The sequence below is a fragment of the Haliotis rufescens genome, unplaced genomic scaffold (genome assembly GCF_023055435.1).
Source record: "Haliotis rufescens isolate VD_foot unplaced genomic scaffold, xgHalRufe1.0.p SCAF_17, whole genome shotgun sequence".
Lineage (NCBI taxonomy): Eukaryota > Metazoa > Mollusca > Gastropoda > Lepetellida > Haliotidae > Haliotis > Haliotis rufescens.
The window spans coordinates 28,522,813-28,648,646 of NW_025963857.1; the positions used below are offsets into that span (position 1 = coordinate 28,522,813).

The following is a 125,834-nucleotide window of genomic DNA, read 5'->3' on the forward strand; positions in this document are numbered from 1 at the left end:
TGTGTATATAGGATGTTTGTATGGGGGATAATATTATGAATGTTATTTTCATAATTACTATTAAATATGGTGTGTACATATATAAAATATTTTTGTTTAAGAGTCTTTTAGTGTCTCGTAGGCCATTTCGGCAAGTCGCTGAGTTTTTACATTCTTGCCTTGTCATTTTATATGTACAGCGGTCGACACTATATTAAAATATTATTATTCTTCTCTATCAGTGTTCGTGAATGAAAATCGAACAACTTCACGATAGATAACGATACAACCACCTTGTAACAAAAATGAAATATTCATATTGTTATGTTACATTGTTTGCGGAATATGTTTTCTAATCATGCATACTCTAAGGCTTTAGGCGGAACTACGGTTACGGGCTGTATAACTGATTCAAAATACTTTAAAAAGCAAAGTCTGGAATGGAAATCGTCAGTTTGAAACTAGTGCCGCAAGGCTCAAGAAACCTGCTTTCGGAGTGCGGAGTGTCGGAAGAGGTATTCATGTATTCAAAAACAGAAGCCATCGCCAGTGATAGATTCTCTAAGTCGTCTATGACATCTTATTTAATTCCTTGAGCAGAGTACAAGAAGGTTTAATTTTACGTCTATTGTTTTCTTTATTTGTAAATCAACTGCATAAAGAAATGGACAGTGCTGGCACAGAGGTATTATATTTGCTCGGAGTTTTTTAAAAATGTTTTTATTGTTATATGCGGAAGACCTTTGTTTATTTCCTGACAGTTTAATTGTTCCACAAAGAAAAGTTACCTGTAACAACATCTTTGTCACAAATGGGGATTAAGTATTAAGTTTGAGAAGAAAGAAGTTTTAATAATTAGAAATGGTGGAAAACCTATTATAACTATTTGGGACAGTTTCTCTTCAAGTAAGCTGTCCTGGTCAAAATCAGTTCAAAATCTTGCACTGTCCTCTGTAAAAAAACTTGTTAACAGGGTTGAAAAAAATATCACCTGAAGTTCAATCAATGCCCAGATAAAACCAATTATTTTGTTTGCGTCTGAGATATGGGGATTCCAATAGTGGTCTGAAATTGAATAATTCTTAAATATTTCTTAGGTGTCAGTTATAATGTTGCTATCCTAGCTGAATGTGGATTGCATTATATTTGTGTTGATTCTTTGTTGAAAATGGGGGCGGTCGGGTAGCCTAGTGGTTAAAGCGTTCGCTCGTCACGCCGAAGACCCGGGTTCGATTCCCGACATGGGTACAAAGTGTGAACCCCATTTCTGGTGTCCCCCGCCGTGATATTGCTGGAATATTGCTAAAAGCGGCGTAAAACCATACTCAGTGAGTCAGTCAGTTGTTGAAAATGGTTAAATACTGGCTTAGACCAGAAAGCAGATACTAGTATTCAAAACAGATATTCAACCTAATAAGGTAGCTACATAGGACGCAAAACGTCTTATCATATTAGAACGATATTGTTTAGATATGGATATGGTTTTGTTTTGGAAGCTCGGGGGTTTGTTACAAAGAGACCTTTTTCTTTAAATAAGGATACAAAATTGCAAAGTGCTGCCTGTATTCTCGGATATTTCCAACTGTTCATGATTGGATATATATTCTAAAATTAAACATACCTGTTAAACATAACGTCAGGAGACGCATGGCGTAGAATTACTTTATTAGGGGGTTGCAAACTACCCATGGCCATTTACAAAACTATTGGTAGACGTGATGTTATTCCACGTCAGGGTCGTTTGTGTAAAATATGTAATAATTCAAACAACGTAGAAGATGACTTTCACTTTCTGTATATGTCCAGTATATCATGATCTTAAAATATCTACCTTCGCACATCAACAATAACTTCCTATTTCATTTCTTACAATGCAGTAATTAGTCTTGCTTATTGTCTTACTCGGATTATATTTGGGATGCTTTAATTTTACGCAGTTCCTTGCTTTCTGCCTCCTGGCATTCATTCACCTGATGTGTAAGTGAGTGAGTTAAAATTTAACGTCGCATTGCATTATTTCAGCCATATAGCGACGAGACCAAGCATTCACCAGATGAAGGAGTAATTAAGTATATACTCCGAAACGTTGTTTTCTTCATAATAAAGAAGTTGACATCCATAAATCACCTTCCTTAGAAGTTAGATGATTAGATGATAACCTAAACGTTGAGTGCAAAACCCGGAAACCAGCCATAAAATGAAAGCACGGCGTCCTGGGATAAAACAAACACACAACGATTTTCAAGTTTCACCACAATAATTTTAAACAGAGAACTGTGAATTCTTTACATTAACTCAGAAACACGTGTAACGTTTTGAGTATTGTCTATTACACGTAATGATACGTCCTTGTAACTGTCAGCATTAAGTGTTGCTAATTTGAAAACAAATGCAGCAAGCAGGAGAATGGTACTGTGCCAACGCCGGAAATTGCATGGGTTAAATACTGAATCATGTTTTAGGAACTTAAAACTATCGGTAGATCTACTGCTCGCAACATTGATAGATTAGTTTTACCATTATTGCCACACTGTAGTGAAATATGGAGTTATGAGAAATGTGACGTGATAGAACGTGCACACCTTAATGTTATGATTTGGAAATTCAATTGACATGACTTGTTACTTAATAATATGTAACACATACCTGTTCACTTGCATTAAACGCACAAAGTTTCTGTCATATTTAAAAAAAAATCCTCGTCAAATGGTCCACTGTAAAAATGGTCAACCTGGCTTAAAATTACCTACACAAAACAATACCTATGAAACCTACGATTTCACTGGAAATATATTGAACCAAAACAGTTAGGGATCCTGAATGTTTTGGGGACCCTTGAAGATCCGGGGTAGAATAGGTCTTCAGTAACCCATGCTTGCCGAAAAAGGCGAGTATGCTTCTCGTAAGAGGCGACTAACGGGATCGGGTGGTCAGGCTCGATGACTTGGTTAATGCATGTCATATCATCGATCCCAATTGCATGGATCGATGGTCATGATGTCAATCACTGGATTGTGTGGTCTAGACTCGATCATTTGCAGACCGCCGTCACATAGCTGGAATATTGCTGAGTGCGGCGTTAAACAACAAACAGAACAGAGAACAGGAAAGTAGTTGTGAAAATTGACCACACAAACTCATTTTCACATATTTCAAATTCATTCACATATACCCCAAAATATCCCTGATCCATACCCTTCTCGGTTCTGTATATATTGGCCCAAATTGTCATGAATCGTGAATAACTGTGTCCTTGTATGAATAGAAAAACATAGTTCTGTATTTTCTTAATAATATTAATTAATAGTAATAATTTATATTGGTTTCTGGTGTCATTTTGGCATTGATATATTACATCTGCATATATTTATTGCCGCTTACATATTATGTGTGCCACGTGTTGGAATGCTAATGAGGAAGATATTGTTACTATGTGCGCATATGGTCTGTCAAGGCATTATGGAGCCATATATATTTATATATACACCCGTGTAGCAAATGGACTCTGGAGTTTGATACCAAATGCTATCATGTGTTATTTGGTGTGTTTAGTGATGTGAGTGGCAATTTGAATTATAGAATTCACAAGGTTTGTTGTGAACGACACATTGTTGTTTTGAAAAAATGACCGTCGGTTAAAGGTGATGCACTTTAAATTCGTACAATTTTGGATTTTTTAAATGATTAAAAACCACACTGGAAATATATGCGATGATGAATTAAATATTAGTGATGCGTAACTAAGAGAGGAAATCCCTTATAATTTTGTTATAGATAAAACAAAGAATCGCGCTTTTTACAAGATAACACGTGTGTGTGTGTATATATATATATATATATACAGAGCTCCAGATAAGCTTTTGGTGTTGTGGGTATTTTACCCATGCAATTTAAAATCATTGGGTATCAGTAATTATATCTGGGTATTCAAATTTCTGTTACACACTAGTTTTTACACATGTGGGTATTTAAGTTAATTATTTAAAAACACTATTCTTCTAGTTCCTGCAAACTGGTGTCGTGTGGGTTCGAGAACTTTATAGGACTAAAAAATACCACGATACTTCCACAAGAAAGTGTGATGGCAAATGATCATGATGTAACTGTCATCGTGGAGTTTGGCAAGGTTGACGGAATGCCTGTTTATAATTTCAAAATAAGTTGCTGATTTGCTTATCGAATACGCAGGGTTACTTCACAATATTTTGATGATATGCACAAGGTTTTTATTGTAGCGTATCTGTAATGTTCGTTGCGTATTTGATACGCTTGGATTTTATTTTACTGCGTATTTCTGCATTTCTGATGCGTATTTCACGCAGATACGCAGCTTATCTGGAGCTCTGTATATATATATGCATGTGTGTCATTTCTCGACTTCTCATGTTAAGTGCTGTGCTATCGAGTATATGGCGATACTTTTTTTTAAAACAACAACTACAAATGTAAATAGCAAAACAAACTCAAACTTCAACTCCTAATATTAAGTGTGAATTAGCATCAACGAACCATCAGGACACCCAGTGCGATACACACCCGTTTCTGAATCCCAATTCGTTTGCTTTCCGCTCCAACGCTCTGTCTATTGATAGATGACCTCTTCATTATGCATACGCCCTAGGTCAGAGGTCACAGTCAGTACAAGCACATGGCACAGGGCCAGGACAAGTTCATCGTGGTATATATGTTTCTGTCAACCAGACTGTTGTAATTTTCTGATGACAAATGTGTGTCATACACTGATAATGAGACCGACATGGATGAGGCGACCAACAAACATTCACGGACGACTACGAACGCCGAAATAATCAGGTCGAATGGATTCTCTCCTGTCAGTGTGTCACACCGACCGTTACCACAAAAACCGCGTTCGCTTGTGCTCATAATGGTCTGCGATCCCTACTATTTTTAAATCAAAGATAAAATATCGCAGGTATATACATAAAAACGGTGGGAAGGACCGAGCTCAACCTGTGCAGCGTTTTGATTGGACTTTGACCTGCCGTATATTTACAGGCGAGGACACGAACACAGCATGTTTAAATAACATATCACCAGCCGACAGTCAATACTGACGCTGCACAACCTGACGCTACGAGTATTAGCAACTCAATTCACCCGTGAGTATATAATTGTCATAGTTTATTGTCCCGTTGATGGCGATTGCTTGTCTCAATGTTGAATATTTTCCGGATATGGAGCTCTTCAGTATTGAGGCGAGAAACTGAGTATTGATTTAACCGGACCTGACCTTCCTTAGCAGACGACTCGCTATGATTTCAAATGCCTCTCCCACCGCTCCACAACGTTCTCGCTATTGCTCCATGTATACAAAACCTCTCAGTATGATTACATATCATTTGAATCGTTATTACATGTACTGAGCGACTTAGGATTACTTAAAATGTAGGCCGACGCTGCGGTGTTGTAAGCGACAATACAGTATTTTCTTTTGAAAGGGAAAGGGTGCAACTTTGTTTCGGCAGTTCGTTTCACTGACCGTGTAACTTTGTCGCAAATATGTCCCCAAATGAGTAAGACCTTGTGGTATACGTTGAATTTAGTACACCCTAGCCTATTCTCTACTGGAATATTTCCGAATCTAGATCTAGATGCAGGTAGCAGAGGTACTGTGTGTCTCCATGGTTCCTAGTTTGGTGGCTTAACATTGGTTGCTGGTGATCTTTAAGGCATTTTTTTTAAGATATAATGTCATGAATAATCATAATTTATGGTTACATGCGAGTTTACAGTATGATGTATGATATTTATGTAATTTACTGTGCATTGTGTCCCGTATTGTTAATGTATAACTTGTTTTAGTAATTATAGAGCTGAAACATTGCCTCTGGGACTTTGAATTGATATTACTCACTCTTACATGCCTAATGGAGAAGTGTTTTGCCTTGCTTAAAATACAGTGAAGGGAGGAGAGGTGTTAACACACACACACACACACACACACACACACACACACACACACACACACACACACACACACACACACACACACACACAGAGGAATATTCCAGACAGACCAATACAAGTAGATTGAACATGACGAGGATGGTCGGATGTGTTGTATGGCAACAGCCTAATACATATATTTTACTCAACATGTTGACATTAGTTATAGTTAATCGAAAGAACATTTGTACTGAGGGATTCAAGTTCAACATTCTGTTAGTGAATGTCTGTTGAAGTGTGAATCTTTTTGATCACCATCATGACATAGTTAAATTGTAAAATTATTCGCCTGTAAATAATCGAGTATGCACCAGGGGACACCTGTATAATATAGTCGGAATCGTACAATGGACTTTCATTTGCCAACATGACCAACCATATAAGAATCCAGATACGATGCTTCACTTTCAGCAATTTCACTAGTGTAACCACTGGACCCTCTATTTTGTCGACTCTGACAACACACATGGGTGTTATGTGGATATGTTACGTTCCGGATAGATTTACGATTTACTACGTATGCAGTATGACTAAATGCCAGCCACATGTTTATGCAACCGGCAACACGTTTTACATTAATTCGCCTATTTCACATTGATAACTGAAGAAAAATGAATTATCCTATGGACCATATATTTCACATTGATCGATATTTCATCTGTGTTCACAACAAACCACCTGTCAAAACAGATGCATGTAGCTTATGATGTTGTTTTTGTGAACATACAATGTAATTGGTTCACAGAAAGTCACACCTTTCCTTGTCTTTTCCTTTTAAACTGTTGTACAGCTAAATAAAGTTTTGTGTCTGTCTGCAGGTGTTTGTATACTTGTATGGCTGTGTGTCTGCGTTTGTGTCTGAATGTGGCGTGTATGTGTATCTGTATCTATATATGTGTGTGTGTGTGCGTGTGCGCGCGTGCGTGCGTGCGTGCGTGCGTGTGTGTGTGTGTGTGTGAACACCTCTCCTCCCTTGGGACAGTAAGTTTAAGTTTGCACAGTATTTCAGTAATCTTCACGGCCAGTTACATTGCTGGGGACGTATATTCGTTCACGGAAGCCCCACGTGTTATGGTATGATACCCGGTATCCGTATCGTTAGCCTCGAATGAAGTTATGATCGGTATTTGGGTAAGCGTTATGTTAGTATAAGGGCACACGGGTGGCACAGTCGTCTAAGATGCCACAATTTCGCTTGCATATGCAGTTGCGTCCCGTAGTCGTGCAGGAATCCTATGATTCTATCGTCGACTTGACTGTGTTCCAGTTATTTAACCTTCTAATGGCAGAGAGTCAGCAACAATATCCCTGGTGTCCTATTTCCTGGTGTATGTTTTACATGGCATACATGTAGTTCCATAACCAAAGCCGTGTCTGCGTGTATTACCATGAAAGCTTGTATGCAAAGAGAATGTGGTTTGTGGAATTATTAACACATAAAGATAGTGATCATAAATATTCTTGGAAATATGTTGTTGCAGTCAAGCCCGAACACATAATTTTATAAAAATATCCCAAAACTATTCATGATCCCTAATATTTTTGTTCAGCATATAATACGTTTTTGGACGCGTTTTTTTCTCATTGTGGATCCAGTTAAGACGTTTGACTTTCACGTACCCTCGTTTTTCAAGTGTTCCTTAATTTTCAGCCTCACTGAAACCCCTGGGTTTATTAAGCTAGAATGTTTGGGATTCAAGCAATGTTATATCAAAAATATGCTCACATCATTGTCCGACTCAAACCATGACTGTCATTTTGAACTTGTAATTTACGGCAATAGCTCACCCATCTCTTCATGTATCATCTTCATCAATAAATGTGACCTACATGACTTATGTTGTGCGACATGACAGTGCCACGTTATATAGTCAGCGTTGTATTGTGTATTGGAATATTGCTAAGAGCGGGGTAAACCCAACTCCCTCAATCCAGTCTATATCTAAACGTTGTCTTTATTACCCTGTGTAAAGCTGAGCCATTGACTCTGTGTAATTCGGATAATGGCTTACAGTTAGATCACAAACTTAAGTCAGGAGCCAAATAGAATGGTATTTGAATTTCTTGGATCATAATTGCTGGGACGTCAAATTTTGCCCGAGTATTATTCTCCTTAATGTACATGAATAGCGCCACATGGTCGTTATGGTTAGCACCTTCTGTTTGCCATCCACACTGCCTGTCGACCAGGCACCATGGCATTTGATAATCATGCTGTGAGGATGAGAACAGAAAATGTTGCATAAAATCCTGACGGTCTCGTTCATTCATGTCGAAATACTGAAAAACTTTGCTAACATAAAAACCGGTGGATGTGATGCATTCAAAATAGGTGTATAAAGGTAGTGTACTTGAGCAACGTTATGTGATAACAACGTTAAAGGCGCCCCATAGGATAATTAACATACGAATCTTGAAATGGATACAAGACGTTTGTTTGTATTTCTCTGTAAGAACATACCACCATTATGTTGTAAAAAAACAATTAAAAAAAACCTATAATACAGGGTAAAAAAACTTTACTCTCGTGGTTTACAAACGAATTATTCGCTTGATGCTTAATGTGTTGAAGAATGTTTTGTGTAAAATGTACCTTGTTCGGTTCCTCCTTTTTGCAGTAATCGAAACTATATTCGGTCTTTTGGACAACATGTTATAAGTACAGTTTATCACAAAATGTTCCGCCCGCCGTAAACATCTCCTCAGAAACCACCGGACATATGAAGCTGGAATGTTTCAACTGAGAATGACACGTCGATGTCTTCAAGAGGTTCGAATCCGATTCTCTAAATGGACACTTTGTATTTATGGCTATTTATGGCCATTACTCGTCCCTTTTCGTTCAACATGTAGTGGTATATATGCGTTTAGTAAGTAGTGTAACTCAAGATTGTTCCGTTTTTCGCTATATTTCAAATTGTGACCTTGATGTGACATTTGCATTTTGACCATGTTCCAAACTTCTCTCCAGATCCATATCATTGTACTGTAAACGTCCTCGCCCCAGAAAGCACAGGACAAATGAAGATAAAACTGCACATGGTTGTTCCAACAAATAATAACACATCAATTTGTTTAAAAACCTCAAATCCATTTTTGTTTCAAAATGGCCGTCATTGCAACACTGTATATAAACCTATTTATGGCAATTACTCAGCAGAATGTAGTGGAATGTGGTAAATCTACGACTAGTCGCGGAACTCAACACGTGTCTTCCGTTATTTCCAATGTTTGTAGGGGTGGTTGGGTAGCCTAGTGGTTAAAGCGTTCGCTCGTCACGCCGAAGACCCGGGTTCGATTCCCGACATGGGTACAGGAATGGATTTGATCAATGAATATGTCATTATGAAACATTGTTTAGACGTATGAAATTTTAACTCACTCACCCAACTACGATGTTATTTCAATAATATAACATTTACACAACATTATACGTAGCACGATTATTTTTTGCCGCTAGTATATTTGCATATATCTCGGTATATGATAGACAACTTACCAGTTGTATTCTCAATCAATGTTATTATATACCAGTATGTTACTTTAGCAATTGTTTTTCTTCTGAGTATAGAGACGAGAAACACATTAATGTATGTTATGAGCTTTATTACAATCATACATAACTTCTCTGTAGAATTAATTGATGCCATGGAGTGACTGAAATATATCGATAGGAGGAATAGTAGTAGAACTGTGTTTTATTATTTCAAGTAGATTTAAATCCTGGTCTTTATTCCTTAAACAATTTTATTTTTTTACCTCTCGCAACTAGATACTAGTACCTCTGAATAAGCACGACTGATGCCCGAATAAATGGGTCGCAGGCCAAAAAGCTCATTACTTATTCACTGCCAAGACAACGTGGTCCTGTACTTTATAATGACATAGTTTCTGTGTAGACATTAAGGAATACTGAGTGGTCTTTATGGCCAGATGTACTTACACATGTAGAGTATGATCCATCATGGTACCTCGCGGTTCATGATGATACATGATGGCGTTGTCGAGTTCACAGAGAGTTTACCGTGAACGTCACCTTTTGCAACACACAAGAGATATATGTATCCTGCAAGTTAATGTGACCAAATTGGACTGACGATCATTCAAGTTGTCTTCTATTGAACGAAAGAACGACCCAATGAAGAACCGTGCTCTGTCAGCACCCTTCCAATGTTCGAGGCAATCACCAATTTGTGACGAAACTTTTACGGACTACGTCAGTTATGACTTTCCAACACCATTCAGATACCGGCGGGGTTCATATAATGGAAATACTGTTCAAAAAGGCGTTAAACAAAATTAAATCATTCTCTTCCACAAACACTCACTTTCTTATGCAGTTAGAGCGGGACAAACTTAAACGCTTCGCGAGCACTTGATGTCAACATTGTCTTTTAGCGATCCATTCATGTAATGTTCACTATTTTGCCTTTTTAGGCCAATGGAATCTGTTTCGGCAGATAATCGAGACTAACTTGATTATAATATGATTATTCTCTCCTGTCGACCGTGAGTGTTATTAAAAGCGGGGACGCATTCAGTCCTGCTCCATAACTGTGGAATTTGTATATATAATGTTGTGACGGGTGCCGCCGGGGAGGAAGGATAGGCCCACCTTTCGCGCACTGTTTGACAGTGGTTCAGTAACACAGTCTCATGACATAGTCGGAATCGAACAATCGACTCTGCTTTTAAAGATATTTCTTATTAACATGGAAATGCTTTTGTCGCTTTTATATATCACTTTTGTCCGTTTCCCTGAAATTTGTGCAGGTATAATTTTCACATTGGATATGAAACTTGTATGTGGTATGCGGGTGAATATGGGATACGTTGTTTCGTTTGCTCTGATATATTTTGCAAAATAATGCTTTTGACATTCACATGACTGTTGTTATCAACAGTGGCTGCATATTGACATATCCCCTGAAACATGGCTGTTCATGAAGCCGAAATGTTGTATACTTGATTACAGCAATTGTGTCTCTAAAGATTTGTACATTTAATTCACATCAAATTGTAAATTTGACCACCTTTGCTGCAATATTACAAATACAGTATTCCCCATAAAATATTTGCTAATGCATTTCGACAACCGTATTGTCATGACCACAACTGTCAGTAATGATATTGGAATTTGTGATCTTAATGTTATCAACAGCTGTGCAGTAAAATGTGTGTGAATGTATATTTGTTCTTTGTTAAATATGTATTATGATGAAACGTAACCCTCCGTCCAAGCCGTTTTCATATATTGTTGTTCTATAAAATGCAGAAAAACGACAATTATGGTGGCGAACATCTGCATAGTACATGAGGAAATGTCCAGATATGAATTTGTTCGTGCTGCGAATAGACCTTGGGCACTTAACATCTACTAGCTAACACATTGAGTCGAGGCCCCTTGCCGCGGCAGTAAGAGAAAGACTGATGTCAGAGTATAAAACAAAGTGGTGGGACAAGCTACAGTCAATACAAGGGGCGAGGGGAAGAAATAAAATGAGAACCTACAGGCGTTTCAAACACCATTACGGTACGGAAGATTACGTTAAGAAACCACTGAGTCGTTGCCACAGAAGTGCGCTCGCTAAATTTAGATCCGGGGTAGCCCCATTAAAGTTAGAAACTGGCCGCTATTCTAATATTCCAGCAGAAGAGCGACTTTGTTTTAACTGTAGAGACTGTGTGGAGGACGAGATACACATCTTACTTTTATGCCCACTATATAATGATGTGAGAACAGATCTTCTTAAACGATGTACTTTTACTGATCCGTATTACAAAGGCTTTTCCTACTGTGAGCAATTTACACTACTTCTATCCAGCTCCGATCTCACCTTATACGTGGCCAAAACCTGCTATGATATTTAATTGAAGCGCCGATCTATTTTATATTTATGATGTATATATTGTATGTATATTCATTTTAGTATATAAGTTGGTTTTATGATCATATCGTCTCTCATAAGTCGTTTAACGACTGGCCGTAAGTTTTAAGCATGTTTTGATTTATATTTATATGTTACAATGTACCTTATGGGTGAGACGCAAATAAATTATTGTTTGTTTTTTGTTTTTTGCTGGGCTATATGTCTACGTGGAACTTGTCAGTGTGGGGTTATGTCTGAGTGGAACTTGTCAATGTAGGGTAATGTGAGTGGGGACGTGTTCGTGTGGGGTTATGTCTTAAAGGAACTTGTCAGTGTGGGGTTATGTCTGAGTGGAACTTGTCAATGTAGGGTAATGTGAGTGGGGACTTGTTCGTGTGGGGTTATGTCTTAAAGGAACTTGTCAGTGCGGGGTTATGTCTTATTGGGGACTTGTATCTCCTTTAAGTAATAAATAACACTGAAGAAGAAATGATAGGCACCATTAGTCTAAGAAATGTATCTCCTTTAAGTAATAAATAAGACAAAAGAGGAAATGATAGGCACCACATTAGTCTACGAAATGTATCTCCTTTAAGTAATAAATAACACTGAAGAAGAAATTAAAGGCAATACTAATCTAAGAAGTGGATCCGTAAACGAATGTAATTTATGGCAGCATTTGTTTTAGTTATCTGAAAACAATTGGATGTCATGCACTCTTAATACATCATCACTTTTGTCACCATAACGTTTCGCTTTAACACTTTCTGACATTTATTAAGAAAAAAAAGTTGAGTGGGAGTTGTTTATCGTACAATAAAACAATGCAGGGAGAATAAACCACGAGGGGCACAGTCCCGAGTGGGTTATTCTCCCTGCAGTGTTTTATTGTAAATATAGTACGATAAACAACGACCACGAGTCGTCCATTTTTTGCACAGGAGGGTATTTCCCCGCATATTCTCACAATCATAACGTCGATTACCTGGACTATTTCTCTCAATACCAATTGTCAAATCTCTCCCGGTTATGGATGCAATAGTTCGGCCATCGCGTTTATCTGCGTTGCCCTGCTACATCTATGGGGAACCACTCACTGGACACCCCCCTCTCAAAAATAACGTCGTCAAACATAGGACGTCATCAAGGTGCGAGTGCATGTTCGAATCTCTAGAAATGACGTCATGATAGAACAATGTTTTATCGTGAAATAAACCACGCTTGGTTCTTCATTGTTCTTTGCGATTTATCGCGTAGCTCTCTTATGTTGTGCCATGTACACTACTGCCTAGAAGTTCATTCCCCTTACACGCATGGGTAACGCGTTACGCAACCCGTGTGCACCCCGTTGGTCACTCGTGTGGAACCCGTCCGCCACGCGTGTGACACCCGTGTGCAACGCGTTGAACACGGGTGTGCACCCCGTTCGTCACTCGTGTGCAACGCGTGACACACTCATTACAGGGGGAACAAACTTTTGACCAAAGGAGGGCCCGTGTTTCGCTGAACTTGGAGGTGGTTACAAGGAGATATTTTTTTTATTTCCTGACGAAAAATGTTAATACACATTTTATTATATGTACTTGCTGATGTCTCATTTGTTAGATGTGATATGAGTACTGTTGTGGCTTCTACATGATGTTTTGCGATTGTGTTAAGAGAATACATGACCCTGTTAAATGTTATTGCTATTCAAATGCTTTTTGTGATTTGACATTAGTACGACTTTCAGTGATCATGTTTATGAGGTTTGGCGGAGCAATGTTTTTATTGGACCCTAATTACTTTATGATGGTTTGGTCTCTTTGTCTCAGCTCCATAGCCGTGACGCTGGGAAAGGGCAGCTTGTAATTAATGAAAGTAGGTTATATCATGGAGGATACACTTTGGGGAGAGGGTTCTACTAATTACCATACCACAGGAACAGACCTGTAGACGTGAGCGCGGGGTTGTGTATAAGATGGCCGTTGCATAATGGCCGCCAGGAGAGGTAAACATTGAGTGTTGTTTTCACGGGCTTGTTGAATAAAATCCCGGCGCTACTGTCAATATATCTTCTACTTGATCCTAGATACATCATTTTGGCATTTACAATATATATTTTTTTCAACGTACATTAATGGTTTACTAGTCATATCTTTTAGAGTATTTGTCAATTGTGTTGAGCTTACAAGCAATAATTGTAATTTGTGGTGACATGTCAAATTAAAACACGAAGTCTCATTTAAAACATGAAGTAAGTACGATAGTAAATAATTATATTCAGATCGCATTAAAATACAATGATACGTATGTAACCCTAAAGCCTGTGTTCCACATTCAGAGCCAGGAGTGAGTGAGTGAGTGAGTATGGTTTTACGCCGCTTTTAGCAATATTCCAGCAATATCACGGCGGGGGACACCAGAAATGGGCTTCACACATTGTACCCATGTCGGGAATCGAACCCGGGTCTTCGGCGTGACGAGTGAACGCTTTAACCACTAGGCTACCCGACCGCCCCTCAGAGCCAGGAGGAAAAATGATTAAACAAGGGGAAGAAACTTGCCCTTACTTATATGTAGAGACATCATCAGAATGTGACTATATATGTAAATGTTACGATACTGTACTTATCTTCACGAATTATTAAAAAATGGGCATAATGTTCACGGAGACGAAGGCTATAGATACAATACCATATTAGATTTTTTAGATGAAAAAAAATATTTGATAATAAATTCAGTTATTGATATCTAAAAAACGATTTGCTATATTAATAAACATTTCATGATAAAAATCAAATCAAAATTGTGATATAAATTTATTCTTTGGTATCCATAAATGAATTATTGATATCGCATAATGAATAAATAGTAATTATTTGATGATAAATTCAGTTCTTGATATCTAATAAACGATTTGCTAAATTTGTGATGTAAATTCATTCTTTGGTATCCATAAATGAAGATCATACATACATGTTTAAGTTACATATACAGGCTAGATTATTTGCGGCAATACAGTTCAAATACTGTGTTCAATGAAAGAAAACGTTGATATATTTTTAACACACTTATTTTTGTACTATTAAATAAACTGTGGACTTCAAAGACATTTTCGCTTATTGTAATAACATCAAGGTAAAACATCATATCTATCTCTGAATTCCACGAGCATAGTTGCTGTCAAACATAAGAACATAATAAGGGCGGCCAGTTTTGACTTGTCGTGTGCCTTAAAGTGAGTTTAAACATGTCAAAAGCGATTGACCTTACAATTTTTGGTCATTTATTACTCCAACGTTCTAACTGTCAATCGTCTTAACAGGACCATAACTTTTGCTATATATCGACTCCCTGTCTTAAGTTGTTGAGCGGTAACTGCGGTCCATATTTATCAACTTATTCATCTATTGTTGCAAACTTGACTGATTTGTTTACACAATAAAAATTCTAATTGATCATGAACTACTGAGGCAGTCAAGCACTTGAATAAGAAATGTAAAAGCAGCCATGTAACATGTAGTCCAAAAAGCTGGCAATTATTTCGCCGCAATAAAACTGAAAAAAAATGCTGATGTGACTTGACATTTAAACTTACCCACAGACAATACATTTTTCGCGAGAGTGTAGCACAATTTTATTAAAGTTTTATTTACAATTTGATATGAATATTAAAATTTATTCATGCCCAGTTAACAAGTAATCAGTGAGATAGTATATAAATACTGGGAACGCTGAACAACTTCATTGTAAATAGACAAATGCACCTGTGAACGGCGTGGTGGCCGTAGCCTTGTATATCCAGGTTTTTAATACCGAGTGAAACAAAGACGAGGTGCCAGTCTACACTGGAAATGCCGAATGCTGCATGTCCAGCCTGCATCAACACCTCTAGTGATCTTTCCGCGATCCCAAGCCTTGCGCATAAACATTGTCATGACCTGGTTGAGTGACCTCCTTCCATCAACGTGAAAGGATTACCCACAGAGAAAGAAAGGATTAAAATCCTAAAGATATCCTATCCACATGGAATAAACACTCACAACCAATTTCCTCCAATAGTAAACTATCACCTTTGGTATCCTCAACAATACTCACCATGGTCATTGGGCAAATGTAAAAATCCTAAACCCTATCGAGATTCTGTCTACATGGTCACACCTGGTGATTGTGAAGATCTCAAATTCTATCAACAGCGAGACAACATGTTCATATTCATTTCCAATATGCTCTTAGAGTACGTGATAAATGTTAGAGTCACACACACAACTTTCTCTTACTAATTCTTAGAAAATACCAAACAGAAAGTGGGTTGTGGGAAAATGGGACATATTCCTACGTGACAAAATAAGACATAAGTAGTTGTGACTGTTCTACCATAATTGTACTATCTAAAGCATAAATTTGGCGAACGAAAAACGTTACCAAACGTCACCTGGAATGCCTCACCTGGGCAAAACTTAAAACGAATATGTCCGCAATCCACAAACAATCACTTCATTAATGGCGAACATTTACCAACCCGCGACAATCGTGTCAACTCGAGGTTCCCCTAGCAATAAACTAGCTTCTAAATTCGCTACTGTTCTACTGTCGTGTAGCCACAATGGCAAGACTGGACCCTCGTGGAATGGTTCCTGCCATAAAAGTCCAGCAACCGAACACTAATTAAGACGGGCCGACCTTGTGTTTATGGTCTAGTGTCCGCTCATTAACTCAAGATTCACATCTCACTGTTTTGATTTATCTCACTATTCATTTGATATATTTTCCAACTTCAACTGAAACCCGGTCCCGTGTTACACGCATGGCACACGCGTGTGCAACGAGTGACCCACGCGTGCTCAACGGGATGCACACACGCTGCACCCCCGTTGCACACGCGTGTTCAACGGGTGTTCAACCCGTGTGCAACCCGTTGAGCACCCGTGTCACATGCGTGTGACACGCGTTCTCAATGCGTGTTACACGCGTTCTCAACGCGTGTTGGGGGAATTAACTTTAAGGCAGTAGTGTATGATACAAATGGGATCTACAAATGATGAAAGGAGATGTTATTTTTTATCGAATGATAATTGATGCCATTTATTTTTCTGCACCACGTGTAATGAAGTAAAAAGATAAATAACAATAACACATATTAATCAGGTTTCTGTACACATGGGTGAGTATGGTTTTACGCCGCTTTTAGCAATATTCCAGCAATATCACGGCGGGGGACACCTGAAATGGGCTTCACACATTGTACCCATGTCGGGGATCGAACCCGGGTCTTCGGCGTGACGAGCGAACGCTTTAACCACCAGGCTACCCACCCGCCCCTCTGTACACATGAAGGAAGTGATCTCTGTTGTTGAAGATCGAAATACAAAGACGCAAATCTACCATCAAAATTAATTCCCAAAATTATAATCAAGAAGACGTTCAGCAATTATGATCAATTTACGTTTTTGTTACGGTTCGTGGCATGTCTTTATGTTTTGGCGTCCGACGCCATGTGCTTTAATACACCCCGCCTTATGATTAATTGTATAAAACCTAACGAGGGACGGGGATTAGACTAAATATGAAAATTGATAGACAACTGTCTGACAGACCCGAGATCGACTTGCACCATGTCTCGTGACTTTCATTGATTCAACAACATGCATTGTTTTGCAAGAGATTTATTGTCACTCTCAGAACTCCATGTGCAGCCTGGTCTTCGTGGCAGAAATTCATTGCCCTCCCTGGGGCATACGCACTATGTTATCAAGTTCATATAATTAAATTTTCGTTGTGTTCATTTAAATTCCTACATTTTGATTAGCTGAATTGGTCACGTGTCATGCATTCATTTCCCAATGAATGTAAAACATTAAGCCACGCCCACCGAGGCGCACTGCTTTTATTACTGAAGAATGTCGGGGAATCCCAATATTACAGTCGAGGGAAATCCCTTTCTGCTCACGTGTATCGTCATGCACAGGACATTTAGCGATTGTCATGCATATTCATTGTCCAAACTACCCTTTGAAACCGAAGGCCGAGAATGAATGAAACAGCAAACGTGCAGGCTCGCTCGCCTGTTTTTTTCCCGCTCGCCTAGGTTCAACTTTGATGTCAGGGAAGTAATATTTTAATCGGGCGGTAACTGTAAGTGACCATGTCATTTTAAACAGCCGCCTTCTCCCGGACATATTTCTGCCGGTTCGTTACATTCTGACTGTTGCAGTTCTTTTCGCCTCTTGCATTAATTGATAGGTCCCCAATTTTAGATCAGTCAAAGTACAATGTATGGGAATAGTGAGTTTTTTTAGGAGTATTTCAGTTATCTCACATTGTGTCAACTTACCAGGATGACTTAGGGGTTCAGGTTCGAGACTTGCATTACTTTTGGGAACCCACGAGCACGGGTCTGAGTGACACACCCCGAATCATAATCAGGTTTAATATCGTATTCGAACCACTTTCACCGGACTCTGCACTTCCAATTACAGCATTTTATACCTCCTTATTACCCATGGTTACATTATAAGTTGTCAACCTATCTCGAGGGGTATATGGTGTGATGAACTCTGTATGAGCTTATGTATCCTAGCCGCACAGGATTCATCACACCATATGCTCCGAGGGATCGGTTGAAAACGAACTTATTTTACCGACATTCATTTATATAGACCCGGCATATATGTCCAAAGAATTTGTAAAACTCGTTACACTCGTCATGAGTAAAACACAACACTACCGATACTGAGGTAGGCCGCCATTTTGACAACTTTCAGACGAAGCAAACCGTCGCCTGAAGCATTCGCATAAACATCGGTTCATTTCAGCACAATGATACTGTCACGACATTGATTCTGGTGTTGATGGGGAGGGGATGTTTCACCTACGTAAGATTGTCCACAGTTGCAGTCAATGTTGTAAACTACACCTTTAGGCGCTTGGAGTTTGGTTGTGTTCCTGCCGTTGGCTCTTAGCAGGGAATTGAGGGAGGTGGAGCTGGTGAAGTGGGTGTCAATATTGGCTTGCTGTTTGAGGAGGCGGCTGATGATGTGGGAAACATCCCGCCCCATCAACACCAGAATCAAAGAGCACAAAACCACAACCATCAAATCAGACAGTAAACCAGCCATCTCGGACCATATCAACAATTGTCCTAATTACAACATCACCAATGGGTCCAAATCCACTCCAACAACCTCCATGATTTCACTAAAAGAAAACTAACAGAAGCAGTCCACATTCGCCGCCACAAGCCATCAATCAACAGAGATTGGGGCTATTTCATTCCATCCGCCTACTATGAACTCATTAAGCAATAAACACTTAATATCCTTTTTAATTGGCTTCATGTCTCATTGGCTTTCACCTATGTGTTCTCTGTCCATCATATTGTGACAGTATTATCCTTCTGTTGCTATTACTTACTCATGGTTATCCCTCTCATGTTATCCCACTCATGTATGCAATTATTGTTACTGTTAATCCTCGACCTACTATATATATTCTGTTCTATGTCCCTCATTCAGTCATGCTTGAAAACGGTATAAGGATCTATACCGAAACGTCGCTGTTCATAGCATTAGAGAAGATGTTATCCATATATTGTGTCTACTTTGTGTAAGTTACTAGCTATGGAATGTTACTGATAGTCTCCGTCGATAATAATTGAACCAAATCAGGGAAGAACACCTGTTGGAATAATTATGCAGGTGATGTATTTCTTGTATTTTATTGCATCGTATCAATACCATGTAACATGCTCATGACGCTACGTGATTACCCATCCGGGTTATGATAGGTCTTCAGCAACCCATGCTTGCCGTAAAAGACGACTATGGGCGAGTAACGAGAGAGGTGGTCAGGCTCGCTGACTTGGTTGAAAGCATGTCATCGATCCAAATTGCGTGGATCGATGGTCATGATGTCAATCACTAGATTGTCTGGTCCAGACTCGATTATCTACAGACCCCCGTCATATAGCTGGGATATTGCTGAGTGTGGCGTTAAACTACCAACCAACCAACCAATCCTGTGCATCACTGACTTCCATGGAAAATAATAACTGAACGAAAACAAAGAACGATATTGTAACAGAACCAAATATTGATGTCCATGAAACATGAATTCATCATAACATTGTCAACACGTGTCTTCTCTGTAAACGCCAGTCCACAAGTCGGTTACACAAGCTTGACAACGGCGACCCATTACCGAAACAAGATTGTTGAGAAAGGCATATGGGATGTCATTCCGGATCTGGACAAAGGTCTATCGCAGCTCGACCAACGTCACCGGTTGGTCACTGGTTGTTTGATGGGTGACAGATCTGGTGAAACAGCGAGCCAAGGGCGTGTGGGGATGATCTGTTGTGTCCGAGGAAGTCTGTGACCGCACGTACAACGTGCGGGCGTGCATTACTACTGTAACTCAGTCCCCAAGGGGAATAGTTTGTCTCTTACAAAGTGTACATGTATACGTTTTATTGTAGCTGATCATATTCAATATCAGCTTCCTATTTCAATAAACCCGTTATCTCTGCAGATGCAGTCCGACGAAAAGGATGCGACAGCTACCTTTATTGCCGGGGACCTGGATCACCTGGAACCGGAAAAGAAGGGTCGCGAAGAGGGGCGTGAACAATGGAGCCGAAAGATGGACTTTGTGTTGTCGCTGATCGGTTATGCTGTGGGCGTCGGGAACCTGTGGAGATTTCCTTACTTGTGTCTCAGGAATGGCGGGGGTAGGACGTGTTGTCATACATTGAACAGGGCTTAAATGTGGTTCAAAAGTTGTGCATTCGAGAAATCCTCTGGATCTGTTGATTCCAGAAGTGGAATCAACGAGGCCAGAGTGAGTGAGTGAGTGAGTTGGGTTTAACGCCGCTTTTAACAGTATTCTGTTATATCGCGGCGTGTCAGCTTAATGTGGGAGGAAAGCCTGAAGTGATGCAGGTCGCAGACGTTTACCACTTCGGTGAAACCCACGAGCACGGGTATGGTGCTGACAAACCTAGAAACATAATCGGGGCGAACCGGGATTCGAACCCACAATCATAGGTTTCTGGCGTGCCCAAGGGCGCCTTAGACGACTGGGCCACCCGTGCCCCCCAACGAGGCCAGAGTTCGAGTAATTGCGTCAGTTTTACTTGTATATAGTTCACGTTCAGAATGACAAGTTAGCTCCAATGTCAGAATCAACTGCAAGAGCTATAGCGGACGTCATCACAATGGGTTAAATATATGTGAGTGAGTGAGTATGGTTTTACGCCGCTTTTAGCAATATTCCAGCAACATCACGGCGGGGGACACCAGAAATAGGCTTCACACATTGTACCCATGTCGGGAATCGAACCCGGGTCTTCGGCGTGACGAGCGAACGCTTTAACCACTAGGCTACCCGACCGCCCTAAATATATATGAAGTACATTGTATAGCTATATAAGTGCTACAATCTTGAACGCGACATTAAACCCAATTTCACCTCACCTTACATACATATGCCCTTTGTGGCCGTCTCTTATCATATTATGTAACAACAAACAAACTGTTCACATAAATGGGCGGTACATTCCGGGAAGAAAACACTTCCTTTCCTAGCTTTGCAACGTCGTGTAATTAATTATCCTTGGGAACAGTGCATGTAGGGAGTCTCCACCTCTTCCAATTTCCATCTCGTCTAAGTTTCCGCAGTTCGATATGACGTCCCGTATGATTGCCAGACACCTGATCATGGGTTCGAATCCCGCTTGTCCCTGATTATGTTTCGGGATTTCGAGCATCATACCCGTCGTACTCGTGTGTTTAACCAAATTGGTGTACGTCTGAGAACTGCAATCTTTTCCGACTTGGCGATGTGACTACAATACTGTTGGCGTTAAACCAAACTCATTGTTTTTCTCTCTTTGCAGGTGCATTTCTCATTCCATTCTTCACATTCCTTCTTCTGGCCGGAATTCCATTATTCTACCTGGAGGTATGTCTGGGACAGTTCTCGGGAACAAGCTCGCTCTTCGTTTGGAAATTATGCCCTCTGTTTAAAGGTAGCAGTTTAACCAACGATCTTCCTTTAATTATAGTACAAAGTATGTATTTCATTACTCGCCCGTTGCAGATACCACTGTATAATAACAAATAAGTTGGTATTACACAGTGTTTAATACCAAAGCGCGTGATCATGTACTGCGGGAGCTAGTTTCATCGATACGTATTGAAAACTCCCAACATCCTTGGGCTTATTCAATGACAATGCGTTTAGATATGATAGAGGAGAGAGGAACTTATGCAAACCCGATGACCCCAGCAATCCTGTTGCTAGGCTGACGTCACATGGCATTGTTTCGACAGTGTATCTTGCAACCCAATTTCTAAAAGGACGTCATAGGCCGTTGTATTGTATTGAATTACTACGTGTGAAGTATTATTCTGTTAAATTCAATCATTATGCCGTTGATCGCGTAGATGTCTGGCTATTTGCACACTACAGTGAAACTTAAAAACAAAATATTATGAAGGGTAATTAATAAATAAAAACAAAAAAACTCGCTCATGTGTAATACCAATTCCGCTCGTCGAATACCAGAACTATTCACTTATTTCATAAAATGGTGTTACACGGGAGCTCGTCTAATATTCTATATTTCTCTTCGTATGATGTCCATATATACATGTTCCTGCGGCCCCAAGCCGTATCAGGATCTGCTGATCGAGGATTTTAATCCCAGATTAGCACTGGTTATCATGGATCATACCACTGCCTAAGGTTTTCACTGACGCTGACGTAATGTCAACGCGACGTTAATCTCCATCTCCATCTGGATTCTTTTGAATGACTACATCAATTACGAATCATGATCTGTCGAGGCAGTGGAGCAGCCTGGTGGTTAAATTGCCCTCATTGGTAAAACGTGTGAAGCCGATTTCTGGCATCTTCCCGAGGCAAGAGAGTTCACTGACTTAAAAAGTCCAGTTTCCACCCTTGCCGAACTAGGATGGAATTCCTGGGCTCGATCATAGCGCCACCAGTGGCTATTACGACTTATGTCCCTCCTATGCCTACTCTATGGGCCAATCAGATTCCACCTCTCGTGTCACTTTAATTTGCTTCAAACAAGATGACACTGCCCTGTCAAGACGATCTGATCGGTAATCAAGATCTATATTGTGATTAAACGGGTCTAACATCGCGAATTGCATTAAATCACGTGAGTACCTTGATCCAAAACATCAAAAGATTTGTCCATTGACAACGAGTTGGCGGTGCTCATGCTTTGCAAATCCTGCAATTGACCGAAATTGGCATGGCGGTTTACGAACCGAATTTCGATTTCATTGCGCGATTTTGATTGGACTATGCATAAGCTCGTTATATTAGTCCAGCCACAATCAAACTCCATAATACCTGCCTAGCTCGGCAAGGGTGGAAACTGGACTTTTATAGTCAGTTAACTCTTTTGCCTCGGGGAGATGATTGCTGGTGATATTGCTGGAATATTGTTAAAAGCGCTGACTTTGTCTATGCATGTCATCGTATCCCAATTGCGTAGACCGACGCTCATGATGTCAATCACTGTATTGTTTGGTCCAGACTCGAATATTTACAGACCGCAGTTATATAGCTGAAATATTGCGCGGCGTTACACAACAAACAAACAAAACAAACAAACAAACAAGCAATGGAATGCCCCTCATCCTTGGTGTGTGTGTTGTATTGTAGGTGTGGGATACGGCATGGTAATAGTCTCAGGGATGGCGTGCATCTACTATAATGCTGTCATCACGTGGGTCATATACTATCTGGTCAACTCCTTCCGGTCGGAGCTACCCTGGAGCCGATGCGGTCATTGGTGGAACACGCCGACCTGTATAGATACCCGAATGATGTCACACAACACCACAGATGGACTGACGTTTAATACGTCATTAGTAACGCAGAACTGTTCAACCAACCCTATGTTGAACATGACAGAGGCACAACGGCTTTATGGGTCGAATTACAGTCTCCTCAACAGTTCCATTTTCAACATGACATCGGAGAGGGGTAAAACGGCGGCGGAAGAATTTTGGCAGTAAGTATTATGCGATAGTGTCGGCACTGTTGATTCCAGAAGAGTTATTTCTCAGAACCGTTGAACAATGGTTGATATATAATTTCTCCATATGTTTGAATAGTGACCTATTTTTGCGTCCGTTTAACTTCATAAAATACACGTTCAAAATGGCCATTGACTTCCTGGCTCAGAATGCATTGCAACAACGTCATTATTCATGTTAAAAATTATATTATTATATTATTCACAGCACAGTGGCCAAGTTGTCTGAGGCAACGAACCCACTGAGATTCCGGGTGGGAATATCGGCCCCAAGCAAACTATGCTTGTCGTAAGTGGCGACGAAATGGACCACGCCATCGTTTCCCAAATGCGTGGTTCGATGTCAAGATGAATTAAGGACCGCCGTCATGTTGCTCGAATATATCTGAGTACGATGTTAAACAACAAACAAACAGTCACTGGCAATTATTTAAAGTCTTCCTTGGTGGACTGAGATGTTGTTAAGAGTCATTTCACTGCACACGGACATTCAGGGACAATCAGCATACCATGGGTCCATTTTTATACATTTAAAGGCAAAAATATTTGTCTTCAGTATTTTCTGGAGTTCGTCGCCAAATGCCGCCATTCACTGTGCAGTTGCCAACATTAGCCGATCGTGGGTTCGAATCCCAGACGCCGATGATTACGATCCAAGTGTTGTCACAATCACACCCTTCTTGCGGGTTTAATCCAAGTGGTATACGTCCAGCAGCATCAATTTTCCCATCTTCCCGAGGCAAGCGTGTCCAGGAGCCTATATCAAAGCCTGGTTTCTACCCTTTCCACATCAAGGCCACGTTTCTTGGCTCCACCCTGGCGCCACCTTGCGTAGATCACGAGTTATGTCCCTTGTAATAAAAACGCGATATCCAATCAGATCGCTGTTCTTTTTTCGTATAGCTTCACAAAGATGATGACTACCATAGGCGACGACCTGGTCGATCAAATAACGAAATCATTCGCGATTTCATCCCTGACACAAAACATAGGCAATCGTCTTTCGATGAAAAAGACGTGTCAACAAAGACAGGAAACGGTAAATCATTTTCATAAGATGTACCAGTCGTGGATGTTGATTTTGTGAAACGTTCTTTCAAATGTGCGATAGTCCAATGATATTTTGCATAGAAAAGTGGCAAGGGTGGAAACAAGATTTTGATAAATAGGCAAGTGAACGCTCTTGCCTGGGGAAGATGCCATCTGGCTGTTCGATACTGATAGTTAGGCACCAACAACTTCGACCTTTGTTTGGCCAATGGTTCCTCGCAACTTGTAAACGTCTGCCTTACCAATTCGTCGATACTTTAGATGGCTCGAGTATTGAAGAGTGTTAACAACGTTAGCGTCTTGATTTTACTGTACAGATACAACGTGTTGAGAAAGTCTTCCGGCTTGGAGGACTTAGGGAGTCTCCAGTTGCACTCCGCCCTGTGTCTACTGGCAGCCTGGTCCCTCGTGGTCCTCTGTCTCTTCAGAGGGGTTAAGTCCCTAGGCAAGGTGAGAGGAAAGGCTGTGAGTGTTTGGGTGAATGAGTGAGTGAGTGAGGGTTGCCGAGATGAGTGAATGTTTGGGCGACTGGATGAGTGCGTGGGTTGATGGATTTGGACGGGTGAGTTAGACAGTGCGGGTGGTTAGGAGAGTGGATAGGTGAGTGAGTTGGCGGGTGGATGGATGAGTGAGTGGGTGGGTGGGTTGATGGGTTTGGGCGGTTGGGTGAGTGAATGAGTGCGGTTGAATGGGAGGTTTGATGAGTGAGTGGGTTGTTGGAAGGACTTGGACGGGTGATTGAGTGAGTGAGTGTAACCGGAGTGGTTTAGGTGAATAAATCACTAAACGCAGGTTGATTTGTGGATGCCAGTTGTTAAATACATAAATAAACAGAGGCCCTGTGAAAATAGATACACAGAGTTAAAATATGCACAATACCTACACATATAAATAAATCATTTCATTATAACTTATTAACAAATATTAGAATCTTATATATGATCATATACATTGTTATGATCCATCGTAATTAGCATGATTAGTTTTATCTTACTGTACTCTAAATATTACAGGAGATTTATCATATAATAAATTGACAAACATAGTTTATCAATAATTGGAGAATAATGATAAATGCATTAATACATAACACACAATTTCAGTACATATCACTATAAATACATATAAAATATAAATGTCCTCAAAATCAGACATTTGCTTTACCGGGACACACCTGAACATAAATATATATAACATAATTACAGTGTAACATATTACATCAATATGTTTACATCCTTAGCTATATACAATAACCCTAAAGTAAGACCGCCTCCGTGGTCTTGTGGTAGAGCGTCCGCCCGGAGAGCGGAAGGTCCAGGGTTCGATCCCGGGCCGCGTCATACAAAAAGACGTTAAAAGATTGTACTTGTTGTTACCCTGTCTGGCGCTCGGCATTAAGGGGCTAAAACAAGGACTGGTCGGCTCGGAGTCAGTATACTGGGTCTGAGTGGGGTATTCATGTTAAACTGCGGCATGGTATCTCAGTGAGCTAGCAGCCACACACACACATACACGTGCATGCACGTCGCTATATAAGTGCAATAATCTTGGACGCGACGTTAAACCCAATTTCACCTCACCTCACCTAAAGTATATTTTTCTAGTCACCCACCTCATCATAGAGACATACATTCATACATGTGCACTTAGATGCAGAACTTAAATTTACAGGTAAATAGCTCCAGTCTATCAATAAAAGTACTCATTATGCTTAGTTACACAATAAGTTAAGTAATATCAACATGGCAATGCTAGATTAAATTATCTATTACAAACATACTTACATACTTAAAGTATTTAAGCAAATTTAGCCTAACTACATTTACCTGAATACGATGACTGATCTGATATATATTTATCACGCCTAACAATGTAAGTATTATTAAAAGAAGTTAAGAAACCATACATATGCACCTTAACAAACCCTTCAAAGCACTAAACAAGAACACATAAATATACAATTCAAACAAACTAACCTGTGACAATTGACTCAATTATTTCAGCGATGAACCGACAACTTGTCTCCATACATAGTCAAATACAAGTGTGAATTTAAACTGACCAGTCCCATAATGCACCCTGTCACTGAAAGTAAGGGGCTGCGGCTAGACAATAGAGACCAGAGAAACAATAGAGAAGGCAAGCGCAAGGGTGACTGTTCTAGGTTAGATTGAAGGATAGACTAAAACTTAGGTATAAAAATAAGAGGTGACCTTAAAATACACTTGATGATATGTAAATAATGACATACTACTACATGAGTATGGGTGGTTTGGAGGTGGGTGCGTGGGTGAGTGAGTGGGCGGTTGAATGGATGATCGGGTGGGTTGATGGATTTGTGGCGGTCTGGTGAGTGAGTGGCGAGTGGACGGTGGAAGTGTGTCTCAGATAGTGAATAAGTGAGTGGGGGGATGAGTGGATGGATGGATGGATGGATAAGTAAGTTAGGGACTTTAACGTCAGCTCGGCATTGTTGCAGTCATTTCGAGACGAACACAACTTTTTTGGATTACAACATCATAATGACCCGCTATACACTCATCAACAACAAACTCTACAATACTTTTATTGCGAAAGTTTCCACTATTCTCCATCAAGCTGACACCAAGTGATATGACTGAACTATTGTTCAAAGGGCTTTAAACCAAACTCTCAAAATTCGTTCAGAGATGCGACTTTTAACCCGTTCTTGTATACACTGATTGTGGTTTAAATCCCAGATTCCACTAATTAAGATGCCATTCTCTATGCCGGACCTGCATCTATTCAGACCGACGCGCCATGATGTAACTGATAATATGCAGGTCCAAACATATTCGTATTTCAGGTTGTGTACGTGACTGCCCTCCTGCCGTATGTGTTGCTGACAATCTTCCTTGTCCGGGGCGCTATGTTGCCGGGCGCCATTGACGGCATCAAGTTCTATGTCACGCCCGACTTTTCCAAGTTGAAACATTTTAGTGTAAGTTGCCATTCAGCTTCTCCAGCAAAGAAACTCTGATTCTGAGAACCAGGCTGAAGCCTCCAGAGTGGACTGGCGCTTAGGTTGTTGTTTTTAATGGTGACGTCAGCCGATTGAAACGTTTATCGAATTCCGTGTTGCAAGTATGAACATTGTACAATTGTGCGATGGCTATGAGATCTGGATCACGCCGTGATGTAACTGGAATACTGTTAAAATCGTCGTTAAACCCAACTCACTCACCCATTCTAAGCCTCGCATAGAAGTAGTTAAGTAAGAGTGAAATGTTTTGTTGTGGACATCACAAAATGTCCTTGAGGTTGATCCATAAATACTGGAGTCATTTGATCAAATTGTTTCGTTGAACAAGTTAGCATAACAAGCAGGGGTCTGTGAAAATGGAAAAAACTTGAGGAACGTGCACTGTGAAATACAGTGCCCTTGTACTATTTTGACAGCAAATACTGTGTTTCAGGTGTGGATAGAAGCTTGTATTCAGGTGTTTTATTCGCTGGGTCCTGCTTGGGGAGGTCTCATCACCATGTCCAGTTTCAACAAGTTCGATAACAACTGTTTCAGGTGAACACTGTTGTATGGTTAGAAATTAACGTACATGCAGACATATTACATTGGATATTGGCCATACTTGAAGAAGATTTATATATACAACTTTGGCCAATAGTAAACCTTTTTTATATAAATGTTGAAATGATATGCACTTTAAGTGAATGATTAGAGTTTTACGCCGCCCCTAGCAATGTTTCATTCACATCACGACCAGAAGACACCGGAAATGGGCTTCACACATTGTACCTATGTGGGGAATCGAACTCTTAAAACTGTTAGTACTGATGTAAAAGTAACAATATATGAAGTAAAATCTATGCGCCTCTAGTGAGTGCTATTATATATGTTCTTCTGTCCTCAGCAAGTGCTGATGTATACATACATACATACATATATATATATATGTATATAATTTTATATATATATATATATATATATATATATATATATATATATATATATATATATACGGGTGGCCCAGTCGTCTAAGGCGCCGCAATTCGCTGGGCACGCCACGCCAGAAACCTATACGAATCCCGGTTCTCCCCGATTATGTTTCTAGGTTTGTCAGCACCATACCCGTGTTCGTGGGTTTCACCGAAGTGGTAAACGTCTAAGGCCTGTATCACTTCGGGCTTTCCTCCCACATTAAGCTGACACGCCGTAATGTGACTTGAATACTGTTAAAAGCGGCGTTAAACACAACTCACTCACTCACTAGTAAGTATTGATATATAATATAACCTTCTGTACACAGGGATGCCGTAATTGCGACCCTGGCGGACGGTATGACTAGTTTTTATGGCGGATTTGTCATCTTCGCAGTCGTCGGATATATGGCAAAAGAATCAAATCTACCTATCACAGAGGTTGCAACCCAAGGTCAGTGTCTTGCAGCGATTTTGTGGAGACTCATGCAGTTCACTCTCGGGATGATTGACACTTACTTATGTACAGAATCAGGTCCTTTTGCATTTTACTACCATACAATCCTGAAGTCACGTAATCTGTATCGTCTATGTCTGTATATACAGGGAAAGCGTACGAGGGGTGTTCATTAAAGATTTCCCCTGACCCACTTCCGATGGACCTAGTGGAATGAAACTTGGCATAGGTATTAGTCTTTCTCCACATATGAACCACCAAGAGTTACACACTTCTCCCATCGTTTTATGCAACTATGGAGACCTCGCTTGTAAAAACCCTGATTTTGCGTCTCAAACCAGGACTTGACTTCAGAAATCAGTGTTTCATCATCTGTGAAACGTTTTCCCTTAAAAAATGACTTCATTGTTGGAAAGAGGTGGAAGTCAGATGGTGCAAGGTCAGGAGAGTAAGGAGGATGTGGAAGGATTTCATAGCCACAGGACCGCGCTTCTGCCTGGGCAACATGAGAGTTGTGAACTGGAGCATTGTCTTGCAGGAGACGGACACCCTTGGTCAGCATGCCACGCCTCTTAAGCTTGATAGCGTCCCGCAATTTCCGCAGCAGTGAAGCATAATAAGCTCTTGTAATTGTGGTACCCTTTGCCAAGAAATCCATCATCACTACTCCGTGCTGGTCCGAAAACACCGTGAGCATGACCTTGCCTGCAGAGGGATGGACACGTGCCTTCTTTGGGGGGGGGGGGGGGGGACTCCACATGCTTCCATTGCATTGACTGAACTTTAGTCTCAGGATCATAGTGATGAACCCATGTTTCATCCTGTGTGATAAGTCTGTCAAAAAAGTTTGCCTGGTTTTTTTGGCACATGTCCAAAAGATCCTTTGAGCAATTGACTCTTTCCTGCTTTTGGAAAGGTGTGAGCAACCTGGGAATCCATCGTGCAGACACCTTATGCATGTTCAAATTGTCATGGATGATTTTTTCCACAGACCCTACACTGATCTTGACATCTTGTGCTAACTGGTGAACAGTTATACGTCGGTCTGCCAAATGGCAGTCTCCGCTTGAAGGATAGTGTCCTCATCAATGGCTGAATGGGGGCGACCAGGAATGGCAGCTGTTTCCACAGATGTCCGACCACACTTGAACTGGCGATGCCAGTGTTTAACAACGTCATATGATGGGGCATCTTCCCCATAAGTTGCTTTCATTTCATCGAAAGTTTCTTTTGGTGTGCGACCTTTCAAATATAAATACCTAATCACTGCTTGGTATTCTACTGGCTCCATTGTCACACCCTACTCGATCATAACACCTGTAAAAGTGGTAAGATTAATAGTTCGGTGCTGCAAATTCAGACATAACCCATAGATACATGTATCATTACACATGAGAAATCTCAACCAAATATGATAACCCTAAGTGGTTTAGGGGAAATCTTTAATGAACACCCCTCGTAGATCTGCAAAATGATATGCAATAAAACCTTGTTCTTCCGGTGTTTCTTAAAATGTACTGCAATGGTCAACACAAAATAAATGTCCTTTTATTCCAGGTCCAGGACTTGCCTTGGTAGCCTACCCAGAAGCCATAACACGACTTCCGTTTCCGCAAATATGGGCAGTGTTGTTTTTCTTTATGCTGCTCCTCCTCGGGCTAGACAGTCAGGTCAGACACATACGTACTCATATATACCCGTGTCATTTCTATTACCCGTAGTGACCCGCGAAGATCCGGGGTAGAATAGGTCTTCAGCAACCCATATTTCCCGTAAAAGCCGACTATGCTTGTCGTAAGATTTGGTTGGCTGGTTGGTTTGCTGTTTAACGCCGCACTCAGCAATATTCCAGCTATATGACGGCGGTCATTGGGTCACGCAATTGGGATCGATGACATGCATCAACCAAGTCAGCGAGCCTGACCACCCGATCCCGTTAGTCGCCTTTTACGAATGTCGTAAGAGGCGACTAACGGGGTCGGATGATCCGGCTATCTGACGTGGTTGATGCGTGTCATCGTATCCAAATTGCGTGGATCGATACTCATGATGTCAATCACTGGATTGTCTAGTCCAGACTCGATTATTTACAGACCGCCACCATGAAGCTTGAATATTGCTGAGTGCCGCGTTAAACAACAAACAAACAATAGCTATTTCACATATATACAGCTTAATAATGATCAGTGTAAAATTTAATCATGTTTTGTGATATAAAACGGTTCTTTTTCAGTTTGGGATGTTCGAGACACTTGTTAGTGGCATACTGGACGCTTTTCCCAACAAACTGAGGAAGAGGAGGCTACTAGTGACTTCATCCCTGGCAGCAGTAAGCTACCTAGTAGCCCTTCCGATTGCTACTAATGTAAGTGCATTTTATTATTTATGCATGATAGTTCAAGGTTACAGAAACGACAGACGTTTTTTGCTTCGGTCGAGTAGCCTTGTGGTTAAAGCGTTCGCTCGTCACGCCGAAGACCCGGGTTCGATTCCCGACATGGGTACAATGTGTGAAGCCCATTTCTGGTGTCCCCCGCCGTTATATTGCAGGAATATTGCTAAAAGCGGCGTAAAACAATACTCACTCACTCACTCTTTGATGTCACCGATTGCCATCTCTGAAGCTCTGGATAATGATATGGATACCATGTGACAGCAAGGCCGTGTTTTGTTTCAGGGTGGGATATATGTCTTCCAACTGTTAGACTGGTTCGTTGCAGCTTTCTGTGTGCTTCTGACATCATTCCTGGAGTGTCTCATCATTGGGTGGATATATGGTATGTACTAGTGTTCCGTGGAGGCGTTAAATAGTGGCCCCTTTAAGATCCGGGTTAGAATAGGTCTTCAGCAACCCATGCTTGCCGTAAAAGGCGTTTATGATTGTCGTAAGAGGCGACTAACGAGATCGGGTGGTCAGGCTCGCTGACCTGGTTGATGCATGCCATCGTATCCCAATTGCGTGGATCGATGCTCATGATGTTAATCACTGGATTGACTGGTCCAGACTCTAGTTTTTACCGACCGCCGTCATATAGCTGGAATATTACTGAGCGCGGCGTTAAATACGTTTCAAATGCTTTTAGATTAAATCTTAATTCGAAACTTTAAATTACATTTCTACCTTGCAAGGTTTGGACAACATATTTCTTAAACGTTTCTTCATACTAAAAGCAGCAGAATATCTGCAATTGTACACAGCAGACATGATTCAAAATTAATGAATCGTTTTTTAGTTTCAACAAAATTAGTAATATGGCTATCTGGATTCCTGGTCATGAGTTTTTGCTAAACCGCACTGACGCAACTAAGCAAATATGTATTTGCTGTGGGCAAATACCCAGCTTTTATACAGTTTTGTAGATATGAAAAATTCTAAGCTAATATGAAACATTCTAAGCTAGTTAATTGTGGATACACTAGGCGCAAATAGATAAAATAAAATGAATAAATATACTACCCGTTTAAAGCATTATGAAGCTGAGAACTGAGGCACAAAGTATTACTCGTATTCACACACGGAGGCAAAGTACAGTAGATATATAAATGAATGAAACTATCAACTTTTCAAACATTTCCTGTGTAGTTTCTGTGGAGACTTTTCGCATTGTAGTTGAAGTAACAAAAGAAGCAGTGCCAACATGAGATATTATTTATACTCAATGTTTTATTTAATTTCAACATATCCATATAAAAAATGAGATAAATGATAAGTCCATGGATAATGCTTTGTTGCACGTTCATTGTTTTATTTTCATTTTTATATTTTACTGTAACAGGGTAATAAAAGGTTTTGGAAATGGGATTCCTCTAGACTAGTACTAAAATAACAAAATGTTGTTTATTATAATTAAAGGAAGAGTGTTTTTTTATGGAAAACGTTGACTACTAATTTCTTCTCCTATTTTCCAATTTAATTCATTTCCAGTTTTTTAGCTCTTCAATACTGTTTAAAAAAACGTAAACATGATCACAAGGTAATGAGTCTGTTGAATGTTATACCCTGTGAGATCTGTCACATCTGCTACTAATTTAGTGCTTTCTCCATGTTCAGTCAATACAATAAATTAATGTTCAATTATTAAGCTATTGATGGGTGTGGGTTAGTCCTGCACCATGACTGTGGAATATATTTATTTTATGAAAAAATAATAATCTAGAAATGCATACAAAAGCAAGTCTAGCCAGCTCAAGCTAGCTCTATTCCACACTCTGAAATCAGCATAGGGGATTTTTTTTATTTTTAGAGTCAAGAAGGATATTGTGTAATATAAGATTTCAGAGACTAAATGTTAGTCTAGGTGTGGGTCATTGTCCCTCATTTGGTAGGGAACCATCTGTGTGGGGACTCTATGATACATTATGCATGACAAAGGACTTCAATTAAAACATCTTTGGTTCATTTCATGGAGTAACAGACAGGCAACAACAACACTGACGTCTCTGCGTGGGATCGTATCGGCATTAACGTCATGTAAGAAGGGGGTTTCAGCCACATGTGTTTGGGTAAAATTGGTCGTCGGTTTATAGCACTGAAAAAGAGGTCTTAAATATTAATAGAAATCCGCATAAAAAAATCCAAATATCATTCTGTCCCATCGATTATTCGAAATATCTAAATTAACAACCAAATCGTTGATTAAATAATTACACCCAAAAAGAGACCTCCAAATGAAAACCACTGATTGCTATATACCAGACGCCATCCTCCGAGCGCATACATTACAGGCAGGGACAGAGGGGGTATACCATTAATTACACCTTAAAGCAAAACACTGATGACCAGGGGGATGACGACAACCACAAGTGATTGGGTTATGCTATGGGATTATGAGGACATAAAGCTATGACATATGTACTTTTTGCATTATGTTTAATTAGGATCACTGAAAAAGAAGGGTAATTTATGTTTTTAGCACATGAAAACATATTTGCTTTGTTCGTCACATTTGCTTTGAAACTTGTGTTTTTTATTTTGTGTCAACAGAACTTGACACGATGCCCTTACCACAGGATGTCATTGTTACGGCTTCGTCATGACACGTTAAACGTCATGAGTTTGTTTAAACAACTATATCACAACTGAAGTCTGAATACATAATGTGCAACAAATATTTGTATAATATGACATAACATAATATAATATATTTTCCCTAAATGTAAACAGTTTTGGCAGTTATTATAGATTGAGTATTCTCTGGCGTTGACGTTTATAATTTTTTACAAGACACGGCATGTTATCTAAATCAGTCCATCCTCTTGACAAACAATCTCTTTCAGGGTTTTATTATCACACAGTTTTTCAAATTTATCAACTGAAACTTTAAAATCAAGGACTGAAGTCTGTGATTCATTGTAAATTTAGATTTCTCTGGACAGTTACTTTGACGACCAATTATTCCGTCCCTTTGGCACGCCAGAAACCTATGATTGTGGGTTCGAATCCCGGTTCGCCCCGATTATGTTTCTAGTTTTGTTAGCACCATACCCGTTCTCGTGGGTTTCACCGAAGTGGTAAACGTCTGAGATCTGCATCACTTCGGGCTTTCCTCCCACATTAAGCTGACACGCCGCGTTATAACTGGAAATCTGTTAAAAGCGGCGTTTAACCCAACTCACACTCAATTATTCCGACACGTTGCATTGTATAGTGAATATGATCAAGTTTTACATCGCATGAGCAATCTATCAGTTTATAGCGACGACATTATATAGTATGTGTTAGTATTGTTACAAATGAGCTTTAATATGGTTAAATAGTGTATGTTATATTGTACGACATAGGTTTCTACAGGTTATTATCACATCTATGTAATATCTTCTTATGTGAGGTGAAATGGGGTTTAACGTCGCGACAAAGATTATTCGCTTATATACATGTAGCGACGTGCATGCACGTGTGTGTGTGTGTGTGTGTGTGTGTGTGTGTGTGTGTGTGTTCGTGTGTTCGTGTGTGTGTGTGTGTGTGTGTGTGTGTGTGTGTGTGTGTGCTTGTACTAGTCTGGACTGATGCCGATTTATAGTGCCAGCCCACTGAGATACCTTGCCGCAGTTTAACATGAATACCCCACTTAGACACAGTACACTGACTCCGAGCCGACCAGTCCTTGTTATAGCCCCTTAATGCCGAACGCCAGGCAGGGAATCAACAAGTACCATATTTTTAAAGTCTTTTGGAATGACGCGGCCGGGGATCGAACACCCCCCCCCCCCCCGCCCGGGCGGACGCTCTACCACTAGACCACGGAGGCGGTCTGTTTTTAGAGAGTAATATGTTGGATTAAATGTTTGGTATAACAACACATATTTTCATCTCTATGGTTGGACCAAATAATTTTTAGTCAAATATTTTAAGTATTTTAATGGGCAGAATTTGGTAGAGTGTTCAGGGTAATATTTGTCATGGTGAACTCTTTACGTCATTTTATCATAGACATTTTGTCAACGTTCATGCGCATACTGAACCTATGCTGCCAAGTAGATCTATTTTTATGAAAGAAGATGTATGGCTGATGAACAAGCTAGAGGAAGGCCAACATGTGAATTTATCATATTATGGAATATTTATTGTGAAATGACAACTCTGTCCCCAAAAGGGTTTACACGTGTGATCAGTTTCACATATTCCCTTTTGAAATGTGTATGTCGTTGGTTGCAGGGGTTGAGAGATTTGGCAGAGACATCGAGATGATGCTAGGGAGACCTCCATCATTACCCATGAAGCTGTGTTGGTGTTTTGTTACACCCGCACTGATGTTGGTAAGTGACATTTTCATAAGGGACCGTGGCTGGGATTACATATTGCTATTTATCTTTTTATTTCGACCAACGTCAATATGGTTAGGGACAAAAGTATGTGAACAAATCCTCACATGCAGCAATAATTGAAGTACTCAGCATGCTTGTCTACCATTGGTGTAACGGAATCCTCCCTAACACAAAAGCAGATGTACGTTGGGGTAATGGGTAACCTGGTTGTTAAAGCCTTTGCTCTCCGCGCAGAAGACCTGGGTTCGATTCCCCACATGGGTACAATGTGTGAAGGCCGTTTCTGGTGTCTCCTACAGTAATGATAATGAATATTACAAAAAGGCGTTAAACAATACTCATTCACTCACCAATATATGTACATGTATGTGGTATATTCTTCTTTGACAGGTTGCGCTCGTCTTCACAATATACACCTACAAGATGCCTACCTACGATGGCTACATCTACCCAGTATACGCCAGGGGGATTGGATTCGTCATCTCAGTACTTCCGGTCATTCCCATCCCGGTATTCATGGTCTGGGAGCTGGCCAAGGCTGAGGGGTCACTTTTAGAGGTACAATAATAAACATAAGTATGATTTTATTCTTCGAAATAGGTGGACAAAATGTCATTACAAGTCCAGGACAGTTATAAAGTGACACTTTGTCTTAGTTGGGTGAGGGGAATTCAACTGCCGGAACCCATAAGCCACAATAGTGTTGGTTTTTTTCATATTTTCATATTTCGTATATTTCTATGTACCCAGTATCCTTTGTGGATATGGGACATAAAACGATACAACTACAAAAACATTAACTCTCTATGGAATGTATGTAGTCTGTGACGACAACAAACCGTTTAAAGGATTTTTAAAAAAGGACAAAGTTTCCCTGACATGTAAGTTATAGATGAACATTAAACTCATTATACACTTGCACTTCAAGCAAGTATGTTCCCTATTGACAATATTATGACAAATGACAAAATATTTTGAGCTTGGCATCCTTTTGATTTGATGTTGATCAACCTGAGCTTAATGGCAGAAGACATCCGTAAACGATTACACTAATTTATTTGCAAAAGTGTGGCTTATCGTGAATTTCCCCTTTTTTCGAGCAATATACCATCAGCTTGAGCTTATTCCATCTCCATCTCTCAACTACTTAGGCACACTGAAGCATTTTATTATATTGTCACGGAAAGACACATGTTACTTAAAAAATGCCTTAACAAGTATGCCTACTTCAACTTATGTTGTCCGTGCTTAACGTTGTGGTGGGATAGCAAAGTGGATAAAGCATTATCACGCCAATGACCTGAGTTCAGTTCCCCACATTAGCAAACTGTGTGAAGCATACTCCCGACGTCCACCAGACCTCATTTGGTTGAAATTGCTAAATTACTTTATGCTGTTTTTATTTATTTGTTTTCGGGATGATAAAGTGTCATCTGATCTTAAAACGGTGTAAAACCCATCCTTGGTCAAGTTTATCGAATCTCCATTCTGAAAGAAAAAATACCCTTGACGTATTCCGCACCGTAGCCTTCCTCAGGTAGTGGCATTACCATCTCATGTTTTCTTACCAGTAACCTCCCACATCATGTCTCTTGCTCAAGGGTGTAATTTCAGAGAAGGGCTGTTTTGTAGCATCGAGTATTTCGAATACTCCAAACGAAGCCATGTTTGAGAATATGTTCAAGGCATCTATCTTTACAGAATGGGGGGCACGGGTGGCCCAGTCGTCTTAGGCGCCGCGATTCGCTGTGCAGAGTTGCATCCCTTGGGCACGCCAGAAACCTATGATTGTGGGTTCGAATCCCGGTTCGCCCCGATTATGTTTCTAGGTTTGTCAGCACCATACCCGTGCTCGTGGGTTTCACCGAAGTGGTAAACGTCTGAGACCTGCATCACTTCGGGCTTTCCTCCCACATTAAGCTGACACGCCGTGATATAACTGGAATACTGTTAAAAGCGGCGTTAAACCCAACTCACTCACCCACTCTTTACAGAATGGAGATAAAATACCCTGGACAGTCTAGGATGCGTAAACCATTCTTATTCACTCTCTGTGTCCTTTCAGCGGCTGAAGCATACCCTCCGTCCAGCTGCTGACTGGGGCCCAGCGAGGAAGGAGCATAGTGACGAATATCGCAGAACAGCAGGGGAATATAACGCAATGCCCCTCGCCACCTGGGTAGCCAATAAGTTCTCGAGGAGTGTTTGATGTTGTGACAGGTAGCGTGCAAGGTTGTGTGCTTCAGCCGTATGTCATATGCTTAGAACCATGACAATCCAATTAAAATCAGACCTTTTAATCCGATACGATTACCCTCTGCATGAAGATCTGAGGTTACATTCATTGGAGGTCTAATCATTCAACCACTTAGCGTCGTGCCTTCTAAATTATCATTAGTATTGACACGAGCATATCTGATTTTGTACCTCCATAACGAATAAAATAGAGGACAACCGAATAAAATAATCCCGCGCTTCTATATTGCTGTGGTAATATATACATCCTGTTGTCTGTTAGCGCACTATCATCTACACCCGAAATGGTTGCTCGGAGGATATATTTATAAGATGCAAATATTAAAGCCGAATTGGTTTTGAAAGCCGACATCTGATTCGCTCGAGACCTGACGCGTCCTTTATTTTGATTGGTCGGTGAAAGTTCGCTTAGGGTTCACTGGACGCGACCTTCCATCAAGGTATCGTATCGGAGTAAAATATCTTATTGTAGTAAGACTGATAGTCGTGCCATTGTGTACATTAAAGTTATTTGTTTTTCATTCGTTGAGTTCTGTTGCACATGTTGTCGGGGTTTTTCATTTATTGTAAACGGTTTGCAATTCACCGAATATACATGATGTGTAGTTCCTTGCTGAGCACTTGGAGATCTTCATGGAGAATGGATATTTTGTTTTAGATCCACGCAGTATTTACGACATTACGTTCTATTTACATGTATTATCAAGGATCGTTACGATCACAATGTTAGATATGTGGCATCGTGATTTCGTTGTTCTGTGTTAGGTGAATTGATGCTACTGTTTGATGATCGGCGTATGAGTGTGCCCGTGCCTGGGTGCCTGTGGTGGGAATTTGGGGTGTGTGTGTGTGTGTGTGGGGGGGGGGGGGGGGGGGGGGGGGGGATTTGTTTTAAACAAATGATGCTTTGTTTCACAAACCTCTGGCGAATATGTTTTTATTCAGTTCACCTGACTTTACGTCATTAGTCTTTGTTGTATGAAAGAAACAAAATAAAATGAATACCAAACCTCCGAAGATAATATACATACGTTGCGGAGATTATTATCAAAATGGTATTGTTCTATTCGTAAATGTTTATCTTATTCAATTCGAACAGTGAGTTGGGCCTCTTGAGTTGTTGGGGCATGGGTTAGCCTAGTGGTTAAAGCGTTCGCTCGTCACGCCGAAGGCCCGGGTTCCATTCCCCTCATGGGTGCAATGTGTGAAGCTGGAATATAAAAGCGGCGTAAACCCATACTCACTCACTCACTCTCTCCAATGTTATTCTCCACCAGGCTGTATGCATGATACGTCCATGTTGACTTCGGGTGGCACATCCCGTTACTCCGTGTAATCCCGTTACTCAGGAATCTGTGGATCCGGAAAGTTCTCCTGCTGATTGTGTTCTTGAGAGTCTTGATAATGAACAAGTATATGAACATGTCAAGAATGTACCCATGATTCCAAAGGCAGTTTACATATCACGCATAACGGAACCGTGTGGATTTCACTGTACACAAATGGGAATATTTATGAATATGTGTACCGTACCCTCCTCACAAGAATTACCCTGAACACTTCAATATATTTAGCTATTTCTAAAGCCCATTGTGTTGGTAAAGGGTGCATGCGTTCTATAGTCGGTCTTTTTTTAAGCTGCTGTAGGTCTCCTACAAATAATATTGTTGCTAAGAATAATACTTGAAGACATAATATGTCTGAGAAATCGGATTGGCAAAATCAAAATGTGGGAATTTTGCCAGGAGTGCTGATACCGTTCAACAATGGTCAAATAGTAAATTCCCTTCCAGTGACTTTCCCACCTGAACTAGAAGTGAGAGAAACCAGTGAAACTGCCTCTCCTGTCTCATATGCATATGTTTCCATAAATTAGATTTACAAGAAACTATCCACAAGACTGTGTGACCGGGACAGAATTTGATGACGTCAACTTTCCAATGGTCAATTTTCGTAAACCAAACTATGTTTGTCGTAAGAGGCGACTAACTGGATCGGGTGGTCAGTCTCGCTGACTTGGTTGATACATGTCATCGATCCCAATTCCGTGGATCGATGCTCATGATGTTAATCACTGGATTGTCTGGTCCAGACTCGATTATTCACAGACCGCCGTCATTTAGCTGGAATATTGCTGAGTGCGTCGTTAAACAACAAACAAAACAACGTAAACCAAGGGACTAACGTCTTATCTCTGAGTAACCTTTCAGTAATTGTGCTGAGTTGTTATAGCGTGTCAGAAAGTGTTATTCGTCATGATCAGATCGTTGTGTGAACTTAATTCGTACATCTTTAAAATAAATCTAATAACGTACAGTAATTGTTGGGTATAATTTGGAAATATATCTGGAATTGTATAACTGTGATTATTAATATATATTTCTGTAAACGCGAATGGTGTGGTGTTCTGGAAATTCATAGTATTCTTTCATGAAGTCGTTTGTATATCATCTGATGTTGATGTAATAAAGCAAATGTTGTTATGCCAAATCTAAGTCTGATGTGAACAGTGACAATATATACTCCGCAAAAAAAGTAAAAGATCACCGGATTTGTTCATATTACTATAGTTAATTTGTAATGCAGATTAACTATAGTAATACGAAAGAATCGGGTGTCTTTTTAACTTCTTTTGAGTAGTTTATATCATCCGGAAGTATGGATGACCAGGTGGTCCAAGGCGTTGTAATTCACTAATCTACAAAATTACGCCCCTCCGTTAAATCGTGGTATCGTTTAAGACGACGAAGCTTCATGATCCATGCAATCCATTCTGTATCCCTTGTGATGAAATGAAAACCACGGTCAAGCATGTCCTGTTTGACTGTATTGCTTTTTCCATCACAAGGGAATAATACTTCAGGGTGTCATCTATAAAAGATATTTTTAATAGAAGTTCACATTTAATTCTTGGATTTTTAAAAGAAATAGAATTGATTAATAACTATAATACATTTTAATGTTCAAAGTGGTTTCTCAACACTTATATATATATAATTATTGACTCAGATTGTTAGCGGCCGTGCCCTCGATGGGGGTTGAAGTAGCGTCAAATTATTGTCTCCCAAAGAGTGTATCAGAAGTCTATGTCATTCAAAGCATATCTGTATCTACCATTATCTTATACGTAGAATATGTGTCGAGTTAATGTTTGGCTAAAATTGCATACAATCGCCAGCGACTGAAGGGATGGGGTTAATCCTACTTGAGAACCGCGCAAGCTGTAGAAGTATCGTAAGCCCCTACGGTCCACAGTATGGTGGTCAAACTTTGGCTGCTGGCGATCTGTGGCCCGTTCTTATAATGCATTGCTATGTACAGTGATGTAATTTTATGGTTCAATGCTAGTTTTAGATATCAATCTGTGATAAGTCTAGTTAGTTTACTATCCGTTGTTGACAGGCTTTGAAGTTTAAAATTAATGTATTTATTTACAGCCTTTGAAAGTCACGATAGGACTGAAATACTGCCAATGTGACTTTAGAATTTAACTCACTCACTCATGATCCATGTTGAATGAATCGTTATTTTGTATACTATAAACACCCTTATTATCTGAAACGGTTAATTTGAAAACATACTTACAGCGTTCATTCACAGTAAAACAAAGTTCTTAGTTGGGTAATATGTACACCAGACCAAAGCTTCCTGTGATCATATTCTTATTTCGTGTATTATTTTTAGGACATAACCTCTGTCTTTTTCTTGAAGGGTACTGGTGCTTATTATACATGGGCTAAATGAAGTTCTTATGCTTTTTAATTGGCCTTTTAAAAGTGTTTTTTTTTCTGATTAATTTCAAATTAAATACCGAGAAAGTTTTGTGTCCACATTATATGAACAAATTTCGTGTTATTTGAATCGCCGATGAAAAGTTGACTTCAATATCCACAAATAGGAATCACATTGGTCTTTTGGATATGTGTCCATAATTAACTGAAATATGAATAACCGTATTCATGTTAAGTACTCAGTAAACTCATAGTGTGTGAGTGAGTGAGTATGGTTTTACGCCGCTTTTAGCAATATTCGAGCAATATCACGGCGGGGGACACCAGAAATGGGCACATTGTACCCATGTCGGGATTCGAACCCGGGTAGTAGGCGTGACGAGCGAACGCTTTAACCACTAGGCTACCCGACCGCCCCAGTAAACTCATAAACCAAAAACAAAATAGAATTCGAAAATAACACGTTGCTCCAAATACGAGGGCTGGTCAAAAAGTTCTAAGCCTAACAAACAAAACAAACAATTGTGAAAGTGTTTTTAAAACTATTTTTCAACCTTATCTCCCTGCTCTTCGATACACTTCTCATATGGATAGGGAAGTTTTTCAATTGACCCGTGAAGATCCGGGGTAGAATAGGTCTTCAGCAATACATGCTTCCCGTAAAATGCGACTATGCTTGTCGTAAGAGGCGACCAACGGGATCGGGTGGTCAGGTTCGCTGATTGGTTGATGCATGTCATCGATCCAAATGGCGTGGATCGATACTCATGATATCAATCGCTGGATTGTCTAGTCAAGACTCGATTATTTACAGATCGCCGTCATATAGCTGGAATATTGCTGAGTGCGGCGTTAAACAATAAACCAACCAACCAACTAACCAACCAATTCCACTCAGGAAGAGGTTTTCTGAAGCCACCCTGAAATAAGCATCTGAAATTCACGGCAGCTTTGAGGGCACCGTTGTCGTCATAGCGCTTTCCACTAAGGTGTTCTTTCAGTTTAGGAAACAGGTGGAAATCACTTGTTGCCAGGTCTAGCGAGTATGGTGGGTGAGAAAGCTCTCCCAACCCTTTGCAAGTCGAGAGATGTGGGAAGAGGCATTGTCATGAAATGGTAGAACTCCAGCAGGCAGCATTCCTCGCCGCTTTTCTTTGATAGAATCTCTCAGGCGACACTTTATACTGACTCCGAGCCGACCAGTGCTTGTTTTGACCTCCCGTCATGCCGAGCACCAGGGAGGGTAACAATAAGTACCATATGTAACGTCTTGAAGCGTATGACGCGGAGGATCGACCTTCCGCTCCTTGTCATCACGTTTTTGTTTGTTTGTTGTTTAATGCCGCACTCAGCAATATTCCAGCTATATGACGGAGGTCTGTAAATAATCAAGTCTGGACCAGACAATCCAGTGATTGACATCATGAGCATCGATCTACGCAATTGGGATATGATGGCATGCAACAACCAATTCCATGACATGCATCACCCAAGTCCGCGAGCCTGACCACCCGATCCCGTTTATCGCCTCTCACGACAAGCATAGTCACCTGTTACGGCAAACACGGGTTTTACTGAAGACCCATTTTAACACGGATCTACACGAGCCCCGTCATCAAGTAAAGTCACCGATATGCATATATCGCATAACGAAGCAAACCCCAATCATGCACTGTATGTAGGAACATAGAACGCTTTTGAATAATGAAGACATTTAGTACACACCCAAGAAGGGACACTGTCGCGTTGTCGCATTGTCGCCCTTAAATCAACAAACAAAAAGTGTCAAAGTTAACCAAAATGCGAAAACGCGACGTTTCTTTGCTTGTTTTTGTAAGGGTGACGACGCGACATTGTCCCTTCTAGGATTCCATACATTACAGTGTTGTATTTACATTTCAGCATTTGATTTTAACGTGGGAGGAAGCCCATAGCGGCGCATTTGCTGCTTTGGTGAAACCCTCGATCAGTAATAAGTTGCGTAGGAACAGTGTATAGACCAGAGCGAGAGAGGAAGCAACTACAAACGGTAATCTGCTGCCGAATTTACCGCGTCCTAGGTGCAGTGGATATATACCTATGCCCAGAGAGCGGAAGGCAACCAATTCCACTCAGGAAGAGGTTTTCTGAAGCCACCCTGAAATAAGCATCTGAAATTCACGGCAGCTTTGAGGGCACCGTTGTCGTCATAGCGCTTTCCACTAAGGTGTTCTTTCAGTTTAGGAAACAGGTGGAAATCACTTGTTGCCAGGTCTAGCGAGTATGGTGGGTGAGAAAGCTCTCCCAACCCTTTGCAAGTCGAGAGATGTGGGAAGAGGCATTGTCATGAAATGGTAGAACTCCAGCAGGCAGCATTCCTCGCCGCTTTTCTTTGATAGAATCTCTCAGGCGACACTTTATACTGACTCCGAGCCGACCAGTGCTTGTTTTGACCTCCCGTCATGCCGAGCACCAGGGAGGGTAACAATAAGTACCATATGTAACGTCTTGAAGCGTATGACGCGGAGGATCGACCTTCCGCTCCTTGTCATCACGTTTTTGTTTGTTTGTTGTTTAATGCCGCACTCAGCAATATTCCAGCTATATGACGGAGGTCTGTAAATAATCAAGTCTGGACCAGACAATCCAGTGATTGACATCATGAGCATCGATCTACGCAATTGGGATATGATGGCATGCAACAACCAATTCCATGACATGCATCACCCAAGTCCGCGAGCCTGACCACCCGATCCCGTTTATCGCCTCTCACGACAAGCATAGTCACCTGTTACGGCAAACACGGGTTTTACTGAAGACCCATTTTAACACGGATCTACACGAGCCCCGTCATCAAGTAAAGTCACCGATATGCATATATCGCATAACGAAGCAAACCCCAATCATGCACTGTATGTAGGAACATAGAACGCTTTTGAATAATGAAGACATTTAGTACACACCCAAGAAGGGACACTGTCGCGTTGTCGCATTGTCGCCCTTAAATCAACAAACAAAAAGTGTCAAAGTTAACCAAAATGCGAAAACGCGACGTTTCTTTGCTTGTTTTTGTAAGGGTGACGACGCGACATTGTCCCTTCTAGGATTCCATACATTACAGTGTTGTATTTACATTTCAGCATTTGATTTTAACGTGGGAGGAAGCCCATAGCGGCGCATTTGCTGCTTTGGTGAAACCCTCGATCAGTAATAAGTTGCGTAGGAACAGTGTATAGACCAGAGCGAGAGAGGAAGCAACTACACACGGTAATCTGCTGCCGAATTTACCGCGTCCTAGGTGCAGTGGATATATACCTATGCCCAGAGAGCGGAAGGCAACCAATTCCACTCAGGAAGAGGTTTTCTGAAGCCACCCTGAAATAAGCATCTGAAATTCACGGCAGCTTTGAGGGCACCGTTGTCGTCATAGCGCTTTCCACTAAGGTGTTCTTTCAGTTTAGGAAACAGGTGGAAATCACTTGTTGCCAGGTCTAGCGAGTATGGTGGGTGAGAAAGCTCTCCCAACCCTTTGCAAGTCGAGAGATGTGGGAAGAGGCATTGTCATGAAATGGTAGAACTCCAGCAGGCAGCATTCCTCGCCGCTTTTCTTTGATAGAATCTCTCAGGCGACACTTTATACTGACTCCGAGCCGACCAGTGCTTGTTTTGACCTCCCGTCATGCCGAGCACCAGGGAGGGTAACAATAAGTACCATATGTAACGTCTTGAAGCGTATGACGCGGAGGATCGACCTTCCGCTCCTTGTCATCACGTTTTTGTTTGTTTGTTGTTTAATGCCGCACTCAGCAATATTCCAGCTATATGACGGAGGTCTGTAAATAATCAAGTCTGGACCAGACAATCCAGTGATTGACATCATGAGCATCGATCTACGCAATTGGGATATGATGGCATGCAACAACCAATTCCATGACATGCATCACCCAAGTCCGCGAGCCTGACCACCCGATCTCGTTTATCGCCTCTCACGACAAGCATAGTCACCTGTTACGGCAAACACGGGTTTTACTGAAGACCCATTTTAACACGGATCTACACGAGCCCCGTCATCAAGTAAAGTCACCGATATGCATATATCGCATAACGAAGCAAACCCCAATCATGCACTGTATGTAGGAACATAGAACGCTTTTGAATAATGAAGACATTTAGTACACACCCAAGAAGGGACACTGTCGCGTTGTCGCATTGTCGCCCTTAAATCAACAAACAAAAAGTGTCAAAGTTAACCAAAATGCGAAAACGCGACGTTTCTTTGCTTGTTTTTGTAAGGGTGACGACGCGACATTGTCCCTTCTAGGATTCCATACATTACAGTGTTGTATTTACATTTCAGCATTTGATTTTAATGTGGGAGGAAGCCCATAGCGGCGCATTTGCTGCTTTGGTGAAACCCTCGATCAGTAATAAGTTGCGTAGGAACAGTGTATAGACCAGAGCGAGAGAGGAAGCAACTACACACGGTAATCTGCTGCCGAATTTACCGCGTCCTAGGTGCAGTGGATATATACCTATGCCCAGAGAGCGGAAGATCGGTCTGCTGCGTTATACCAGGAGACGTTATAAGATTGTACTTGTAGTTGCCATGCCTGCCGCTCGGTGTTAAGGGGATAAAACAAGGACTTTTCGGCTGTGTATTATAGCCATGTTAAACTGCCAAATGGTATCTCAGGGGCCTTGGATTAAAAAAAAAAATGGCGGGGCACGGGTGCCATAGTGTGCTAAGGCGCCGCAATTCGCTGTGTAGAGTTGCGTGTCTTGGGCACGCCAGAAACCTATGATTGTTGGTTCAAATTCCTGTTCTCCCCTATTATGTTCATAGTTCGTCAGCACCACGCCCGTGCTCGTGAGTTTTACCAAAGTGGTAAACCTCTTAGACCTGCATCACTGCGGTCTTTCCTCCCACATTAAGCTGACAAGCCGGGATATGACCGGAATACTGTTAAAAGCGGCGTTTAACCCAACTCATCACTCACCAAGTATAAAAGCGTAAGTCCGGACCGGTACAAGCAGACACACACATTCGCTGCATGCTTTGTATGTTTGTTTGTTGTTTTACACCGCACTCCGCAGTATTCCAGCTATGTGACGACGGTCTGTAAATAATCGAGTCTTGTCCAGACAATCCAGTGATTGACATTGTGAGAATCGATCTACGCAATTGGGATACGATGACATGCATCAACCAAGTCAGGGGGCGGTTGGGCAGTCTAGTGGTTAAAGCGTTCGCTCGTCACGCTGAAGGCCCGAGTTCGAATCCCCACATGTGTTCAATTTGCGAAGCCCATTTTCGGTGTACCCTGCCGTGATATTGCTGGAATATTGCTGAAAACGGCGTTAAATCCAACTCACTCACTCACTCACTCACTCACTCGATTCCCTTTAGTTGCCCTTAGTTATGACAAGATGGTTTGCTGAATACTTATTCTAACTCGTATCTTCATGATCAGTACTTCAGTACTTCATGTAGTACTTACAAAAGACAAATCAGTACTCTCAGTATCAAAGTTGAGTGGTTTAGGTTTTACGCCACTTTTGGTGATGTTTTCGCAATATCACGTCGATGGACACCAGAAATGGGCTTCACACATTTTGTTTATGTGGGGAATGGAACACAGGCCATCGGCGTGACCTGCGAACGCTTTAGCCATTAGACCACCACACCGTGTCTCAGTCCAGCGTGCACCCGACGGCGTTTTGTGGGTTTATCTGATATAAAAAGCGACCTTCAGAAATGCAATTGCGTTGTTGTAACTTTCCAGCACGTGTACCGAAACACGTCTTATCCGAGATAAGATGACACGGCAGTAATATAGTCTCTATAGAGTTAGCTTGGGTTCGAAGTCCACAGCTACGTTTTTCACCCCCACATGCCCGCGTTGTCTGTTGGGTCACTTCGACTTTGCCTGGTATGACTTGAGTTCCCCGGCTCTGGTTGATGACATCACGTTCCTGGCTGTGGCACACAATAAGAAACAATTGATATTGTTTTCTCGGAACATTTGCAGACTATCAGTTACATTGTTCTATTCCTGGCAATCACCTTCATGTCATGTGCACCAGACACCCTATTTTACTGACAAGCTCCGTCACGTCACACTGGACAATAACGTCTACTTTTGCCCCAACCTCGAGGTGAATGTACCTGGCAGTGTTGCTGAATGTTGCTTGCTGTTGCTGGCTGTGATACTCAGTGTTGTTGAATGTTGCTTTGTGTTGCTTGTTGTTACTGACAGTGTTACACAGTGCTGTTGAATGTTGCTGAATGTTACTTGCTGTTGCTGGCAGTGATACTTAGTGTTGTTGAATGCTGCTTCATGTTGCTTGTTGTAACTGACAGTGTTACACAGTGCTGTTGAATGTTGCTGAATGTTACTTGCTGTTGCTGGCAGTGATACTCAGTGTTGTTGAATGTTGCTGAATGTTGCTTGTTGTTACTGACAGTGTTACACAGTGCTGTTGAATGTTGCTGAATGTTACTTGCTGTTGCTGGCAGTGATACTCAGTGTTGTTGAATGTCGCTTGGTGTTGCTTGTTGTTACTGACAGTGTTACACAGTGCTGTTGAATGTTGCTGGATGTTACATGCTATTGCTGGCAGTGATACTCAGTGTTGTTGAATGTTGCTTCATGTTGCTTTTTGTTACTGACAGTGTAACACAGTGCTGTTGAATGTAGCTGAATGTTACTTGCTGTTGCTGGCAGTGATACTCAGTGTTGTTGAATGTTGCTTCATAATGCTTGTTGTTACTAACAGTGTAACACAGTGCTGTTGAATGTAGCTGAATGTTACTTGCTGTTGCTGGCAGTGATACTCAGTGTTGTTGAATGTTGCTTCATAATGCTTGTTGTTACTAACAGTGTTACACAGTGCTGTTGAATGTTGCTGGATGTTACTTGTTGTTGTTGGCAGTGATTCTCAGTGTTGTTGAATGTTGCTGGATGTTACTTACTGTTGCTGGCAGTGATACTCAGTGTTGTTGAATGTTGCTGGATGTTACTTGCTGTTTCTGGCAGTGATACTCAGTGTTGTTGAATGTTGCTGGATGTTATTTGCTGTTTCTGGCAGTGATATTCAGTGTTGTTGAATGTTGCTGGATATTACTTGCTGTTGCTGGCAGTGATACTCAGTGTTGTTGAATGTTGCTGGATGTTATTTGCTGTTGCTGGCAGTGATACTCAGTGTTGTTGAATATTGCTGGATGTTACTTGCTGTTGCTGGCTTAGACACTTAATGTTGTTGAATGTTGCTTGATGTTACTTACTGTTGCTGGCAGTGATACTCAGTGTTGTTGAATGTTGCTGGATGGTACTTGCTGTTGCTGGCAGTGATACTCAGTGTTGTTGAATGTTGCTGGATGTTACATGCTGTAGCTGGCAGTGATACTCAATGCTGTTGAATGTTGCTTGATGCTGCATGTTGTCAGTGACAGTGTTACCCAATGTTGTTGAATGTTGCTGAGTGATGCTTGTTGTTATTGACAATGTTACTAAGTGTTGTTGAATGTTGCTGAGTGATGCTTGTTATTACTGACAGTGTTACTAAGTGTTGTTGAATGTTTCTTGGTGTTGCTTGTTGTTACTGACAGTGTTACTAAGTGTTGTTGAATGTTGCTTGCTGTTGCTTGTTGTTACTGACAATGTTACTAAGTGTTGTTGAATGTTGCTGGGTGTTGTTTGTTGTTACTGACAGTGTTACTAAGTGTTGTTGAGTGTTGCGACAATGTTGCAATATTGCTTAGGGACCGCCCATCTGATATTCTGGGTGAAGAGAGGGTTTGCTGCCATATTATCTAAAAATATATATTGTCTCATAGAAAAAATAATTAAGCATCATACTGATAAAATAAAATTGCATGCCAAAAATACATTGTTGTAGGACGAACTAATCTCTTTTTTTAAATTGAGTTTTAATTGAAGGATTACCGGTTTTGCAGCTGCAGCTGGAACAATATCCAGACTCCATGTAAAATACTAGATTCACTTTCTTGAAACTTACCAAAAAGGATATGATAATTGACATATCACCTGATTAGGCACATGAATTGGGGATAAATACATTTAATAAAAGGTTAAAATATCTTCTTTGACAAATTCGTCATCTGACAATCTGTATGAAACCCACACTTCAATAGGCGAAGACCGTGTATGTATTTTACTACGCTTCGTTTGCTGTCGTTAAACCTGAGACAGAGTTACTTCCCTTTCCAAACCCGCTCGACGGTCACCGTATTTCTATTACGCGAGGTGTGCACGATTTGTCAACAAGGAGTACAAAGACGGTAAGCAAGCTGAATATGAACATTCGAACGTACAGTGGTGGGTCTAGTGTTAGATCAGGTCACCCGTTTACTCTGACTGTCATATATGGATCAGTTATAGTTAAATACGGGTCGGGGACACAAAGGTGGGAGATATCGGGTCAAAGTACACGACACGAAGTTGTAGCTGTGACCACGAGTTTGGTGGTGGTTGGGTATTAACATCAATCCGTAGATTCGGAATTAATTTATTTGGTGATATGTTTACAAAATACACTACACCCACGAATGCTAAATCACAGTAGAATATGCATCGATCCTTTCCTATAAAGTTTTACCCACGCATGATTAATCCAGTGCCACTACCTCGTTAATAGGTGACGTGTCATGGAAAGATAACTCTTGCTTGACTATCGTTCAAACAGGATTAGACAGGAAAGGACCTTTCAACAGACATACATTTTATTCAGCAAAAGGTCACACTAGACCACACAGTGTGCCTAGTTCTCATAATGGAAATACGACGTCGTGTCATACAGAGAAATTAATTATTATCTGTTGTGTTTGTTGTTTAAGGCATCAGTCAGACGACCCGTAAATAATCGAGACTTGACCAGAAAAAACAGTGATGAACAATGTCCGACGCCGACGGGGTTCAAGGTCGCTCAATCAACCAGGTCACCGAGCCTGACCTCCTGTCCGATTCAGCTGCCTCTTGGAAAAGCATTGGTTACTGAGGACCTCATCCTCGATTACCCATCTTCCCAAGGCAAGAGAGTTAACTGACTATGAAAGTCCAGTTTCCACCCTTGCCGAACTAGGCTGGTATTATTGAGTTACATTTTGGAATCTGATTGGTCCATAGGAGAGGGAGATCAGGGTTTTATGCGACGCAAAAATGGTTCATTCTCCCACCAGTGTTTTATTGTACGATAAACACCCCCCTCGTCGTTTATTTCTTATTTACGCTCTTCACCTGAACAGTATAGCACTTGAATTGACGCTTGCAAACAGATGAATTGATACGGGATAACAATTGCACAGAAGTTACAGGTCTTTGTGTTTACAAATAATGTATGAAAAGAAGATCAAAACGCCAAAATCGATCAAATGTGTTCATTCATCACGTAATATAGGTCAGCGTCTCAGGTTACAAACCCACTATCTTGTGTGAGGAAATATAAAGCATCATAATAGAGTGGGCGATTGAGTTTGGTTTAACGCAGCTTTGAACAGTATTCCAGGTAAATCACGGTGTGTCAGCTTAATGTGGGAGGAAAGCCTGAAGTGATGCATGTCTTGGACGTTTACCACTTTGGTGGAACCCACGAATATCGTGCTGAAAGACATGAAACATGATTGTGGCAAACCAGGATTCGAACCCACGATGAAAGGTTACTAGCGTGTCCAATGGACGCCACTCTGCACGGCGAATAGCGGCGCATTAGACGACTGGTTTACCCATGCTCCCCATTATATTTTAGATTACCTTTATAACATTGCTTGATATAGATATAGTAATAATTGCTTGGAAATGGTTTCAGTTTCAGTTGACGAGAAGATTGAATTTGGGTCTTGTTGGGAATAGGGGCGGTCGGGTAACCTTGTGGTTAAAGCGTTCGCTAGTCACGCCGAAGACCCGGGTTTGATTCCCGACATGGGTACAATGTGTGAAGCCCATTTCTGGTGTCCCCCGCCGTGATATTGCTGGAATATTGCTAAAAGCGGCGCAAAACCATACTCACTAACTCACTTGTTGGGAATACATAAGAAATGGCTGAAATATACAAACATGTGAAAGAATGTTCATGTTCAACACTATGCTTTCTTATATAGCGTACACAGTCTATCATTCCTGTTTTCCCCACTATATCTGGCGGTCTCTAGTGAGTTTATATGCAGTGGGTCATGTGCAACTCATTGTGGTGTACGCATCGATTTATAGCGTGAGTCAGTACAAATTCTACATTCAGTCAGACTTACCAGTATGATCAAATGATTTCTTTAAATTTTCAACAGTTCAATATTTCTCGTGAAAATTTATAGAGGTCAAGAATTGTGTCTATTGTTGTTGTTTTTCGCTTCCCTGGCAACATTAAAATGAGGAAAGACCGTAATCAGATGTTCGTTAATATTTGTAAACATGTTTCAGTGAACTATGGCTACAAGTGGAATAGCAGATGAAGATCTGCATTGCCCAATCTGTACAGAGGTCTATGGAGACCCCAAAATGCTACCCTGTACTCATCGAATATGCAAATCATGTCTCAACCAATACATCGGATCTCGGCCGAAGGCAAGAACAGTCCCTTGTCCTTTATGCAACCAACCATTCAAAATCCCCCAAAGCCAAAACAGAGACTATGCATCGCGCTTCCGTACCGATGAGACTCTTCAGGGCATTGTTCACGAGAAGCAATATATGAAATTGATGATGACAAATCGCCCAGTCAGTTCCTGTTCTTTACACGATGAAATCAAAACTATGTTTTGCATCAACTGCAGCAAACTTGAATGTGTTCATTGCATTGCAAGGACACATAAACGTTGTCAAAATCCACTCCCATGGAAAGATGCGATTCCGCACATAGAACGGATAGCTAAAGGTTATTTGGGAAAAGTGCAGCCTCTCTTGAAAGATGTTTCCAGTTCCTTGATACGGATACGCGAGCAGAAAAAGAAGGCGTTGGACAACCATTCAGCAGTTGCATTTGCTCTAGAGACCCAGAAAGCTAAATGGATTAGTTTAGTTGAGGAACATTACGCACCCCTTGAGCAGGTGGTCACCGGAGCGCATAAAGCTAACATGGCCCAAATGAACAATGTCGTGTCTGAGTTGCAACAGTCCCAGCAAGCTCTGGAAAGGTTCCAGTCATCCCTGAACAAGATCACTTCCTATGTCTCTGTTGATGCACTGTTTCAGGAGGTAGGAAATGAAGACAGGAAGCCACCCGATCTAGCAACGATGAGCAGGTCGTTGGGGAGGAAGCTGACTATAGAATCACTGAAATTTATACCATTTCAAGTGCCTTCTTTTCCAAAAGGGAAAATGAAAACACGGTTGGGAGAAGTCAAAAGTGACTCAGAAGTGGTACGTGTTAATAACGATACAATGAGCATGGAAACATTTTTACTTCTGTCAACGGTATGTTTGATTGGCTTCCAGTTTGTAAGATGGTGTCTCAAAACAACATAGAAGTACCGTTTATTCTAGGGGACGGATATTTTGTGGAAGATATGATTCAGTATGGGGCGGGTTGCCCAGTATTCTAAGACGCCGCAGAGTTGCGTCTCTTAGGCGTTGCATATGACTAATATCACGGGTTCGAGTCCCTGGTTGTCCTGCAGATGATTATGGTTCCAGCTTTGTCACCTCCATATACGTGCTCGTGGGTTGCAGCACGGCCTCTCCCTTACGTCACGGGGGGCGGTCGGGTAGCCTGGTGGTTAAAGCGTTAGCGCGTCACACCGAAGATTATTTTCTGGCGTTGATCTTTTACATTTTGTTCCATCAACTGAATTGGATTTGATAACAGGGCAAATAAGACATAATACTAGGAAGAACCCATGGGATAAGAGTATATTTAAATGACAATTGGGTGGTGACGTGACATGACCTGAGTGAAGGTGTGTCATCGCATCCATATGTCTTGCATCGTTTTTTATGCTATCAGTCGTAGGTTTGCTTGCCTGTATAGTAACAGTTTTGTTTTGTTCAAAATGAAATTTCTCCACTGATGAATTGTGCGTTGTACTGATATTGTATGTTGAACTGCTTACCAGACTCTAGAAAGTGTCTACAGTGTAATGTTATCGTTTCTTGAAGTTCAACAATAGAATGGTGCATTTAGGCACTGATGAGGCAGCAAAAGCTGTTGGTGTAGTGGAAGTTGGAAAGATACACAGTCAGGTTAGAAAATTGTTCAATGTAACACTGTGATTAGGTGGTTCTGCAATATCAGTAGCTGTGCGGAACAAGCATAATCCCCCGATCTCTACGTGCAACTGTGCAAGGAGACATCAATTTATTTTAATGCAAGGATCAATCACCTAGGAAAATATAAATGCAGAGACATCGGATTGTAAACCTTCATAAATGCAGAGGTATGTCATCATGTACGTCACTATATACATGGGGGCGGTCGGGTAGCCTAGTGGTTAAAACGTTCACTCGTCACGCCGAAAACCCGGGTTCGATTTCCGACACCACTTTGCATATAATACACGTATCTATATTGTACTTGAGCCTATGGGCTTTATACTGAAATAAACTTTAAAAAAAAGAAAATCGGATGTTACATTTGACATGGGAAATCATATGTTTAATGTACGTTTGGAGTCAAGTTGACAGCCTGTTTGGTCGTATGGACAAGGTAACCGAGCTCGGTTCAGATGATCCATGGTTTGAATCCAAGATCGAGACACGTTTTATGACCGCGACATTGGCGACAAACGACGGTCTGAATTGATTCGTATCAAATATGAGCAAAATTAGCCACTCTATGTGTTTCGGGGCGTGCTTTCCGTTGATGAGGGGGCATTGTACTATTAACATAAATGGCAACCTAATTCACTCATGACCAAGCACGGGGCGGGAAATGTTATGGTCTATACATACTTATAAGCATTACCATTAAAAGAATCATTAGTAACTGTTCCAAACAGTGTCGCATAATTGCAACACTCATTAGACATGATCTGGGCCCCGTTCCCGAGATCGTTGTTCGCGCTAGAAATATTCGAAAGCCCCTCACTTTTTTTACATAGATTCAAACAGTCGTAGCTATTTGATCGCTCAACAGAACGGGACCAAGACACTAAAATGATCTGATTGATAATAAAATGAAAAGTATATGTGGGTGTTTGTTATATTTCAAACTGAAAGATAAATGCCAAATTGCAGAAAGTCAACACATGCTTCTGTGATACATTTGAGATAGACACAACAGCTTGTTCTTTAATTAGACCGATAAGATATGTATGTCACGTGTTACACATTACAGACACTATTCACGTAGGTGTTCTCATTGTATGTTTTGATTGTCAAGAATGGCCATCAGTGTTTTCTTCACAACACTGCTAGCCGGGCTTTGTTATGCGTCTCTCCAGCCAGCTATCAAACAAGACGCAGAGAAGAACGAAGTAATCCTGTCCTTTCCGAGTAAGTGTAAAACATACGATTATTGGACATTATCACAATTTCGCCAACGTGTCAAGAGTGGCCCAGTGATCTAAAGCGCAGCGAATCTCTGTGCAATGTTCTGAGCCCTTACAGGGGCGGTCGGGTAGCCTAGTGGTTAAAGCGTTCGCTCGTCACGCCGAAGACCCGAGTTCGATTCCCGACATGGGTACAATGTGTGAAGCCCATTTCTGGTGTCCCCCGCCGTGATATTGCTGGAATATTGCGAAAAGCGGCGTAAAACCAAACTCACTCACTCACTCTGAGCCCTTACGCCTGCCTCGATCCCATGCATTGTCGGGCATGGCTGGTGGAAAGAGCTGATTTACACCAGTCAAATGTCGTCAGACATTTCAGCGAAATATTCGACTCGGAAAGTATAAATTCCAGTGATGATAAGACAGCTATTGATGACCCTTCTTTTCTCTTCGAAAATGACTCTATCATCATTGAATCGCGCATTACAGATGTGGACATACGTATTTCCTTAACACATACAAAAATGGCAATTCTGCAGTTATAGATGCGTCGAAATGGTAAAAGGTACAACCCAATTTAACATGCCTTTTCTTGTCACTCAAATGTAGTTTGATTAGGGTTACACCATTCAAGTCCTTATTAAAGCTTTCACAAACGTTTATGTTAGTCATTTCCAAATTTGATGCAATTGTGACAAAAGAGAGATCAGGTGCAATTTCCCATTTCGAGTGAGTGAGTAAACTTTTAAGTCACATCGGCAGTATTTCAGCCGTATTGTAACTAGCAACTTGAGCAAGGGCCATAACTCTGTCTCGTTAAATATTAATTTGAGACATCAATTTCCTCATTTGAGATCGTGAACTGGTACATCAGTTTCTGATCAAACGCAAATAGTTTTTTGAGAAAATGGGTCCTCATATTATGCAGTATGCACTGAGTTGAAAAGCATGGAGCAAGGGCAATAACTCTTCAAAACAAATATTTTAAGACCGCAACATTCGAGTTCATTTGAGATCGTGACCAGTAACATCAGTGTGTAAAATTTCATTTCTCTAGTTAACTGAAATAGTTTTTGAGAAAATCTGTCTCCATTGAGAAGCGGACGGTGAGTACGGACGGACGGACGGATCTCCTTCCAACATGGAATTTGAAACAACTTTAAACACGTAATTACTTTGATGTGTGTCAAAGTCAAAGATATTTATTGCATGTAAGGCCTCCGGCCCATATACAAAAGAATTCAAAATAAGTAGTTTTACATATTTGGATATATACTCATGTTTAACACTTTGTTTGCATTTTTAGCATATACAGCCAATTTGTATATGACAGCATCATCTTTTGAAGAAAAATAAAAATAAAAGCAGGTACAGGATAAATTGACAGATAGCGCTCTGATAAACTTGTTTCTTAGATCACAATAATAAGGACATACAAAAGTAAAATGAATTTCATGTTCCATAGCTGAATGACATAATGGGCACAACCTCTTCGACTTTTCACTTGACATTTTTCTTCCTTCATTTGTCATGATATCTAACAATCCGAGCCTAAATTGAATGAATGGACGTCGAAGGGTTCTTGATTTTAATGAAGTTAAGTATTTTTCTGGTTGAATAAGACTCTTAAAAGTTCCATACAAGTCCTATACAAGTTCTATACAAGTCATACCTTGAACTGTAGAGTAGAATGCCATTCCTGGTAAAACATATTTATAGATTGTTCACGAAATTGTTTCAAAAAGATAAAATCTTTTTGAAACAATTTCGTGAACAATCTATAAATATCACCAACTGTTTGGGTTAACCATACAAAACTGTAGCCATGAGAAAACAAAAGATTTATAATATGGGATGCCCATGTTACTTTGCAATGTACAAGCATATTAGAAGCAAGTATGGGGATTCGGCGTTCATGCATTCAAAGAATATTAAACCAGTATTTAAGCATCTAATTTGGGAGTTGATATAAAACGGGTATCTGCAACACTCGCCATAAACCATACAATTGGGTGTTGACAGACCAACGGATAAGAATCTTTTATAGGCTAAAAGATGTAGCTTTTCGAGACTATCGTATCGTAATATAGGATTGGTTGGATTTGGGCTTCAAATAATTTTAAAAATATATTCGGTGTAAAATCTCCTACTTTCTGCGAGACAGACATTACATTGATTAAGGCCTTCTTTGCACTTGATGTTAAGTCCGAGACACTTTTCTTGAAGTTCATTGTGTTGGTAAACATCACACCAACATATGTATAATGGCACAGAACATTAACACATTTACCAACGAAAAAACATCCTTCATTCAGTGCCACCTGAAAATGACAATATTTTTTTTTTCTCAGTTAACTGATAGTTTCCACTCTTTGATGTAACATTCTAAAATGTAAAGTTGTTTTTGTAGTCAAACAACAGAATCTGATACTAAAAGGACATCATCGGCAAAAAGAAGCATCAACATTTTTATTACATTTGGGAACATTTGAATATTATGTTTACCCTTAACCATAATTTCATAATATAATTCACTAATAAAAAATGAGAACAATATCGGGCTCAAGATACATCCTTATCGTAAGCCAACAGAACGGTAAAAAAAAATCGGTTACATTGTCACCACATCGCACACATGATTTAATATTTGAATACATAGCTTTTGATATAGAGTACATTTTCCCTTAACCAGTAGTTCTTAAACAGTAGGGGCGGAGGGGTAGCTCGTCTCACCGAAGACCCGGGTTCAATTCCCTACTTGGGTACAACATGTGAAGCCCATTTCTTGTGTCCCCCGCCGTGATATTGCTGGAATATTGCTAAAAGCGGCGAAAAACCAAACTCACTTACTCACTCTTAAACAGTACCATAGTTAATATATATAATTTTTTGTTTTTTGTTTTTTTTACGACGTGATAGACATTTTTGGATTATTGCATATGATGTGAAAATATGATCTGACGTTGAGTACTTTTTTTCTAACACCAGCTTGAGTTTCAGGAATCTTATCTCGTATGTTAGCCCAACTCGTAATCCTGGAATTAAGTACTGATGTAAAAATCTTTCCAAGAATATATACTCATTAAGGATCGATATTCCCCTATAATTGTCTGGGACGTTAAAAACTCCTTTCTTGTGTATTGGAATAATTACCGAACAAGACCAGCTTCTAGGGAATATACCACTATCAAACAACCTATTGAAACATTTTTTTTTAGAAAAGGCCTCGGCTCAAATTTGGAACATTTTATCATTTCAACCACAATATGGTCAGGACCAGCAGCTTTTTCACTTTTTAGATGTATTATAGCGTCCAGAATTTCATCCTGTGATATGGGTGATTCTAAAATAAGTTTGTCAACATCATTTTAACATGAAGAGGAAACGTCCTCAGAAATAATATGAGAAAGCTCAAATGAAAATACAAATACCCGTGGAGATCCGGGGTAGAATAGGTCTTCAAGAACCCATGCTTGCCGTAAAAGACGACTATGCTTGTCGTAAGAGGCGACTAACGGGATCGGGTGGCCAGGCTCGCTGACTTGGTTGACGCATGTCATCGTATCCCAATTGCGTGAATCGATGCTCATGATGTCAATCACTGTATTGTCTGGTCCAGACTCGATTATTTACAGACCGCCGTCATATAGCTGAAATATCGCTGAGTGCGGCGTTAACCAACAAACCAAACCAAACCAAACCGATAATACAAAAAAACCATGGAACTTGGCCTCTTTGACAAGTATTGAGTTGATATTAGCTTTTGAGAACTTAGAGCGATTTTCAAGGGACCATTTCTGGATTTTGTTTAAACATAACTACAGTTGCCTTTCTGTAGTATTTGTGTGTTTGCTACCACAGGAAACATTGAAATCATCCACAAAATGATGGATCGATCAATTGAATTATTCAAAAATCATGTAAGTCTTTCGATGCAGTGTCGAACTATTTCACAAGATCGAAAATGAGAGACAGTGTTTGTATATAAAACTATAGCATCGCGTCCTTTTTCTCAGAGTACAGTATGGAGTTCATTAATTGAAAATAATTTATTATGGCCTTTCCAATTATCTGATTCAAAACTAATATTTGATGATTTTGATATTTGGGTGCTTATGATCCACATTTGAATGCTAGATTTCGAATCTTTACCTTTCATTTTTTGGATAATGTTCCATGCCTTGAATATCGGCGTACATCGAAACTATTTTTGAAACATAATGTTACCAATACTCTCATTTATTATGGTTATTATGGGACTTTAAATTTTGAATTTATTTAGATTGTGCACCATGGGAGGGCAACGGAAATCATATTCGGCACCTTTAATAGCCTTCATTGCTTGTTTGCAGTCAGTGACTTCTTGATGTGCTGGTTTGCAGAGGACCTTGGTGGGGGTGATTCCTAAAATGAAACGGAAGGTTAACCAAGAAATCCTTAAATGCAGAAATTGTCAAATCGGTAAATAATCCCACAAGATCATCGTTTGGAGTGTCCAGGCCATAATCAACATTTAGCCAATGACATAAGAGCATTGCGAAACATAACACTTTCTCCCTTCTTTTGGGCTCGAACCATCTTCTTCATGGTTCTATTCAGAGACCGTTGTTAGATTTTGTGTCAACATCTGACAGGTGTGAACTAATCTGTAATGTCCTGGAGTTCTTTTATCAGGTTGTGACTCTTTAACCATTTTAGCGTTTTGTTTGTTTTCCAGCTTCCGTTTTTGATCGAATGTGGGTTCTGTTCTGAGAATAACTCACGGTTATATTTCATCACTTACGACAGAGGACCAGATCATCTCATTCAAATAATTCTATTACTCAATGAATGTTCAAGTGGATATTTATTACTTAATATTATGGATGTGTTGAGCGCGAATAGACTTTTTGTCCACATCACCCTTAACATTCCCATCCGTGCATGATGCACAATAAACGTTTGTTCTACTTTAGTTGGATCACATACAAACTGAAACTCGAAAACAAACACCAAATATGTAGCGTCTGCATGTTCTTTTGGCAGGCGTGCCTGGTGTTGATACTATTGAACTGTCGTACGCTCTCCATCTTCTGAAGCAACAGGCACAGTTACCTCATTTGACCAACACCATTAGAGTACATAAACAAGGTAACTATAAAAGTTAGACAACATATTGTGATTAATAAATGCATCCTTCTATTTTGGTTGTCATAGAAAAAATGAATGTCAGTCATGTGTACAATATCTACTGATGTCAGTATGGATATGCATGTACATGTACATATGTACAGAAACAAACACTGCATGGAATAGTATCAGGGCTTCAATTGCATGTTGTAAATACACGGGATTTTTTTCTGACAATTCTTATCTACTTTGCAAATAAAACCTTCCTGCAATAAAGTAGCATAGAAATATTTACACGTGAAGTGTTTGAGGTTCTGATTTATACAGAAGCGTCTTTATGGTGTATTCCAAATGACGTTTATGGTTCTCGTAGGAGACAAGTCCAAAATGCTCGAAGTCAAGTGTTCTTTTCAATAGGGAAGATAAGATAATTTTGCATGTGACACAATAACAAAACTGCTAGTTCAAGATTCAAATGCACAGCTCTCCATTTCCTACAGACACCTTTCAGCTGCTGCGTGTTATCTCTATCTGTTTCAGCTGATGGATATTTCACTTACAGAGTTCAAAGCAAGAACGCATTCACTGACAAATATGTGCTGGAATATTCAGTAAAATATTTGTCTGCAACCGGAGATGTTCTTCATCATCTCAATAATGTGTACATCATCCCACGTATGTATATCGGTACCTTTGTATAGATTTAGTGTTCCTAGCATGACACTTACTGTATCTGGTTCTACTTCATTGTACATAGATTGCCATATCTTGTTTCAGAAACACATACGCATTTGCGTCGAGTAGGGTTGCGAAGATATACTTAAAACACTATCTGATAAGTCATCTTTAGTTGCGTGTTGTTTTTATCACAAGGATAATGTTTACTCGTTGACATACCTTGTGTATAGGCATAATATAAGGATCTGTAATATTCGATCAGATATTTTCATATTTCTCACACGAGATTACATTCTAGATTAATTTCCTGTTAGAGTTAGAAGAGTCATAATAGATGACAAAACAGAAGCGGGTGGTAAGACATGATGACGACTTATTTTCGCGTGACTGCATCCGAGTGGTAGGCGTAGCTCATGCATTTCAGTCACCGATTTACCAGATCATGACTCGATCATATTTTGCAGTCCATCGTGAGGAAACTTGAACGTTGTTAACCGTTGTTTTGCATATATTTGTGGGTAGTTCAGATGTTGTCAGCGATTGTAAATACTTCACTTCATGTACCAAAATCCAGCTGCTTCATCGCTCAGTCCTCGACTATACAGACGTGGCACGACCGTCCTTTCTGACTTCTTCCACACAAACCATCTCGACAGCAACACATGGACACATGAAATCACTTGCTGGGGAGGAGGGGTAAGGTTCGCCACAAATCTATTGCATAATCTCCTACATGTTACACATTTGGTTCAGGAAGTGTTTCACTGCGTTTAGCATTATCCACGCCCCAGGCGGAGACAAAAACAATGGGTTCATTGAATGAGTGGCATGATGTTTGACGTGACGATCCAGCACTTTAACAACTAGGGTACACAACAGCCCCACCATTACTGTATGAAGTGTTTCCAAAGTGACACTTAGAAGTTAACCCCATGGCCAAAATGGGTTCTTATGAAGCTTAAGTATGAAATCAGTAAATGACCACACAAGATCAATAAATAATCAAAAAATGTTTTGAACCATGCCCTTTTTCGGTTTACGATCAAAACAAACGCTACAACGGGTTAAATATGTCAGATGCTGACACCTGGGCCCATTTGTACAGACGTTCATCTCAGCGCTAGGATCGCTTTGTGCAAGTGGGCCCTGGGCATTTGTGTCATATTTACTGTGGAACAGGAGATAGCAATTATTATAGTTATGCACAGAGGCATATGTATCATCCCTGTTCTCTTGATAATACCATAAGTATTCATTAATATCTGAATAATACGAATTAAAAAGAAAATATGTCTAATATAGTTTATAGTTATTTTGCGTCATTTCTAGGGTGGCGAGTTCCAGATGTACACACCAGAGGCTGCCAACACCTATATCAGAAACGGCATTCTCTACCTTAGACCGGTACTTCACTGTCGTATGTCCGTCATAAATAAGTGTGTGTATCTCCAAAATACAGTGGAAGCTAGATTAGGTCAACAGCGACTTACAAGGTCGTACGGTGGACTATGCTCACCTGGTGTCATCATAGTAGCTATACAACTAACCTTGGGTGCAGGTAGGATCTGTGCTTTCATGCTAATGGAGTATATATAATGGATGATCTGGAATTATTTTGACGTTTTGGAAAACTTATTTTTGTTGTATTGGTCTATGTTTCGACTAAGTTTTTAAATATTTATTAAAGTTGTGACAGTGTGTAGACGCGTCTAACCTTTATGTTGCTTGTGAGATTATTCCCATCTTTTCCTCTTCAGACATATACAGTAGACAAATTTGGAGAAAACTTTCTTCACAATGGAGATCTTGATGTTGCCAGTGAGTTTTCCCTATATTGCATGATTGAAACCAACCTCCCGGGCTCCTTTACATTTTGCTGTATACTAATTAGCATAAACATTTTATAGAGTGTGTAAATTAAAGTTTCACATCGCGTCAGCTACATGGTAATGACGAAAACAAGTAGTAAAATATATAAAGCTGTCAAGAAAAACGGCATATATTACCGATTCAATGTGACATGAAAAAAAATGAAAAAAACATAATTGAATACAACTTCATTAACTATTTTCAAATCATTTAAATCTTATCAATAATCACACAGTTTCATTATAACCAAGGAATTCGTTATTTATATAAGCCTTCACAATGTCTTATGCAGATGCAGTTTTGTGTGATATGTTAAAAACAAATGCCCACTTCCAGAGTGAAAATACATGTGAAATTAGCTGCTCCATAACATGAACAACTAGCATGTCTAGCTTGGTAGGATTGGATCATGTCCTAAGTAAAACGTCTTGGGCCCGAATCATCGCACAGAGAACACAGATTGCTACCCATGGCGGTGTCACTTGTATATTCACGTGTGTACAATAGATACAACAGAGGGTGAAGGAATGTCTGTCTCTTGTCTTCTCCAGAGCAATGGGGAACGTGTACTTACTACAGTGACAATGGATGCCACCGTCAGGGATCAAAGATCCCACCTATCATGTCATCTAAACTCTATTCAAAGGCTTCCATCACCTACGGAAAAATAGAAGTTGTTGCACAGTTACCAAAAGGAGATTGGTTATGGCCAGGTGAGTATTTTGTATATTTTCAAGTTGTTATTGTTATTGTCAGGTATAGAGATGAACTATTTACCCAGGTAAATACTCTAAAGTTGATTTTTATAGTTTAAATAAGACATTATTCATTCAACGACGTTCATTTGTCCAAATGTCGACTATAAAGAAACCTGAGCAATGCAGGTCCATGCTACAAGCGAGTATCTGACACAAGAAACTTATTGTAACCATCCATTGATGCTTGATCTATCCCCACATTGTATTATAAACTGTACGTGTATTTTCAATCACATTTACAAACCCTCTCCTGGCTAACATAGCAATATGGATGCTTCCTCCCTCAAGACCTTGGAAATATGGCGGATGGCCAGCTTCCGGCGAGATAGACATCATGGAAGCAAGAGGTAAGTTTTAGCTTTCTAGTGCTGCATCTCAACTGTTGCCTTGACTTGCATCTTACATGTATGATTCGCTTATGGCAATGCTACGGCTAGATATGCATATATGCCAGTACATCCATCGTTAGATTAGATCATGAGTCCTGATTCACAACATTATGTTTGTTTGATGAAACTGCTGACACATCATGATAGTGGTCTATTTTATGGCATTATTGAACGTTTTACGGTGTAGGGTATTGGATAAAGAAAGGAATTATGGCAATAATTTGTATTTGGTTCTATGAAATAACATCATTGTTACCTAAATAGATACAAGTATCTCTCTTAGAGATGGTTTGTCAAGTCCTGAAAACGCAGAAAAAAGAATACTCCCCTTCTCAACAGTTTACACCGTGTCTCACATCCACCATATTAGATTTGTGTATGACCTCCAATGGACCCTGTACCTTTTTGGAAAATGACCACAAATTGAACCATCGGAACACGCCCGAAATAAACAGTTGCAGAACGTCCAAAATATGCCCCAAAGAGTAATTACATACTCTTCAGCTGAGTTTCATATACAGACAAGTTCTCCATTCATGTATGTATCAACCTGATCAACCACCAATCTGTTCAACAACTGAAAGCCACAACATCATTTTTTTCGTTCAAGAAAAACATCGCCAATAATAAGCGAAGTCGAAACAAAACGAATAGATCTAACACGAGCAAATCCACAATTAGCATCTGTGTTTCTTGGTGTATAAACTGACATATATTATATCATACGATGGTGGTCTGCATGCAAGAAGATTTACTACGCGAGGTCACTACATTTACAGTTGCATTAACATAATCCTAGGTGATTGATCCCAGAAACAAAATTGATTGTCTTCTTGCACAATTGCACGTGGAGTTATTATGCTTATTTCAAGCAGCATATGACTGTAGGTAATGTAGAATTAACCTCCCAATCACGGTGTCATTAACACTGCAGCTGGTAAGTCTACCAACTTGACTGTGTAATTTCCCACCTTCCATCACATCAACACTTGCTACCTCTCCAGTGCTTAAATGCACCCTTCTTTTGTTCAACTTTAAAAACGATAACATTGCAATGATAACACACAGCAGATTATGCTATGTAAGTGAAAAGACTACCCCAAGAATTATGCGAGTTCTGTATGTTAATGTCATTACAACAATGTCCCGTTTCATCAATGGATAAAGTTTCATTTTGAACAAAACACATCTGTTACGGAAACAATTTCCCTTAATATATGTTTACGCCTGATCGAGACTGGGCAGCAAAACCTGGGACTTAGCATAAATTACTACCCAAGTCGTTGGGTTGCGATGACATACTGTCACTTATGTTACATATTCTAACAACACGTTACTCATTTTAGTGTACTCTTACCACAAGCAAGAGTACTTCATACAAAACCTCATGTTTGCCTTGTGGTTTAATCAAGTTCTGTTGATGGAACAAAAAGTTACCTTTCTGTTCAAAGGGAACCTTAACTTGAAGGACAGCAATGGTAATGACCATGGCGCCCAGAATATACGCTCTACACTTCACTGGGGTGTTTCCAATCAGCACCGAAGTAAGGGGTATGGAAGGTAGGACTACTTTCGTTCCCTTTTCAAGTTGCCATAAATGATCATTGTCCATGTTCTACAATGATACAGTATCATCAAATATAAGCATACATGTACACATCGTAATGTTCAGGTGCCCTGACAACAAGTTAACGTTTAAATAAGAAGGTTCGTGCTAATGCTGCTTTTAACAGTATATAAGCAATAAAAGATTAATGTGGGCGATAATCCTTTACTTACATTTAAAACTTGCATGAAACAAGCATGGTGCGTATCATATTCTGACAAACTGAGGATTCGAACCCATGTCCAGATACTGGCATTGCTGAAGATTGCAACAGCAATTTTTGTGCCTACAACACTGTCCACTGTGATCAGATTCCGTTTTTACCCCTTGGTTTCTCACAATCTATAATCAATAAATAAAATGTAATGGCATAGATTGTATCTGTTTGTATGTTTGTGTTTTCGTTAACAGGGCTAGTGCACCCGGGACTGTATGGGCTGACAATTTCCACACGTACTCCATTGACTGGACATCAGAACACATAAGGTGGGAAATGAGTGAGTGAGTTGGGTTTAACGCCGCTTTTAACATTATTCCAGTTATATCACGGCGTGTTAGCTTGATGTGGGAGGAAAGCCCGAAGTGATGCAGGTCTCGCACGTTTACCACTTCGGTGAAACCCACGAGCACGGGAATGGTGCTGACAAACCTACAAACATAATCGGTTCTCACAATATTTGTTTACCATAATAGCTTGAAGGAAAACGAAGATATGACATACACTTGTTTTGTCATTGCCTATGTTAAGTAGTATCTCAAAATAATATACATGCCTTCGTGTACATGCATGTTATCCTTAACTAGATTGTCTGTGGACGACCATCCAGTCTTGGCGTGGTCAACACCTTCCCAAGGTTACTGGTCCTACAGTCACCTGACCGGGCATAACATCTGGGCAAGCGGAGGTAAAGATGCTCCCTTTGATGGAAAGGTAATTTGTATTGACAAATATGTTCCTTTTTTGGATAGATAATACAAATGGAAATATGACATGTTGTTCTCATTTTATATGATGTGCAGGTGCACAAATAAGAGATAAACAGTATGTATTTTCAGATTTGCGGGTGTTATTGAGTATTCGATGACGGTGTTAATCGGAGATTTCAATTTATAAACTTTCATCTACAATGTATGTATATATTAAGCAGCTGCAAAATATGTCCATTTTGCATCTTTCTAATTCAATGTATCCTCAAACGGTTGTGTAATATATATATCGTCATTCTGGAATGTGACGTAATGAGACAATGGATTATGTCCTACCCCTCCATAACAAATACATCTCCAAGATGACCTAAGTTTAAGTTGTTATATATTCAAACTCAAAATAAATTATTACCATAGTCAAGTCGACATGAGGAATCCCACTGTCCAAGAGATGTCCGTGAGACGAATCCAATTTAACAAGATTTATCAAACAGTGGCACTCTCGTTGTTTTACAATCGTATATAAATGATTTAATGTGTTTTGTTTGTTGTTTAACACTGTTTTCAGCAACATTCCAACTATATTGACGACGGTCTGTACATAATCGAAACATGCAATGTGTACCAAGTGTGAACATTTGCAGATGGGTCTCATCCTCAACGTCGCTGTCGGCGATAACAGCGTCTACTTTTCCGATTCGTGGCATAACCCTAATGGAAAACCCTGGAAGAATGGATCACCTACAGCCATGGCAGACTTTTGGAAGAACAAGCACCAGTGGCAGCCAACCTGGCACGGTGAAGATGCCGCCATGAAGATCAAGTCTGTCAAGATGATACAGTATCAGATCGTTGGCGGAATAAAATGCTTCTATTTCGGATTAAATTCATCAAATTGTCAGATGTTAATACACCGCTCTTGATATGACAACATGTCTCCAACTGGTGGTTTAGGCTCCAGTTGACTAGCCCTTCTCACGTAGATACCAGGTAAAAAGGAAGCTGATAGCAATGTATCAACACACATTGGCAGACCCGCCGATAATCAGGAAAAGCCGAACAAAAAGCGCCATCCTGCAAGTTGCTAATCTGCACCCATGGTGCTGTCAGAAAGAGGACCCTACAGCCGCCGATAACCAGCAGAATTGTAGCAGATAACAATCCATCCAATCCACGTCAACACCGGTAGACCGACCCACCATTTCCATGTAGTCGAGCTGAGAAATGCAGTTAGCAAAGCCATGACTAACAGTCCCTTACAAACCATCTTCCTGAGGCAAGGACGTTAACTGACTTTACAAGTCAGTTTCCACGCTTCCCGAACTAGGCTGGAATAAGCTCGATCGAAGCGCCACCAGTGGCTATTACGAGTTATGTCCCTGATATGCCGCTCCTTTTGACCAATCAGATTTCACCTTTCATATCACTTTATTATTTTTCAAACGAAATAGCGGCGCCCGCGAAGTGCATCAGACCATTTGAACACCTTGAATAAACACATGGAAATATTTGGAAAAAGTCTGTCGACGCCCAGTTGACGGAACACGTGTTTTGCAAATACTGCAGTCGACCGAAATCTGCACGTTGAACTCCATGTTGTTTCCGGACCGGATGCTAATGCCAATGGCCAATGCATAGATTCCTTAGTCCAGCCAAAATGTAACTTTAGAATTCCAGCCTAGTTCGGCAAAGGTGGAAACTGGACTTAATGGTCAGTTAACTCCCTTGCCTCGGGAAGATGATTACAAGCGCATTTATCGTGAAAGAAAATATTGTACAGGAAATAACTTTAGTTTTTTATGTCTCAAGACAAAGCCAAAGTCGCTGAGTGAATTCCTCAAAAGAGAAAACACACACTCGACCTCTCACCTAAAAAGAGCTGAGAGCCGACGGCAGAGATTGGGTGCCCGATATTTGTGGTGGATATAAAAAATACCTCTAGAGCCCGTAGGCAGCTTGGGTTGTATACTCCGCACAATGATGACTGAAATACAAACGGATCTACTGGTCGGGGAACAAATAAAGCAGCATTTGAGCAGATACTAGTACTTGGATACCTGCGCTTTATTAATGTATAATATAATAATAAAGGAACGAGGCAGAACACGAAGGTGACACCTGCTGTTTTTCACGGGCTGGGTTACGTTTCTGACAGTCGCTGGATAACCTGAAAGAGAACCCTTTGCCTTTGATATTTGCCCTGCCTTCGGCTCGTCATTCGAGTCATTAATCGGGTCACGAGACACACAGTCTGACAGTGGTCAACCGCTTTCGGATGGATCAGCAATGTGTATTTCCATTTTCTAGACGTTGAATTTTCAGCATGTACCTCTTCCTTCAAGTAATCTAATTTCCCTGTACTGAAGAGTAAATATATGCTAAACAGAGGAGCAAATGAAACTACAATACCTCTCAGTTGATTTCATATTATGTTTGATTTTCAGTTCACAATAGCTTAAGTTAGCGGTAGTATATCCAAAAAATGAACTTACCTGGCTCTTAGTCAGCACTCAAAGAATACATCGACATGGTTTTATTTAAAAAAAATATATTTTCATTTAAACCTCTTAAATATTCATTAAAAAAATATTACATAATACACAACTTTGGGTATCTTAGACATCTTATCGTTTAAAATAATAACCTTACAACGTTTCACACATGGTACGGTAGGGGACATGTGTTTTCAAATTCAAGCCACAGATTACTTTTCACAAACTGTTGCAGTTGTTTTAATTTTAAATAACACAAAAAACAATCTCGGTGTACTTTGTTTGGCCCTTCAGTTTTTGTTCACGTACGCCTGTGATCGTCGTTTACCTTGATAAAATCGGTATGTGGATCGGAATTTAGACTGATAAGATAAACGAATTTTTAAGATACTTTGCCATTTACACTTCTATGATTGGCACCCTCTATATGGAACCTTTTTCTGAATTGTTTTTACCAAGTTTAAAAGTTTTTGCGTTGCTAGACAGTAATACGCATCCCTAGGATCGACCAGGTACTTGTTCCATAGGTGAACCTACAAAACGATAGATTTATTACACACCACAATAAACACATACATGTTTCTATATTCTATACTGATTCACGAGACTTCTTTTAATATAACTTACTAGTACTGTTCTATCCTACTCCTAGATGCTACGGCCTATTTCGTATTTCAATTGACCCTGTACTCTTGTCGTTTACCTGGGACGTCCTGAACGGGGTCGATCGTCAATATTTTGGGTTTGTTGGTACCTGTTCCATAGTCTGCTAATCACAGACTGTGAAACAATGAATGTATTGGCCACTGCACGCTGACATTCGGTTTCCAGCATTTCAACGCGTTGCAGACGTCCTTTGCTAGTTCATACACAAGCAATGAATGAAATCAAGTAAGTCACAACTGTATGATAAACAGAATAAAACAGAATGAAAATGGTCACCAGAGATTATTCGAACTTCTTTGAAAGTGTCAAAATGAGAAATGACACCCAACGCACGTGTGTGACACTACTGCGTGTGGCACGTGCAAACTAGAGGATGTGTTTTTGTGTTAGGTTTCGACGACAGAAACATTCTTGCAGAGGTTGTTTGTCGTCAACATGTATCTTTGCTACTTGGTATCAACGTTATATTTCTTGATCCCCTTCTTTTTGTAAGAGTATATTAAAAATACTACAGAAATGTGACATGTGCAGCTGTACTTGTATTTAGAGAGGTTCTGTTATTGACTGATAAGACAGCATATACGGCCACGTAATCTTATCGGAGAGAACAGACGGTATTTATGCGGTGGCTAGCAGCGGCTGCCTCAATATTGAAAAGAATGAATAGCGTGTTCTTAACAACTCTGTTATTCGGCCTTTGTTGTGGGTCTCTACAGCCAGGTATCAAACTAGACACAGAGAAGAATCAACTGATACTGACCTTTCCAAGTAAGTGTGAAACATACATAATAGAAATATGCATTTGGTCGAAACTGGCCGAAATATTCGGTGGTACGTTTAATAATTACTCATTCACTCGCTACTCTATCGTTGGTGTGGAACATCAGAAGCACATAATTATTCCTTCAGTGCACTGTTAGTGGGGCGGTTAAGGCTGGATTTTAGTCAAAATTGTGCACTTTATAGGTTAAAAGCACCAAACTTGGCACACTTATACATTGAAACATTCCGAACATTTCTGGGTATGGATCTACCTCAACAGCGCCACCTGGTGGTAGAAAATCCAAGATGGCCGCCAAAATGGTTCAAATCTCTTATGACGTCAATTTATATTCAACATGTCATCATTATTTTGTCAATTGTAGTCATTTATATGACATAAATTGCGTCCATGCTGTATATAATTCAAATCTAATATGTAGCGCCCACTTGTAGCAGATACCGAGCTCGTAGCGCGAACGTTTCTGCGTACACTAGTTTGAAATAAATGTGACGTCATTCCCCACACAATATCAGCAAAAGGTAAGTAGTTCCCCACAGATAAGAGTCCCGTAAGCGACTGAAATTTTTGTTAGGTGTTTCAAATGATGTGTTTGAATTCAATCAAAATAGTTTCCCCATAAAGGCATCTGACATCTCGAAAGGACATCTGAATGAAACTTAACTGCATGGTGCTGCGTCACACACACGTTAATCCTGATCATGCATTATGATCATTTCCATATTTGACTGACTTAATCAGTTGACTCACCAAATGATGTCCGATGCAGTTCCTTATTTTGACTGCTACCATATGTTCCTGTGTTTGTTCACGTGATCACTTGTCTTTTCCTTGTGTTTGTTTGTTTGTTTGTTGTTTAACGCCGCACACAATATTCCAGCTATATGACGGCGGTCCGTAAAATAATCGAGTCTGGACCAGACAATCCAGTGATTGACATCATGAGCATCGATCCACGCAATTGGGATCGATGACATGTAACAACCAAGTCAGCAAACCTGACCACCCGATCCCGTTAGTCGCCTTTTACGACAAGCATAGTCGCCTTTTACGGCAAGTATGGGTTGCTGAAGACCTATTCTACCCCGGAATCTTCACGGGTCTTTTCCTTGTGTTTGTGACGGGTACCAACAGTGGGACAACAAACAGTATTACGATCACCTTTTGCGAAAACCTTGTTTCACCACAAACTGACAATAATTCATAAACACATGCTTCCGATGAAGTCGGACTAACTGATTGAGTATTGTTCTTTACACCGCTTTTAGCAATATTCCAGCCAGCAACATCACGGCGGGAGACACCAGGCAGGCATGGGCTTCACACATAGTATCCATGTAGAGAATCGAACCCCGGTCTTCGGTGTGAGGAACGAACGTTTTAACCACAAAGCTACCCCACTGCCCCAGAATTTTGCTTTAAGCTTATTTCTTATGATTACTGAAATGAGTTTGTTGCTTTTTTCAGATATGTATCAGACTGTAGTAATTTCTTCATGTTATAAAGAACGAACATACCCCTATCCAAAAAATAAAATGTGTTAATATCGGTTATTAATAATTCGATGGGTGCTATGACACAAAGAGATATATCAATGTTATTCTGACCACAGACGCATTTCCCGCAACTGAAACTACTTGTTGAGAAAACTGGACGCCAGACTACTATGGAGAATATAAGTGCCTCTGTTATGTACAGTCTTGGGATGAAATCAAATCTTACGATTCTTCATGTTCCATGAATACTCTAATGTTCCAGGATTGTACAAACAATCTGAAGATTAACACATGCCTCCGTATCGGCAGTTGGATCACGGCTGACATATTAATGCCTCAGTGATAGGCGTTGAAAATATATCACGTGTACAACTCACCCTTACACATTACCACCTTCACCATCATGTGTGTATATCCGTTATTTGCTGAATACAAATACCACGTCTCTTCCACGGATTGGAATAGGTCTTCAGCAACCCATGTTTGCGGTAAGAGGCGACTATGCTTGTCGTAAGAGGCGAGTAACGGGATCAGGTGGTCAGGCTTGCTAACTTGGTTGATGCATATCATCGTATTCAAATTGTGTGGATCGATGCCCATGATGTCCAGACTCGATTATTTACCGATCGCCATCATATAGCTAGAATATTACTGAGTGCGGCGTGAAAACAACAAACAAACGTCTCCTCCACTCCCCTATACATTACCTCCTACACCGGTCCATGATGTATGTAAATGCGTTATTTGTTGAATAATAATTATGTATCACGTTTCCACCTCACCCTAACACATTTCAACCCGTGCATGAAAACATGTAACGTGTACATTCTATTTGGCAGATGTGCCTGGTGTTGATGCGATTGAATTGTCGTACGCTCTCCATCTTCTGACGAAGCAGGCACGGTTGCCGGAATTGACCAACATCGTTCGAGTGCACAAACAAGGTAACTATGATCGTGATCTGTCGGTTTGACTTTATAATGCTCATAGATTATGCTTCTATTTTGGTTTTCATGACAATGTTAAACGTTAACCATGTGTACAATTACTTCTGATGCCAATGTCGATATCCTTGTACATATGTACAAAAATCATCATAAACTGTATGCAATTACATTTTGTAAAGACACGAGTTTAAGGACATTCTGATCTGCTGTGTTCTGATTACTTTGTAATTGAAACCTTCCTTTAATAAGGTGGTACAAATATATATGTGACGTGATTGACGTTCTGATTCAAACTAAAGCGTATTTGTGCATGCCAAATACATTGTATGGCCCTCGCAGGAGACAAGTCCCACATAGGCATAGGTTCTTCTAAATAGGAAGATTAGATAGTCTTGCATGTGACAAAAGAACACTACTGCTAGTTCAAGATTCAAATGCACAGCTGTCCATTTCCTACAGACACCTTTCAGCTGCTGCGTGTTTTCTCTATCTGTTTCAGCTGATGGATATTTCACTTACAGAGTTCAAAGCAAGAACGCGTTCACTGACAAGGATGTGCTGGAATATTCAGTAAAATATTTGTCTGCTGCCGGAGATGTTCTTCATCATCTTAATGATGTATACATCATCCCACGTATGTATACCAGTGGTATATTTGCATAGATTAAGTGTTTCTAGCATGGCACTTATTTAATTTAATTGTACTACATTGTGTAAAGATGATCATATATTTCGGCAATATGTAGGCTTTGGCATCGGCAAGTTGTTGCAGAATTTGCTTTACATGTACACACTGTTCAACAGTAGTGTACCTCGAATCCAATGAAAAGGTTCGGGTGGTCTGCATACTTAGACTAAGTATGTCTGCGTAGATCGCTGCTCATGATTTCAGAGTGTACAGGTCAGCATGATGTTGGTGGAATTTTGCTGATTGCAGCGTCAAACAACATTCACTCATTTAGTGGATGAATCTGGCAATTGCAATTGCAGAATACTTTGTTCAAATGTGACTGTACTTCATCTCATGATGCCCCCGTGGAGATCCGCGTTAGAAGTAGGAGAGTCGAAGTAATACAACCGTCATCATGAACTATCCAGCCGTGAAGATCCGTGTTAGAATTATAGGTTTTCCGCAACCCATGCTTGTCATAAGAGGCGACTGTGGCCTATCAGTGGGATCGGGTTGTCAAGGTTTGCTGATTTGGCTGATGCGTGTCATCGTATCACAAATTCAAAGATCGATATTCACGATGTCAGCCAGTGGACTGTCTGGTCCATACTCGATTATTTACAGACCGTCGTCATAGAGTTAGAATATTGTTAGGTAGGGCAAACAAGCCCTCTCATAATGTTGTTTTATATACCGACATCCAGCTGCATCATCGCTCAGTCCTCGACTATACAGGCGTGGCACGACCGTCCTTTTAGACGAATTTCACCTTCACCATCTCGACACCAACAAATGGAAACATGAAATCACTTGCAGGGGAACTGGGGTAAGATTCGCCTCAAATGTATCAATGCATGATTAGTTGAGGTTTTACGGTGTTTCAGGCAATTGTTAGGAGACGTTGATAAGTGCAAACCAACGTGTGCTCGAACTTTACCTTTGCATTTAAAGAAGATCAGTTACGGCATTGGGTGGTTCTAAGAGGTATGACCGATGATGCATTACGTCACCACATGGCCAATAAGGCCGATACTGTGTGTCATCATGCTGACAGGGTGGTCGTCACTGGCTACGTGTCGGCTGATCATGTGATGACATTGAGTCCTGGGCATATGAATTCATACCACGTTTACGGTGTAGCCAGAGACAGCAATTACCACAGTTATGGACACAGGAAAACACATGATCTCGCTTTGAGATGTCATAAATATACGCATGATTAATTCAAAATTGAAGGGATTATTTCAAACGCATAATAACTGATATTTATGAAATCGTTATTTTTTCCAGGGGGGTCAGTTCCAAATGTTCACACCAGAAGCTGCCAACAGCTATGTCAAAAACGGCGTTCTCTACATCAAACCGGTACTCAACTTTCTTAAGTCTGTCATGAATAAATCATCGATAAACTAATCTATCTATGAATTGTCATCTATAAACTATACCGATTCAATGCATAACATGTTACCTTCATGGAAGCTATATTGTGTTTTGTGAACCTTTATAAACCAGTGAGATAATATATAACCAAGTGAGACCAGTCACAATATTAAAATGTTGTCATCTTCAAAGTACTTGCGGGTACTCTATTCCTCAGACGCATGACAGAATATACTAACACGTTTCATCAACACCTGTCAGTATTCAACCCTCCTTGGATGTAGGTGTCTTCTTAATTTCATGAGGCCGATATTATATTAGATTTATTGTTACTTCTTGTGAACAACTTTCTTTTGTTGTCGCACTAGGGCATGTTTGGACTAACTGCCTGTATAATTATTAATGTTGTGACAGCATTTAAACGCATCTTACATTCATGCTATAACGGTCACGAGACTATTATTTCCTCTTCAGACATTTACAGTAGACAATTTTGGAGAAAAGTTTCTTCACAATGGCGTTCTTGACGTTGCCAGTAAGTTTTCTCTATCGTCCATGCCTGACACCAACCTTCTGTGATCCATGTACTGGTCACTGTTTATTAGTCATAACCTTTATATAGTGAGTGAGTGAGTCTATTTAACGCCGCTTTTAGCAAAATTCCAGCGGGGACACCGGAAATGGGCTTCACACATTGTACCCATGTCGGGAATCGAACCCGGGATTCAATTTAAAACAAAGTAGATAAACAAAATATATTTAGACGACTTTATTAACTATTATAAATAATAAAACTCACACCCATATTCACACTCTCTGATTATTGACAAACAATTTCTTGTTCATATGATCATACGGATCAATTTCTATGAGACATGTTCAAATCAATTACCCACACGAAAAACACGATCTTTCAGATTAGCTGTTTCATGAGTAAGAATCAATAGTCAGTGAAAGTCCCACACATTAAACAAAATATGCGTGACTGTCAACATTTCATCACAAGGCATACATTTATTAGGATTGGTTCATTCCCAGGGGGTGTATGCAACTGTACACGAGTAAACCGACTGCGAAAACAAAAAGTACATCATACAGAAAATCAAGATTGTAAGTCTTCACGTGTTACATAATGTCTGTTCCAGAGCAATGGGGAACCTGTACATATCACAGTGACAATGGATGCTACCGCCTTGGATCCAATAACGGAATTGCACCTATCATGTCAGCAAAACTCTATTCAAAAGCTTCCATAACCTACGGAAGGGTGGAAGTTGTTGCAAAGTTACCTAAAGGGGATTGGTTAAAACCAGGTGATAGTTTGTTTTATTTTCATGCAATTTATAATATGGTCCTTAATATCAACCTAGTCTTGGACTAAAGATAACGTTTTCTCCTGTTAGGTAAATAGTCTGATATAGAGTATCGAATTTGATGGTTAAGACTTTGTGTAAAGATGTTCTTATGAACAAACTTATTGTGATGGTATTATTTAATCACCTATTACAAACCATAATGTTCATGGTTACCATAGCAATATGGATGCTTCCTCCCACAAGACCTTGGAAGTATGGGGGATGGCCAGATTCCGGTGAGATAGACATTATGGAAGCAAGAGGTAAGTGATAGTTTCGTAGTATTACCTTTCAGATCTGTAACCTTTACTGGCATTGTGCATGCATGAACGCTATATTGCTTATGGTAATGGTACTCTAGATACACATTAAAAAAAGGATGGATAAACATAAATACCAACCTCTATCCATCGTATTGGGTTATTGCTTCGATGACAGCGTTGATGTATATTGTCCTGCTTATATATATGATCAAGTAACATAATTCTTATTTCGATATATCTCACAACCAGAGATAGTTTCATTTTTACTGAATTCAAACACTTTAAAAAGACATGAAAACGTAATAACTATTGTCTGAGAAAGCCATGTTTCATGTACTATTCCGTAGATCAAAAACGAAACATTTATACCTAAATATCACCAGCACAAGCGTTTACAGTTTCATATCCAGCGACATTTAAAATTGACTCGGTATCACATCAAATGAAATATGTGTTAAAACCTGTACATGTTACCGCCTCCGTGGTCTAGTGGTAGAGCGTCCGCCCGGAGAGCGGAAGGTCGGGAGTTCGATCCCAGGGCGCGTCATACCAGAAGATGGAACTTGTTGTTACCCTGTCTGGCGTTCGGCAATACCGAGCTAAACAAGAATTGGTCGGCTCGGAATATAGTGATAATTGTACGAGACCTTTTGTCCCGAAACATGTTTCGAAGAGGAATTGGGGGCACGGGTGGCCCAGTCGTCTTAGGCGCCGCGATTCGCTGTGCAGAGTTGCGTCCCTTGGGCACGCCAGAAACCTTTGATTGTGGGTTCGAATCCCGGTTCGCCCCGATTATGTTTCTAGGTTTGTCAGCACCATACCCGTGCTCGTGGGTTTCACCGAAGTGGTAAACGTCTGAGACCTGCATCACTTCGGGCTTTCCTCCCACATTAAGCTGACACGCCGCGATATAACTGGAATATTGTTAAAAGCTGCGTTAAACCCAACTCACTCACTCACTCACTCGAAGAGGAATTCCCATTTTTTAGATGTTTTCATGCCGTACGCTTTTGCTCAATTAGACCTAGCGTTAACGCTACCCGAGAAAGGTCTCCAGCTTTACATTCACCTGTTATGATGTAGGAAGAATTATGCAGGAAGAGTGATGCAGGAAGAGTTATGCATCATACCTTATCAATTACTAAGATGTAGTATCTAAAACCTAAAAGCCACTGGATCAATTTTTTCATGCATCAAAAACATCACCAACGATAAGCGAAATCGAAACAAAGGGTATAAATCTCAATATCTAGTCGCTGTACATGGTATGTTTCTATTGCGTGAGAATGTAGGGCATCGGTCCGAATTCACAACATGTGGGTGATCCATCAGTGAACAACAAAACCGTAGTGTACACAACAATGTTAAGAAATACAGAAAGTAGTTTAGTTATGCACTAAGATTATTGGCATGATAAATGTACACTGCACGGTTTTTATTTACTTTTACATTAGATCAAGACATTAATGTATTAAATAAAAACAGTGTTGGATGGATATAACGATATTTAGTACACATCTTTCTCGTAACCTTCTGTATTAAGAACAAATCTATATACATGATACCAACGTTTAGCTGGTAATATGAAAAGGGGAGTATGAGTATGGTTTTGTACCCATGTCGGGGATCGAACCCGGGTCTTCGGCGTGACGAGCGAACATTTAACCACAAGGCTACCCGACCGCCCCCATGTATTTAGTGACGTACATAATACCTCTGCATTTATGAAAGATTGTAGAGGTCGGGGGATTATGCTTGTCCCGAGCATCTTCTGATATTGCAGGACCACAGATTCACACCCAATTTTTTAAAACTAAATTGACTGTGTATCTTTCCAACTTCCACCACACCAACAGCTTTGGCTGCCTCGTCAGTGCTTAAATGCACCATTCTATTGTTGAACTTCAAGAAACGATAACATTACACTGGACACTTTCTAGAGTCTGGTAAGCAGTTCAACATACACTATCAGTACAACGCACAATTTCATCAATGGAGCAAGTTTCATTTCAGAAAACAAAACTGTTACTATACAGGCAAGCAGACCTACGACCGATATATAGCATAAAAAACGATGCAAGACATATGGATGCGATGACACACCATCACTCAGGTCATGTCACGTCACAACCCATTAGTCATTTATCCCATGGGTACTTCCTAGTATAATGTCTAATTTGCCTTGTTATTAAATCCAATTCAGTTGATGGAACAAAATGTGAAAGATCATAGTGATGAAAGCTATATGAATTGATCACAGAAAACCAGTGATGACATGAGGTGTTCACGAAACGGGTCATGGTAAGCATGTCCTGTAGTACCGGTAGAGAAAAATGATCCCTCCTTTCTGTACCAAGGGAACCTCGACTTCAAGGACAGCAATGGCAATGACCATGGCGCCCAGTACCTTCGCTCCACACTTCACTGGGGTGTTTCCGATCAGCACCGAAGTAAAGGATATGGAAGGTAGCACTTCGGTCTGCGTCTTTTAATAAGTCTTCGTATGTCATTAACTGCGGTATACAAGTCCTGACTGGCATTAAGAAGTGATGCACACGGGGAAGAGAATTTATGGATGTCAACTTCTTTATTACGAGGAACACAACGTTTCAGAGTATATGCTTATTCCTTCATTCACCTGATGAATGAGTGAATATGAACTACGAAAGGTTGTGTTCCTCATGATAAAGAAGCTGACATCCATAAATTCTCTTCACTTTTCGTTGTACAGTTTCACAACAGCGTGTAATCAAGATAAGGAAATCATAACAACTTCATATCAGGAATTGTATCCTCTTGACTTTACATCGGCATTTACGGTTGCACAGGTGTCATGACTGCTGACTGACCTTTCGGAGCATAGTGTGTCAAGGTTTGGGATTGGTCGGCAATATAATATGTCGGCCTGCTGTTACTTCATTTGCATAACAGACCAGCAACTACCTGACCTGCAGTATTGTACATTACTTTTGTTCCCTGTCAGGGTATCCATGTCTTCTTAATGATACTTTCAACAATATTTCAGTTATAAAAACTTAATGTGGGAGATTCTGCACATACAAGACAATGTTTTCTTATTGGTTCTCAAAATCTATCTATGAATATCATGTAATTGCAAAGAAAACAGGTTTGTGTTCTCTTTAACAGGAAAAGTGCACCTGGGACAGTATGGGCTGACGATTTCCACACGTACTCCGCTGACTGGACAGCTGACCACATAAGGTGGGAAGATATGTTGTACAAATCAGAGCGATATATGTATACTGTTTATTTGTATGCATATTATTGACTTTGTACAGTTTCAGGGAGGGCAGTTTCGAAAATATTGCAATGGTTATCATAATATCGGTTTACCATATTTGCTCAAAGGAAAAGGAACATATGACATACAGCTGTTATCCCATCACCCATGATGCAATGTATCTCAAAATAATATACATAAGTAAATATGTACATGCATGTTATCCTTAACTAGATTGTCTGTGGACGACCATCCAGTCTTGGCGTGGTCAACACCTTCCCAAGGCTACTGGTCCTACAGTCACCTGACCGGGCACAACATCTGGGCAAGCGGAGGTAAAGATGCTCCCTTTGATGGAAAGGTAAAGTTGCATTTACAAATTTATTCCCTTGGAATATAGGAATTCAAATGGAAATCGGATCTATGTTGTTTCTCTTTTCAAAGGTGCAGGTTCATAAACAATTGATAAATGGTATGTGTTTTTTGAGAACTTCATCGAAATTTAAGTGGAACCGGCAGAGCTAGTCAGAGGTTTCAATTCATGAATGTAATTTCTAGCACCTGCAAAATATCTATTTTGCACGGCGCTCATTCAACGTGTCCTCAAACAGTTGTGTGATAGACATATCGTCACTCTTGAATGTGATGGCGTCATGAGACAATGGATTTTGTCCTACACTTCCATATTAACCGAATCTCCAGTTGAAGTTGATAATTGATTACAAGATCAACCGCCACGACCAATGCCACATTGTCAAAAGGTACGAATCTAATTTGACAAGGCTTATCAACCAAATAAACAGTGACACTCGTCTATGAATAAGTTAAGCAGTGGGTAATGGGTTTGAACATGTATCACTTATAGATGGGTCTCATCCTCAACGTCGCTGTCGGCGATGACGTCTACTTTTCCGATTCGTGGCATAACCGTAATGGAAAACCTTGGAAGAATGGATCACCTACAGCCATGGTGGACTTTTGGAAGAACAAGCACCAGTGGCAGCCAACCTGGCATGATGAAGATGCCGCCATGAAGATCAGGTCCGTCAAGATGATACAGTATTAGATCGGATCTGAGAGGCTCAAGAAGATGTCCTTGAGTCCAAATAATCCAAACATTTGGAATAAAAGGCTTCTATTTCGGAATACAGTTTTAAAACTCGCCAGACTTCAATAAATTCTCTTGTTGTGACAATATTTCTCTGTCATGGGGGTATGGGCTGCAATGGATTTACCCTTCACCCTCCGAAAACTTTAGAGTGAAGAAATTGTCCTGCTCAAAACGCAGAACACGTTAACCGGCACCCAGGACCCAGGGCGATGTCAGAAAGGGAATTCGACATCCGCATATACCCAGTAGACAGGGGGCCGATAACAACCCACCCACGCCAACACCAGTAGTCCGACTGAAAACTCACTGATTGAATTCCTATCAGAAGAAACAATCTCTCGACCACTCTCCTTGGCTGGATAAAGTTGAGAACCAACAGAACAAGAGAAAGACTGCTGCTGTTTTGCATTGGCTGGGTAACATTTTCTGACAGTCGCCGAATAGACCTAAAAAAGCGGCCACTTGCAGAACCAATTCCTGGCTTTGAGTTTTATATTGCCATGCTTTCTGCTCGAGAAATATTCTCGTCATAATCGATGAGGTAACGCGACACACAGTCTGACTGGCTCCAACCGCTTTTGGAGTAAGCGATGTTGTTTGGTTTATTTCTATTTTCTGGATGCTTGAAGTAATCTAATTTCTCATACTGAAAACCAAACGCGTAGGTAAATAATATGCCTTAGTTCACGTAGTTCTGTGAACGTCATTTACCTCGATCAAAATCGGTAAGTAGTTCCTCGATTAGACTGATAAGATAAACAAATTTTAGATACTTCACGTTTTATGATTGGCACCCTTTACATGATGCTTTGGTCTGATTTGTTCTGAAGGAGTATACGACTATACGACTTGGACAGTTGGTTTACAGTTTATATGCTTATATATATGCCCTCTTATTGGCTATATATCATGGGTGAAACAGGAAACGATACCATGAACAACTATAAGTATATATTCTATTCCATACTGATACACGATATCACTATTTTACGAAATAACTGTTCTATCCCACGCCTATATGCTTATATGTTTGATCAGATATCATGAGCAATGATATTACTCATTATTGCGGAAATGATTACTTTATACAATCTTCCAATCTCAAAGGGGCAAAGTGTAAAATTATCTTTCTACAAGGGGTGGCTGAAAGTTTGCATGTATCAAATACATTACTTTCCATGCTTCCAGGCTAATTTTAAATCAAATACACACATACATGAAGCATATCGATGTAGGCATCAAAAGTATTCTCTGTTGAGCCACAGCCTTAACAAAGCAGTGGAAACCTCTAATGCCTCGTCCTCCGAAGAAAGCAAAGTATGTTCCATCAGCAGACAAGGTAATGTTCTTCGGTTTTCTGGGAAAGCAACTGGTGGATCCCCCGGACTACCTCTCGAAAGGCTAAACCAATATTATTCTAATATCAAGGCAAACGTGATGGAAAACTCAAGGTTTGTTGTTCCACCAAATAATGCACCTGTACACAAGTCTGTTGTCATCGTGGCTGCAATGCATAACTGTAGCTTTGAAATTATATATGAACATAGTCCGTATTCGACAAATATGGCACCATCAGATTCCCACCTATTATTCACCTTGAAGAAAGACTGTCTGCAAAAGAAAGCTTTATGCAAATGAGGGCGTCATGTCTGTTATGGAGTACTTTTTACACAGCCCAGAGGAAGACTGCGACACAGTGGGACCCAGAAACTCCTTGTTGAAAATAATTCACCTTAATCAATGCAGACCATTATGGCTAGACTCTGAAGTTCCCATCCAACCCTCTTTAATACAATTAATTTCAAAACCCCACGCTACACTTCATGTTCATTCATCAGACTTAAAAACAAGACAATGCGATCGAAGTTGATGTGTTGGTTCAACGCTATATTGATAGTTTCATAACACGCGCTAGGCTTAGGTTTTCCATTGAGGGCAAGGGGGGAGCTGACTTCATGAAAGATGTTTCACACCAGATACTGTGGAATTGGCTTCATGTCCCATTGGCTTCCACCTATGTGTTCTCTGTCCATCGTGTTGTGAAAGTATTATCCTTCTGTTGTCAACACTTATTCATGTTATCCCAGACGTTAAAAGATGGTACTTGTTGTTACCCTGTCTGGCGCTCGGCATTAAGGGGCTAAAACAAGGACTGGTCGGCTCGGAGTCAGCTGTATACTGTGTCTGAGTGGGGTATTCATGGTAAACTGCGGCACGGTATCTCAGTGAGCTAGCACTATCAATCGGCATCACTTCGGACTAGTACAAGCAGCCACACAAACACACACGCGTACATGCACGTCGCTATATAAGTGCAATAATCTTGGACGCGACGTTAAACCCCATTTCACCTCACCTCACCTTACTCATGTTATCCCACTCATGTATGCAATTATTGTTACTGTTAATCCTCCACCTAATATATACTCACACGCAAAAGAAACGCAAGTCAAGTATGCAGTATACATGTTATTTAGTTTCAACAGTGAAGACAAGAAATACTAATAGGGCAAGATTGACAAAAACTTCACTAAAGACAGTTTAATGGATTAAAAGGTAGATGACATAATTGTTGTTTTTTCAAATGTTAAGGGCTTACTCAGTTTCAGGTCAGTACCCAAAATGTTCGATGGGGTTCAGATCAGGGCTGAGGGATTGCCACGGTAGAACACGGATGTTGTGTTGTTGCAGAAAGGCCATGGTAGCTCTGGCAACAAGGGGACGAGCGTTGTCCTGCTGGAAAATGTGTTGTTGATGTTGTGCAAAAAATGGAACAACGTGGTGTCTCATCACTTGGTCGATATACCGCTGAGCAGTGACGCCGTGTCCCCGACCTTGACCAACATTCAGAAAGCACCTGTGTCAGAGTCTCGCATTAAGTCCAATCCCTGCGCATATCATGACACTAGGTCCACCCCATGGATCCCTTTCCACAACGTTTCTGTCAGCGAAACGATCACCTCGACGCCGCAAAATTCTGACTCTTCCGTCTGCATGGGAGACACAAAAGCGACTTTCATCAGAGAAGATGACACGCCTCCACTCACAATGACGCCAATTGCGATTACCCTGTGTCCACTGAAGTCGTGCTTGTCGATGCCATGGTTGGAGAACAGGACAAAGTGCTGGTCGGCGACATATGAGGTTGTTGGAACTGAGACGTCGGATCACAGTGTCCCGGCTAATGTGTCGATTGTGTGTTCCTATGGTCTGTCGAGCACTTTCACTTGCAGTTAGGAACGGATCCCCCGGATGTCACTGGTGTTGACGGGTAATCTGCGGATCTTGTCGAGGTGTGGTGACCCTAGGACGACCGCTCTGAGGAAGGTCATCTGTGGTCTGTGTAGCATTGTATCGATGCAGGAGGCGGTAAATTGTGGTTGTGTTAACGTTAAAATTACGGGTAACATCTTGGACAGACTCTCCAGCTTCCAAACGTCCGATAGCCTGGTTTCTCTGAATTTGAGTTAGGCGTGGCATTGTTGAGTGGTAGGAGTGGTAGGTCCAAGAATCGGCCACAGTTTTATACCAACTACAGTTCGTGACGGTTCGTGCATTTTCGATTTCGCGAGAAATGGGTGCATGATACCCACATATTCATTGAAATGGTGCATTTTGGCGATTCGTTTTTTATGTTGCGTTTTGACTCGGGGCTTCCAAAATGCAACCAAACATATTGATAACACCATCAGGCTTCACTACATGCTAAAACTCGTATCAATTTATGGTTCCGTGTTTGTTACCTATTTGCTTAAAACCACTTGCGTTTCTTTTGCGTGTGAGTATATATATTCTGTACAATGTCCCTCATTCAGTCTTGCTTGACAATGGTATTAGGATCTATACCGAAACATCGGTTTTTACAGTATTAAAGAATTGTGTCTACCTTGCAGATACTGTATACACCACGCGTTATCATAAGATCTTCACAATAAGTAAATCGATGACATAACATTCGTCGGAACCTTTGCGTAAGTCCCTATACCGTATTTATGGTACCAAAAATACGTGTATCACAAAATAGCATTCCAATATCAAACGCCAACATAGAACTTTACACGAATGAATTAAAAACCCAATCCGAGGTACAGACCAGATTGTGTCAAGTCATGGGCTGAACATATAGTGATACACAACGTTCAGCCCAGCCAATAAATTTAAGAACATGATACCATTGCTTTAATTGGGCACAAGATACGTTCCTTGCAACATGTTCATGTTGAGTGCTAATAATACCTTGACCCATGACAGTTCGTAAGTCTTTATTTAACCCAGATCTGGACAACATACGGACTTTTAAGACAAGTTCTAGATCTGGTCGTTTACTGATAAGATGGTAAATATAGATATATATGGGCATGTAATCTTACCACAGAAAACAGATACATGTACATGTGGTTGCAACCAGCGACTGCTTCGATATAGGCAAGCATGAATAACGTGTTCTTAACATCTCTACTGGTCAGTCTTTGTTATGCGTCTCTACATCCAGCTATCAGACAAGACACAGAGAAGAATGAGCTGATACTGTCCTTTCCAAGTAAGTGTAAAACGTACATAATAATCATCAAAATCGTCAAAATGTAAAATAATAATTCATTCACTCGCTACTCGCTAACCCCATATTCCTTAAATGTAGTAGATGTCCCCAGCTACTTTGAAATAAATGTAATGCACATTCCCCCAACACAATCTTAACATCAGTCAAGTTCAGCCAGGTCGAAGAATTCTCTTTTGGACTAAACAGCTTGTTTACGAAGAAACATGGGTTACCTCTGTTTTGCTGAAATCCCGATATGGTCAACTTATATACACACATGAAGGCGATTATCATTGACTTTGCTTGTCTCTTTAACGACAAGATGTATGCCAGTAAAATTTTGCATAGGTAATCGCAGTATCAGTATCTCTAAAATTTATCTACATAATTTATACATACACCTTAAGCAGACATATTAGATCTGTCATGTTGGGCTTATGTCGTGGTGATAAATATTTTACATAGACACATTTGTCACTTAATAAGTTAAATGATAACTGGACCCGTGAAAATCCGGGGTAGGGTAGGTCTTTAGCAACCCATGCTTGCCGGAAAGGCGACTATGCTTGTCGTAAGAGGCGACTGACGGGACCGGGTGGTCAGGCTCGCTGACTTGGTTGATGCAATTGAGTGGATCGACGGTCATGTTGTCAATCACTGGATTGTCTGGTCCAGACTCGATTATTTACAGACCGCCGTCATGTAGCTGGAATATTGCTGAGTGCGGCGTTAAACAACAAACACACAAACAACAAACAAATGATAACTCCTGGTGTATTGTCCCAAAATCAAGTAAAGAGTTATTTTATATGTACAGTGTATATATATATTAAATTCTCAATGTTTTTGGATAATGATTTTGTATGTTTCTTGTACAGCCTATCTATCTGTATCTCCTTGTATGTCGCGCACGTTTACAGGAGTGGAAGAGAAATAGAGAAGGTGTACTCTTTGTCAGTAGTATGTGACTAAGACACACCTTATCTTCAAATACACCACCGCCGTCAAATAGCTGGAATATTGCTGAGTGCGGTGTTAAACAACAAACCAACCAAATCAAATACACGGTTGGTGCACAACCGGAGTGTCTTTTTAAGGTATGTTGTTGTTACATTCCGAATAATCATGAGGTAAACATGATTATAGTTGGGAATACATACTGTTATTTCTTAATAATAGAACAATATCAGAATATAATGGGAAATTGTCATTTCGTAAGCCCGTACCATTATGAAAGCCATCAATGAATGTTTGCATACCATTTGAAACAAATTCGATAAATAATGTAACATTTTGTCTTGTTGGCAGAGATCCCTGGTGTTGATACAGTTGAGTTGGCCTACTCACTCCATGACCAAGGTGCACAAATACATTCCGTGATCAACACTGTGAGGGTGTATAAACATGGTAAGCAATCCCCCGAATAGTGCAGAGAATCAAAGTTAGAACAGTTGGCATTTTGTCAAATGAATTCCTGTTGATTGAACTCAATAAGGGGCAAAGACATTAAGCTTGTAACCCCAATGAAACATACGAGGGGCGTTCAATAAGTTTTGCAACTTCACCATAAGACCAATTTGCAGAATATCTTTTGCACTTTTATTTATGAATATAATCTCCATTCGCCTCGATACACTTGTTCCATTTGTCCTTCAAGCTTTTAATACCACTTTTATAGAAATCCGCAGATTGGCCTTCTAACCACGCCTCTGTGGCAGCCTTTATGTCTTCGTCATCCTTCATTTGCCGGAACAGGAAATAGTCGACTTGGCCTTATATTGAAGTTGCATAACTTATTGAACGCCCCTCGTATATCGTCTTATGTTTAAAACTTATCATCGCAGGAATGTTTTTTTCTTCAGAACTACATCTTAGTTTATTTCCGTTTGCTGCATTCCAAAAAATAATTCAAAGAAATGTACATGTAAATGTTCAAAAACACGCTGACCTGAAAACAATATAGTGATTGTTTTCTCCAGAAGATCGCTCAATGTCTGCTCTTGGTGATCAGTCATTGAAGGTTTTGTCCAGGAAATCGTTCAGTGAGTGTTTGCTCCAGTTCTTTGAGTGACTGTCTTCTCCGGGTGATCTCTCAGCGTTTTCATCAGGAGCTCTTTCAGTGACTTTTTTCTTCAGGTGATGACACAGTGAGTGTTTTCTAAAGTAGATCGTTCAGTGAGTGGTAGATCCTGCAGATCTTTCAGTGATTGTTTAACGAAGGGGATGCTCAGTGACTGTTCACTGCTGGTGATCATTCACTGACCGTTTACTCCAAGAGATCATTCGGTGAGGTATCATTCTTTTACTGTTTCCCCAAGGAAGTCATCCAATGGATTTTTGCTCCAGGAGACCCAGATCACTCAGCAAATGCTTGTTCTGCAAAATCATTCTGTGACAGATATCACCAGGAGATCCTTCTGCGAAATTCAAACCTGTTTCAGCACATGGATCTTTCACTTACAAAGTTCCAACTGAGGAAGCATTTACTGACAAAAAAGTGCTGGAGTATGCAATAAAATATCTGTCTACAAGTGGCGACGTCGTATACCACCTTGCGGACGTATATACCGTTCCCGGTAAGTAGTTCAGTAGCAGATGAAATATTTTACAACAATTTTAAGATTGCCCCGTTGAATAGAATCCTAAATAAAAAAAAACAGCATTTGTCACATAAAATAGTGCAACGTTTAGGACCCGATTCAGAAGTAAACTGTCTCTCTTGAGTAACATAACCCTCCTTAAAGCTATGCTTGATGTATTAATCACCCACATTATGATATTCTATGTATATCGTCATCCAGCTGCCTCATCTCTTAGCCCCCGGCTATACAGGCGCAGCCATACCGTCATGTATGACGTCTTCAACAGTAACCATCTCGATAGTAGCAAATGGAAGCATGAAGTCACTTGCTGGGGAGGAGGGGTGAGAATCACTTTCCAATTCAGTTTGGTCAGAGGGTATCCACATTCGAAATCATTATTGTTTATCCCTACTAACATATTGGTTCATAAGTGAGGCAGCTATTTGTTATACTTTATAAATTAGAGTAATTTGTTGTAAGGTGACACTTAAGTGAGTTTTTTTAAATTAAAACGTGTATTATGTATTTACAGTCATATTAACAATATGTTCGCTACTTTTTTATCAGGGTGGTCAGTTCCAGATGTACACACCAGAAGCAGCCAACACCTACATCAAAAACGGCTATCTCTACATCAAACCGGTACTGATATTATGTATAATTTATGTATTAAAAGTGGTCTTCTTATTATACAATTTGTATTTCTTCCTTGACCTTAAAGCCTTGATGTGTACTCAAATGTAACAGGGAGTGGTATTTAAATAAGCCAGTAAGGCCGGTTTTCAAAGCCTTTCAAGTAAAGCTGAATAAAATATGTTTAAACTGAATGTATTAGCTTAGTTTTAGATATGAAAGTTCAATTCCCCAAATGTACAATGTGTGCACTCAATTTCTGGTTTTCTCCGCTATGGTATCGATGGAATAGTGCTAAAAGAAGTGTAAAACCATACCCACTTACTTATGTGTCATGTTTTCCATTGTTTTATTCAGACACTTACGGCTGACAAGTTTGGAGAAAACTTCCTTAACCATGGAGATTTGGACGTTAGCAGTGAGTTTCATTTCAATTTATCGTCCCATCCGTCTGGATAAATTTTGTGAATGTCTCGAGCGCATTTGACCAACCTACGTGACAAGAATTCGCATTTGTATCGCTATAACGAAAAGTGAACATTCAAATTGAAAGCAACTAATTCAAGGGCCTGCATTCACGAATTAGGCTAAAGGTGAAGTGATAAGACCAGCTGTTGTGAATACATAGAACAGATAGCAACAGTTAATAGATAGAACCATACGACAACATGCTTCGTGAGTAAGAGGTGAAGGTCACGATACATTGAACCTAGAAAACTTGGACCGTCAAAAACGCTTTCCTTCTCTCATACTTTTAGTGTGAGCACATTTGCAATTGACGTTAAACTTAGTAAAGCTTAGGCATGCTGTTAAACTTAAATAATCAAGTACGGTAGATTGCAAAATGTTGATTTTGTGTGTTCGACACTGCCCATTGTGTGTTATAGATATAGAAAACGCGTTGAATATTTTTGGAAATGTTGGGAGAATGATTTTTGATGATAAATGTAATCTTACCCTAGGGTCTTTTGTTATCAGATACATCAATATGAGCCCATAGAAATTAAAACTCCGTGACTTAGTGCGTTGGAATTCCAGGGTAGAATTGACTCAAAGTAACCAATGCTTTAAAGGGCAAGTAAAGTCAACATAGCAACTTTGTTGATGTTAATACTTTAGGGTATTACTTAATCACAAATTCTTGACCAAAATAATATTTGAAAAAGGGAAATGGCGTAAAACAGACGATAAAAACAACAGGTGAAATCGTCCCCCAAACGTAGGATTCCGACACTGAGATGACTCACCTTAATGGGGTTAAAACGGGTTCCCGGAGTTTGACGCGCTGCGGAATTACAATAATCGGGCCGTCGCCCAGTCTGCCTGGTGGTTTATTGAGGGTCTTCCAACTTGTCCAAATTCACTCGCGCTTAGATGATTGGTAAGACAATAGGGGATGGAGGGGGGCATCTCACATATGACACAACTAATTGGTGAATATGTCACATAACATAATGACACAACCAATTGGTGAACTATATTTACATACACTGTACTGAGTGAAAACTGTAAATTATATATCAATGAGTGAGTGAACATATTAATCATTTGGTATGATCTGGACGAAATGGAACTGGAGACACGAAACGGTATTCTGCTTTGGCAGAAATGCACAGACAGACAGTCTCACCCTGCTGTACATCATTATTACATTTTTTTTTTAAAATGAACAATTAAAATAACAGGCATTTTGCAACATATCAAAACGTAAGTCCTCAATCAACCGTGACCAAGGCTATCACATAGCCCCGGCGTACCATCAATTCATCAAAGACCCTTATCAGTCATAATCCCGTTGTTTATATTACTGGCTTCATCCTTTGTTTATGTCACTTACTTCTACGATGATTGTAATCACTACCCTTGTGTGTACATAACAGGCTTCTCTACTCCAGTATAACAATATCTACTCTACTGTATAAACATTGCCTCCTACTATATACATACTTGTCAATCACCCTCTGTGTCATGGCCTCAGCCCTGCATAACCAACAATCAAAAAACAACAAAAAAATCCTAATTCTCACTGACTCGCTTGGTGGGCTACAAGCCCTCCAAAACAAAAATACCAAAAAACGACCTAAATTAATAAACCAAATACTTAAAAGCTCCAACGACCTAACAAAAGCAGGCAAACAAATAACCTTCTTGTGGATCCCCGCCCAAGTAGGAATTTACGGCAACGAAAGCGCCGATAAAGCAGCTAAATTATCTCTCAAAATACCAGAAATAAGCCTAAACCTACCCATCTCAAAATCAGAAATTAAAAGTGTAAACAAACAAAAAATAACCAAATAATGGCATAATCAATATCAAAACTCAATTAGCCAAATCCAAAAAGTGCTCAGAAAACCACTAGCCAAACCTAAAATCCTACACCCCTCTAAAAAAATTGACAGATTAATTACAAAACTCCAAACAGGACACACGAACCTAAATAACCACCTAAAACAACTTAAAAGACACACCACAGGCAACTGCCCTCACTGCAAACAACCCGAAACACGCACTCATCCACTGCACCCACTACCAAACACACAGAACCACACTACAAACCACCCTCAATCTAAATAAGGTTCCTACTCTAGATGAAATACTAAACCCTCAAAATAAACTAGAAAACTTCAAGGCCCTAGGCGTATTCCTAATCAAAACAGGCCTAATTAAGCGCATCTAAAAACTAATTAATCTACCAATCCAAAATCCAATAAACATACAAACACCCACCTCACCCGGCTCCCTTAGTTCCCTCCTCCACCCACCTCGGCATTTATTCCAAATTTTAAAATTTCAAAAAATCGATATAAGCAACCCCTAAAAGCCCCCTCTTGTGTTGCACACACCACTTTCACCCTTCTCGGAATACACTAAATGGTCCGGCCAGGCCCGTGTGCGAAATACGCTGCAGTCGGAAAGCGCACGTTAAATCTTCTATATCAGTCAGTCACCCTCTGTGTATCACTTGCTTGATAACGGTGTTAGAACCTACACCGAAACGTCGGTCTTAATTGTAATAAAGGATTTGCCCATACATAAATTCTACTCTTACTTTATAACCTTAGTTCGTTATAAGCGTGTTCGTTATAAACGTAGTTTACTGTATATAAACCACCACTGTTGTTCTGGTCCAGAGTCCATTTTTAGTTGGCCACTGTGTCTTAAATGGACTCTTGCCTACTGGGTCGTAGCTAGAACTGGGTCGTATATTTACTCACTCTAGAATGTAGTAGTAGACGTCTGTCATTGCAGTGTGTCAGTAATTTATCTGTTCCAGAGCAATGGGGAACGTGTACGTATCAAAGTGACAGTGGATGTCACCGTCAGGGATCGAAGAATAATATCCCACCAATCATGTCGGCTAAACTCTACTCAAAAGCTTCCATCACCTACGGAAGAATCGAAGTTGTTGCAGAGTTACCTAAAGGAGATTGGTTATGGCCAGGTGAATATGCTCCGACTGTGACTATTTTGTTTCAAAACTAATACAGTAACACAGTAACACAATTGAATATTTTTCTGACGAGAAAGGTGATTGAAAACAATATGTAACTGGAACTAACCATCGAAGTTATTTTCATATACACTAAACAGCTTCAGTTGATCACCAATATAATTATTGTCGTACATACATGTGGCAAACCGATTCTATAGTTCTTATATACTGATCCGCAAAAGACACGTCACCATGGATAGATATATAAGAAAACTTATTTGTCCAAATACTGTAAACATACTTTGAGACATATCAAAAAGATGAAGATTGGCAAAACTGATCATCAAGGGTGAAACTAAAGTGTCAAATGTTCTTAAAGTGAAACACAACACTAGTCTCTGAGAAAATGGCATCACAAGTCAGTATCTCGTGTGCCCGCCATGTGCATTGATGAGTGCCGGGCAACGTCGATACATGGAATGAATGAGGCGGTTGATGAAGGCCAAAGGCACTTGAGCCCACACTCTGAGGAACGCCTGACGCAGTTCAGCTGCAGTTGTCGGCCTTGGTCGGACGTCATTCAGCCGTCTTTAAATCTCGTCCCACAGGTGCTCAGTGGGATTTAAATCCGGATTGAGGGCAGGCCACTGCATGGTTCTGAGGCCATTCTCTTGTTGCTCTCGCAGTGTGGGCACGGGCGTTATCATGCTGAAACGCGTGGTTGCGGAGACGTGCCAAATGAGGTATTGGCGTGTGGTCTCAAGACATGATCAATGTACCGAGCTGCTGTGACACCATTGCCTCTCCCTGGACCGATGTTCTGGATGACCACAGGGCTGACCCTCTGTGCAAGATCAATTCCACACCACACCATGATGCTCGGACCACCCCACGAGTCTCTCTCAACAACACAAGCATCCGAGTAACGTTCCACACGGCGTCGCCAGACTCTCAGTAACGGCTCTCATCTGAGAAGAGGACTCTTCTCCGCTGCTGGTGGCGCCAATGCTGGTTCTGTGTTGCCCAATGAAGACGGCCCCGGCGATGACGTGGTGTCAGAATGGGTCCACGTGTGACAGTTGAGGTGTCTGCTTGTCAATCGTCGACGCACGATGTCCGCACTAATGTGTCGCTGGTGTGTCCCCATGATCTGTCGAGCAGTTTCAGCAGCAGTAACAAAGCGATCTTCAAGATGCTGTCCCACCATCTGACGATCCTGACGTCGGGTGGTGACCCTTGGTTTTCCACTACGTTGTCGCTCATCTTTAGTGTTGGTGGTCTGGTACCGTTGCTGGAGCCTGTATATGGTCCTTACGTGGACTTGAAATGCATTGGCTACTTGCTGGGCGGTTTGTCCAGCTTGCAATCGTCCAAGTGCTTGGTGTCGCTGATTTCTTGTCAATCTTGCATTGGCATGTGGTAGCAATTCAATAACGAATGAATGTTATCCGATCTGGGTGGATTTTTATAGGGCAAGAAATGTGGCAACGCATGTGCATTTCAATCTGCACGGAACTCACGTGCATCGAGTTACCATGGCCGTTGCCGTGATGCGTCTTGGCGATCGGTTTTATTGTCATCTGCTTTGTTTTATCATCAAATTTCATTTTTTCGGACAAGGAAATGTTAAATTTTAGAAACTTTGAAATTACTCAGATATGTAAATGAAAACTTTTCATGCAATGATACTTGGGGTGACGTTTCTTTTGCGGTTCAGTATATATTGACTGATGAAGTTGACGGCTCTGATGTTACAACTTGAAAACAAACAACATATCGATTGTAATTATTTAACTTATGAATTCCACCCCAAAGCTATCTGGATGCTTCCACCATCAAAACCTTGGAAATATGGTGGATGGCCAACTTCCGGAGAAATAGACATCATGGAATCGAGAGGTAAGAAAATAGTTTCATGGTGCTAGGTCACGGCAGTCGAACACGAAGGCATATTGCCGAGAATCCACTTCCACATGCTCCTGCTACCACCATCACTCGGGAATAGTGCAACCGTCATTACCTGCTCACTGTCTGCTGTTTAAGTGGTTGGGAAACCTCCAGCTGCACGGGGGGCGGTCGGGTAGCCTAGTGGTTAAAGCGTTCGCTCGTCACGCCGAAGACCCGGGTTCGAATCCCGACATGGGTACAATGTGTGAAGCCCATTTCTGGTGTCCCCCGCCGTGATATTGCTGGAATATTGCTAAAAGCGGCGTAAAACCATACTCACTCACTCACTCACTCCAGCTGCACGGGGCCTGGGAAACGTACAACACTTAAACACGAACACACGCATTATGGTTCAGACAACGTGTATTTTCGCAATAGCACTCCCGAAGGAGTTAGCCCTATTGGATAGTGATTCATAAAGACATGTTCATGATGTAGACGGAATCCTACAATGATGCTACATTTGCAGAGATTTCTTGCGAATATGGAAAGGGTTTTGTCGCTTTTATTTTTAGCTGAAATATTTAGCTGAATTAGTCTTTGAAGGAATTCCTGATGTGCCCGGGGACCACGAGGTCTGGCATTGTCTTGCTGAATTATTCCTCCATGTCTGTTAATAACCTTTCATTATGATGTCCTAATATTTCATCCCTGTGACGAACCCCAGTCATTGTGCACAACATCTGTATGGCCATTGTGTAGGTCAGGAATACCTGCCCACAACATAACTCTACCGTCAAATCGATCCACTTGCTGTATATAGTTGGGTGCGTAACGTTCATGACGTCGACGGTACACTCTGCCTCCACCATCCCGTCACCTGGACGTGATTCATTGGTACACAGGACTCATCTCCACCATAGCTTTGGCATTATACGATGCCAGTTACACCATAAGGGCCGTTCACGGTGATGTTGGCTCAGGATGTAACGTCTTGCAGGTCGACGTGCAACTATTCTGTACTCTGAACTGCGTGGACCTCGTTGTTCATTGAATACATGCATTGTCAATTAAATGGTCTAAATGAAAAGGCGGTGTTTTAGCGCATGGGTGTTTGTTTCTGTTGGAAAATGCCTCGGATAGAATCTGTATTTTGAGTTTGTACTTGAACAGGAATGCAGTTCGTCTACATATTTTCCAGTCACGTTTCCTTTTTCTAAAGCAGATGAAATCATTCATGCAGTTGCCTTTGTTAAAGAAGCTTTTTAAGTAACATATGAACTCATAAAAAATAAGGTAGATCATGTTCATGGAGATGTCCCTCGATTATGATACTACAAAGGAATGTACGCATTCATCTTTGGTTTCATAAATTCTTAGTCCTGTTTATCTTACTACCGTTGGCGTCAAATAAATTTGATATTTCTATACAATGCATGAACTCTACATGGGCGATATGTCAGACGTGGTTTCGACAGCAGGTTAAATAGAAATTCCATGGAAATCAAACAAAATTCACTTGATGGAATACAAAGGTTTACACTTGCCTTCTCTCATTCAAAGGTAACGTGAATCTAAAGGACACAGGTGGGCATGACCATGGTGTTCACGTGGCGTTGTCGACGCTCCATTGGGGCACATCAAGCCAGCACCGGCAACAGTCTCATTCAGCGTCTGTAGTCCTGCGTCTTATCACCAATCCTTTATACTGTGCATACTGTGATTGATCTTCATGTTACTGTATGAACCATGTCACCAACTGACTTAAACTTATTTATCTTAAAGAGGACATGCTAGGCGCCTTATAATGACATTTAAGTGAAAACGGTGACAAATACCTGTCAGTGTCAAACTACACTACAAATACATTGTGCTTCGTTATGCACATGCTTGCGTATGCTTTCATATGGTAGTAATCGGAATTGTTCAATGAACCTTGGACACGTCCCCGCTCTCATCCCCGTCCATATCCCCGTTCTCATCCCCGTCCTCATCCCCGTTCTCATCCCTGTCCTCATTCCCGTCCTCATTCTCGTCTTCACCCCGTCCCCATTCCCCGTCCTCAACCCCGTCCTCATCAATGCTCTCATCACCGTCCCCATTCCCCGTCCTCAACCCCGTCCTCATCCCTGCTCTCATCACCGTCCCCATTCCCCGTCCTCATCCCTGCTCTCATCACCGTCCCCATTCCCCGTCCTCAACCCCGTCCTCATCCCTGCTCTCATCACCGTCCTCATCCCCGTTCTCATCCCTGTCCTCATCCCCGTCCTCATCCCCTGCCCTCATCCCCGTCCTCATGATAAATGTCTAAGACCTGCATCACTTCGGACTTTCCTTTCACATGAAACTGACAAGCTGTGACTATAAAACTGTCCATAGTAGCATAAAATCTCACTTATGCAACCACTGAAAGCAATAGGTTGGGGCTGATCATCAAATCATACGTGTATCATACGTGCAGGCTCTTTCCGTAAGTTGCTGTGACTGTGAGCTGTGATCTGCTGCAGGACTGGCTCATGGGGCGATGGCTTCCACACATACGGCCTTGACTGGACAGCTGACCACATAAGGTGGGTTGGACGAAAGATGACGTTGATCTTTCAAAAGGAAAAAGACAATGAGGAAGTCCTATGTTCATCATGCATATTTATAAAAAGTTACGTAAACTTTCAATTAAGATGTTCAATCAGCAGTTGATTATGTTCAATGTATCTACAAAGCTTTTTATGCAGTCAATAGGTTCGAGACATTTCAGGTAGCTTGTGTTCCCCTTTGTACTGTATACATGCAATTCAATGTGGTAAGCAGCGAGATAAAAATTGTGTTTTTTTCTTCAATCAGGTTTGAAATAGATCACCATCCTGTGGAGATCATGTCGACGCCTTCCAACGGATTTTTCTCATACAGTCATCTCTCTGGCACCAATCCCTGGGCCAAGGGTGGTAAAAACGCACCCTTTGATGGACCGGTAAGTTTTAAACTTAAAACTACAAAACTGTTATTGATCTTAGTGTGTGGACATTGTGTAGGCAGTTTGGGCTTGATTAAAATTCCTTTATACGGAAAAACGTGATGTACACAGTTCAGTCGTTTACCGATGAATCAAACTTCCCTTTCAGATGTCAAAATCAAAGTTGAATGTTTGGTTTCAGATGGGTCTCATCTTGAACGTTGCTGTGGGTGCCACAGATGGTTATTTCCAAGATTCGTGGCATAATCAGAATGGCAAACCGTGGAGGGACAGCTCCCACACCGCCATGATGGACTTCTGGAAGAACAAGCACCAGTGGCAGTCTACCTGGCATGGTGAAGACGTTGCCATGAAGATCAGATCAGTCAAGATGATACAGTATTAGATTGGATATGATGAACCAAGAGGCATCATGTCACTCTACAATAAATCTTACCTGACAGCAAAACAGAGCTTGTTTTGGCCTTTACAAGAATACACATAGAAGAATAACGTTCATTTTACAACCTTTCTATCTCTGACAGGGAACTCAGGCATTATATTACCTTAATTTGGTACTGAAATATCCAAATTTATTCTAATTTGGTTCCCGTGAGATTAATAATTCTTTCCAAACATTTCAGCACCGATACTCAACACCAAATGAGGAAAGTCTGACATTAAATGAAGATAACTATAATACTATACAGATTACTACACACGGGCCTCCAAGTTCACTAACTCTATGTTCGATCATGGCGAACATACACAGATTAAGCTGAATAATATCAGTATTGCTCTCGCACATGCAATTACAATGAGCACCATAAGATCCTATAATTTCTCGCATTATATCAGCGAGTGAATATTTCTTATACCGCAGCATTGTGACATTTTCAAGGCCGTGGGGGTAATTAATTGAGTATTTGTCCTTATGCATAACGTTGTGATTTTATAGACGCCTCTTACTCAAAACGTTTTTCATTTCAAATAATGGGGCTTAAATTATTCTAAGGTTTTATTGGGTTGATGGAGGGTGGGGATTCCGGGTTCGAATTGGTCTCCAGCAACCTATGATGGTCGTTAAAGGCGATCTAATAGATCGGGATATCAGGTTCGGTTGATTGCGAGGAATCTTACCCCGATGGTTTAATTCGTTGCTCATAATCTGCTTGGATTGTCAGTCTAGACCGCCCTCATATATCTGGATATGTTGATGAGTGGTGCGTTAAAAATGCTCTGCTTATTTTGATTATAATTGCCTTTTGTAACCTTTTCCAACGAAAAACATTTTACCTCTGCAACACTATCGTGAGAAAGTATATTCCTAAAGATCATAAAACTCACTGTTGTTGTTTGGTGGAGAATAGATTACAAGTACATCATTCTTGTCATACAAGCCGACTAAAATGTTGATCGGTGGATCAGGCTCTGTGCCATCGGTCCCCGACGACATGGATCGTGGTTCTTGTTTCCGTTCACTGGCTTTCCTGCGCCAGACTCGGTAATGCTATAGACAGGTATGGTCAATATGTTCCATTTAAATCAGGAAGACTCAAAATTATACAGGCAATGTCCTCATTAGTCGGGTTTGCCATATATTCATCCAAATGAGTCATCGGATACCAAGATTCATGTACAACAGGAAGTAAAGGGTACATTTTAAGTCTTCGGCAAACCATGCAAATAACGGGGTCGGGTGGTCAGGCTCACTGACATGTTTGCATGTCATTGTATCTCCAATGCGTAGGACCCGTGGAGATCCGGGGTAGAAAGGGTCTTCAGCAACCCATGCTTGCCGTAAAAGGGACTATGCTTGTCGTAAGAGGCGACTAACGGGATCGGGTGGTCAGGCTCGCTGACTTGGTTGATGCATGTCATCGATCCCAATTGCGTGGAATATTACTGAGTGCGGCGTTAAACAACAAACAAACAAACAAACCTAATGCGTGGACTAATGTTCATGCTGTGTGTTTCATAAAAACAAATTAAGCAAATTTGATTTCCCCTGACTTCCTTGAGTAAGTGTAAGCTTGATGTGGGATGAAAGTGATGCAGGGTGCAGCTCTTAGAGGTTAACCTATTTGGTGAAACCCACGAGTATAAAACTAAATAACCTCGAAACATCAGCAGATCGAATCTTCGAAACTACGATCATAGGATTTTGGCATTGTGGTCAAAAGAATTCATGCTAGCTTTCCATATGATTCATATGATAGAAAAGTATGTTTTAAAGGAAACATGAATTTGAAAGATGGCCAAAGTAACGAAAATGGTGTCGACGTAGTGCTCTCCACAATGGGCGTGTCCATTCAGCATCGACGTCCATGGCAAAGGAACTACACATTGAACCATTACTTGAAAGTGAGGCTACCACATTATTAGTAAATTAAACGAGACTTACCTGTTCTCTCTCCGGTGGACAACCACGAGGTAAGTCAATATTATATTGGAAATTCGGACAACTCCGCAGGTTGTCAAACGGCAAAACTGCTATAAATGCGACCACCTAGGGTTCGGCAATCAATTATCCTGAGACAAAAATCAACTCGGAAAACGAAATTTATCTCGAGCAAGATAATTCCAGTGCTGCTCCGTCCACGCCACGAGGTCGCACTATCTACGCATGCGCATTTACAATCTCATGGAACCCCCGAATCACGTGACTTGATGGTAGAATCAACATTCCGAAGAAGTATACATCTCTGTTCGAAACAGTAGTTTCAAAAAAGATGAACTCAATAAATGACTAGTCGTCACAAAGTCCCAATAACTCTGTTTATTTACAGAAAACTAGATACAGTTCGTCTCATGAACAAATTCATTCTTTGTATCTGTAACAGTGCTAAAATTGCTATATTTTATTCAACTTTTTGTCAAATTCGCCCTCAATTCATAAGTTGTCGGTTAACCATTTAAGACCTGTCGGTACATACTAGCGATAGGAAATTGTATAACAACATCTGGCACTTCAGACTTAAGCCGCCTGAAACAGGTCGGTGGGCGAAACTTTAATTACATGTTGAATAACAACTTGTTGTGGTCAGCGCGTTTGGCACTTACCAGTGTACCGTTATCAGCTATTAAGCGTCAACTGACCAAACTAGAAAATTGAAAACGCGAAACCAAACACGAGCTGAGTGATTCTATCGGCATTTATAATCTTCTATTACTCAACTTTCCAAACTGACCGTCTGCTTTGGCTATTAACAAACCAAACCCATCATACAAAATTGTATAACATGTCCAGTCTTTATTAGTCCAAAGTCTCAAATTTCAAACTGGACATGCACGTGTAGACTTGCCTTCAGATTAACAAAGGAGGTCTCAGGTATAAATATAGGGGGAAATCGACTGTTAGTCATTCCTGCTTTGCCTGAGAACCTCTCTCTGTTTGTCTTTGAAGGTAAGTCACTTTTACTTGTTACTTTGCCATTTAGGTTGAACTTGCTTAAAATTGTCTTTAAATTTGTATGAATATCTTGCTTGAACAATGAACTTATATTCTATGTATTCGAAATGCCGTTCGAATCTAAGCTGCATATTATTCAAGTATTACTGACACAAATTAACTACAGTAATTTATATGCGTGCGTCTCATGTAGAAATATTACTATTTCACAATCAGCGCTCGTATCCCACATGTTTATTTATCGGGTTAAAACTACTAGGCAAATGATTATTAATCACGGGTGCCGTGGATGCTTCATAATAATCATGTTTCAATGTGAATAGCATGCATTATAATAATGTATGAATTATTTGTCCGTGTATCGGTAGGCCCAGTATTCATATGTGTGTCGTGTTATTTACCTTATTGTATGCTGTATCGTTAGTAGAGTGGTTTTATAATGCACAACGTTAAATGCGTAAATATGCATTAACATGATCCAGTTACTCGATATAATTTACGTTATGTATATTTGTTTGCGTTCTTATGCCTGGTAAATACGGTTCAACAATATAACTTATATCCAATGTTCACGCATCAAATATATTCTTTATATACAAAACCAGATCAGTGCAAGTACAGCAAAGTATATTATTCTTATCTGTAGCCCAAAATATATTTCTCATTAGGTAACTACTTTGTGAGGGCATATCACTGGACTACAATACTTGAACGTAACTTTTTGTTCTAGATAAATGCACGCAAATTAAGCAATGCCTGATAAATTTATGTTTTCCAATTTATGCATATTATTTCCATTCCGTAAGATGAATGGACGCTGTATAGAATATCTCAGATACTATACTTTAAGTATAATTTGGACGCTACAGATAACGTAGTAGTTTTATGTTGTAGAATAGTTATAATGAAACAGGCTTTCCTATAGCAGTGTTTACACCCATTTCTAAATTACAGTTCACAAGCAATTTCTCTGTTTTGGCGAAATCTCCAATAAGGTTCATAAACATTCACAATAGAATATACGTTCACTAATAATCAGTTTTAATTCATATATATTTTCAAGTTTCAAATACGGTATTCAGTCATGTGTGATTTGTATAAGCTCGGCCCGCATTGCGCGGCATGCACAGGCGGCACTGCTCATTGTTACATAACGGCACACTCGCCAGCGCTCGGCAGTGACGTCACGTACCGTATTTAATCATTTTGCGCATAGCTGTTATCTGAATTTAGTATAATGTATTCAGTCATTGAATGCAGGTCCCATTATTATTTACCGTATTAAATCGTGTATTCACTATTTAACTCTGAAGTGTACATCTGAACCACCTATAGTTCATGACGTCACATGTACCGTATTTAACGTAGAATAAGTTATTAGACATGTCATTGTTCAAGAAAGGTGTTGTTATAATCTTTCATATGAATGCTTTTTGTAAACTTTGTTCAGATGTTATTTATGAGTACCTTAAATACATTATGAGTAATTATCAATGAGTAATTTAATGTGAATTGATTATAATATCTGCATTATATCAAATGTTAACTGCTATGATATAAATGAATATCCAATGAGTTGAGCTTACACTTTACACTTTGTTATTATTTTACAAATGGTATTTTTTGTGTTACGTAATCTTATGCAATGTTATATTAGGCTGTAACTGGAATAGGTACTGAGACGTCTCTGAAGTTAATGCATTGTTCTCAAAGTGAAATCACATAGCAAGTAATTGTTTATTAACTCATGCCTATTATATAACAACGAATATCTTAACAGTTTTTGTATCACCGCTTAATTATTTGTCTGATTATGTCTTTGTGTTTGATGATGATGAAGGAGATTGTCTGACTATGTCTATATGCTTGATTATGATGAAAACATTTAATAAAAATTCCTGCTTTGCCTGAGAACCTCTCTCTGTTTGTCTTTGAAGGTGTGTTGATCCCGTGGCTAATTCCCCGAAAGCATCCTGATAGATCGCAAAGCACAATGAAGAACGAAGCGTCGTTTATTTCACGATAAAACTTGGTTCTATCATGACGTCATTTCTGGAGATTCGAACATGCGCTCGCAAATTGAGGACGTCGTATATTGGACGACTTTATTTTTGAGAGGGGGATGTTTAGCGAGTTGTTCCCCATAGATGTAGCAGGGCAACGCAGATAAACGCGATGGCTGAACGATCGCATCCAAAAGCGGGAGAGATTCGACAATCGGTCTTGGGAGAAAAGGTACGGGTAATCGACGCGAGGATTGTGAGAATATGCGGGAAATACCCACCTGTCCATCAAATGGACTTGTCCAACATTGCCGAGGTCGGATTCTGGTGAGGGAGTCGTCATATTTTAAATACGGGTAAACATATTAAACGAATGTACATTTCATCATCATCCTTAAAGAGGCTGTACCAAATGACAATATCTTACATAAGAAATAAACGCCCCTCATGGTTGATTCTCCCTGCAGTGTTTTTTTGTGCGATAAACAACTCCCACTCGTCGTTTTTTCTTAAACAAAGCTTGAATATTGTTGAGTGCGGCGATAAGTAACAAACAAAGCATACGTCGTTTTTCATGACTTTGATTCTAAAAACGTCGATATTCCAAATATCACGCTTGTACATATTATCTTTCCCTCTGACTGTAAAATATTTTCAGATGACCCTCATTCTGAAATCTACCAGTGGCTTCTGGGTCCTAGCAAAGCTCTCCTCATCGTACACCTTGGACGAACAGCTCACCGACAGCCATGATGGACTTCTGGAAGAACAAGCACCAGTGGCAGTCCACCTGGAAAGGTTACGATGTCGCCATGATGATCAAGTCTGTCAAGGCGATTCAGTATCAAACTGTTTCTCAATAGGACTGTTAGAAGGACAATTACATTCCTGCATCCATGTACCTATGTATCACATTGCTAACACGCCTATGTCCATCCTCCTTTAACGTGTACCGATGTTTTATCAATCTGTAGCATTTATTGGATTTGTTAAGATATCTTATGTTATGAAATGATAATTTAAGTAAATTCAAATTCTGCCTTAGAATATTAATGATTTTCACACAAGTTAATGTAAAACGTTTAGATATTATGACTCCTAAATTAGATATATTCAGCGGTTTGAAAGTGACAGAAGATTTGAGACGTTATCAAGCTTTTACCTTAACCATTGGTTTGATGTCTACTCAGAACATTGGGTCATTTGTAACGCTATACTTTCAAGATAGATCTATAGGTTCTACTACACTAAATCAGAACTGGTTGTGACAGTGCGGTTTTCGTAGGGAGCCTTCAGTACAGATCAAGAGACATATGCAGGCTGTGATTGGATGATATTGTGTAAGATTTTTATGTCTTTTAAATGCACATCCATCCAGTAATTAAAACTGCCCATATTTTTCAATATTTGGTGCTGACTTTTTGAACAAGATGACTTGTGCTTTATGTGAGCACAGATATTTTCAAGCAGGTGATATTTGGTGCGGAACTGGGGTTGGTGTGTTCAGCTTCCTGTACTCGGAAAAGGAGCTGGGTAACCTAGCCAAAATTTGTGTTTTTATTGCAGCTTTAAGGCCAGACTGTGCAGATATGTAAATGTTATGGCTGTTGAATGCCTAGTTATTTTTTAAAAAGCTATAACGTTACTATAGAAGTCTATGGGAAAACATTTGGTTGTGTGTAACCTGTAGGGTAAGTGCATATTTCAGCATTTCCTAATTTATATGTTTTTCTGTATATCTATTGCCATGGAGACCTTTTGGGATAATTGTAGAGGCAAATTTGAACGCAAAATGGGTGAAGCGAGTGGGAAATGGGGTTGTAAGGAATGGTTGGGCTGCCGTGATAAGCAGGGCTATGGTCGTTGCTTCTTTTTGTGGCCGTCAAAGGCGCGGACAGAGGAGAGAGCTCACAGAATAGCCCTCTGCATTGTGCATAAATGCCTTCCAGATGGTTTTAGCAACACTGACAACTTTGGCAACAAAGTTGAAGTGAGCCATCTCTGTCATAACGCCTCTTGTGTGAATGTTGAGCATTTGAAAGTAGAGTCCCATGAAATTAACATGGAGAGACTTCACTGTCGACAACAGGGCTTGTGCACCAAAAGTCATAAACCTTACTGTTTGGTGTAAGTTATGTATCTGATCATTAGATCTTTCTGTTTGGGGCAATTTTTAAGATGGATTATCCTATTTTGGGTGTAAATTTCTCAAATATGCATTTCTTTTCAATAACATGTCTTTCGAATAATGAATTTTTCTACAATGATGGAGTTTGAATAGTTCTAACTTTTTCCTTGCACGGCGGTCCTTACTTTTCTGTGATTTCTTGTATGTTTTAGCTTTAAGTACTTTATTATGACTTTTGCTTATCTCATCATCTATTTTTCCTTTTGCAGTGACAGCACATCCAAGCCCTGATCGAAGATTGCGAATTGACTTTACCGGACTCTGGCAGTTGACGCTATGAACAGCACTGTGAGCTCTACCTTGGAAGTTACGAGCAAAGGTGGTATCGCGAGGTAATGACCGGCGCAATGCCTTATTTGTTGCCTCACACTTTTGACTATTGAGGTTGAATTGCGTCTTTTCGATCATGTTCGGGCCGAGACGAAAATCAGTGCATTTTCTCAAATTTTGAAAGTTAGTTTCATTGTTTCCAATTTTGAAGTTTTTATCTAAATATTTACTTTGCAATAACCAATTTTTCTTCTCCCCCTTGCAAACAAATGACTGCCTTCTACATTTTCTGTGATCACCCATGTAACAGTTTGCAATAGCATCAGAAGTACATGAAAGAGATGTCTTCAACCTTGTCAGGTCACCTGCATGACTTGAGTAAGCAGCTGAGAACTCAGCTGCACATCTGGATGCACAGTCTAAAGAAAATGTATTTGCCAAACTTTGTTTGTCTTTTTTGGTTCTAGCAGGCATCATATCCACAACAAATTTAGAATTTTTAATAAACTTTCTATGGCTGGCCGAGAGATGCCGTGTATCGAGAAAAGTTTGTGGGGAAACATCCATATCACCTGCTTCATACATTTCAGAAAGAGCTGTGTGAGCTGCACTGTCAGCATCTGTTGTCAAAAATTCTACCTCAATTTGATCTTTCTTTAAGTCCCTGAAACACTCTGCAGCTAACTGTTTTTCATTACCAATTGATTCTGACATGTGCAAATCAGATGTGCAGTCTGGGTTGTTGACACAAGAAATGTTGTCAACTAAACTGTGCTTTGAACAGAGCTTTGATTTTGTTTTTAAAGCCAAAATTTGATGATCACTAGTTTGGTTCTCAGTGGCCACATAGGTTACCTGAGTGGCTGGCTGAAAAGGGGTTTTCCCAACACCTGAACAAAGTGGATTGTTGTACATTGCATCAGTTGATAAACTAATGTTATTTAAATTTGTTCCCCTGTATTTATTTATTTCCCTTATTTCCACCCTCCTGGCTCTCATATCCTTTGTGTTCTGAGATTTTATATTATCACAAACTCTGTTCGCAGCTTTCTGCATCCCTGAATGGGATGGTGGAGGTATATCGGCACTCATGCACAGGACACGGAAACTCTCACTTCCAATGGGACATTTTGAGAGGCCTATCTGAAGTCCAGTATTGGCAGTGGAAGATCGACGTCCCCTTCTCATTCCACTACCCTCTACCTCCTTGTACAGTTTATGGTACTCTGACAGGTATGTACAGTCAGTGCATTTAAGTCTCTCTATCCAGTTCAGTCCCCACTGCTGTTCATTGTCTATGTCCATGACAATGTCCCCCTTACACATAGGCGAAGTCTTGGCGTGCTGGCGGAATGCCTCATTGTACAGTTTGTCAGTCTCTCCAACATGCAACAGGTGGTAAACATCAGCAGCAGTCCTGCAGATTAAAGAAAACCCATTGACTACTTTGAAAACTTCTAAATAAGCCTTTTAAGTATGTGATAGTGTTCGACATTTCTGAATTATCTCCCCTGGCAGATCAAATGCATATTCTATTTCTATCCCCCTCAAGCCCTTAATTAGGGTGTAACAACACTGTTTTTTATATGGTATTGAACAAACCACTCATATATGTATTAGAATTTGATCCCTTGCTGTACCTAATAACTGAAAACTGTCCATTATATTAAACTTTTATTAAGTGATCTCGTTAAAGGACAAATACTTGAACTTGGTAAGTTTATCCACCCATATCATTTAGCAGTGAGCATCTTGTATTCCCTACAAGTATTTCAAAGTCTAGGCCAAAGGAATAAATAGTTTAAAGTGTTATTACCTTTCACTTTTTGTTTTCAGGGAACTCTTATCCTCCTCAGGGGTGTTTTCCTTCCTTGGCCTTAACAGACGGTACGGTTCACTTGTCAGTGTTTGAACTTGCTGGACACCAGCCACCCCTACACTGCACACTTTCTTGTGGAGCTCAGTTGTCAACCTGACAGTTTTTGGCACTTTAAAGTTGCTTTGCTTTTCACTGGTGAATTTTTTGCCTGAATTCCAAGCTTTATGTCCCATTCTAAAAGATGTTATCGAATTCCTTCGATGTCTCCCCATGTTTCAAGAGTAGGTTCAAGATGTTGACACTATGAATTTTTCTTTGGAATGAAAGCATCAACATTGGTTCTTGACCTCCCATAGTTAAAATACCAAATATGGACCTGTCATTTATATATTGGCCTATGTAAACAAGGCAGGGGTACCAGTTCCAGCAAGCTCACTGAGTCCAGCTTCTTTTATGACTTAAGCTTATTAGTGTCACAACCAAATTCCATGTTATGTACCAGACTTTGCTATCCTCAGTTGTTATCAGCAAAGGTCAGCAAACAACTCACCATTAATAAATTAAAAATATGAAAGCCTAATTTGTTTTGAATTTCCAAGTATTGTCTATCATACGGGGTCGAAAAGATACTTTTGGGGGGATATGTTCGAAGCAGCGTCTGGCAACCATGGAATTGACCTGTGAACCCATCCTTGTGTGAAACAAGAATAAACAATAAAGGCCTGTGTACTGTCATAGAAAGTTCTTTATTAAAACAGAAGTTCATTTTGTAATCAGTTGACAAAATCTAAATAATTTAACCCTCACAGCTCTTTTGGTACATCAGATATGTGTATATGGGTGTCATATAGACCTGTCAGATAGGAAAAAGTATTGAACTTGAAACAATTTCCATTTGTTTCCAAGAAGCTACATCTATTTACAATGAATACATCACAAATTTGACAAGTGCAGTTTTAGACAGTTGTGTCTACAGGTTCTACTACACTAAATCAGAACTGGTTGTGACAGTGCGGTTTTCGTAGGGAGCCTTCAGTACAGATCAAGAGACATATGCAGGCTGTGATTGGATGATATTGTGTAAGATTTTTATGTCTTTTAAATGCACATCCATCCAGTAATTAAAACTGCCCATATTTTTCAATATTTGGTGCTGACTTTTTGAACAAGATGACTTGTGCTTTATGTGAGCACAGATATTTTCAAGCAGGTGATATTTGGTGCGGAACTGGGGTTGGTGTGTTCAGCTTCCTGTACTCGGAAAAGGAGCTGGGTAACCTAGCCAAAATTTGTGTTTTTATTGCAGCTTTAAGGCCAGACTGTGCAGATATGTAAATGTTATGGCTGTTGAATGCCTAGTTATTTTTTAAAAAGCTATAACGTTACTATAGAAGTCTATGGGAAAACATTTGGTTGTGTGTAACCTGTAGGGTAAGTGCATATTTCAGCATTTCCTAATTTATATGTTTTTCTGTATATCTATTGCCATGGAGACCTTTTGGGATAATTGTAGAGGCAAATTTGAACGCAAAATGGGTGAAGCGAGTGGGAAATGGGGTTGTAAGGAATGGTTGGGCTGCCGTGATAAGCAGGGCTATGGTCGTTGCTTCTTTTTGTGGCCGTCAAAGGCGCGGACAGAGGAGAGAGCTCACAGAATAGCCCTCTGCATTGTGCATAAATGCCTTCCAGATGGTTTTAGCAACACTGACAACTTTGGCAACAAAGTTGAAGTGAGCCATCTCTGTCATAACGCCTCTTGTGTGAATGTTGAGCATTTGAAAGTAGAGTCCCATGAAATTAACATGGAGAGACTTCACTGTCGACAACAGGGCTTGTGCACCAAAAGTCATAAACCTTACTGTTTGGTGTAAGTTATGTATCTGATCATTAGATCTTTCTGTTTGGGGCAATTTTTAAGATGGATTATCCTATTTTGGGTGTAAATTTCTCAAATATGCATTTCTTTTCAATAACATGTCTTTCGAATAATGAATTTTTCTACAATGATGGAGTTTGAATAGTTCTAACTTTTTCCTTGCACGGCGGTCCTTACTTTTCTGTGATTTCTTGTATGTTTTAGCTTTAAGTACTTTATTATGACTTTTGCTTATCTCATCATCTATTTTTCCTTTTGCAGTGACAGCACATCCAAGCCCTGATCGAAGATTGCGAATTGACTTTACCGGACTCTGGCAGTTGACGCTATGAACAGCACTGTGAGCTCTACCTTGGAAGTTACGAGCAAAGGTGGTATCGCGAGGTAATGACCGGCGCAATGCCTTATTTGTTGCCTCACACTTTTGACTATTGAGGTTGAATTGCGTCTTTTCGATCATGTTCGGGCCGAGACGAAAATCAGTGCATTTTCTCAAATTTTGAAAGTTAGTTTCATTGTTTCCAATTTTGAAGTTTTTATCTAAATATTTACTTTGCAATAACCAATTTTTCTTCTCCCCCTTGCAAACAAATGACTGCCTTCTACATTTTCTGTGATCACCCATGTAACAGTTTGCAATAGCATCAGAAGTACATGAAAGAGATGTCTTCAACTTTGTCAGGTCACCTGCATGACTTGAGTAAGCAGCTGAGAACTCAGCTGCACATCTGGATGCACAGTCTAAAGAAAATGTATTTGCCAAACTTTGTTTGTCTTTTTTGGTTCTAGCAGGCATCATATCCACAACAAATTTAGAATTTTTAATAAACTTTCTATGGCTGGCCGAGAGATGCCGTGTATCGAGAAAAGTTTGTGGGGAAACATCCATATCACCTGCTTCATACATTTCAGAAAGAGCTGTGTGAGCTGCACTGTCAGCATCTGTTGTCAAAAATTCTACCTCAATTTGATCTTTCTTTAAGTCCCTGAAACACTCTGCAGCTAACTGTTTTTCATTACCAATTGATTCTGACATGTGCAAATCAGATGTGCAGTCTGGGTTGTTGACACAAGAAATGTTGTCAACTAAACTGTGCTTTGAACAGAGCTTTGATTTTGTTTTTAAAGCCAAAATTTGATGATCACTAGTTTGGTTCTCAGTGGCCACATAGGTTACCTGAGTGGCTGGCTGAAAAGGGGTTTTCCCAACACCTGAACAAAGTGGATTGTTGTACATTGCATCAGTTGATAAACTAATGTTATTTAAATTTGTTCCCCTGTATTTATTTATTTCCCTTATTTCCACCCTCCTGGCTCTCATATCCTTTGTGTTCTGAGATTTTATATTATCACAAACTCTGTTCGCAGCTTTCTGCATCCCTGAATGGGATGGTGGAGGTATATCGGCACTCATGCACAGGACACGGAAACTCTCACTTCCAATGGGACATTTTGAGAGGCCTATCTGAAGTCCAGTATTGGCAGTGGAAGATCGACGTCCCCTTCTCATTCCACTACCCTCTACCTCCTTGTACAGTTTATGGTACTCTGACAGGTATGTACAGTCAGTGCATTTAAGTCTCTCTATCCAGTTCAGTCCCCACTGCTGTTCATTGTCTATGTCCATGACAATGTCCCCCTTACACATAGGCGAAGTCTTGGCGTGCTGGCGGAATGCCTCATTGTACAGTTTGTCAGTCTCTCCAACATGCAACAGGTGGTAAACATCAGCAGCAGTCCTGCAGATTAAAGAAAACCCATTGACTACTTTGAAAACTTCTAAATAAGCCTTTTAAGTATGTGATAGTGTTCGACATTTCTGAATTATCTCCCCTGGCAGATCAAATGCATATTCTATTTCTATCCCCCTCAAGCCCTTAATTAGGGTGTAACAACACTGTTTTTTATATGGTATTGAACAAACCACTCATATATGTATTAGAATTTGATCCCTTGCTGTACCTAATAACTGAAAACTGTCCATTATATTAAACTTTTATTAAGTGATCTCGTTAAAGGACAAATACTTGAACTTGGTAAGTTTATCCACCCATATCATTTAGCAGTGAGCATCTTGTATTCCCTACAAGTATTTCAAAGTCTAGGCCAAAGGAATAAATAGTTTAAAGTGTTATTACCTTTCACTTTTTGTTTTCAGGGAACTCTTATCCTCCTCAGGGGTGTTTTCCTTCCTTGGCCTTAACAGACGGTACGGTTCACTTGTCAGTGTTTGAACTTGCTGGACACCAGCCACCCCTACACTGCACACTTTCTTGTGGAGCTCAGTTGTCAACCTGACAGTTTTTGGCACTTTAAAGTTGCTTTGCTTTTCACTGGTGAATTTTTTGCCTGAATTCCAAGCTTTATGTCCCATTCTAAAAGATGTTATCGAATTCCTTCGATGTCTCCCCATGTTTCAAGAGTAGGTTCAAGATGTTGACACTATGAATTTTTCTTTGGAATGAAAGCATCAACATTGGTTCTTGACCTCCCATAGTTAAAATACCAAATATGGACCTGTCATTTATATATTGGCCTATGTAAACAAGGCAGGGGTACCAGTTCCAGCAAGCTCACTGAGTCCAGCTTCTTTTATGACTTAAGCTTATTAGTGTCACAACCAAATTCCATGTTATGTACCAGACTTTGCTATCCTCAGTTGTTATCAGCAAAGGTCAGCAAACAACTCACCATTAATAAATTAAAAATATGAAAGCCTAATTTGTTTTGAATTTCCAAGTATTGTCTATCATACGGGGTCGAAAAGATACTTTTGGGGGGATATGTTCGAAGCAGCGTCTGGCAACCATGGAATTGACCTGTGAACCCATCCTTGTGTGAAACAAGAATAAACAATAAAGGCCTGTGTACTGTCATAGAAAGTTCTTTATTAAAACAGAAGTTCATTTTGTAATCAGTTGACAAAATCTAAATAATTTAACCCTCACAGCTCTTTTGGTACATCAGATATGTGTATATGGGTGTCATATAGACCTGTCAGATAGGAAAAAGTATTGAACTTGAAACAATTTCCATTTGTTTCCAAGAAGCTACATCTATTTACAATGAATACATCACAAATTTGACAAGTGCAGTTTTAGACAGTTGTGTCTACAGGTTCTACTACACTAAATCAGAACTGGTTGTGACAGTGCGGTTTTCGTAGGGAGCCTTCAGTACAGATCAAGAGACATATGCAGGCTGTGATTGGATGATATTGTGTAAGATTTTTATGTCTTTTAAATGCACATCCATCCAGTAATTAAAACTGCCCATATTTTTCAATATTTGGTGCTGACTTTTTGAACAAGATGACTTGTGCTTTATGTGAGCACAGATATTTTCAAGCAGGTGATATTTGGTGCGGAACTGGGGTTGGTGTGTTCAGCTTCCTGTACTCGGAAAAGGAGCTGGGTAACCTAGCCAAAATTTGTGTTTTTATTGCAGCTTTAAGGCCAGACTGTGCAGATATGTAAATGTTATGGCTGTTGAATGCCTAGTTATTTTTTAAAAAGCTATAACGTTACTATAGAAGTCTATGGGAAAACATTTGGTTGTGTGTAACCTGTAGGGTAAGTGCATATTTCAGCATTTCCTAATTTATATGTTTTTCTGTATATCTATTGCCATGGAGACCTTTTGGGATAATTGTAGAGGCAAATTTGAACGCAAAATGGGTGAAGCGAGTGGGAAATGGGGTTGTAAGGAATGGTTGGGCTGCCGTGATAAGCAGGGCTATGGTCGTTGCTTCTTTTTGTGGCCGTCAAAGGCGCGGACAGAGGAGAGAGCTCACAGAATAGCCCTCTGCATTGTGCATAAATGCCTTCCAGATGGTTTTAGCAACACTGACAACTTTGGCAACAAAGTTGAAGTGAGCCATCTCTGTCATAACGCCTCTTGTGTGAATGTTGAGCATTTGAAAGTAGAGTCCCATGAAATTAACATGGAGAGACTTCACTGTCGACAACAGGGCTTGTGCACCAAAAGTCATAAACCTTACTGTTTGGTGTAAGTTATGTATCTGATCATTAGATCTTTCTGTTTGGGGCAATTTTTAAGATGGATTATCCTATTTTGGGTGTAAATTTCTCAAATATGCATTTCTTTTCAATAACATGTCTTTCGAATAATGAATTTTTCTACAATGATGGAGTTTGAATAGTTCTAACTTTTTCCTTGCACGGCGGTCCTTACTTTTCTGTGATTTCTTGTATGTTTTAGCTTTAAGTACTTTATTATGACTTTTGCTTATCTCATCATCTATTTTTCCTTTTGCAGTGACAGCACATCCAAGCCCTGATCGAAGATTGCGAATTGACTTTACCGGACTCTGGCAGTTGACGCTATGAACAGCACTGTGAGCTCTACCTTGGAAGTTACGAGCAAAGGTGGTATCGCGAGGTAATGACCGGCGCAATGCCTTATTTGTTGCCTCACACTTTTGACTATTGAGGTTGAATTGCGTCTTTTCGATCATGTTCGGGCCGAGACGAAAATCAGTGCATTTTCTCAAATTTTGAAAGTTAGTTTCATTGTTTCCAATTTTGAAGTTTTTATCTAAATATTTACTTTGCAATAACCAATTTTTCTTCTCCCCCTTGCAAACAAATGACTGCCTTCTACATTTTCTGTGATCACCCATGTAACAGTTTGCAATAGCATCAGAAGTACATGAAAGAGATGTCTTCAACTTTGTCAGGTCACCTGCATGACTTGAGTAAGCAGCTGAGAACTCAGCTGCACATCTGGATGCACAGTCTAAAGAAAATGTATTTGCCAAACTTTGTTTGTCTTTTTTGGTTCTAGCAGGCATCATATCCACAACAAATTTAGAATTTTTAATAAACTTTCTATGGCTGGCCGAGAGATGCCGTGTATCGAGAAAAGTTTGTGGGGAAACATCCATATCACCTGCTTCATACATTTCAGAAAGAGCTGTGTGAGCTGCACTGTCAGCATCTGTTGTCAAAAATTCTACCTCAATTTGATCTTTCTTTAAGTCCCTGAAACACTCTGCAGCTAACTGTTTTTCATTACCAATTGATTCTGACATGTGCAAATCAGATGTGCAGTCTGGGTTGTTGACACAAGAAATGTTGTCAACTAAACTGTGCTTTGAACAGAGCTTTGATTTTGTTTTTAAAGCCAAAATTTGATGATCACTAGTTTGGTTCTCAGTGGCCACATAGGTTACCTGAGTGGCTGGCTGAAAAGGGGTTTTCCCAACACCTGAACAAAGTGGATTGTTGTACATTGCATCAGTTGATAAACTAATGTTATTTAAATTTGTTCCCCTGTATTTATTTATTTCCCTTATTTCCACCCTCCTGGCTCTCATATCCTTTGTGTTCTGAGATTTTATATTATCACAAACTCTGTTCGCAGCTTTCTGCATCCCTGAATGGGATGGTGGAGGTATATCGGCACTCATGCACAGGACACGGAAACTCTCACTTCCAATGGGACATTTTGAGAGGCCTATCTGAAGTCCAGTATTGGCAGTGGAAGATCGACGTCCCCTTCTCATTCCACTACCCTCTACCTCCTTGTACAGTTTATGGTACTCTGACAGGTATGTACAGTCAGTGCATTTAAGTCTCTCTATCCAGTTCAGTCCCCACTGCTGTTCATTGTCTATGTCCATGACAATGTCCCCCTTACACATAGGCGAAGTCTTGGCGTGCTGGCGGAATGCCTCATTGTACAGTTTGTCAGTCTCTCCAACATGCAACAGGTGGTAAACATCAGCAGCAGTCCTGCAGATTAAAGAAAACCCATTGACTACTTTGAAAACTTCTAAATAAGCCTTTTAAGTATGTGATAGTGTTCGACATTTCTGAATTATCTCCCCTGGCAGATCAAATGCATATTCTATTTCTATCCCCCTCAAGCCCTTAATTAGGGTGTAACAACACTGTTTTTTATATGGTATTGAACAAACCACTCATATATGTATTAGAATTTGATCCCTTGCTGTACCTAATAACTGAAAACTGTCCATTATATTAAACTTTTATTAAGTGATCTCGTTAAAGGACAAATACTTGAACTTGGTAAGTTTATCCACCCATATCATTTAGCAGTGAGCATCTTGTATTCCCTACAAGTATTTCAAAGTCTAGGCCAAAGGAATAAATAGTTTAAAGTGTTATTACCTTTCACTTTTTGTTTTCAGGGAACTCTTATCCTCCTCAGGGGTGTTTTCCTTCCTTGGCCTTAACAGACGGTACGGTTCACTTGTCAGTGTTTGAACTTGCTGGACACCAGCCACCCCTACACTGCACACTTTCTTGTGGAGCTCAGTTGTCAACCTGACAGTTTTTGGCACTTTAAAGTTGCTTTGCTTTTCACTGGTGAATTTTTTGCCTGAATTCCAAGCTTTATGTCCCATTCTAAAAGATGTTATCGAATTCCTTCGATGTCTCCCCATGTTTCAAGAGTAGGTTCAAGATGTTGACACTATGAATTTTTCTTTGGAATGAAAGCATCAACATTGGTTCTTGACCTCCCATAGTTAAAATACCAAATATGGACCTGTCATTTATATATTGGCCTATGTAAACAAGGCAGGGGTACCAGTTCCAGCAAGCTCACTGAGTCCAGCTTCTTTTATGACTTAAGCTTATTAGTGTCACAACCAAATTCCATGTTATGTACCAGACTTTGCTATCCTCAGTTGTTATCAGCAAAGGTCAGCAAACAACTCACCATTAATAAATTAAAAATATGAAAGCCTAATTTGTTTTGAATTTCCAAGTATTGTCTATCATACGGGGTCGAAAAGATACTTTTGGGGGGATATGTTCGAAGCAGCGTCTGGCAACCATGGAATTGACCTGTGAACCCATCCTTGTGTGAAACAAGAATAAACAATAAAGGCCTGTGTACTGTCATAGAAAGTTCTTTATTAAAACAGAAGTTCATTTTGTAATCAGTTGACAAAATCTAAATAATTTAACCCTCACAGCTCTTTTGGTACATCAGATATGTGTATATGGGTGTCATATAGACCTGTCAGATAGGAAAAAGTATTGAACTTGAAACAATTTCCATTTGTTTCCAAGAAGCTACATCTATTTACAATGAATACATCACAAATTTGACAAGTGCAGTTTTAGACAGTTGTGTCTACAGGTTCTACTACACTAAATCAGAACTGGTTGTGACAGTGCGGTTTTCGTAGGGAGCCTTCAGTACAGATCAAGAGACATATGCAGGCTGTGATTGGATGATATTGTGTAAGATTTTTATGTCTTTTAAATGCACATCCATCCAGTAATTAAAACTGCCCATATTTTTCAATATTTGGTGCTGACTTTTTGAACAAGATGACTTGTGCTTTATGTGAGCACAGATATTTTCAAGCAGGTGATATTTGGTGCGGAACTGGGGTTGGTGTGTTCAGCTTCCTGTACTCGGAAAAGGAGCTGGGTAACCTAGCCAAAATTTGTGTTTTTATTGCAGCTTTAAGGCCAGACTGTGCAGATATGTAAATGTTATGGCTGTTGAATGCCTAGTTATTTTTTAAAAAGCTATAACGTTACTATAGAAGTCTATGGGAAAACATTTGGTTGTGTGTAACCTGTAGGGTAAGTGCATATTTCAGCATTTCCTAATTTATATGTTTTTCTGTATATCTATTGCCATGGAGACCTTTTGGGATAATTGTAGAGGCAAATTTGAACGCAAAATGGGTGAAGCGAGTGGGAAATGGGGTTGTAAGGAATGGTTGGGCTGCCGTGATAAGCAGGGCTATGGTCGTTGCTTCTTTTTGTGGCCGTCAAAGGCGCGGACAGAGGAGAGAGCTCACAGAATAGCCCTCTGCATTGTGCATAAATGCCTTCCAGATGGTTTTAGCAACACTGACAACTTTGGCAACAAAGTTGAAGTGAGCCATCTCTGTCATAACGCCTCTTGTGTGAATGTTGAGCATTTGAAAGTAGAGTCCCATGAAATTAACATGGAGAGACTTCACTGTCGACAACAGGGCTTGTGCACCAAAAGTCATAAACCTTACTGTTTGGTGTAAGTTATGTATCTGATCATTAGATCTTTCTGTTTGGGGCAATTTTTAAGATGGATTATCCTATTTTGGGTGTAAATTTCTCAAATATGCATTTCTTTTCAATAACATGTCTTTCGAATAATGAATTTTTCTACAATGATGGAGTTTGAATAGTTCTAACTTTTTCCTTGCACGGCGGTCCTTACTTTTCTGTGATTTCTTGTATGTTTTAGCTTTAAGTACTTTATTATGACTTTTGCTTATCTCATCATCTATTTTTCCTTTTGCAGTGACAGCACATCCAAGCCCTGATCGAAGATTGCGAATTGACTTTACCGGACTCTGGCAGTTGACGCTATGAACAGCACTGTGAGCTCTACCTTGGAAGTTACGAGCAAAGGTGGTATCGCGAGGTAATGACCGGCGCAATGCCTTATTTGTTGCCTCACACTTTTGACTATTGAGGTTGAATTGCGTCTTTTCGATCATGTTCGGGCCGAGACGAAAATCAGTGCATTTTCTCAAATTTTGAAAGTTAGTTTCATTGTTTCCAATTTTGAAGTTTTTATCTAAATATTTACTTTGCAATAACCAATTTTTCTTCTCCCCCTTGCAAACAAATGACTGCCTTCTACATTTTCTGTGATCACCCATGTAACAGTTTGCAATAGCATCAGAAGTACATGAAAGAGATGTCTTCAACTTTGTCAGGTCACCTGCATGACTTGAGTAAGCAGCTGAGAACTCAGCTGCACATCTGGATGCACAGTCTAAAGAAAATGTATTTGCCAAACTTTGTTTGTCTTTTTTGGTTCTAGCAGGCATCATATCCACAACAAATTTAGAATTTTTAATAAACTTTCTATGGCTGGCCGAGAGATGCCGTGTATCGAGAAAAGTTTGTGGGGAAACATCCATATCACCTGCTTCATACATTTCAGAAAGAGCTGTGTGAGCTGCACTGTCAGCATCTGTTGTCAAAAATTCTACCTCAATTTGATCTTTCTTTAAGTCCCTGAAACACTCTGCAGCTAACTGTTTTTCATTACCAATTGATTCTGACATGTGCAAATCAGATGTGCAGTCTGGGTTGTTGACACAAGAAATGTTGTCAACTAAACTGTGCTTTGAACAGAGCTTTGATTTTGTTTTTAAAGCCAAAATTTGATGATCACTAGTTTGGTTCTCAGTGGCCACATAGGTTACCTGAGTGGCTGGCTGAAAAGGGGTTTTCCCAACACCTGAACAAAGTGGATTGTTGTACATTGCATCAGTTGATAAACTAATGTTATTTAAATTTGTTCCCCTGTATTTATTTATTTCCCTTATTTCCACCCTCCTGGCTCTCATATCCTTTGTGTTCTGAGATTTTATATTATCACAAACTCTGTTCGCAGCTTTCTGCATCCCTGAATGGGATGGTGGAGGTATATCGGCACTCATGCACAGGACACGGAAACTCTCACTTCCAATGGGACATTTTGAGAGGCCTATCTGAAGTCCAGTATTGGCAGTGGAAGATCGACGTCCCCTTCTCATTCCACTACCCTCTACCTCCTTGTACAGTTTATGGTACTCTGACAGGTATGTACAGTCAGTGCATTTAAGTCTCTCTATCCAGTTCAGTCCCCACTGCTGTTCATTGTCTATGTCCATGACAATGTCCCCCTTACACATAGGCGAAGTCTTGGCGTGCTGGCGGAATGCCTCATTGTACAGTTTGTCAGTCTCTCCAACATGCAACAGGTGGTAAACATCAGCAGCAGTCCTGCAGATTAAAGAAAACCCATTGACTACTTTGAAAACTTCTAAATAAGCCTTTTAAGTATGTGATAGTGTTCGACATTTCTGAATTATCTCCCCTGGCAGATCAAATGCATATTCTATTTCTATCCCCCTCAAGCCCTTAATTAGGGTGTAACAACACTGTTTTTTATATGGTATTGAACAAACCACTCATATATGTATTAGAATTTGATCCCTTGCTGTACCTAATAACTGAAAACTGTCCATTATATTAAACTTTTATTAAGTGATCTCGTTAAAGGACAAATACTTGAACTTGGTAAGTTTATCCACCCATATCATTTAGCAGTGAGCATCTTGTATTCCCTACAAGTATTTCAAAGTCTAGGCCAAAGGAATAAATAGTTTAAAGTGTTATTACCTTTCACTTTTTGTTTTCAGGGAACTCTTATCCTCCTCAGGGGTGTTTTCCTTCCTTGGCCTTAACAGACGGTACGGTTCACTTGTCAGTGTTTGAACTTGCTGGACACCAGCCACCCCTACACTGCACACTTTCTTGTGGAGCTCAGTTGTCAACCTGACAGTTTTTGGCACTTTAAAGTTGCTTTGCTTTTCACTGGTGAATTTTTTGCCTGAATTCCAAGCTTTATGTCCCATTCTAAAAGATGTTATCGAATTCCTTCGATGTCTCCCCATGTTTCAAGAGTAGGTTCAAGATGTTGACACTATGAATTTTTCTTTGGAATGAAAGCATCAACATTGGTTCTTGACCTCCCATAGTTAAAATACCAAATATGGACCTGTCATTTATATATTGGCCTATGTAAACAAGGCAGGGGTACCAGTTCCAGCAAGCTCACTGAGTCCAGCTTCTTTTATGACTTAAGCTTATTAGTGTCACAACCAAATTCCATGTTATGTACCAGACTTTGCTATCCTCAGTTGTTATCAGCAAAGGTCAGCAAACAACTCACCATTAATAAATTAAAAATATGAAAGCCTAATTTGTTTTGAATTTCCAAGTATTGTCTATCATACGGGGTCGAAAAGATACTTTTGGGGGGATATGTTCGAAGCAGCGTCTGGCAACCATGGAATTGACCTGTGAACCCATCCTTGTGTGAAACAAGAATAAACAATAAAGGCCTGTGTACTGTCATAGAAAGTTCTTTATTAAAACAGAAGTTCATTTTGTAATCAGTTGACAAAATCTAAATAATTTAACCCTCACAGCTCTTTTGGTACATCAGATATGTGTATATGGGTGTCATATAGACCTGTCAGATAGGAAAAAGTATTGAACTTGAAACAATTTCCATTTGTTTCCAAGAAGCTACATCTATTTACAATGAATACATCACAAATTTGACAAGTGCAGTTTTAGACAGTTGTGTCTACAGGTTCTACTACACTAAATCAGAACTGGTTGTGACAGTGCGGTTTTCGTAGGGAGCCTTCAGTACAGATCAAGAGACATATGCAGGCTGTGATTGGATGATATTGTGTAAGATTTTTATGTCTTTTAAATGCACATCCATCCAGTAATTAAAACTGCCCATATTTTTCAATATTTGGTGCTGACTTTTTGAACAAGATGACTTGTGCTTTATGTGAGCACAGATATTTTCAAGCAGGTGATATTTGGTGCGGAACTGGGGTTGGTGTGTTCAGCTTCCTGTACTCGGAAAAGGAGCTGGGTAACCTAGCCAAAATTTGTGTTTTTATTGCAGCTTTAAGGCCAGACTGTGCAGATATGTAAATGTTATGGCTGTTGAATGCCTAGTTATTTTTTAAAAAGCTATAACGTTACTATAGAAGTCTATGGGAAAACATTTGGTTGTGTGTAACCTGTAGGGTAAGTGCATATTTCAGCATTTCCTAATTTATATGTTTTTCTGTATATCTATTGCCATGGAGACCTTTTGGGATAATTGTAGAGGCAAATTTGAACGCAAAATGGGTGAAGCGAGTGGGAAATGGGGTTGTAAGGAATGGTTGGGCTGCCGTGATAAGCAGGGCTATGGTCGTTGCTTCTTTTTGTGGCCGTCAAAGGCGCGGACAGAGGAGAGAGCTCACAGAATAGCCCTCTGCATTGTGCATAAATGCCTTCCAGATGGTTTTAGCAACACTGACAACTTTGGCAACAAAGTTGAAGTGAGCCATCTCTGTCATAACGCCTCTTGTGTGAATGTTGAGCATTTGAAAGTAGAGTCCCATGAAATTAACATGGAGAGACTTCACTGTCGACAACAGGGCTTGTGCACCAAAAGTCATAAACCTTACTGTTTGGTGTAAGTTATGTATCTGATCATTAGATCTTTCTGTTTGGGGCAATTTTTAAGATGGATTATCCTATTTTGGGTGTAAATTTCTCAAATATGCATTTCTTTTCAATAACATGTCTTTCGAATAATGAATTTTTCTACAATGATGGAGTTTGAATAGTTCTAACTTTTTCCTTGCACGGCGGTCCTTACTTTTCTGTGATTTCTTGTATGTTTTAGCTTTAAGTACTTTATTATGACTTTTGCTTATCTCATCATCTATTTTTCCTTTTGCAGTGACAGCACATCCAAGCCCTGATCGAAGATTGCGAATTGACTTTACCGGACTCTGGCAGTTGACGCTATGAACAGCACTGTGAGCTCTACCTTGGAAGTTACGAGCAAAGGTGGTATCGCGAGGTAATGACCGGCGCAATGCCTTATTTGTTGCCTCACACTTTTGACTATTGAGGTTGAATTGCGTCTTTTCGATCATGTTCGGGCCGAGACGAAAATCAGTGCATTTTCTCAAATTTTGAAAGTTAGTTTCATTGTTTCCAATTTTGAAGTTTTTATCTAAATATTTACTTTGCAATAACCAATTTTTCTTCTCCCCCTTGCAAACAAATGACTGCCTTCTACATTTTCTGTGATCACCCATGTAACAGTTTGCAATAGCATCAGAAGTACATGAAAGAGATGTCTTCAACTTTGTCAGGTCACCTGCATGACTTGAGTAAGCAGCTGAGAACTCAGCTGCACATCTGGATGCACAGTCTAAAGAAAATGTATTTGCCAAACTTTGTTTGTCTTTTTTGGTTCTAGCAGGCATCATATCCACAACAAATTTAGAATTTTTAATAAACTTTCTATGGCTGGCCGAGAGATGCCGTGTATCGAGAAAAGTTTGTGGGGAAACATCCATATCACCTGCTTCATACATTTCAGAAAGAGCTGTGTGAGCTGCACTGTCAGCATCTGTTGTCAAAAATTCTACCTCAATTTGATCTTTCTTTAAGTCCCTGAAACACTCTGCAGCTAACTGTTTTTCATTACCAATTGATTCTGACATGTGCAAATCAGATGTGCAGTCTGGGTTGTTGACACAAGAAATGTTGTCAACTAAACTGTGCTTTGAACAGAGCTTTGATTTTGTTTTTAAAGCCAAAATTTGATGATCACTAGTTTGGTTCTCAGTGGCCACATAGGTTACCTGAGTGGCTGGCTGAAAAGGGGTTTTCCCAACACCTGAACAAAGTGGATTGTTGTACATTGCATCAGTTGATAAACTAATGTTATTTAAATTTGTTCCCCTGTATTTATTTATTTCCCTTATTTCCACCCTCCTGGCTCTCATATCCTTTGTGTTCTGAGATTTTATATTATCACAAACTCTGTTCGCAGCTTTCTGCATCCCTGAATGGGATGGTGGAGGTATATCGGCACTCATGCACAGGACACGGAAACTCTCACTTCCAATGGGACATTTTGAGAGGCCTATCTGAAGTCCAGTATTGGCAGTGGAAGATCGACGTCCCCTTCTCATTCCACTACCCTCTACCTCCTTGTACAGTTTATGGTACTCTGACAGGTATGTACAGTCAGTGCATTTAAGTCTCTCTATCCAGTTCAGTCCCCACTGCTGTTCATTGTCTATGTCCATGACAATGTCCCCCTTACACATAGGCGAAGTCTTGGCGTGCTGGCGGAATGCCTCATTGTACAGTTTGTCAGTCTCTCCAACATGCAACAGGTGGTAAACATCAGCAGCAGTCCTGCAGATTAAAGAAAACCCATTGACTACTTTGAAAACTTCTAAATAAGCCTTTTAAGTATGTGATAGTGTTCGACATTTCTGAATTATCTCCCCTGGCAGATCAAATGCATATTCTATTTCTATCCCCCTCAAGCCCTTAATTAGGGTGTAACAACACTGTTTTTTATATGGTATTGAACAAACCACTCATATATGTATTAGAATTTGATCCCTTGCTGTACCTAATAACTGAAAACTGTCCATTATATTAAACTTTTATTAAGTGATCTCGTTAAAGGACAAATACTTGAACTTGGTAAGTTTATCCACCCATATCATTTAGCAGTGAGCATCTTGTATTCCCTACAAGTATTTCAAAGTCTAGGCCAAAGGAATAAATAGTTTAAAGTGTTATTACCTTTCACTTTTTGTTTTCAGGGAACTCTTATCCTCCTCAGGGGTGTTTTCCTTCCTTGGCCTTAACAGACGGTACGGTTCACTTGTCAGTGTTTGAACTTGCTGGACACCAGCCACCCCTACACTGCACACTTTCTTGTGGAGCTCAGTTGTCAACCTGACAGTTTTTGGCACTTTAAAGTTGCTTTGCTTTTCACTGGTGAATTTTTTGCCTGAATTCCAAGCTTTATGTCCCATTCTAAAAGATGTTATCGAATTCCTTCGATGTCTCCCCATGTTTCAAGAGTAGGTTCAAGATGTTGACACTATGAATTTTTCTTTGGAATGAAAGCATCAACATTGGTTCTTGACCTCCCATAGTTAAAATACCAAATATGGACCTGTCATTTATATATTGGCCTATGTAAACAAGGCAGGGGTACCAGTTCCAGCAAGCTCACTGAGTCCAGCTTCTTTTATGACTTAAGCTTATTAGTGTCACAACCAAATTCCATGTTATGTACCAGACTTTGCTATCCTCAGTTGTTATCAGCAAAGGTCAGCAAACAACTCACCATTAATAAATTAAAAATATGAAAGCCTAATTTGTTTTGAATTTCCAAGTATTGTCTATCATACGGGGTCGAAAAGATACTTTTGGGGGGATATGTTCGAAGCAGCGTCTGGCAACCATGGAATTGACCTGTGAACCCATCCTTGTGTGAAACAAGAATAAACAATAAAGGCCTGTGTACTGTCATAGAAAGTTCTTTATTAAAACAGAAGTTCATTTTGTAATCAGTTGACAAAATCTAAATAATTTAACCCTCACAGCTCTTTTGGTACATCAGATATGTGTATATGGGTGTCATATAGACCTGTCAGATAGGAAAAAGTATTGAACTTGAAACAATTTCCATTTGTTTCCAAGAAGCTACATCTATTTACAATGAATACATCACAAATTTGACAAGTGCAGTTTTAGACAGTTGTGTCTACAGGTTCTACTACACTAAATCAGAACTGGTTGTGACAGTGCGGTTTTCGTAGGGAGCCTTCAGTACAGATCAAGAGACATATGCAGGCTGTGATTGGATGATATTGTGTAAGATTTTTATGTCTTTTAAATGCACATCCATCCAGTAATTAAAACTGCCCATATTTTTCAATATTTGGTGCTGACTTTTTGAACAAGATGACTTGTGCTTTATGTGAGCACAGATATTTTCAAGCAGGTGATATTTGGTGCGGAACTGGGGTTGGTGTGTTCAGCTTCCTGTACTCGGAAAAGGAGCTGGGTAACCTAGCCAAAATTTGTGTTTTTATTGCAGCTTTAAGGCCAGACTGTGCAGATATGTAAATGTTATGGCTGTTGAATGCCTAGTTATTTTTTAAAAAGCTATAACGTTACTATAGAAGTCTATGGGAAAACATTTGGTTGTGTGTAACCTGTAGGATCATTTTTACTGTTGCCTTTGAGCAAAGCGCCTTCTGTATAACGAAGGTAGAAATGCTTCTATTGGTCTTAACAGATAAAAGACTTAGGTGCAGACACCCTTGTTCTCCTATCATTCTGGAGAGACTATCGTGGTACCTCAATTTGTGACTAAGACTTTCAATTTGTTGGACAGGTCACCATTACGCTGGCGACACTACATAATCTTAGGTAATCGTTAAACACTGTATACAGTACGAATCTAACATGGCACACTGAAGGATGGCCTATCTGTCACACACATGATGTATCCATCCCACTAAAACGAGTGAGTGAGTATGTTTTTACGCCGTTGTTAGCAATATTTCAGCAATATCACGGCGGGGGACACGCCATGTAAAGTTACCCATGTCGGGAATCGAACCCGGGTGACGAGCAAACGCATCAACCACTAGGCTACACCCCCCCCCCCCCCCCCCCCCCCCTCCCTCTCCCCGAATGAAACGAACCATTTTTACTGAGACTATCGTAGATACTATGTCATAGAAACCAAGGACAACTAGGGACATTTACAGGTCACAACGATACCTCGAATGATAAGTGACTGTTAAACAAAGACTTTGTCACTCCAAGATAACACCCACGCCATGTAAGATTAAATACATTCTACTCAAAGAAAGTTAAGGAACACCCAATTCTTTGATATAACTTTAGTTAGCCTGAGTAGTATAGGATTGTACTAAAATTTCCTTAAAATATCACAAGAAAAAAACACAAACCTTCGTATATACTACTCAAAAGAAGTTAGGGAACACTGATATGTTTGCACTTAAAATAAAAAAGGAACAGATGACGACGACATGTGTAGTAAATTTAATAATGACCGAGTATACAGTAAGAAAGAATCATGAACAATCCACTACATTTCTTAACGTGAACAAGTGTTGATGTCAATAATGTCACTGGGGTCAAAATTGGAAATCCAGGCCATGAGAGAAAAGTCAGTAACGAGGGTGTCCGCCCCTTGCAGCCACCTCATGGATGTCACTAATGTCTGTAGTGTGTTCTGTGGGATAGCATGCCACTCCAAACTCAGCTATTGAGCAAGCTGGCGCAGATCTTGAGGTGGAGGGTGGTTCTCCCTAACACGTCTCGTTAACAGATCCCATACGTGTTCAATGGGTGCCATATCAGGAGAATATGCTGGCCATTCCATGCGAGTAACATTGTTTTGTCCCAGAAAGTCAGTGACTATGCGTGCACGATGAGGTCTAGCATTGTCATCCTGGAAAACCGCCTGTGGACCTATTCGATGAAGATAAGGAATTACCATTGGTCTCAGAATCTCATCCCTGCAGCGAACAGCATTCAAATTCCCGTTGATGACGTACAGA

The 125,834-nt window shown here is 40.1% G+C and overlaps 5 protein-coding genes across 8 annotated transcripts; all 5 read left to right on the forward strand.

Annotated features, from left to right (window-relative positions):
* The first annotated feature begins 4,601 nt into the window (after positions 1 to 4,601).
* LOC124138555 (sodium- and chloride-dependent glycine transporter 1-like) lies at positions 4,602 to 38,880 on the forward strand. 3 transcript variants are annotated; one of them, XM_048397828.1, is made up of 15 exons: positions 4,602 to 4,657; positions 4,996 to 5,099; positions 20,328 to 20,526; positions 21,694 to 21,825; positions 23,499 to 23,850; positions 25,242 to 25,374; positions 27,752 to 27,886; positions 28,362 to 28,465; positions 29,211 to 29,335; positions 30,896 to 31,008; positions 31,572 to 31,703; positions 32,016 to 32,115; positions 35,994 to 36,094; positions 36,494 to 36,661; positions 38,169 to 38,880. In XM_048397828.1, the coding sequence occupies exons 3-15, from the start codon at positions 20,328 to 20,330 to the stop codon at positions 38,310 to 38,312; spliced, it is 1,938 nt and encodes a 645-aa protein (XP_048253785.1). In that variant the 5' UTR covers positions 4,602 to 4,657; positions 4,996 to 5,099; the 3' UTR covers positions 38,313 to 38,880. The 3 variants fall into 3 exon arrangements, with proteins under 3 accessions (XP_048253785.1, XP_046361217.1, XP_046361218.1); XM_046505262.2 differs by having other exon boundaries at positions 4,621 to 4,791; XM_046505261.2 differs by having other exon boundaries at positions 4,607 to 5,099.
* Positions 38,881 to 50,289: 11,409 nt separating this feature from the next.
* On the forward strand, positions 50,290 to 54,826 carry LOC125381200 (tripartite motif-containing 13-like). 2 transcript variants are annotated; one of them, XM_048397830.1, is made up of 3 exons: positions 50,290 to 50,371; positions 50,927 to 51,175; positions 52,503 to 54,826. In XM_048397830.1, exon 3 carries the CDS (start codon positions 52,509 to 52,511, stop codon positions 53,544 to 53,546), a length of 1,038 nt encoding a protein of 345 aa, XP_048253787.1. In that variant the 5' UTR covers positions 50,290 to 50,371; positions 50,927 to 51,175; positions 52,503 to 52,508; the 3' UTR covers positions 53,547 to 54,826. The 2 variants fall into 2 exon arrangements, with proteins under 2 accessions (XP_048253787.1, XP_048253786.1); XM_048397829.1 differs by having other exon boundaries at positions 50,927 to 51,119.
* A 474-nt stretch (positions 54,827 to 55,300) lies between these two features.
* LOC124138554 (beta-1,3-glucan-binding protein-like) lies at positions 55,301 to 67,800 on the forward strand. Its single transcript, XM_046505260.2, has 12 exons — positions 55,301 to 55,511; positions 60,533 to 60,637; positions 61,157 to 61,291; positions 61,869 to 61,990; positions 62,624 to 62,698; positions 63,052 to 63,112; positions 63,715 to 63,876; positions 64,185 to 64,268; positions 65,762 to 65,870; positions 66,328 to 66,402; positions 66,721 to 66,847; positions 67,488 to 67,800. The coding sequence occupies exons 1-12, from the start codon at positions 55,400 to 55,402 to the stop codon at positions 67,764 to 67,766; spliced, it is 1,446 nt and encodes a 481-aa protein (XP_046361216.2). The 5' UTR covers positions 55,301 to 55,399; the 3' UTR covers positions 67,767 to 67,800.
* A 2,795-nt stretch (positions 67,801 to 70,595) lies between these two features.
* LOC124138553 (beta-1,3-glucan-binding protein-like) lies at positions 70,596 to 81,329 on the forward strand. The gene is made up of 12 exons (XM_046505259.2): positions 70,596 to 70,769; positions 73,118 to 73,222; positions 73,725 to 73,859; positions 74,600 to 74,721; positions 75,186 to 75,260; positions 75,750 to 75,810; positions 76,421 to 76,588; positions 76,810 to 76,893; positions 79,251 to 79,359; positions 80,041 to 80,115; positions 80,369 to 80,495; positions 81,000 to 81,329. The coding sequence occupies exons 1-12, from the start codon at positions 70,622 to 70,624 to the stop codon at positions 81,198 to 81,200; spliced, it is 1,410 nt and encodes a 469-aa protein (XP_046361215.2). The 5' UTR covers positions 70,596 to 70,621; the 3' UTR covers positions 81,201 to 81,329.
* A 4,274-nt stretch (positions 81,330 to 85,603) lies between these two features.
* Positions 85,604 to 97,739, forward strand: LOC124127812 (beta-1,3-glucan-binding protein-like). The gene is made up of 12 exons (XM_046491183.2): positions 85,604 to 85,785; positions 87,094 to 87,192; positions 88,227 to 88,361; positions 88,587 to 88,708; positions 88,935 to 89,009; positions 89,358 to 89,418; positions 92,275 to 92,442; positions 94,249 to 94,332; positions 95,884 to 95,992; positions 96,828 to 96,890; positions 97,162 to 97,288; positions 97,473 to 97,739. The coding sequence occupies exons 1-12, from the start codon at positions 85,677 to 85,679 to the stop codon at positions 97,674 to 97,676; spliced, it is 1,356 nt and encodes a 451-aa protein (XP_046347139.2). The 5' UTR covers positions 85,604 to 85,676; the 3' UTR covers positions 97,677 to 97,739.
* The last annotated feature ends 28,095 nt before the right edge of the window (positions 97,740 to 125,834 follow it).

Coding starts and splice junctions, on each gene's coding strand:
- LOC124138553 (XM_046505259.2), top strand. CDS start 70,622: ATGCGGTGGCTAGCAGCGGCTGCCTCAATATTGAAAAGAATGAATAGC. Junction 70,770..73,117: donor ACTGATACTGACCTTTCCAA/GTAAGTGTGAAA, acceptor TCTATTTGGCAG/ATGTGCCTGGTGTTGATGCG. Junction 79,360..80,040: donor CGAAGTAAAGGATATGGAAG/GTAGCACTTCGG, acceptor TCTCTTTAACAG/GAAAAGTGCACCTGGGACAG.
- LOC124138554 (XM_046505260.2), top strand. CDS start 55,400: ATGGCCATCAGTGTTTTCTTCACAACACTGCTAGCCGGGCTTTGTTAT. Junction 66,403..66,720: donor TGGACATCAGAACACATAAG/GTGGGAAATGAG, acceptor ATCCTTAACTAG/ATTGTCTGTGGACGACCATC. Junction 66,848..67,487: donor ATGCTCCCTTTGATGGAAAG/GTAATTTGTATT, acceptor GAACATTTGCAG/ATGGGTCTCATCCTCAACGT.
- LOC124138555 (XM_048397828.1), top strand. CDS start 20,328: ATGCAGTCCGACGAAAAGGATGCGACAGCTACCTTTATTGCCGGGGAC. Junction 20,527..21,693: donor GTGTCTCAGGAATGGCGGGG/GTAGGACGTGTT, acceptor CTCTCTTTGCAG/GTGCATTTCTCATTCCATTC. Junction 36,095..36,493: donor TTACACCCGCACTGATGTTG/GTAAGTGACATT, acceptor CTTCTTTGACAG/GTTGCGCTCGTCTTCACAAT.
- LOC125381200 (XM_048397830.1), top strand. CDS start 52,509: ATGGCTACAAGTGGAATAGCAGATGAAGATCTGCATTGCCCAATCTGT.
- LOC124127812 (XM_046491183.2), top strand. CDS start 85,677: ATGAATAACGTGTTCTTAACATCTCTACTGGTCAGTCTTTGTTATGCG. Junction 88,362..88,586: donor GGACGTATATACCGTTCCCG/GTAAGTAGTTCA, acceptor ATCGTCATCCAG/CTGCCTCATCTCTTAGCCCC. Junction 89,010..89,357: donor GCTATCTCTACATCAAACCG/GTACTGATATTA, acceptor TGTTTTATTCAG/ACACTTACGGCTGACAAGTT.